The sequence below is a fragment of the Rattus norvegicus genome, chromosome 18 (assembly GCF_036323735.1).
Source record: "Rattus norvegicus strain BN/NHsdMcwi chromosome 18, GRCr8, whole genome shotgun sequence".
In the NCBI taxonomy this organism is placed as follows: Eukaryota; Metazoa; Chordata; class Mammalia; order Rodentia; family Muridae; genus Rattus; species Rattus norvegicus.
In genome coordinates, this window is record NC_086036.1 from 34731711 (window position 1) to 34849623 (window position 117913).

General features: G+C 40.5%; 2 protein-coding genes across 11 annotated transcripts; one reads left to right on the plus strand and one right to left on the minus strand.

The window, feature by feature from the left end:
* Positions 1–24847: 24847 nt before the first annotated feature.
* Positions 24848–85731, plus strand: Tcerg1 (transcription elongation regulator 1). 10 transcript variants are annotated; one of them, XR_361332.5, is made up of 24 exons: positions 24848–25113; positions 31615–31840; positions 34616–34768; positions 35577–35979; positions 42100–42342; positions 46349–46411; positions 47402–47602; positions 48077–48189; positions 49160–49248; positions 60255–60415; positions 61785–61841; positions 61987–62053; positions 63069–63119; positions 64407–64542; positions 65318–65407; positions 70978–71096; positions 74198–74348; positions 77757–77921; positions 78335–78517; positions 80863–81042; positions 81674–81757; positions 83155–83255; positions 84097–84190; positions 84450–84586. XR_361332.5 is itself a non-coding variant. In XM_006254673.5 (23 exons), the coding sequence occupies exons 1-23, from the start codon at positions 25055–25057 to the stop codon at positions 84649–84651; spliced, it is 3297 nt and encodes a 1098-aa protein (XP_006254735.1). In that variant the 5' UTR covers positions 24848–25054; the 3' UTR covers positions 84652–85495. The 10 variants fall into 10 exon arrangements, 8 of the variants coding, with proteins under 8 accessions (XP_006254735.1, XP_038952782.1, XP_063133433.1 ...); XM_006254673.5 differs by lacking the exon at positions 84097–84190 and having other exon boundaries at positions 84450–85495; XM_039096854.2 differs by lacking the exons at positions 77757–77921; positions 84097–84190 and having other exon boundaries at positions 84450–85495.
* Positions 85732–88167: 2436 nt separating this feature from the next.
* Gpr151 (G protein-coupled receptor 151) lies at positions 88168–89562 on the minus strand. Its single transcript, NM_181633.2, is given in 1 exon segment — positions 88168–89562. A coding segment is annotated over 1 exon segment (1266 nt). The 5' UTR covers positions 89520–89562; the 3' UTR covers positions 88168–88253.
* Between the last annotated feature and the right edge of the window lie 28351 nt (positions 89563–117913).

Consider the following 117913-nt stretch of genomic DNA (forward strand, 5'->3'; position numbering starts at 1 on the left):
AGGCAAAGCGTTCCCAGAAATAATGTTTTTTTTTCCCTACACATAATCCAAAAGGAAGTCCCCAGCCTTCTGGAGTATGCAGAAGGTGTGGTAAAGGCCAGCATTGGACTAAAGAATGCAGATCAACAAGGGACAGACAAGGTAACTCTTTGCTGTGGAGGGAATGTCCTATGGGGCCTCCCAAGCCACACCCACCCACACCACACCACCTACCCCACCCCCATCAAATTTGATTCAGTCATTCTTTGTTACCATCTGAGAAACTCAGGACAGAGCAATTAAAAAGTTTAATGCCTGTTCTTAAAAACACCGGTGCTCCAGATGTAATTAAGATCAGACCAGCTTCAAGAGATAAAACAAAAATTTAAGAAAGATGAGAAAACAAGTATTTTGGCAAACTGCTATAAATGATCAGAGACTAAAGCTGGCAATATAAACACATGGCATTGGAATTGAAGGTGTGGTTGACACAGGAGCAGCTGTAACAGCCATTTCGCCAAAATCTAGAGATCCTGATTGGCCTCTTCAGGAGATAAATACTCAGCTTCTAGGGATTGGAACTTTATCCTGGGTAAAACAAAAGTACAAGACGTGTCAAGTGTACAGAGTCAGATGGACAATTAGGAAAATTAAAGCCATAGAACCATGAATTTATGGGGACGAGATTTGTCGCAGCAATGGAAAACACAGATTAACATTCCCCCACTCAGAAACAAACCATAAAATAAAGAATGATTCTAAGAAAAATATTAAGAGGTAATATTAAGAACAGTCACAGACTTTTTAGGTTGTCCACAAGCAGGGCAGGACAGGTGTTGGTCTTTCAAAGGTACCAATTGCCCTACCTTTAAAGTGGTTAACTAGCCATGAAAAAAAAATGATAATTTTTTGAATAATTTTTGAATGATAATTTACCAAAGCATACTTGCCTTACTGGTAGGAAATGAAACGTGGGTTTTTTTTTTTTTAACTATTGTCTTAATTCCATGTTTGAATGTTAGACTGCAGATTTCCACATATCGCATGCCATCTTGGACATCAGCTTTTGAGTCTTCTCTTAAAGAAAAGGAACACTTTTTTTGTTGTTGTAAGACCCCAAAGTGGCCCTACATCAGGAGCGCCACCCACAGAGCACAGATTGACAAAGTGACTGCTGCAATAGCATGAGGGTATAAGTTTTTAATCCACGTATGTGGGGTTGCTCATCCACGCCAGGGAAAGGCAACTCCGAACCCAATAAGCACACACCTTTTATTCATTAAAGAGGTCAGACTTCAGCAACAGGGTTAGTTGGCTCATTCTCATTGGCGGTACACAGGACAAAGGATCTGGTCAGGTATTGGCTGGCCTGCTCAAGGGGCTGTTCTTGGCTCAGTTGGTCTCTTTCCTCATCCAGCCCCACACCTGGCCTCGGAGAATCACTGGGAAAGGGCTAAGTTGGCACGTCCCTTGGAGGTGTGTGTGTTCACTGGATGGTCGGGCAGGGTCAGGATGACATCTTGTGGTTGTTCTCGGGATTCACTACAGGAAGGGGTAGGGAGGTCTTTCAAATCAAAAACAGTTGTTTTTGATTTGGTTAGTTTCCATTAAGCCTGGTCACTCTGACCACCAAGACCTTGCTCCTGTATTCCCAGAACTTTGTTCTTACAGCTTTGTTTCTCTAATCTATGAAACTTATTTCTTCATTGTTTGGTATTAAAAACACAGTTAAGAGATTTAAAAGTTTAAAGTAAATTCAAAGGTTTACAACAATTCAACTTGTTTTCTAGACCTCTAAGAGTTGGAATGATTTGGAGTTAAGATAAAATATTTGAGCCAGAAAGTGGTAGCCCTTGTCTTTAATCCTAGCAGAGACAGACAGATCTCTGTAGTTAGTTTCTAAATTCTAGAGTTACAGTGAATAAGGTGGTTCACACCTTTAGCCCCAACACTTGGAAGGCAGAGGCCGTCATACAAGAATTAAAATAATTTAGATTTAAAAGCTGCTTGTAAAAGGCAGACTAAAATTCAACATGAATGTCCTTTGTGATCTAAAAATCGGTATGTTTGTCCACTAAGGTATATTTTGTTTCAAATTTTCAAAAGAAATTTTTAAAAATTTCAATTGAAGGATAGTACTTTTTCTTTTGCCAAAAACTATTTTGCCCTAGGAAAGATATAATCTGCACCCCCCCCCCCAAGGAAATCTCCCAAGGTTAGATTTAGGGCAGGGTTTAGCTTTTTATCTTTCCAGGAGAATAAAAGCATTCAACTAAGGAAGCTGGAAACCTCTGGACAATCTGAAGAATAAGGGGGATCATCAGGAGGAACTGCCCCAAGAAAAAGAATAAGTTGGCCAAGTAGTATCACTGCCCTCTTACAGACATAAATGGCAAATGGTATTTATGTAGTCTCAATTCAATTAAAAATTAAAGCTGGCTTTGGGGTTGAGGCATGGCTCTCTCCTTCTCTAAACCCCACTCATACTTGTTAAAGGGAAATTCAAAATCTTTGCCTCATATCAGAAAAACTACCTGACATGGGACAGAGGAAAACCAAAAATAAGGGACTATTCTATTACCACTAATCTCATAGTCTTTGATTTTCATTTGACACTCTAAAACTTTTTTTAAGTTATGAATATTATCTCAAAATGTATGATTATTGTGTATATATAAACTTTCTGTCATGATACTAGTGTCATAGAGAATACTAATTCTAGAAATAAGCTTCATCTAGCTTCCTGTATGTGTTTGCAGGTTTGAGTCTGAAACAAGTAACTAGAAAGAAAGTTTGTGTACCTTGGATGTACTCAATAGACTGTGGTCCTCAAGCTTATCTGAGATTTGCTGAATGTGGTAGTTAAAATGTTTAGGTTTTCTACAAATCTTAATGTAGTGCCAGGGAAATGTTAGTGATCCCCAAAAGCACAGACAGGAGACAACCTGATGCACCTGGTCCACCCAGTGCACCACTGTCACACAGGATGGTTTTGGTGGTGGGGGAACCCCAAATGTCTATGGGGTGAGGCTTTATAGTAAGCAGCAAACATGGAGTGCATGTTCCAGCATCTGTTTGGAAAGCTACTGTGGCCTTTAACATAATTGACTGGTGCTGGGAGTTATATCATAAACTTAATTTTTTTTTTTTTTTTGCTGAGATACCGTGAATGAGTCGTAGGGCCCATAATACAGTGTAGACAGGACAGGATCTCAGTGTTCCTCTGTGGCAGGGTTTCTTATGGTAATCTAAGTTGCTTTTATGTTTTTTTTTTATTAACTTGAGTATTTCTTATTTACATTTCGAGTGTTATTCCCTTTTCTGGTTTCTGGGCAAACATCCCGCTAATCCCTCCCCCCTCCCCCCAACAATCTAGTTCACTGGGGGTTCAGTCTTAGCAGGACCCAGGGCTTCCCCTTCCACTGGTGCTCTTCCTAGGACATTCGTTGCTTCCTATGAGGTCAGAGTCCAGGATCAGTCCATGTATAGTCTTTAGGTAGTGGCTTAGTCCCTGGAAGCTCTGGTTGCTTGGCATTGTTGTTCATATGGGGTCTCGAGCCCCTTCAAGCTCTTCCAGTTCTTTCTCTGATTCCTTCAACGGGGGTCCTATTCTCAGTTCAGTGGTTTGCTGCTGGCATTCGCCTCTGTATTTGCTGTATTCTGGCTGTGTCTCTCAGGAGAGATCTACATCCGGCTCCTGTCTGCCTGCACTTTTTTACTACATCCATCTTGTCTAATTGGGTGGCTGTATATGTATGGGCCACATGTGGGGCAGGCTCTGAATGGGTGTTCCTTCAGTCTCTGTTTTAATCTTTGCCTCTCTATTCCCTGCCAAGGGTATTCTTGTTCCCCTTTTAAAGAAGGAGTGAAGCATTCACATTTTGATCATCTGTCTTGAGTTTCATGTGTTCTAGGCATCTAGGGTAATTCAAGCATTTGGGCTAATAGCCACTTATCAATGAGTGCATACCATGTGTGTTTCTCTGTGATTGGGTTACCTCACTCAGGATGATATTTTCCAGTTCCAACCATTTGCCTACGAATTTCATAAAGTCATTGTTTTTGATAGCTGAGTAATATTCCATTGTGTAGATGTACCACATTTTCTGTATCCATTCCTCTGTTGAAGGGCATCTGGGTTCTTTCCAGCTTCTGGCTATTATAAATAAGGCTGCTATGAACATAGTGGAGCATGTGTCTTTTTTATATGTTGGGGCATCTTGTGGGTATATGCCCAAGAGAGGTATAGCTGGATCCTCAGGCAGTTCAATGTCCAATTTTCTGAGGAACCTCCAGACTGATTTCCAGAATGGTTGTACCAGTCTGCAATCCCACCAACAATGGAGGAGTATTCCTCTTTCTCCACATCCTCACCAGCATTTGCTGTCCCCTGAGTTTTTGACCTTAGCCATTCTCACTGGTGTGAGGTGAAATCTCAGGGTTGTTTTGATTTGCATTTCCCTTATGACTAAAGATGTTGAACATTTCTTTAGGTGTTTCTCAGCCATTCGGCATTCCTCAGCTGTGAATTCTTTGTTTAGCTCTGAACCCCATTTTTTAATAAGGTTATTTGTCTCCCTGCGGTCTAACTTCTTGAGTTCTTTGTATATTTTGGATATAAGGCCTCTATCTGTTGTAGGATTGGTAAAGATCTTTTCCCAATTGTTGGTTGCCGTTTTGTCCTAACCACAGTGTCCTTTTCCTTACAGAAGCTTTGCAGTTTTATGAGATCCCATTTGTCGATTCTTGATCTTAGAGCATAAGCCATTGGTGTTTTGTTCAGGAAATTTTTTCCAGTGCCCATGTGTTCCAGATGCTTCCCTAGTTTTTCTTCTATTAGTTTGAGTGTGTCTGGTTTGATGGTCCTTGATCCACTTGGACTTAAGCTTTGTACAGGGTGATAAGCATGGATCGATCTGCATTCTTCTACATGTTGACCTCCAGTTGAACCAGCACCATTTGCTGAAAATACTATCTTTTTTCCATTGGATGGTTTTGGCTCCTTTGTCAAAAATCAAGTGCCCATAGGTGTGTGGGTTCATTTCTGGGTCTTCAATTCTGTTCCATTGGTCTATCTGTCTGTCTCTGTACCAATACCATGCAGTTTTTATCACTATTGCTCTGTAATACTGCTTGAGTTCAGGGATAGTGATTCCCCCTGAAGTCCTTTTATTGTTGAGGATAGTTTTAGCTATCCTGGGTTTTTTGTTATTCCAGATGAATTTGCAAATTTTTCTGTCTAACTCTTTGAAGAAATGGTTTGGTATTTTGATGGGGATTGCATTGAATCTGTAGATCGCTTTTGGTAAAATGGCCACTTTTACTATATTAATCCTGCCAATCTATGAGCATGGGAGATCTTTCCATCTTCTGAGGTCTTCTTCAATTTCTTTCTTCAGAGTCTTGAAGTTCTTATTGTACAGATCTTTTACTTGCTTGGTTAAAGTCACATTATATTATTTGGGTCTATTATGAAGGGTGTCGTTTCCCTAATTTCTTTCTCGGCTTGTTTCTCTTTTATGTAGAGGAAGGCTACTGATTTATTTGAGTTAATTTTATACCCAGCCACTTGGCTGAAGTTGTTTATCAGCTTTAGTAGTTCTCTGGTGGAACTTTTGGGATCACTTAAATATACTATCATATCATCTGCAAAAAGTGATATTTTGACTTCTTTTCTGATCTGTATCCCCTTGACCTCCTTTTGTTGTCTGATTGCTCTGGCTAGAACTTCAAGAACTATATTGAATAAGTAGGGAGAGAGTGGGCAGCCTTGTCTAGTCCCTGATTTTAGTGAGATTGCTTCAAGTTTCTGTCCATTTAGTTTAATGGTTTGCTGTATATGGCTTTTACTATGTTTAGGTATGGGCCTTGAATTCCTATTCTTTCCAGGACTTTTATCATGAAGGGGTGTTGAATTTTGTCAAATGCTTTCTCAGCATCTAATGAAATGATCATGTGGTTTTGTTCTTTCAGTTTGTTTATATAATGGATCACGTTGATGGTTTTCCGTATATTAAACCATCCCTGCATGCCTGGAATGAAACCTACTTGATCATGGTGGATGATTGTTTTGATGTGTTCTTGGATTCGGTTTGCCAGAATTTTATTGAGTATTTTTGCGTCGATATTCATAAGGGAAATTGGTCTGAAGTTCTCTTTCTTTGTTGGGTCTTTGTGTGGTTTAGGTATAAGAGTAATTGTGGCTTCATAGAAGGAATTCGGGAGTGATCCATCTGTTTCAATTTGTGGAATAGTTTGGATAATATTGGTATGAGGTCTTATATGAAGGTCTGATAGAATTCTGCACTAAACCCGTCTGGACCTGGGCTCTTTTTGGTTGGGAGACCTTTAACGACTGCTTCTATTTCCTTAGGAGTTATGGGGTTGTTTAACTGGTTTATCTGTTCCTTATTTAACTTTGGTACCTGGTATCTGTCTAGGAAATTGTCCATTTCCTGCAGATTTTCAAGTTTTGTTGAATATAGGCTTTTATAGTACGATCTGATGATTTTTTGAATTTCCTCTGAATCTGTAGTTATGTCTCCCTTTTCATTTCTGATTTTGTTAATTTGGACACACTCTCTGTGTCCTCTCATTAGTCTGGCTAAGGGTTTATCTATCTTGTTGATTTTCTCAAAGAACCAACTTTTGGTTCTGTTGATTCTTTCTATGGTCCTTTTTGTTTCTACTTGGTTGATTTCAGCTCTGAGTTTGATTATTTCCTGCCTTCTACTCCTCCTGGGTGTGTTTGCTTCTTTTTGTTCTAGAGCTTTTAGGTGTGCTGTCAAGCTGCTGACATATGCTCTTTCCTGTTTCTTTCTGCAGGCACTCAGAGCTATGAGTTTTCCTCTTAGCACAGCTTTCATTGTGTCCCATAAGTTTGTGTATGTTGTACCTTCATTTTCATTAAATTCTAAAAAGTCTTTAATTTCTTTCTTTATTTCTTCCTTTACCAGGTTATCATTGAGTAGAGGGTTGTTCAATTTCCACGTATATGTGGGCATTCTTCCCTTATTGTTATTGAAGACCAGCTTTAGGCCGTGGTAGTCTGATAGCACGCATGGGATTATTTCTATCTTTCTGTACCTGTTGAGGCCCGTTTTTTGACCAATTATATGGTCAATTTTGGAGAAAGTACCATGAGGAGCTGAGAAGAAGGTATATCCTTTTGCTTTAGGATAGAATGTTCTATAAATATCCGTTAAGTCCATTTGGCTCATGACTTCTCTTAGTCTGTCTACGTCTCTGTTTAATTTCTGTTTCCATGATCTGTCCATTGATGAGAGTGGTGTGTTGAAATCTCCTACTATTATTGTGTGAGGTGCAATGTGTGTTTTGAGCTTTAGTAAAGTTTCTTTTACGTATGTAGGTGCCCTTGTATTTGGGGCATAGATATTTAGGATTGAGAGTTCATCTTGGTGGATTTTTCCTTTAATGAATATCAAGTGTCCTTCCTTATCTTTTTTGATGACTTTTAGTTGAAAATTGATTTTATTTGCTATTAGAATGGCTACTCCAGCTTGCTTCTTCCGACCATTTGCTTGGAAAGTTGTTTTCCAGCCTTTCACTCTGAGGTAGTGTCTGTCTTTGTCTCTGAGGTGTGTTTCCTGTAGGCAGCAGAATGCAGGGTCCTCGTTGCGTATCCAGTTTGTTAATCTATGTCTTTTTATTGGGGAGTTGAGGCCATTGATATTGAGAGATATTAAGGAATAGTGATTATTGCTTCCCGTTATATTCATATTTGGATGTAAGGTTATGTTTGTGTGCTTTCATTCTCTTTGTTTTGTTGCCAAGACGATTAGTTTCTTTTTTTTTCTAGGGTGTAGCTTGCCTCCTTATGTTGGGCTTTACCATTTATTATCCTTTGTAGTGCTGGATTTGAAGAAAGATATTGTGTAAATTTGGTTTTGTCATGGAATATCTTGGTTTCTCCATCTATGTTAATTGTGAGTTTTGCAGGATACAGTAAACTGGGCTGGCATTTGTGTTCTCTTAGGGTCTGTATGACATCTGTCCAGGATCTTCTGGCTTTCATAGTCTCTGGTGAAAAGTCTGGTGTGATTCTGATAGGTCTGCCTTTATATGTTACTTGACCTTTTTCCCTTACTGCTTTTAATATTCTTTCTTTATTTTGTGCATTTGGTGTTTTGACTATTATGTGATGGGAGGAGTTTCTTTTCTGGTCCAATCTATTTGGAGTTCTGTAGGCTTCTTGTATGCTTATGGGTATCTCTTTCTTTAGGTTAGGGAAGTTTTCTTCTATGATTTTGTTCAAGATATTTACTGGTCCTTTGAGCTTGGAGTCTTCACTCTCTTCTATACCTATTATCCTTAGGTTTGATCTTCTCATTGAGTCCTGGATTTCCTGTATGTTTTGGACCAGTAGCTTTTTCCGCTTTACATTATCTTTGACAGTTGAGTCGATGATTTCTATGGACTCTTCTGCTCCTGAGATTCTCTCTTCCATCTCTTGTATTCTGTTGGTGAAGCTTGTATCTACGGCTCCTTGTCTCTTCTTTTGGTTTTCTATATTCAGGGTTGTTTCCATGTGTTCTTTCTTGATTGCTTCTATTTCCATTTTTAATTCCTTCAACCGTTTGGTTGTGTTTTTCTGGAATTCTTTCAGGGATTTTTGTGACTCCTCTCTATGGGCTTCTACTTGTTTATTTATGTTTTCCTGGAATTCTTTCAGGGATTTTTGTGATTCCTCTCTGTAGGCTTCTACTTGTTTATTAATGTTTTCCTGTTTTTCTCTAAGGGAGTTCTTCACGTCTTTCTTGAAGTCCTCCAGCATCATGATCAAATATGATTTTGAAACTAGATCTTGCTTTTCTGGTGTGTTTGGATATTCTCTGTTTGCTTTGGTGGGAGAATTGGGCTCCGATGATGCCATGTAGTCTTGGTTTCTGTTGCTTGGATTCCTGCGTTTGCCTCTCGCCGTCAGATTATCTCTAGTGTTACTTTGTTCTGCTGTTTCTGACAGTGGCTAGACTGTCCTATAAGCCTGTGTGTCAGGGGTGCTGTAGACCTGTTTTCCTGTTTTCTTTCAGCCAGTTATAGGAACAGAGTGTTCTGCTTTCGGGCGTGTAGTTTTTCCTATCTACAGTTCTTCAGCTGTTCCTGTGGGCCTATGTCTTGAGTTCACCAGGCAGGTCACTTGGAGCAGAAAAGTTGGTCTTACCTGTGGTCCTGAGGCTCAAGTTTGCTCATGGGGTGTTGCTTATGAGCTCTCCGTCGGGGCAGCAACCAGGAAGATCTATGCCGCCCTTTCTGGGAGCTTCCATGCACCAAGGTTCCAGATGGCGATAAACTTAATTTTTGTTCCCTCAAGTATTGGTAGTCATTAGGCAGGGGGTGGGCTTGTAACCTGGGGTGCAGGTTTCTTGGGCAAATTACCTGGAGATGCTGGTCTTGTTGAGGGTGTAACCTGGAAACACTGATTTTGTTGGGGATTAGCCTAGAGAATGGAGCTAGACTCTGGTTTTGTTGAGGGAGGGGGAGGGCAACTTGGCAACTAATGCTAGGTAGGTACCAACCTGTTAGTTTACCTGTTTAAACTTAGGTCAGGTTCTCTAAAATGGAGTTTGAACTTAAAAGATTTGGCCTCACACTAACAGTAACCTTTTAGGTTTTCAAGATGATGATGGGTCTTCACAATGGCAAATTCACCTGGACTCTGGTAACTCTAACCACTGGGAAAAACTGCTCCATGACTCTTCTGCCACCAGGTTCTGTGCAAACAGTGGACACCTTTTGGGTTGACTGGTATGTTCTACCTAGCCAGGATTGCCACTAAGTCGACAAACAGATCAGCTTTGGATTACAAACTGCTCAGGACATTCAAATTGCTGAGTTCATGAGATTGACACGAACATTGTACAGGACTTCGAATTCAAAATACTTAATCCTAAAACTGCCAAATACAGCCGAGCTGGAAATTGTGGAAACCTTGATGAAATAGCTTCATTAGTATAATTAGCTTTGCTGTGTTATGGTTTAAATCTTTCCTTTTTATTTAGACAAAATGCTGCAGGATATTTGATCACATTGTTCACCCCAAGTCTGTGGACTGGAAAAACCTTGTGGTGTGGCTTAGCCCCAGCACAGACCTTTTATCTAAGAGCTTTCTGTAAACTGGAGCTAAACAAAGTCAATGAGGGATAGGCCAGGAGACAGAACAAACAACCAGTTGACAGGGAGTGAATATAAGAAAACCCAAAAAGAGAAAGAAGGGTCTTTGAATTGAAGGGCATTTAAGACATCATGGAGAAGGAGCTTTTTAAATATATGAACCTATGGGGTCCTTCTTATTCAGACCACCACACCCAGCTACAGTAAATAGAGCAGCTCTAAACATGGACAGTAGTAGGAAAATGAACCTTGGGTACATGCCCCAGAGTAGTGTAGTTGGGGCTTGTGGTAGATTTAGTTCGTGTTGGGATGATTCCTATGGTGATTTATCTTTACTTTATTAGTAGACTAATGGGATCTTACAGATTTATTTTTGCTGGGTATCAGTTTAAGTACTTTTATTCAGCTTCGTGTTTTGATGGCTCCAGAACATTTTGTTTATTGATGAAAAACTTCAGGTATCAATGACAGCAAGTACAGTCCCGTAAATCCTCATCATCTGGTTTTAAGAATCATCCGTTATAGGGTGGCGAGATGGCTCAGCAGGTAAGGATGCTCAGAGTTCTGTCCCCGGACCCCACACGGTGAGAAGGAAGGGGACCAACTCCTGATAAACTGACTTCTGTTTCCACACACGGTGCATGGCATACTCCCTATCTCAGATCAATGGATGTAAAGGAATGGTCATCTGCTGTAGACAGTGCACCTCCTGCCGTCCATGTGCTCCTCGCCTTGTCCTCCCCATCCTTTCTGTTCTCTGTCATCCACGTTATGATGCTCTCTCATCTAAATGATGTTTAAACAATTTTTGTTGGCTTTTTAAAAACAAGATTGATGTATTTATTGTATGTATATGACTTCACTGTTGCTCTCTTCAGACCCACCAGAAAAGGGCATTGGATCCCATTACAGATGGTTGTGAGCCTCCGTCTGGGAATTGCACTCAGGACCTCTGGAAGAGCTGCCAATGCTGTTAACTGCCGACCTGTCTCTAGCCCCATCATCTAAGTAATTTTTGCGTCAAGTAGAAACCATTATTGATTCGCTTGTTGATGGTTGCTGTGCACTGAATGCACTACACTCAGGGGGAAACAGGAATTAAAAAAAGCACAGATGTGCTCCTACTCTCCGACCGTGTCCAAATGGTGGCTGGTGTTATCGTCCGAGTGACCTAAGTCACTGGCCTTCTTAGGTGTGTGGTTCTCAGTTACTTACTTGATCCCTGTCTTAGTTTCATCGTGGGTAAGTAAAAAGGCAGGGTAGTGATATTGCATATGGTCGTTATAAAGAGTTGGGTAATGTGGAGAGACTTGATCATCCTAATGATTTCTAACAGTTGAATACACCCCGTTAATTACTGGAAAGTGACTCTGTGTTTACACTACTACTTAGGAGAAGGAAATTGCAAAACTAACAGTTGATATTGGTTGTCAAACCATCATTTCATTTGGAAAACTGACAAAGGAGAAGAATCCGGCCTTTATTTACTTTTTAAATAGAAACTGTTTTAGGGTCACTAAACTGCTCCTGTTCTTGAAGGAAACATTTGATTACAGAAGACTGCCTGCTAAGTGCAAGTTATGTAAAATTAGAAAACCATGGGGTTTTTTGTTTGTTTGTTTGTTTTTGTTTTTCTGTCCCTAAGGACAATAGTTATTTACTGAAGAATCAGATGATTACATCATAGTTTAATGGCTGACAGGCCATTCATCTCACTTTGCCTGAGATGGTCCCACTTGATCACTGCTGTCCCCATGTGATTATTGTTACCCACTTCCCTCCCCAGGTACAGTTTGTGTGACAAGTTACAGGACCCTTCTAATGAAAGGGGTTTTAGATACCTTTCTTTTCAGAGTGACAGAACATTTGACAGAAACCACTTGAGTGAGGAAGGATTTATTTTGGCTCAGACTTGTAGGGGCTACAGTTTATCATGGCCCAGAAGGATTAAAGACTTGGCTTTGTGTGGGTCAGAGTGTGGGGAAACTTATTCACATCTCAGTGAACCAGGACACAGAAAAGTCAGTTGAAAGCAGTCTGGGCTCTAACCCTCAGAGACTACTGCCAAGAGACTCACTTTCTGTGGAGAGAGCTCTGCCTGTCAGAGATTCCACAGCCAACTAAAGGCTTCACATCCAGTTTCAGCAGCCGGGGGAGCAGGTGCTTAAACACATGAGCATGGGCAAACTAGTCATAGTCAAAACCAAAAGTATTTGAATAAAGCCAAGATATTATGTGGGAAACAATTTGATTACCATGGAAGGTTCAAGCTGCCATCACTTCCTTCCAGTGTCAATCTTGGCATCACAGAGGATGAAACATCCAGATAGCTGTGTGTTCATGTGGCACAGAGAAATACACAGTACAGTCAACCTTGATAAAGTGTTTGATTTGTTGTTGTTATTATTATTATTATTATTATTAATATATCAGTTTTTTTCAAGACAGGTTTCTCTGTCTATAGCTCTGGCTGTCCTAGAGCTCACTCTGTAGACTAGGTTGGCCTCAAACCCAGAGAAAGCCACCTGCCTCTGTGTTCTGAGTGCTGGGATTAAAGGCATGTGTCCCTCTTCATCCCCCAGACCCCCAGCTAAAATATTCAATATAAATCTGACGCAGTGGTGTACACCTGTAATCTCCTCACTCAGAATCTGAGGCCAGCTTGGACTCGTTGAAAAAGCCCTATTTTCAGAACACCACCTAAAAAATGAACAACAAGATCCTATCCAATTTTTTGAGGAAGCAATCAGGCAGATCCAGAGGTAAACTGGTCTTGTCCTCACCAAGTCAGTGTTAGAATACAAGGACTGCTCTAGGTTACCAGAATCGTTTAGGAGACATAGCACCCAGATCTACTGTTTGGTTCTAAACTGAATCCTAATTTGGGCAATGCAGCTGGAAAGAACATTCTGGAGGCAGCTGTGGAAATCAGGTGGATTACTGATAGTCATTAGGTATAAATTATTCTACTATGTAGAAAACTTAAGAGTTTTATTTTTTTCTTTTTTTTTCGGAGCTGGGAACTGAACCCTGGGCCTTGCGCTTGCTAGGCAAGTGCTCTACCACTGAGCTAAATCCCCAATCCCAAGAGTTTTTTAAAAATGGATTCTTTTCTCTCATGATACATCCAGATTACAGTTTCCCCCACCTCCTCTCCTCCCAACTCCCTGTCACCTCCCTCTCCCCCAGATCCACTCCCCCTCTGTTTCCCTTCAGAAAGGAGCAGGCCTGCAAAAGACAACAACCAAACAAAACAAGATACAATAAGGCATGGCAAAAGCCCTTATATCAAAGTTCCTATCAGACCCAATAGGAGGAAAAAAGTCCCAAGAACAGGCAGAAGAGTCAGAGACACACCTGCTTCCATTGTTTCAAGTCCCACACCAAGACAACAGCCACAACACATATGCAGAGGATCTACTGCAGACCCACACAGGCCCCATGTTTTCCACTTCAGTCTCTGTTAGCCCATGTGAGACCTGCTCACTGAATTCAGTGGGCCATGTTCTCCTGGTATCCTCTATTCTTTCAGACTCTTACAGCCTTTCCTTTCTCTCTTCCCCTGGGGTTCCCTGAGCTTGGAGGAGAGGGACTCAATGGAGAACTCCAATTTAGATTCTGTCTCCGAATAATGTCTGGCTGCAGGCCTCTGCACCTGCTCCCCTCTGCTGCCAGAGGAAGGCACTTATCAAAGTCTGAGCCAATGTCATTAGAAATCAAATGCTCTCTTTCTTGTGGCATGGGCCTCAAGTTAAACCAGACATTGGTTGGCCACTCCAGCAAATTCTGCACTGCCATTGCTCCAGCACACCTTGCAGGCAGGTCAGATTGTAGGTTGAAGGTTTTGTGGCTGGGTTGGTGTCCCGGTTTCACTTTCAGTAGCCTGCATAGTACCTTCCTGCACCACAGAGACTAGAAGGTGGCGGTCAGGGCTCCATGCAAGCACAGCTCAACCTTTATATCTTCAATGAACTGGGCGGAGGTTGTCCTCAGCAGCCAGTCCCTGATGTCAGTTTGTAGAGAGCGACCCTGTCTTAGGGTTTCATTGCTGTAAAGAAACACCATGGCAAAGGCAACTCGTATAAAGGCAAACATTTAATTGGGGCTGGCTTACAGTTTGAGAGGTTAAGTCCATCATCATCATGGTGGGAAGCATGGCAACATGTAGGCAGACATGGTGCTGGAGTAGCCAGGAATAGACTATCATCTGCACTGGGTGGAGCCTGTGCATAGGAGGAGGCCTCAAGCCCAGCCCACAGTGATACACTTCCTTCAAGAAGGCCACACCTATCCCAACAAGGCCACACCTCCTAATAGTGCCACTCTCCAGGGGCCAACCATTCAAACACAGGAGTCTACGGGGGTCAAATCTATCTAAACCACTACAAACTTTCTGCCCTAGCATCAGCCTGGGTTGTTTGGGGATCTCAACTTGCAAACAACCAGGCACACCACCAGTTTTGCTTGGCTACAAAAGATGACCAGTTCAGACTCCATGTCCTCTATTACTAGGGGTCCTCATTAGGATCACCTTCGTAGATTCCAGGACGTTTCCACTGCACTAGGTCTCCATACTGTTTCCCAATTGCTACACAATTCCACCTATCTCTCCTTGCCTTCTTTTCTATCTCCCCACCCCATACACACACACACATGATCCCACCTGCAAAATCTATTTCCCCTTTCCAGGGAATTCCATGAATCCCCCACTCACTCCTCTTTACCTAAACCCTCTGGGCCTGTGGACTGTAGCTTAATATCATTTACTTAGCCACTGATATCCACTTATAAGTGCATATATATATACCATATTTGTCTTCTGCATCTGGGTTACTTCACGTAGGATGATTTTTTTCTACTTGCATCCATTTGCCTGCACACTTCATGATGTCATTTTTTTTTTTTGGTTCTATTTTTCGGAGCTGGGGACCGAACCCAGGGCCTTGCGCTTCCTAGGCAAGCGCTCTACCACTGAGCTAAATCCCCAACCCCGATGTCATTTTTTTTTAACAGTTGAGTACTATTCCACAGTATAAATGATCTACATTTTCTTTATCCCTTCTTTAGTTGAGGGGCACCTAAGTTGTTTCCAGTTTTTGGTTATTATGAATAAGGCTGTAACGAGCATGGTTAAGCAAGTGTCCTTGTGGTAGGATGGGGCAATCTTTGGGCATGCCCAAGATTGCTATGGCTGAGTCTTGAGGTAGATTGATTCCCAATTTTCTGAGAAACCACCATACTGATTTCTATAGTGGCTGTAATGACTATTCCTGGTTGTCAACTTGACTATATCTGGAATGAACTACGATCCAGAATTGGAGGGAGGGCACACCTGTGATCCAGATCTTGAGGCTGGAAGACACAAGGTTCTGATATGGATCTTGAGGCATAGTGGCCATGAAAAGTTTAGGCCCAGGCAAGATAGTACACACTCTCAATCCCAGGATACCTCTGAGTTCAAAGTCAACCTAGGACAAAGAAAGTCCCAGATCCAGGCATGGTGGTGCACATCTTTAATCTGGGCAACACCTTTTCCTGTTGGAGGCCTATATAAGGACATTGGAAGAAGGAAGATTCACTGACTGCATGCACTTACTTGCCCACACATTTGTTAGAACCTACTTCTATAGGAGAGCAGCTAAAACAACCAGCCTCCTGGGACTGAGCAACTACTAGATTCTTGGGCTTTCCATCCACAGCTGCCCATTGTTGGGGACATGGACTACAGACTGTACATCCTCACACTAAATTCCCTCAATATAGAGAGACATGCCATAAGTTCTGTGCGTCTAGAGAACCCTGACCAGTACAGTGGCTGTATAAATTTGCATTTCTACCAGCAATGAAGGAATGTTCCCCTTTCTCCACATCCTCACCAGATGCGCTGTCACTTGTGTTTATTATTATTATTTTTTGAGATGGGTCTCTCTATGTAGCCTTGACTGTCTTGGAACTCGCTCTGTAGACCAGGCTGGCCTTGCTTCTGCCTCCCAAGTGCTGGGATTAAAGATATGCACGGCCACCACTTGGCTATCACTTGTGTTATTGATCTTAGCCATTTTGACAGATGTAAGATGGACTTGCATTGTTTCCCTGATGGCTAAGCATGTTGAACATTGTTTTAAAAGTGTTTTGCAGCCATTTGATATTCCTCTATTGAGGATTCGCTTTTTAGATCTGTATCTCTTTTTTTGATTGAATTGTTCGGTTGGTTTCTTTTCTTTTTTCTTTTTTTGACTATCTAGTTTATTTATTTTGGATATTAGTCTTATATCAAATGTGGAGTTGATAAAAATATTTTCCCACTCTGTAAACTTCTGCTCTATCCTGTTGATTGTGTCCTTTGCTTCACCGAATCTTTTAATCTTAGTGACTGAGCTATTGGTACTCTGTTTAGGAAGTTGTCTCCTGTGCCAATACATTCAAGGCTAGTCTTCACTCTATCTTTTATCAGGTTCAGTGTGTGTCTGGTTTTATGTTGAGGTCTTTGATCCACTTGGACTTGAATTTTGTTCCAGGTGATAAGTATGGATCTATTTGTATTCTTCTACATGCTGACATCCAGTTTGACCAGCACCATTTGTTGAAGATTGTTTCTTTCTTCCAGTATTTCTGCCCTCTTCAATAAGAACTAGGTGTCTATCAGTCTGTAGATTTATATCTGGGTCTTTAATCCAATTGATCAACACATCTGCTTTTATGCCAACGTCATGAAGTTTTTATAATTATAGTTCTGTAGTGCAACTTGAAATCACGGATGGCCATACCTCCAGCAGTTCTTTTATTGTTAAGTATTGATTAACCATCCTAGGTGTTTTATTTTTCCATATGACATTGAGAATTGTCCTTTCAAGGTCTGTTAAGAATTGTGTTGAAATTTTGAAGGGGATTTACTTGAATCTGTGGATTACTTTTGGTTGGATGGCCATATTACTATGTTAATCCTACTGATCTGTAAGTATGAGAGCTCTTTCTATTTTCTGATACTTTGTTTAATTTCTTTCTCCAAGAGTTGAACGTTTTTATCATACAGTCTTTCACTTGTTTGGTCAGAGTTACTCCAAGATATTTTATATTATTTGAGGCCATTGTGAAGGGTATGTTTCCCTGATTTCTTCCTCAGTCTGTCATCTGTATACAGGAGGGCTACTGATTTTTTCTGAGTTAATCTTGTATCCAGCCACTTTGCTGAAAGTATTTTTCAGCATAGGAGTTCCCTGGTGGGATTTTTGGAGTCATTTGTGTATCCTATCAGATCATCTACCAACAGTGATATTTTGACTTCTTCCACTCAAATTTGTATCTTCTTCAGTTGTCCTATTGCTTGAACTGAAACTTCAAGTGCTATATTAAATAGTTAGGGAGAGAGTTGATAGCCTTGCCTTCTTCCTGATTTTAGTGGAATTGCTTTGAGTTTCTCTCCATTTAATTGGGTGATGGCTATAGGCTTGCTGTAAACTGTCTTTATTATATTGAGGCATCTCCTTTGTATCCCTAATTTCCAAGACTTATTGTTGGTGCGGGCATGGGACTTATCATGAAGGGATTTTGTCACTTTTTTGACACATGATGCAATGAACATGAGGTCTTTTTTTCTCTCAGTTTATTTATGTAGAGGATTACATTTATTGATTTTCATATGTTGAACCATCCTTGCATAAAGCTATCCCTGAGATAAAACCTGCTTGATCACAGTGGGTGATCTCTTTGATGTGCTCTTGGATTCGGTTTGCAAGTATTTTATTGAGTATGTTTGTATCTGTGTTCATAAGAGAAATTGGTCTGTAATTCTCTTTCTTTGCTGAGTCTTAATGTCTTTTGGGTATCAGGATAACTATGACTTCATAAACTGAATTGGGCCATGTTCCTTCTGTTTCTATTTTGTGAAATAACATGAGGATTATTGGCATTAACTTTTCTTTGAAAGTTTGAAAGTCTGGTAGAATTCTGAACTAAAACCATCTGGCCCTGGGCTTTTTGGGGGGATGGGGGTTGGGAGACTTTCAATGACTGCTTCTATTTCACTAGGGGTTATAAGTATATTTAAATTGTTTATTTCATCTTGGTTTAACTTTGATAATTGTCCATTTTGTTTAGATTTTGTGGAGTACAGGTTTTTGTAGAATGATATAATGATTTTTGGTGCCTGACATTATGTCCCCATTTTCAGTTCTTAATTAGGATACTCTCTCTCTCTCTCTCTCTCTCTCTCTCTCTCTCTCTCTCTCTCTCTCTCTCCATCTTTTAGTTTGGATAAGGTTTTGTCTCTCTTGTTGATTTTCTCAAGGAGCAAACTCTGTTTCCTTGATTCTTTATATTTTCCTCTTTGTTTCTATTTTATTGAATTCACTCCTCAATTTGATTATTTCCTGCCCCCTCTACTCCTCTTGGGTGTGCTTACTTCCTTTTGCTCTAGAGCTTTCAGGTGTGTATTAAGTTGCTATGGTGAGATCTCTCTCTCTCTCTCTCTCTCTCTCTCTCTCTCTCTCTCTCTGTCTCTGTCTCTCATGCAGGACTGAGTGCTATGAACTTCTTGCTTAGCATCGTTTTCATGGTGTCCCATAGGTTTGGGGATGTCATGAACTCATTTTCATTGAGTTCTAGAAAGTCTTTAATTCCATTATTTATTTCTGTCTTGACCCAGGTTTTTTTTTTTCCCCTTTCAGTAAAGAGTTGTTCAATTTCCATAGCTTTGTAGGCTTTCTGCTTTTTTCCGTTGTTGTTGAATCCAGCTTTAATCCACTGTGGTCTGTTAAGATTCTGGGAGTTATTTCAATTTTCTTCTATCTATTGAAGCTTGCTTTGTTTCCAAGTATGTTGTTAATTTTAGAGAAGGTTCCACGAGGTGCTGAGAAGAAGTTATATTCTTTTGTGTTTAGGTGAAAATGTTAGGTTCATTTAGTTTATGAAGTCAGTCAGCTCCAGCATTACTCTTTTTTACTTTTTATTTGGAAGATCTGTCCATTGGTAAGAGTAAGTTATCAGAGTCTCTCACTAGCCGTGTGTGAGGGTCAATATGTGTTTTTTTTTCTTTTTTTTCTTTTTCGGAGCTGGGGACCGAACCCAGGGCCTTGCGTTTACTAGGCAAGCACTCTACCGCTGAGCTAAATCCCCAACCCCCTCAATATGTGTTTTTAAAGCTGTAGTTGTATTTTATTTAAAAAAGTGGGTGCCCTTGTGTTTTGGTCATAGGTGTTAAGAATTAAAATGTCACCTCGGTGACATTTTTCCTTTGGTGAGTATGTAGTATCCTTCCCCATCTCTTTTGGTTAATTGGTTTGAAGTCATATAAACAATTATATAACATAGATAATATTATAATATACATAAAATAAGAATATATATTAAAATAGTGACACTATTTACTTACTGTTTAGATCCATTTGATCAAAAATATTTTTCCAACCCTTTACCCTGAGGTAATGTTGATCCTTGATGTTGTGTTTCTTGTATGCAGCAGAAGGATGGATCCTGTCTTCACATCCCTTCTGTTAGTCTCTTTACACTGGGGAATAGAGACCACTGATATTGATATTGACCGATGATTTTTCATTTGTTGTTATTGGTGGTGGTGGTGGTGTGAGTTATTGGTGGTGTGTGTGTGTGTGTGTGTGTGCTTTCCTTCTTTTGGTTTTGTTGATGTGAGACTTTTTTATTTCTCGTGTTTTTACAGGTATTGTTAACCTCCTTGGATTGGAGTTTTCTTTCTAGCACTTTCTATAGGGCTGGGTTTGTAGATAGATGTTGTTTAAATTTGACTTTATCATGGTATATCTTTTTTTTCCATCTATGGTGATTGCATGTTTTGCTTGGTATAGCGTGTGGCTGGCATCTGTGGTCCTTTCTGGCTTTTAAAGTCTCCATTGAGAAGTTTCGTGCAATTCTAATAGGTTTGCCTTTATATGTTACTTGCAAGAGGACTGAGTTAGCCAGAGCCAGGCTGACTCCACAACAGACTGCAAACTGGCAATTTGGGAGACTAGGCCTAAGATTCTGATTCCCAGAAATGAAAACCTGGATCCAAGAACCTGTGGTCAGCCAACCATAGATGTGGGTAGCCAATCTGAGGACACCTTGACATTTAGCCTGAATTAAGAATAGGTAACTAGAATGAGTAAGCAGCTCCCTGGGAATTCTAACCAACTGTAGAATCAGTCAGACCCCTAGAGATAGTGCTAACCAATCAAGGTAAAAGGTCACATAATCCTCCCTGGAATTCCCCTAACTGAGATTAAAAGCTGGGCCTACAAGTTCACCAGCGGTCTCTGTTCCCAAATGGGGAGACCCCAGCATGCAGGAAATTCAGCCGAATAAATACTCTTTGCTTTTGCATACTATTTGAGTCTGGGGTATCATTCTTTAGCTATTCTTGGACCCCTTTGTCTTTTTCCCTTGCAGTTTTTAATATGCTTTCTTTCTTCTGTCTGTTTAGTGTTCAGGTTATAATATGGGGAGGGGACTTTCTTTTCTGGTCCAATATATTTGGTGTTCTGTATGCTACTTGTACCTCTATAGGCATCTCTTTCTTTAGGTTATAAAAACGTTCTCTTATAATTTTGTTGAAAGTAGTTTCCAGGCCTTCAAGCTGGGATTCTTTTACTTCCTCTGTCCCTATTATTCTTAAGTTCGGACTTTTCACAGTGTCCCAGATTTCCTGGATGTTTTGTGTCAGGGACTGTTTTAGATACATTTTCTTTGACCAATGTGTTCGTTTTCTTGATGATATCTTCCATACTCCAGAGTCTCTCTCTTGTCATCTCCTGTTTTCTGTGGTGAAGTTTGCCTTTGGAGTTCCTGCTCCAATTCTAATTTTTCATTTCCAGTTCCCTAATTGTGTTTACTTTATCATTTCTATTTTTATTTTCAGGGTTTGAAAAGTTTTAGTTATTTCCTTTAACTGTTGTTTGTGTTTTCTTTGCTTTTTCTGAGGAATATCTCATTTCCTCCAGTTGTTTGTGTTTCCTTGACTTTCTCTGAGGAATGTTTCAATACTTCTTTAATAACCTCTATCATCTCTGTGATTCATCCATTCCATAAATTCTGTGGCTCTAGGGAACCATGACTAATACAATAGTTTGTTTCCTGTCTGGATATTCAGAGAGTGTGCTGGCTCTGTGTTGCCTGTTTTTTTTTTTTTTTTTTTTTTTTTTTACTGGCCATCTAGGATGGTGTGTTCATGGGGAGTACTTTCTGTGTTGAAGTTTGGGGGAAGGCAGGATCCAATGCAGGCTGGGCTGTTGAGAAGACAGGTTGCAATTGGTGTTTTGTTACAGCATTAGGGGAGACCCTGTGGATTGGGTCAACAAAGAAAGTGGAGGTGGGCAGCCTACCTTGTCTTCTGGTTTTTCAAGACGGAAGTTTTCTCTGTGTAGCCCTGGCTGTCCTGGAACTCACTCTGTAGACCAGGCTGGCCTCAAACTCAGAGATCTTCCTGCCTCTGCCTCCTGAATGCTGAGATTAAAGGTGTGCACTGCCACTGCCTAGTGAACACTGTGAGAGTTTTTACAGGTTCATATTGAAATATATAGGAGGTATTTTAGTTAAGATTATAATGTAGCTATGATGAAACACCATGATCAAAAGCTACTTGGGGAGGAAAGGGTTTTACACTTCCACTTCTATATCAGTATTCTTTGTCAAGGGAAGTCAGGCCAGGAACTCAAATAGAGCAGGAACTTGGAGGCAGGAGCTGATGCAGAGGCCATGGAGGGATGCTGCTTACTGGCTTGCTCCCTGTGGCTTGCTCAGCCTGCTTTCTTATACAACTCAGGACCACCAGTCAAGGGGTGGCTCTTCCCACAATGGACTGGACCTCCTCACACATCAATAACTAAGAAAATATCCTACAGGCTTGCCTACAATCTGGTCTTATGGAGGTGTTTTCTCAATTAAGGCTCCTTCCTCTCTGATAACTCTAGCTTGTGTCAAGTTGACAAAGCTGTCCAACACATTGGGAAATTTGGGATGTCCTTAATTTGCTTTAAAATAATTCAGCACTAAAAATAAAATAGCCTGGTGGTATTTCGGTACTTGGGAAGCAGAGTAGAGGCAGATCTCTGAGTTTGAAGCCAGCCTGGTCTATAGAGTGAGTTCCAGGACAGCCAAAGGTACACAGAGAAACCCTGTCTCAAAAAACCAAACCAAACCAAACCAAACCATAAAACAAACAAGGCAAAACACAACAACAACAACAACAACAACAACAACCCAAAATAAATAAGTTTACAAGAAAAACTATGATAAAATATGAAAATGCCACCTAAATAATGCTCAATGTGCCACTGTAGTAACATGTTGCTAGTGTTAAGGCCTAGGTAAAATCTGTTACCTGGTTAGCCTGCTATTTTGTGCTGTTACTAATACTGTAAGGACATTTTTTCATATGTTGTTTCTGCTGTTACTAGGAAGCTTTCTGCCCCCTAAGGTATAATATTCGACTACATTCTCCGCCCTTGGAAACCAGTCACAATAGAAGTCAGTAGAACTGCTTTGTACAGTTACCCACGTTAAGCTTGGGCCTGAACCAACCACCCAGCTACACTTCCTGCATCTGTGTATAAGCTTTTATCCTATTTGTTTTTGTAAGCTGCCCCTGGGATAGACCCCAAGATAAGAGAGACACCATCACCAATATAAGAAACTACTTGAAGTAAGACTTTTTATTTTGAGTGGTTGAGTAGGGGTTGAGTGTGAATTTCCAAGACCTCCCTGGGAACTGACATCCTACTTGGCAGAAAGAGACATGTACATGGGTAACTGACATTCTGGTTGGTGAGTTAAGACATGAATGTTGGACAAGTCCCATCTTGGTAGGCTAGTTAAGACATAGATGCTGCCACAGTGAATACCCTAACCAACAGGAGTGGACAAGTGTACAACAAAGACACGTTCCTAAGGAAACCCCACCCCTAAATTCTGATTGGTAGAATAACTTGGCATATATGTTTTGTAGATTTTAGGCTTAAAACGACCTGTAGGATCTTTTTTTTTTTTTTCCACGTGGAGAGGTTTAATGAGAGAAGAGTAGAAGAAGAGAGGAAAGGCGGCTGGCCATAGGCACTTGGAAGAGGGGGATGTGGACAAGAACAGAGAAATACAAAGAGCAAGAGGGGTAAGAGAGAGTAAGAGGGCCTGTAGGATCTTAAGTCAGTGAGTCTGAACCACGGCCTACATTAATCAGTCCTGGGGGCATATGCTCAATAAACTATCCCTGACTGACTGAGATTAGTATTCTGTGGTTTGTAAGTCTATTCCTGCAGGCCAACAGTTGGAATGTCACAAAGACCTGTAGCTTGCTGCAAGAGAATTTAACAGGAGAAACCAGATATCTGAGGCACCGGGTTAGATTTTCTCTCTGGAGAATGTTTCCTAGAGAAACTGGTGTGTAACTTGGGTCCTGGAGAGCCCTGTGGCGTTGATTCCTGTACACATATACCTAGCTGTTGTGTGACTCCTTGTTTCCAACCCTATGAGTGTGTCCTAGTTTGGGACTTAATCCCACATTTTCATTTTCAGTATCAAAAAAGAATTTCAGTTCCTCAAATTCACTTCTTCATGTTAACTATGAATCTTCTTTCTTTTTCTTCGGACTTGCCTGTTATGGACACGTCATATAAACAGAGCAATATAGCACTGGTCTCTTGTGTCTGGTTTCTTTTGCTTAGTATACTGCTTTCAAGGTCCATTCATCTTTTTTTTTTTTTTTTTTTTTGTGGGTGTTTCAAGGTTGAAAAATATTCCATCATATGGCTGCCATTTTAAAGCTATTTACCAGCAGAGGAATGTTATCCCCCCCTTTTTAGCATTACAAATAATGGTACTTATTGCACAAGTTTTTGAGTTGGTAGAATTACTTTGGGCTACAGTGAGATTTGGATGTCATACTGTTTTGGGTTTAAGGCATTTACTAGTTTCATAGATTGAGCAAGTAATTTAAAACATTTCTCAATCCCACCCACAAATTATGGTTATTTGTATCACTTGCCTGTTAGTGGGTTTCAAAGCATAAAAGAAACATCAATCCATAGCCAGTGTTTAGAATACTGCATATATATACACATATATATATATATATACATATATGTGTGTGTGTGTGTGTGTGTGTGTGTGTGTAGTGTCTGAGTAAAATTTATCATTATTTTGAGTTCAGTGATGACAGTGGTCATTTTCACTATGCCATTGAAATCCCTGGGCTCGATTTTTTTCTTTTTTGAATAGAGTATATTTATAATTACTTCTGGTATCAGGGTGTGAGAATTTAGACAGCTTTATTTTGAGACTAAAAAAGAATAGCTAACTGAAGGAAAGGAAGCTGTAAATTGTAGAGGCTTCCCTTATCCAATTTAATGCAGTAAATTATATAACACTTAGCCTGCAGTTGATTAGGTGAGCTGGAAGGTATGCTTGTAATTATTTAAGAACAAGCATAGACAGCATAGTGATTTAAGCCTCTTGTTAATTACAAGGATGAGAAATACCGCTTTCTCTAGCTACTCGGTAATTGGTTTAGGCGGGACTCACTTCGATTTCCGATTGGTTCATATAACGCACAAGGTCTCGGCCTAAGCTATTAGTGGCTAATATGGCTCCACATCTGGCTCCTGGAAGCCGCGCGGACACGTGGCTACGTTAGGCTGGGCGGAACTTGGGAGGACTTAGCTTTTTTTTCCGCAAGAGGGCGCCACTTGTTCCTCCTTGCCTAAGTCTCATTTCCCATAAAGCCTCCAAGCGGCCAATCAACTGACAGTCTCAATACCGCTTTCAAAGTCGGCGGGCCCTTTGCCCAATAGTAAAGCAAATGCCACCCCAACGTCAAGATTGATGGTGAGCTTCACCAATCATCATATAGATTTCAGTTAGTCCCACCTTGTGTGAGTGGGATTGACGATTCCTCCGGCCAATTGGGAACGCCGGGTCGGCGGGTGGATGAACGCGGCTGTCTGTAATGGCGGAGCGTGGCGGGGACGGAGGGGAAGGCGAGCGCTTCAACCCGGGGGAGCTGAGGTAAAGGGTGCTACCTTCCCTCACATCTAGACGTGCTGGCGTCCCAGGGGCTGGGGCTCGCTTCTGAAACCGGAGGGGATGGAGGGGACAGGAGTCGCGGCTGCCCGGGGCCCGACCGCGTGGGGCTGGCGAAAGGGGGAAGGGAGGGAGGCTTGAATGAGAGCCGGGCCGGGGCTGGGCTGCGGCCTCCTGCGCGCGGTGGGGCGCAGCCGCGTCCTTTGCGGGCCCTGGAGCCCTGGTCGGCGCGCCTCATCCTCAGGCCGCGGCCCGCCTGCCGTGGCGGGCCCCACTGGCCGCTCCCCTCCGCCGCCCGGCCGGCGTTGCCCGACCCACCGCGGCCTCCTCCACGCCCTCCGCGGCCTCGCGCCGCCTGGCCTCCCGCGCCACCTTCCCCAGCCCCGCTGCTTTCCTCCGGCCCTCGTTTCCGATTCGTTTTCTTTTGTGAAGATTCGCAGCCCTGACCGTTTGCAGGGCCACGAAAGCCGCTTCTCTAAGGCTCCCCTGCCCGGATCCTCACAGCACGGGTTTGGAGGAGTTGCAGGCGCTTTTCGCAGGCCAGAGGCGGTGCCAGGCCAGTCTCTCGTCTGTCCCAGTAGTCGAGGGGACTTCTCAGAGGGGTTGAGGCCGTAGAACGAGCAAAGGTTGGAGTTGTGAATCCAGGAAGTAGCTCTGTCCGGGTCCCAAGCCTGCGACCTCGTCCTGTTCTACCCACGGCCCGGCCCCACAGAGGCAGTGACCTTTTTTTTCTTAACCTCCTCATTCAGTGCCTTTGCCGTTCGTGATTAAAGTTTGATCACAGTGGTCGGGAAATGCCCTTTCTTTGTTTGATTTTTTTTTTTTTTGAGGAGGAAGAAAGGTCACCTATTTTATATATGTGCAATTTTTTTCCCTGTAAGGGAAAATGCTATTTCAGATATTCAGTTCCCATTCTGAATTGTGCCCCTTTAGCATTTAAAAGGAAGACAGGTGTTGATTTTGAGGACTTGTGTTTTCTAGAGTTCGGGGTGAAATTTTCTAAGGAAATGCAGATTAATCTTGCTTAGAAGAAAATAATGACTTTCAGGTTCAGAAAGTCACACAGATATTCCTTCTTTGGTAGGAACAAGGTTTTGTTTTATTTCCGAGATGAATCTTGAATCGTTTCACTCCCGTAACTGTGTGGTGATTGACTGGAGTACATTTTCAGGGCCTTCCAGTATTAGCGATTTCGTTTCACTCCCATAACTGTGTGGTGATTGACTGGAGTACATTTTCAGGGCCTTCCAGTATTAGCGATAGAAAGTTTATTTTTGATTTTGATCTCAAGAGGTCCTAGGGAGCTAGGAGTGGGTCTTGTAAGTAGCCTTGTAGACTTATTCCTGATAGTCTAGACATCATGGACATTGCAAAACTGACTCCAATAAGGCTTTAATTGGATAACCTGCTGCAAGTTTTTGTACCTTAGCTTCTGGGCTTAGGAGTCGCTTGCTTGAGGAGCTTTGTGTGGTGGCACACACTTGCTAATCGCAGCTTTCAGGAAGCTGAAGCAGGAGGGTGGTAAATCTCAGGCCATTGGTTATGTGTGATCACCATGCTTTCCAGAGAGTTTATGATAAATGGGCTGTTTCTGTGGCTGCTTTGATGACAGAAACTGCGCTTTGTTTGCACTTTGCATCCCATATATGGTTCATAGGTGGGGTCTATTATAGAGTCTGAGAAATAAGAGTTTAGTAGATGGGTGGTAAATAAACTGATACTGGGAAATGGTCACTCTATTGTCTTACTGCTCATTATGCATCCTGTGACAGTTATTGGATAGGTCCTGGTCATAAAGGGAAAAGTCCTATGTTTCTAAAGACTTTGCAGTTTAATTGAGGTTGATCCAAATTTGAAACTAAAACCATCAAATGAGGAAATCGGCCTGCAGGTGTGAAGCTCTGTGGAGATTGTTGATTGGGATTGAACTAAAACCTAGGTCCCCATGATGTTTGTGTAGATAGCATCTTTAATTTTTTGCCCATTCAACTAAAGGATTTTCTCTAAGGTGTTTGCTTATCTGGATAGACTACTCATAGAAAAATATATTTGCATTTCCAGGTCATCCTTTGTGTGGGGGTGGGGGTGGGGGTGATAGGCAAGTTCTCTTCATGTGACTAGGCTTCTTTTCCTCAGAAGTGTTAAAGTAGGATGTAAGATTTCAAGTCACCCAAGTGTTTTGAAATACAGAGATCTAATGTCATTCATCCTCTGTGGTTGAAGGCCATGAAAGTAACTTTTTGGAGTTATTTCCTAGGTCCTTTGTTTACTGCTGATACTATGACAAGGTTCTTCAGACCTGGGTCTCTTCACTGGAGAAAACAGGAATGGGGATACTTTGGCATCAATAGCGATTAGCTGCCTTGATAAGTTGTTTTTCCTTTGTAAAAAATGGCATTAAACTCACTTTGGGTTGCTGTAAGAATTAAGAGTACAGAAAATGCCTGGTAAGTAGGAAGGGCCCAGGGTTCATGGTCATTATTAAACAATATTGTACAGTGTCAGTATACTAAAGGGAACTGTATGATGGGTAAAGGCAGTGATGGACTGCTTTGTAGCATTTGTTGTACTTGAAAACTCAGAACAAGTGATGGCCCAGAGAACCTGTGAGACAGACGCTAGAGGAACAGGTTGAGATGACATTGGGCTGAGTCTGAATAATGAACAACAGACAGTCATATAAAGATGTGGGAAGAACATGCCAAGCAGAGGGAACCACGAACAGGGGCTACAACATAATGGAGATAGTTGATGTCTTTGATGATCAGGAATACTGGAGTCTGGAAATGTCCACAACTTCCAGGTAAAACGAGGCCTGATAGTAGCTGGCCAATAACAACTTTACAAGGTGTTTCTGTCAGTTGCTGTTCAGGTGCTTTATCTGTTTATTTAGTCCTTACTGCAGACTTTGGTGAGGAAATGCTAGAAGCAGTGTATAACCTCAGGACTTGGTCTGCCTATAATTGATGTCAGAAAATAGTAACATTAGGTTATGGCAGCAGGATATTAAGTGGCAGATTTTAAAAAGAAATCTAGAAAATTAACTAAGCGTCTTATATAGATAAAGCATTATAAAGCATTAGGAATAATTGAAAATGATAGCATGATTTGCTATGTATTGACTGTTAACCTTAAATTGACAGGGATTATCTCATTTAACAGAACTCTGAGGTAGCTTTTATTTGAAGTCTTCATTCATTTACATGGTAGGTAATTCAGACTTGGAAATTATATTAGTAGCCTGATAAAGAGCAGAGCTGGTATGGCTTAATGGTTCCAGAGGTCAAATGCTTAATCTTGTTTTGGAAGCAAGAAGTATGAAATTTTAAAGAAATAATATAGATTTTTTTTGAAGAAAAAACTGATCAAAAGGAGATATCTAAGATTAAGGTATATCCATCTATCTGTCCTTCCTTCCTTCCTTCCTTCCTTCCTTCCTTCCTTCCTCTCATCAAGACAGGGTTTCTCTGACTATGTAGCCTTGGCTGGTCTAGAACTTGTTCTGTAGACCAGGCTGGCCCAGAATTCACAGAGATTCACCTGCTTCTGCCTCCTGAGTGCTCCTACTTGGACCTTTGCAGCATAGGCTTGTTGGCTAAATATACTTGTATAGTAGTTCTTTAGTCTCTCGTTCTCCTGAAGGCACTTTAGTTACTTTGGAATTCTTTTGATGGTAGCAGAGTTGAACTGAGATGTGAAAATTTCGAACATAAAGGGTAATTGTAAGCGGGGTTTGAAAATGTAGGAAAGTTGCACAGAATCCAGAGTGATGAGGAAAGCCTGTAATACTAATTATTTTGTGTGTCTGTGTGTGTGTGAGAGAGAAAGTGCATCTGTGTGTCTGTGTCTGCCTGTTGTCATGATGTGGAGGTCAGAAGACAACCTTAGATGTCATCTACAGGGAGACAGACAACCTCCTTTGAAATAGGTTCTCACATTGGCCTCAAACTCAATGGTTAGACTAGATTGGTGCCAGCAAGTGCTAGGAATCTTCCTTTCTTTGCCTATGAAGCATGATGTTCACCACCATGCTTGGTATTTTTATAAGGATTTTGGGAACAAACTCAGGTGTAAATAATGGTTGGACCATCCCTCCAGTTTCTGATTATTTTCAGATACGCATAATATTGTTAATCTAGTTTTTTTGAATATGGAAATGTGGTTTGTGTGGGTAATGTATAGACTTTAGCTTCCCAGAAGATTGCTCCAATTGTCTTTGGCAAGTTGAAGTTTAGAAAGTATGTTTCCTTTTTTTCTTTTTTATTATTATTATTTATTTATTTATTTATTTTTTATTTAGAGATGAGGACCTTGAGTTGCCTAGAGTGACCTCCAACTTATGATCTTCCTGCCTCTGTGGTCATCCTGTCATTCCCCCTCCCCCAAAAGAGGGTCTCCTATGTAGCTCTTTCAGGTTTTTGAGACAGGGTTTCCTCTGTGTATCTCTGGCTGTCTTGGAACTCACTCTGACTGGCCTCAAACTCACAGAGATCTGCCTGTCTTTGTCTCCTGAGTGTACCACCTATGCCTGGCCATGAATATTTATTTATTTATTTATTTATTTATTTATTTATATTTTATATGTGTTGATGTTTTGCCTGCGTGTATGTCTGGTGAAGGGTGTCAGATGTGCCGGAACTGGTGGTGAGCTGCCATGTAAGTGCAGGAGAGTGAACCCAGGTACTCTTTAAGAGCAGCCACTGCTCTTAAACCACTACGCTACTTCTCTAACACCTTTTGTGAGTATTAGTGGGGACCTTACAGTGTACTGGGGATTTCTGAGTGAACAAAATTCCTCTCTGAAGGGACTTTCAGGACACTGGCATTTTAATTCTTGCTTTACCACTGATCTAGCTCTGAGTGTTTAGCTCTGAGTGCAGCATTTCCTTTTGTGTACCCTAGTTCCTTATCTGTAAAATGGGATTAACACTAGTGTTCACCTCATAACCTCATAGAACTGTTGCTAAGTAGCAGTATTTGAAAAGAGCATCGTATTCTCTCTGGCACATACTTAGAACTTTGAAGGATAATTCTTTTAATCACTGAGGGCAAAGGTAAATAATGCTCTTATGACAGTTATTTGTTCAGAAGCCATGGAGAAATACAGTAAGATGTTTGGCCAGAACAGGGAAGGAAAGGCTTTCTCCTTCAGACACAACAGTATTTGAAATGTCTTAGACTATATCTTCTCTCTTCTAATAAAATACATATTTTTAAATATTTTTTTGTGTGCCACAGTGCATATATGAAAGTCAGGACAACTTGCAGGAGTTCTATTCTCCCAGGAATCAAACTTTGGTCATCAGTCGGGGCAGGAAGCATCTTTACCACTGAGCAATTAAATCAGCTCCCTTTGCTCTTCTAAAAATGGCAGTTCATCCTTTAATTCCAGTGTCAGGGAGTAGAGAAGAGGTGAAAGCAAGTAGATCTGTGAGTTTGAGGCATTCTTGTCTACATACATAGTGAGTTCTAGGACAGCCAGGGCCATGTAGAAACCCCCTGTTTAAAAAAAAATAAAGACAAAAAGGTATTTCAGATTTAAAAATTATATAAAATGGGAGATGTTTGCTTTATTTGCATTCTGAATGCTCTTTTTAGTCTGAACTGCTTATGGTTAAGATACAGAGGGGGCTTGGCTGTGATAGCACACATCTTTAATCCCAGCAGGAGAAGCAAGGCTGACCTTTCTTGGTAGTTCCAGGTCAGCCAAGGCTACACAAAGAAACCTTGTTTCAAAACAAACAAACAAAAAGTTGGAGCATTTCCCCCTAAATACATTTGTGTCTATTTTTTGTTACTATAGAAGTAGCCTAAGAATCAACTTCTAAAGTTGATCCTTCACTAGCAGTAGATCTTGCTACCTTTTATATGTATCGCCTCTGTTTGTATAAACCAGAGATGGTGTTAGGATATGGTTCTTTAGCCTTTAACTTTTTCTATGTGACTCATCTATTTCTGCGTAACACCCCTCCAGGACAGTCATTATGTATACACCACCACACAAATATGACTGTCAGAGGGTAACTAGGGTGACTTGGTTCTCCCTTAACCTTGTGGATTTGAGGGATCAAAACTGGTCACAGGGCTTGGTGGTGGGTACCTTTACCTGTTGAGTCTTCTGACTGTTCCGGTAACATCCTATATTCATTGTTAGAGGTTGTATAGTCTTGGTTGGACTGTGTGGAATGTCCCTCTCAGTCATAACTAACCCATCTATCCTTAGGTAGACAACATTAATTATGGAATTGCTTCATTTTTTGATTAAAGTTGTTTTCATTCTTGTGACTATAGGTACTATTGTGGGGAAGGTATTTTAAAATAATCTAAATATTCTCCCACATCCATTCTCACCTCATTTTTACCAAGTGGTTGCAAAATACGGCTTTCCAACTCTTGTTTGCATTTGAGCCCTTTGAACATTTTTGTAATTCAGTTCTGAGTAGCTACTTTTGTAATTTTGAGAGTATTCGCTGTTCTTTCATGCAGGATGGCTCAACAGCAGGCCTTGAGATTCCGAGGCCCAGCTCCCCCACCAAATGCAGTGATGCGCGGCCCACCACCTCTTATGAGACCACCTCCTCCTTTCGGCATGATGAGAGGCCCTCCTCCACCACCCAGGCCCCCCTTTGGACGGCCTCCTTTTGATCCTAATATGCCACCAATGCCTCCCCCAGGAGGAATACCTCCACCCATGGGCCCACCACACCTCCAGGTAAAGAATTATAGAGGTTGCCATTTCTTGATTAGTATCAATTTTATATACAGGTTTTGCCTTAAAATTCTGATTCTGTTTATTGGTGTTTAAAGAGTTTTCTTTATTGTTTTTATTGTATGTGTATGAGTTTTGCTTCCATGTATGTATGTATACCAGATACCCATTGAGGCCAGAAAAGAGCACTGTGGTTGTAAGCCACAGTGAACAAGCAGTTGTGAATCACAGGATATGGATACTGGGATCCACACTTGGGTTTCCTGGAAGAAGAGCAAGCGTTCTTTTTTTTTTTTTTTTTTTTTTTTTTAAATATCTATTTCTTTATTATGTATACTTCATGCAGCTTTCTGCCTACATGTGCACCTACAGGCCAGAAGAGGGCATCAGACCTCATTACAGATGGTTGTGAGCCACCATGTGGATGCTGGGAATTGAACTCAGGACCTCTGGAAGAGCAGTCAGTGCTCTTAACCGCTGAGCCATCTCTCCAGCCCCAAGAGCAAACATTCTTAACCACTGACTTAGTTCCCTGTTTTTAGATTTTTTTTTTCCCTGTTTTAACATTTTTTCCTTTATTTTAATTTTTTGAGACAAGTTCTTAGTCTGTAGTTCTGGCTGGCCTTGATTTTACCGTGATTCTCCTGCCTTAGCTGTTAAATGCTGAGATTGTAGGTGTGAGATACTTCAGCAGAAATTCAAGTTTTAATCACTTTGAATTAACTAAAGACATGTCTTCATATACTGCTGATGCTCAAGTTGTTAATATGAAAATCAGAACAGGAACTTAAATGGTGACAGATAACTACTCAAAAAACTTAGCTTTAATAGACTAGTTTGTATTTATCCTTAATTTTACTGAAACCTGTCTTCTGTATGGGAAAAAGACTTTCAGATTTTAAAGTACTGAGTGGAGGGTATTTATCTTTCATGGTTTATATTGCTAGCAAGTATCTAATAGTGTAGATAGATATATATTTTTCAGTAATTATCCTTTCTAGAAATGATGTCTAGGGTAGAATTTGGAGAATGAAAATAGATTTGGATAATAGTTCTTTTCTTCTGCCAAATATTTTACTATTAGAAAAAGATTTATTATGATGTTTTTCTAAGTAAAAACTTGGGATGTACAAAGAGGTGTTTCTTTTTCCTTCCTTCCTTCCTTCCTTCCTCCCTCCCTCCCTCCCTCCCTCCCTCCCTCCCTCCTTCATTTCCTTCCTTCCTTGCTTCTTTCCTTCTTTCCTTCCTTCCAATTTGATGGGAAGTTAATGTTTAGCACAGGCTGGACTTGAATCCACCCTGTATTCCAGAGTGGCCTTGAGCATGTAGTAGATGTACTGCTTTAGCCTCTGGGTGCTGGGATTGTTGACATGTACCACTATACTTGGCTAAACTTGTATTTGAAGTGGAAGCTTGTCTGTTAGGGATGTGGCATTACATTTACTTGAAGATTGGAAAGGTCCAGCTTTTTAGCTTAGTGAGTAGAAGTTTACTACATGTACATTTAGGGTAGAACTTTTATAAATGGAGTTTGTGTTAGTGCTGCAAAGACAGGAGCATGCAAAAGTGACAGAAATAAGTTCATCAAAGCAGGGAGTAGGGCAGTGCAGGGAGTACTTAGAGGATAGTAGGATTCAGTTACCTTGCCTAATTTAAGGTGCTCTTGGTAATTGAATTTTTATATTATATACAAGTTATAGAAAACATCTTAATCTTTGTTCAAAATGACAGCTACAATATTCATTATTTTTGGTTTATTCTTTCCCTTTATTCAAGACAAAGTTTTTCTGTGTAGCCCTGACTATCCTGGAACTCACTCTGTAGACAGACTGGCTTCAGACTCACAAAAATCCACCTGCCTCTGCCTCCTGAGTGCTGGGGTTAAAGATGTGCACCGCCACACCTGGCTCTTAAACTTGTTCTTGAAGACTCTTTCCTTCCGCTTAGCGTTACCAGGCACAGATGTTACCAGGCACAGATGTCAGAAGCAGCAGCAGCACTTCTGGCTTCATGTACAGCTTGGCGTCTTGTTATATTACTGAAGAATGACTGTGGAGAAATTTTCAGGTTCTTTAGACTCACAAGAGTGGTGTCCTATATGTTTGATTGATTTCTGAGCTTTCTACTGAGGGGCTTGTCAAGGGCTGACTTCAGTTCCCAGTACTAAGACCAGAGCAGAACAAATGAAACCTGAAGGAGTGGATAATTGTTTTCTATATTTGTGAAACTCACTGACGTTTAAAATGATGAGATTTATTATTACTGCATGAAAAATATGGTGGAAAATATCTTAACTATTTTTGCTTGAAGTAAAAAACAATGAAGGGTTTGTGCTGTGTGATTTTATTTATTTATTTATTTATTTTTGGTAGAATATTGTTTATTGGTAGTACTTACTGTAGATAAGTTGTAAAACATTTATAAACTTAATGTTAAAACATAAAGGGTCGGGATGTAGGTCAGGAATAAAATACTTGCCTAGCATGTATAAAGCCCTGGGTTTGATCCTGATCACTACAAAAGTAAAAACATGAAAAATGCAATGAGATATGAAGAACATAAAGTTTACCCATGATGGTATAACCTAGCTCCTGTCAATATTTTTACATTCTTGCTATTAATTTTATTACAGATTAATCATTTTCTCATGCAGTACTGTATTTGAACAGACAACTGTTTGCTTTTATAGTTATTTACTTTTGTGTAGAGGTATAATTTATTTCCTGAAGGAAAAGAAGTAGTTTATGATTGATAGTAATTGTTTTTGTGATTTCACAGAGACCACCATTCATGCCTCCACCCATGGGAGCTATGCCTCCTCCTCCGGGCATGATGTTCCCACCAGGAATGCCTCCGGGGACTGCTCCTGGTGCTCCAGCACTGCCCCCCACTGAGGAGATATGGGTAGAAAATAAGACTCCAGATGGGAAGGTAAACTAGAACATTTTGTTTTTATGGTGGCAAAGTAGTGAATCTTTGGTAGATTGAGACTGTGGTACCCTGTGCCTCAAACAGTGGCAAGGATGTGACTAGAGGAAGGCCTGAATTAGACTCTGCTGCATTGCTGCAGTTCCAAGATCACATGGAGGTCTGTATGTCACAAATTCTCAAGACCATCTCTAGGCTTGGGAAACATTAGCAGGGATCAACACGTAGTTGACCTCACAGCTGAAATTACAGTGAGAGAATACAAAACAGGAGAAGGTGCATGAGTTCATATGAAGGAAAATCGACTGAAGCTTCCCAAAATCCTCGGAAGGAATGATACTGCATGGTTAATTTCTTCAGAGAGGAATGGTAACCAATAAACTCACATGAACCTGTATGGTTTTGGTGGGGTTTTCATTTGACATTGGTCATATAGTACTGTTTAGCATATACTAAAATTCCATACTACCAGAAAGAAAACAGACTATGAACATGAGGGGTTTAGGCATGGAGTGCATTCTTACTTGGAAGAAAGAGCATGATGGTAATCTTCTCAGGTATAGTTCTTACATGTTAGGCAAAGGCCAATTTTGTCAGCAAGGCTTTCTCATAAAGATAGTGTCAGGTCTTCTTTATTAACGTCCTGCACAAAATATAATATTGATTTTTCTCTCCTGTCTATAGAAACAGACTTACAATTTATGAATATTTTTAACCTTTTCTAAGACTTCTTTAAAATATTTTAAGACAAAATAATACTAACATTTTTAGTACTGGGTTTTGTGATTATCCCTTATTCCTTCCTCTGCAGGTTTATTACTATAATGCTCGGACTCGTGAATCTGCATGGACCAAGCCAGATGGAGTTAAGGTTATTCAGCAGTCAGAACTAACACCTATGCTTGCAGCTCAAGCACAGGTCCAGGCTCAGGCCCAGGCCCAGGCTCAGGCTCAGGCACAGGCACAGGCTCAGGCCCAGGCCCAGGCCCAGGCCCAGGCTCAGGCAGCCCAGGCTCAGGCCCAAGCGCAAGCACAAGCTCAGGCCCAGGCTCAGGCCCAGGCCCAGGCTCAGGTCCAAGCACAAGCAGTAGGCGCTCCCACCCCTACCACCAGTAGCCCAGCACCTGCAGTGTCCACGTCAGCACCAACATCTACCCCGTCCTCCACCACAGCTACCACAACAACTGCTACTTCAGTTGCACAGACAGTATCAAGTAAGTAATGGCCTAGTGTGTTTATATTTAAGGGTGCGAAAACAAATAAATAGAGTATTCTAAAATGGCTCTGATATTTTTAGCATTACCCTTGATGTTAACTTAAAGTATGTTTTGACATTAAAATTTTTGAGTTAGAGAAAACAAGACATTTGTATGAGTAGAGGAAATTATTTTCCCAAGTATAGTTTGTAAAATTAGGTGTAGAAGTACAGTTACTTTGATTGACCAACATTAATGACAAATGCTGTGGGAATTATAGAACTATGTGTGTTGGATCCTATTTTATAGTTTCTTAATTGAGGGTTGAACAAAGATAATGAGGACTGATGTAGTTTATGGGATTGTTAGGGAAGTTCTGAGGCAGGACAAATTCATATTGCTCAGTAGGAGATGGATAGCTTTAAAAATTAGGCAGATGTTCTCGATTGTTCTTCAGATGCTACTTCTGGGTGATAATGAAGTCAGAAGACTTTGTTAGAGTTTTTCTGTAAACTTCTTTTACAGACAGTGGGCCCCAGAGTAAGTTATACATAAATGCTGTATGTATTGGCTTAGAAATTTAAAAAATAAAAGTGAAAGTATATAAATACCAGATGTAAGGGCTGAAGAGAAGTAGGTTTTTGTTTTTAAACAACTATTCTGTATATTGGTAGTTAGAATAGGAGTGGCTCCTATAGATTCATGTGTTTGAATGCTTGGCCCATAGAGAGTGGCACTATTAGGAGTTGTGGCCTTGTTAGATTAGGTATAGCCTTGGTGGACAAGTGTCACTGTGGAGGTGGGCTTTAAGGTCTCATATAAGCTGGAGTTAAATCCAGTGTGCAATCAGTTTCCTCCTGGCTGTCTATGAGAGACAGTCCCCCTTCTGCTACCTTTGGATCAAGATGGTAGCACCCTGAGCTCCTCCAGCACCGTGTCTTCCTGCATGCTGCCATGCTGGTGATGGACTGAACCTCTGAAACGGTAAACCAGTCCCAGTTAAATGTTTTCCTTTATAAGAGCTGCCTTGAACTTCTTGTCCCTTCCTTGCAGCAATGAAACCTTAACTAAGACAGAAGTTGGTACCAGGGACTGGGGAATTGCTGTCATAGGCCTGACTGTGATTATTTTTGGAGAAATGTGGATTTGGGGACTTTAGATTTGTAAAAGACTGGAATACTTTAAGTGGGGCTAAATGGGCCATACTAGTAGGAACATGGAGACAGTTATACTGAGGGTGAATTGGAATTTGGGGGCCTGGCTGTAGAGGTTTCGGAGGAGAATTTTAGTATGTTGCCTAGAGATTGTTCTTGTTATGTTTTGGTGAAGAATGGCTGCTTTTGCCCTCATTTGAAGAGTCTGCCTGAGGCTAAGATGAAGAGATTTAGATTTAATTGCTTTGGCCAGGGAAATTTCAAGACAGTCTAGCATAGATTATCCTGTGGATCATTGTTATGAAGAGCCTTTTGATCAGATGTAGCAAACTGAGAAAGGAAAAATACAAAACGTTTGGTTCAAAAGTTAAAGGGGCACCAGTAAGTGGAATGGAGCTAAATCCAAGGATATTCAAGGATGTAAAATGGAATTAAAGAAGTGGTGCCCTTGGGGCATGATCCCACCCAGCTAAACTTAATGAGTTTACAGTTGTATGAGGATAGTTAAATCATGTTATGTGTTATTTTGCACTGATTGTTGTTTTCATTTGGACATAAGGAGATATGATCATGTGTCAGACTGACAAAGGATGAGTTGTGATGGCTATTCTCGGTTGTCAACTCTACTATATCTGGAATGAATTACTATCCAGAAATGGGGGGCATATCATAGTGGCCTTACTTATAAAGATCTTGTGAAAAGGAATTAAAGAAAAGCTTAGGTCCAGGTGTGATGGTACATGCTTTAATTCCATCATTCAGGAGACAGGCAGACAGATCTCTGAGTTCAAAGTCAGTATACAGTACAAGTTCCAGGACAGCCAAGGTTAGATAGTGAAGAAAATCATTGAATATAGAAAGCTGGTGAAGATGTACTAGAACAAGGGGGCTATGTTCTTGTCCCGGCAAGCAGAACTTGCCAGCTCCTGCTTGACAGTCAAGAATAGAAGGGTTACTGGGACAATTGATGTTGGTTAGCTAGAGCTAAGAAATTAGTGGTGATAAAGAAAAGACCAGCAGTATCGCTGAGGAGAAATCTGAGAAATGTTTTCTGAGAGCACAAATAAGCTGTGTTCTAGAGAGAGACCTTGTGCTGGCAGCTGGCAGAGATACTTGGTAATGTGTCAGGATCACCTAGATGGTACTGATTTCAAAAGTATGTAGGGGTCATGGAGAATCCCTGAGGCTTGACACTGAGAGAGCCCAGGAAAGGCCATTGGTGAAGCTGCAGCCTCAGTGGCATTTGAAGACCCAGGACTGAAGGGGGTCAGGCAAAGAAGTTGAGGCTTGGCACCATGAAGAGAGTTTGTGAGAGGCTATTGGTGAAGTCTAGTTGCAGCAGAAGACTACAGTGTATTGGAGATGCCAGTACCGTGGGATGTCTGCCAGGAACAGCAACAGCAATGGAGTGGAGTCAGCCAGAGCCTGGAGTGCTACAGAGGTCAGAGCTGAAGAAGTAACCTTTGGAGGAACCCAGAAGATCATATGTGGATCCTAGATATTGAATCAAAAAGCTGTGAAGTTGAAGTTGCCTTGGCAACCTTAAGATGTTAGAGATACCAGAGATGAGGGATACCTGATGAGGAAATTTGCCAACAGGGAATGGAATCAACCCAAGAGAAAGAATTGTGTTACAGTCAACAAAGCTGAAAAGATTTGTTGTATATCAGACATGGAGATGTATATTCTATACCATGATATCATTGGAAGTATGTGATCTGCCTTTGATTTTATAGGGTATTACAGTTAAGAGATGACTGATAGACTATAGGGACTTTTGAAGTTGGGCTAAATGTATTTCATATTATGTTATGGCTAGAAGCCTATGGGGGCCAGGGAGTGGAATGTGGAATGTGGTAGTTAGAATAGGTTCCTAGCATGGATTCATGTGTTTGAATGGCCAATAAGGACTGGTACAACTGGGAAGTATGGCCTTGTTGGAGTATGTGTGGCCTCATTGAATGAAGTGGATCGTTGTGGAGAGGTGGGCTTTGCGGTCTCACATATAAGCTCAAGTTAGACCCAGTGTGTAGTCCGTTTTCTCCTGGCTGCCTGTGGAAGACAGTCCCTTTTTGCTGCCTTCAGATCAAGATATAGAACTCTCAACTCCTCCAGCTGATGGACTGAACCTCTGAAACTATAAGCCAGCCCCAACTAAGTGTTTTCCTTTTGAAGTCTCTTGCCTTGATCATGTAGTCCTGTCAGAGAAAACTCTTAAGACAGTGGTATTCCTCTGCAAACCTTAACTGAGCCCAGAACTATTGAAATGATCTTGATGTGATCATTGTTAATACATTGCACTGTCTGGATTTCCTTATATTTTAATGATTGGTAGTTTCAGAAATTTGGGAATCAGTAATGTAAGAAATACATAGTGAAGAAATATAATCATAATGGATTCAGATTTGAGTTTATCTTATTGATAAGGAAGTAAGGTATATGTGATGAATGTCCACAGATAGATGTATGTGTCTCCCTCCTGCCCCCAGGACTGGTGACTGAACCCAGGGCCTTAAGCATTTCAGGCAAGCACTCTGAATCCAGCTGGAGACAGTTTGTAGCTATCATTTAGTACCTGATGTTTGCGAGTGTAAGATGTAAATGAAGGGGAATGGTGCTGCCTCACGGGATTGTGATCTTAGCTTACGTGTTTATGCTTGAATGTTATGGCAGGAACCTGCCAGTGACTGATGGAGTATGTGGTGGTGGTCGTCCGAGCAGTCTTAAAGGCAGCTTAGCACCGTGTGCAGGCTCTTGTTGCTTAAGGTCTCTCTATGATGGCTTGGGAAGGGTGGTGCTTCTTTAAGGGACAAACATGGTTATGTAGCTATTTCATTTGTCTATGTGTGCTCCATTTCTGTATATAAAACCCTCATCAGTGAGTGCCCCTCCCCTTCTTGCTGTTTAAAAGACTTAAACATAATAAAGTCATGCTCCCTTCATTGCTTTTGAATACCAGTTTTGATATTGGATGCCTGAATATTCTACTGGTACTGTGTCATTCTAGTTTTACTGTTTTTCCACTTATACATTGTCACTGCTCTTTTTTAGACTCCTACCCTGGGTTAAATAGCGTGGACTAAGCAGTGTTTTGAGCATGTGGAACTCGTAGGAACTTACTCATTATCTTGGCATCGCTCTCGGGTTCTCCCGTGACTCTGCATTGCCTTTATCCTTTTCCTTAGATTCATTACCCTTAAGCAAGGGCAGATACCCTGTTGTGGAAAGTAGGAGTGAGTTGAGTGAATACTTTTTGCCATCTCCTTGGTTGTAATCTTTTCCACTTGAAATTTTATGTTCCTATAAACTTATTTTCCTGGCATTGGTCCTTTGGACTATAGCTTAGTATTCTTAACACAATATTTTAAAATTTAGTTCTGTGAACTATAAATAATATAGATATGTAATTAATTACATGGGAATAAACATTCAGACCCTTTATTTTACTTGAAGTTGAGCATAAGCTTTTTTTTGTTTTTGTTTTTTTTGTTTTGCAAGTTATGGAAACTGATCATGAAGTCAACTTCTCAGGGAATTCAGGGAGAACAAATATATCTTCAGCCAGTTTAGTGGTCTACAATTGCTGAATGGTGTATATATGGGATTGGGCAAATGTTGCATGTACTTTGTCTTTTTCACACTGTTATAAATTATATTAATATGATACTGTACCCTAAGACTAGGTCTATGCTAGACCAACAATTCATTCCTGGGCCCCTGAAGATACTTCTTTGGCCCTGCTGTCTATTTAGCCAAGGTGAGTTCCTCATTAACAAGTACAAAATCACTCACATCTTTCCAGCTTAAGTGAGGTTGTCATTTAGAAGCTTGAAGATGGTAGTGGACAGAGTTTTGTTTTCAGGTGGACAATACAATTGGGCGGTTTGTATACAACTTTGCACTTACTAAAAATTGAAGTTGCTTAAAGATTGAGATTACTGTTAGTAATTTGGCAACTTTACTCTTAGTTTGATACAGGTACAGTTTGATACGTTTCTTTAAAAAAAATCACTGAAAAGCTAGTGAATTATCACAGTGGATTTTATTTGGAACTAGGTGAGTTATAAACAAATTGCTTTATTAAGTGAGAGCTAAAACCTTTAAAAATGTGAAGAATAGATTTTATTTTTCGATTTCTACTTTATTTTTGATAATTAAAAATGTGTTAGCAGAACCCAAATTACCCTGAATTTTACATTCACCCATTCACACTATAAGAAGCACTTAAAATGTTTTCTTAAGATTTGAAATAATCAAGGTATTTGCTGCTCCATTCATTCCTAACCAGACATTAGTTGTGTGCATCTCCTTTCTCACTGTGCTCTTTCTTGCTTAGACAGTTGCATTAATGTAATTGATCTCTCTTCTTCCTGTGCATTTATCCAGTTCACTCATCACATACACCCTTCATTTACATTTATGAAATCTTGCCAATAATGTGAGAACACACTGTTATGTGCACTAACATGTAGTTTGCTACCCCATTTTCTCTGTGTAAGCGCTGCCCTTTACCTGTTCAGCAGAGTAGAGACTTGCTGACCCTTACTCCAGACTTGGTGTGTGCCTCATGTCTTAGGAGATGAGTGTTCACTTGTGATTTGTGACCACTGCTGCTCTCTACCCTTTGCTGTACTCATGCTTCTTTTAATATTTGCTTATTTTCTCTTTGAGTTCCTCTTTCTTTGAAATCTTGACTTGTTGAGGTTTAATAATCTCAGTGTAAAAATTTCTGTATCCTCTACCTGAACAGACTAGGTCTTAGTTACACTCCTGTACATTTACTCCATTCCATTTTGTGCCCTACTATTGTTTCTGTCTATATTTTATGTAGCTATTTTTAAACTTCTTGAACATGGGTTTTGTTGACACATTTCTTACAGTGCATGAGATGATGGCCCTTTAAATACTGAGAGAGTGAGTGGGTGAGTGACAGAAGGATACAGTAAGGGTCATGAGTGATACATATTGTTTTCTCTTTCATCAGCACCCACAACACAAGACCAGACCCCAAGTTCTGCTGTTTCAGTTGCCACGCCTACAGTTAGTGTTTCAGCTCCTGCTCCTACAGCCACACCTGTGCAAACTGTACCCCAGCCGCACCCACAGACGTTACCTCCTGCTGTTCCTCACTCAGTCCCTCAGCCGGCAGCAGCAATACCTGCTTTCCCACCAGTAATGGTGCCTCCGTTCCGTGTGCCCCTTCCTGGCATGCCAATTCCACTTCCAGGTAAATGCAGATCACACTTGATGTTCTAGCTGTTCCTCATTGTCAGTTTGTTCTCATGTGTCTGTTGCATTTGAAATTGCCTTGAATCTCACCTGTTTGAGATGGTTTTGAAAGATTCATGGCTAACTGCGATATTTTTTTCTTAAGTTTTTGGTAAATGTCCTTTTTTGTTGTTGTTTACATGTCTTAAGTCACATTTAAAAATACACTTATTTTGGATAATAGCCTCAATAAACTAAATTTTTTTTTGTTTGTAAATATGTTCTAAATGTGATTTTTTTTTTTTAAAAAGAGATTGAATCTATGAAGTTGATAAATTACAAGCTGTAACAGCTAGCACAGGTCAAGTAATGTACACTGTATATCATTCTAACACATTGTATGCATTCAGTCTTAAGTTTTGTAACCATTCTTAGGAGGTAGGTAGATTTGCAGACTGGTTTAATTATTTTTTTGTCCAGTATTACTTAGTTAAATGTCAGCATTAGGATTTGATCTGCTGCCCTCCAGATCCAGGTGCCAAGCTCTTAGTAATCACGTTTCTTTACAACACTTTTGAAGTAAAGTATGCCCTGCATTATTTAACAGTTTCTTTCGGGTAGATTTGTGTGTTATTGACCAGGGAATTGAGGAGTAGAAAGCGAGTTTAAGGATTTGTTTTGTGGAGAAGTTTTCCATTAGGGAACGCTATTGTTGGGCATTCTAGTTTGAGTGAATTTGCCGTTGTCAAATCAATGTATTTAATACTTGATCCATGATTCAGTCATCCCTTATGTATTCTAGCTGAAAATATTGTTTCTGTAGACAAGTTTTACAAGGTTAGCTTGTGGTAAGCATGAAGAGGACCTGGCTTCTGTCTCTAACTTTCACACTTTTCCCAAGGCTTCTGCCACTTACTGGATAAGGTTCTGTATAAAAGCAAAGGTGTGAATACATTTAAAAATTAAAAATTTTCAAGAACCAAAAAATTAAGAACTGGTGTTTTTTATTGGATTAAAATTTTTTTTATACATTATTGATATAGTGGTAGGTAAGTGCTAGAGAGAAAATGCCCTATATGTGAAGGTTTGAATCTGTAGTCATTTAAAAATATGAAAAGTTGTTTGGTACAATTTTTTTTTCTTGAGTTATATTTAAGGCAATGACACTTGTCAAACCCTTTTTCTTTTTAAAAACTGTTATTATTATTTATTATTATTACTGTGTTGTTGTGTAGCCCAGCCTAGCCTGGGGCTCACTTGTCTAGTCTTCAGGCCTTGAAATTGCAGTCTACTTTATAGTTAAAGACAGCATGAAGGCCAATTCTGGGTTTGTGTGAGGATGCCGAGCTCTTAATTTGTAGAGAACAGACTGAGAGGTGGCACTATGATCCCATAAAAATATTTCAAAAGATTATTGTCTTTTGAAAGGATGTTGACTTTGTTCCATATGCTTTTACTAGAGCAGAGGAAAAAGGCAAAGGGTACATAGTACTAGCAAAGATTTGTGGAAAGTGGGAGTTTGTTCAGTTCCTCATTTTCATACTTTCCAAAAATTTAGAATAGGTGGTAGTGACCACAAACTGAAGATGATTCTTGTGCAATTAGGCAGTAAAAGACACTTAAAAAATGGCAGCCACTAATGATTTTGTAGGTTAACTGGAAGAAAACTGATCTCTCTCTCTCTCTCTCTCTCTCTCTCTCTCTCTCTCTCTCTCTCGTGTGTGTGTGTGTGTGTGTGTGTGTGTGTGTGTGTGTGTTTGCATTTCTGGGGATTGAACTCAGGGATTTGTGCAGGGTAGGCAAGTGTTAATACCCCTGAGCTGTACTCCAAACTCAAGAAATCTCCACCTGTGTAGCAGTGGGGTGGTTCAAGCTTTAGAAGGTGTCTTATAGAGAGTAAGAGTAATATTAGTTGGCACTGAGGCATTTCTGATTTGATAATCATTTTTTTCTCATTAACCTTTTCACTAAATTCTACAAGATGTTTTAGTGAAAAGACAAAACACTTATCTTCTTCTCCCCAAAGTTTTGTCTGTGATCCTACCTTTCCCCCTTCTTTATGTCAACTCTGTGTTAAGGTGAATTGGAAGGATTTATTTGTGTTACGTATTTTACAGCTTGAAATTCTATTTGTAATAGCATTGTCTGGTTGTAATAAGAATGACTAAGTAGGAGACGAGTAAGATGAAGGAAAGTGGTAGAAGATTTAGATGAAAAGGTGGAGTTCAAGGGTGGTAACAGATTAGGATTAGATGTATCTACTTCTAGAACTGAAATCTTACTTGCAATTTTAAGAAACTGTCATTGACCTCAGAATCTAAAATGCTAAGTGGAATTTTCTAATTTCCTAATAGAGCATATTTTGAGGACAGCATAATTTGTAGGAAAATTGGACAAAAACTTCCCCCTTTTAAAAAAGGTTAGTATTTTAGGTATGTGGTTATTTTGTGAGTATTCATAATATGCTTGTAATGTCTTCAGGGAAAGCCTTAGATTTATCTGTGTAGGTTGAGAAGAAACATATGCTAATAGTTATGTAGAGATACTTAAGGTGGCTCCGTTGATTTTTATCATTGGCAGTTATGTCTGATTATGAAGATCTTTGATTCATTTAAAGTTACATAATGAACATTTTTTGGAGGATAGTTTAAGAGACTAGACTTTGGAAGAAAGTTTTATCCTAAGGGAAGTGGTGGTTTAATAAATAGGTTGGCAGTTCCTGTAGGTGGCAGTATTTATTTATATTAACTGAAACTTGAAGCCTGAAATTTCTTTTATGAAGTGAATTTTTCTTTTTGCTTCAACATTAGGGAAATAAAACAACGCACCCAGCTTTCTCCACTCAGCATCCTTTTACAGTCAGGGACTTTATTTTGGTTTACAGTTAGTAGGAAGTTTAGTGTTACTCTTTACATGGAATGGTAATGAAATATAAGGCACTTCAGAATTTGGTGCTTTTGTACGCGTGTGTGTGAGCATCATTTCAATTATTTGAAAACGCAGAGTTTTAATTTTGATTTTACTTTCTGAACTAGGAGAGACTTCCCATCCTTCAATGGGAAAATTTATTTTTAATATACTATTTAACATTTTTAAAATTTGCAGTACCAAACTAAGTTGAGTTTTTTCCAGGAACAAAACAGTAAAAATTATTTCCCCTATGATTCTTCAGATTTTTATTTTTAAAACATTTTAAAATTCACATTCACTTTTGAATTTCCTCAGTTTTCCAGCTTTTCTTTTCACCTTTAATCATCATTCTATTACATCATGATGAGTCTTCCTCCTTCTCAGACTGTACATAATATCTGTTCCTTAATACGGGCTCCTTCACCCAGCCTAACTGACAACGGACAGTGACTAAGAACATCAGAGGGTTGCTTTGGCCTGCCTTGTGGTGTTCGTGCCATTTCATGTGGCGGCCATTAAACATATTTTGACACTAGTTGAATGGAAGCCACTCTCTCCATCTGTGCTTTCATTTTAACCGTTACTGCCTGCAGGGGAATATTTGAATCCATTTTATGGCTTAATTTTTTCTTATTCCCCCACCCCTCAGGCCCTGTCGTTTTCTATTTTTGTATAGTTGTGCCATACCATTCAGCCCCAGCATGTGTTGTCAAATGAGCATCAGGATAGCAAAAGCACTGTCAGACAGTACTGTGTGCAGTGCCTTTTACTATCGGGTAAGCATCCATCCGCAGCTGGGTTTGATGTCTGCTCGACAAAGGTCCCACACAAGAATTTATTAGTGTGTAACCAAGCGGGTTTCTTTTGCTGATTTTAAATGTTGAGGCTCCTTCAAACATGAGAGCTGGTAGGTAACTGGTGTTGTAGCTAGAAATAGCATCACTCGATTTGGCACTATGTCCCACAAAATGTCAAACAACTATTTTATTCCATTCTTGGTCATTCTCATTGGAAATAGATTCTAAATTGTAGTGGTAAACTATCTCCCTGAATCCCAGTGGTAGCCGACATACAATGGCAGCTTTCCAACCAATGCTTGCTTATCCATTTTACAGGTGTAGCAATGATGCAAATAGTCAGCTGCCCGTATGTAAAGACAGTCGCTACCACCAAGACCGGTAATTTTAAAACCATCTTAGTTTGTTTTGTCTGTAAGTTGGCATGGTAGTGAATGTTGTTGTTTATCCTTTTATTTATTTATTTTTGCCCTAGTGAGTGGAGCTTAAAAAATATTTTTCTTTTTAATGAGCAGTTTAAATGCAGTTGTCATATTTGGCCAACACTTAATTTCCCAATTTCCTGTAGTATTAGCTTCTTTGGTTCACAAAAGCAAATGAGGTCAGATCACTTTATATATCTTAATTTATGTAATAAGTGTAAACAACTTCATTCTCATATTCATAACATTTAATTTTATTTTTGATGTATGTTTTTAAGTTAAATATAAAATGTCATTTCCATGTGTAAAATGATGTGGTTACACTTGCATGCAAGTGACTATGTGTGTGTGTGTGTGTGTGTGATATTTGTATATAGCATACATTTGCATTTTAAAGTTACCAGAGTAAGACTACCTGGATTCTAGGATTTTGTTTTGGATTCTGTTTGGATTCTTGTATCCTTATATTAACAGTATTTATAAAAAAAACAAAAATTGTGGCTTGTCTTTTAAAAATAGATCAGCCTTTTTGAGGAAAAGGGTAATCTGATAGTCCACATATTTACCATTTGGAGTTGGTAATAGTTGTTTTGCTTTAAAACTAAGAATTTTAATTCTGACCCCTTTAAGTATTTTACAAGTTGGAAATAATTTTGGGTTAGGAATTACACCCAGTGACTGTTATCATCATGATAGTTAGACATTGTCATAGAGCACACCTAAACTTTTGACTGTTCTTAAGGTATTTTTTGGATTCAATTTTGTATCCATTTGAATTTAGACATTAGAATCAGAAATCCAGGGAAGTAGAATCAATACTTATATCTCACCTTTCACATACTATTCTTGTTCCAAGTATTTATTAATATTTACTAGGAAGATTTAGCTTGTGGTTTTATTTTATGTCATGTCTTAATACTTAGGCCTAACTTTTTATTATTTTTTCTAGGTGTATTACCAGGAATGGCCCCTCCTATAGTACCCATGATACATCCCCAGGTTGCTATTGCAGCTTCACCTGCTACCTTAGCTGGAGCCACCGCAGTTTCTGAGTGGACTGAATATAAAACAGCAGATGGGAAGACGTACTATTATAATAATAGAACACTTGAATCAACGTGGGAAAAGCCCCAAGAACTGAAGGAAAAAGGTATAGTTGTTTTGTGACTCAGGACGAATTATGAACTACATAATAAGTAGAATGCTATTTGAAATTTGTACTTTGTAAGCTAAAAAATAGTTTTAAAATATTCATGTATATTAACACATTTTTCAGCTATAGTGTTATGTTGTTGTTATGGAGGTTTATGATACTAATAACAAAATTTAGGTCTTTGGAACCTAGTATGTGGTAGACTCAATGTTCTATGTTGTGAATTCCTGCTTCTCAACAGTTCAGTATTATGGATGGTTGCTGCACATGGTATAGGTAACTTGCGAATATGTTCTCTTGAAGTCAGCAGGTTAGAGAGTTTTCTAGTTATATTAGTGACAGTACCAAGAAGGGCATTTTATATTTATGGTTAACATTTAGAAATAGAACATTTCAACTGCTTATTTCGTAGAAATTCTTTTAAAAAATACAGATAAACTGTTGAATGACATCATCTTAGTTTTTTAACAGAAAAATTAGATGAGAAGATTAAAGAACCAATTAAGGAGGCATCTGAAGAGCCATTGCCAATGGAGACAGAGGAGGAAGATCCTAAGGAAGAACCTATAAAGGAGATAAAGGAGGTAAAAGGCCAAGGCAGCTAAACTGGGGCCACCCTGAGTTTCCTGGCAGGGTTTACACAGAACCAAACATGTATTTGCCCTATATTAAAAGAGTTGTAAATTTGGCCTCTAAAAGTTTAAAGTTCTAATAATTTTTCCTTTGGAAGTTTCATTCATTTTTTTAAAGGTAATTTCTGTTTTTAATACTTTTTCTTTGAAAGTTTCATTAATTTTTTTGGTGTATTTTTAATTTTTTTTATTTTAAAGTAAATGTGTGTGTGTGTATTTTCATTGAATGTGTTTGTGGGTACCCCTCCACTGGGGCTTTAGTTATAGGCAGTTATGAATTGCTTTTTATGGGAACTGAGAACTGAAGTCAGGTACCCAAGAAGATCAGTGTACACCTCTTACAGCTGAGCCATCTCTCCAGCTCTTTCCTTTTTATACTTTGTCAAGGTCAGGATCTTGGGCTAGAGATTGGACCTCATCTGTAAATTCTTGGCTTGTAGACTAGTTTGAGTAAAGTTGTACATCTTACTAGTTGGGTGTATTTCATCTGCCCTCTCCACGGTCCTGTCTTAAGTTTAGAATGGTCCTTTTGTGACCCTTGAGTTCTGAGTTTTGGGAGCTGCTTTTATTCTCTAGGATGACAGTGGTAGCCATGTTTCAGTACTGCAGAAGTTAGCAGAAGAGAGAACCCATGTTAAAGGGAGAGGAGGTCTAATTTCTCCACTCTCGTTCTTTCAGTCGCAGGTGCATAGCTAGTCTGTCTAAGATAGGGCCAGTTGTTGATGCTTGTTTCTGCTGATGTGTGATTCAGCTTTTTAATGTAGGGCAAGGATGTAGGATTTTTGAGAAATTCCTACTCAGAATCTACTCTTGGAGTTCTTCCAAGAGATCTTGGGTTGGTTTTCGTTTGAGGTATTTGCAGTGACAATTTATTTCTTATTTGTCTTGTGTTATTAATTAAATATAATATTACTTCCCTTAGGAACCCAAAGAAGAAGAGATGACTGAAGAAGAAAAGGCTGCCCAGAAGGCAAAGCCAGTAGCTACTACTCCTATTCCTGGTACTCCATGGTATGTACTTATCTGACCAATTTTATTTCTTTTTTTATTATACTTGATTGTTTAAATGACATTTCTGTAGGAAGAAAAGAGATTTGTAAAAGTATGGGTCAGATACATTTTTTAACTATTAGATATTTTGATTCTTGTTAGGGTGTTTAGACTTAGAATTCAATTGCCATAAGTATTTTTTATAATTATCACATAAAAATCTTCCCTTCATGGTTCCGTACTGATATTGTTTGAACTACTGTGAGATCTCGAACCTGCTTCTTGTTTAATGTTTTAAATTTATTTATGTGTAAGTATAAACATGCATATGTAGGCTCACACTGTGATTATTACAGAACTCTGGAAATAGGACTTTTTCTTCACATAGGAGAATCTGCTTGTCTTTTCTTCTTGGGTTGGTTTTTCCATTCTTCCTCTGTTCCATTAGTGTCTCTTCTATTACTTCTCTTGCTTATTTAACCCTTACCCACTACGTATACACTGATTGCTTTGCTCTTGTTTTGCTACTTTTGTTCCTTTCCCTCTTTGCCTTCCCCAAATGCCATTTTTTTCCAGTAGTGGCCCTGCCTCTCTGTTAAAAACCATGTACGTGAGGTAATGTTGAGTAGATACCTTTGTTTCAGCATTATTTACAAAATGACAAGCAGGTCTTGAATTTGATCAGATAGAAATTTTATCTTTTGAGTTTCCTCAAAAGGCTTCTAGTTGTTGGTGTATATGAGTGATGTTAGTAGCTGATACTGATGATCAGATCAGTTATTGATAGCTAGATCAGTGGTTTTCAATCAGCAGTAATCCTCAGTGGACAGAACTGCAAAATGTTGGAGACATTTTTGATTGTTAAAACTTGCAGATTGTTAATAGCTTGTAGTAGAGAAATAGCGGTTGTGTTCAATACCTTACCATGCACAGCTCCCTATGTATAGAAGTTATATGCCCAGCATGTTATTAGTGCAAGGAGGCAAATCCCTAGACTAGATTCTATAAGTTATTAAGGGTTGATAGTGCTATGTCCTTGTATTAACCCTTTTTTACTTTATTAACTGAAGTATCTTTGGAGAGATATCCTCCTCAGCATTGGTATCTTAAAGGGATAGATTGTATTAGAAAGGACCCAGAATAGTTGATTTAAATGTCTTTATGTTTCTGTCTGGTAGAGGGATTATCTTCACTGATGTTCCATTGTCCTATTTCTGACTTTCGTAAGATTCATTCTTGGTCTTCTGATGATTCTTTCATATTCTTCTTTTTTCTGTTGTGACAAGATGTTGAGGCTTGTCTTATGTATTTCCAGTTTGAGACTCAGTCGGTTTTTCAAGGAGATGTTTCTTTTTGTGAGAAGTTGCTTTTATAGGTCACAGTGTTGAAAACGGGTAGTGCTGCTATTGAATTCTTACTAGTTTAAAAGACTGTAGTGGATTTAGATGGAAGACACATATTTAAAGGTACAGTTAAAACTTCATGCTATTTTGTGCCATTGAGGCTTACTGACACTGCCATTTTTCTGAACTACATCATCTCACATGACTTTTTCAATGATTACTATTTGCATTTCTTACACAGGTTACAATATCAGCACTAAACTGCCTCTAATGTAATTGCTAAGGCTGTTGAAACTGTTCTCTAGTTATTTTTATGTGTAGGGTATGTCACCAAGGGTTGTAGTAAAAATGTGTTTTAAAGATCCTACGTGTAGTTTTCTGTGAATGTATTTCACTGACTTGATAAACTCATTTAAAAGTAATTATATAAGATATGCGTCTGATATAATTTCAGTTATGAAAATAGTCTAGTTAATATCCAGGCTTTCCTAAGTTTGATTTCTCTGTGTTCGTGAACAGTTGAGCAGCTTCACACCTGTTCTGTTTGGGTTTTCAGGTTTCACACATGGAGCTGTCCATAGAGTAGCTTCATGTTCTTTTAGACTTTGTGTAATTATTGCTTCTTTCTTTTTTCTGTTCTGGACCACTTGTAATTTGTATGTCTAGATGTTTGGATCTAGTCTTTACTCTAAGCCCTTAACTGTTTTTTTTTTTTTTTTTTTTTTTTTTTAGATTTATTTCTTCATTTAATGTATGTCTATACTGTAGCTGTCCTCAGACACACCAGAAGAGGGCATCAGACCCCATTACAGATGGTTGTGAGCCACCATGTGGTTGCTGGGAATTGAACTCCGGCCCTCTGGAAGAGCAGCCAGTGCTCTTAGCCGCTGAGCCATCTCTCTAGCCCTTCTTATGATTTTTATCTTTAGGTTTTTCATCATTGACCTAACTTAGGTAGTGAGTTTCTTTTTTCTTAAGGAGGGGTAGAGGAAGGCTGAAGATGTCTTCCCCTTCTGGTATCCTCAGCAGGGCCGATTTCAAAAGCAGAGCAGTGAGTGAGGAGGGTGTGTGCGTGTGTGACTTCCCCACCATCATAGTCTGCTCCAACTCTCCTTTGCATCATCCATCAGCAGTTTAAGGAATCCCTTCAGTCAGGGCTTCTCAACCGTGGGTTGTGACCTCTTTGGGGTTGCATATGAGATAATCCTTCATATCAGAAATCTACATTATGGTTCATAACTAGCAAAATTACAGATGAAATAGTAACGAAAATAATTTTATGGCTAGGGGTCACAACAATGTGAGGAACTGTATTAAAGGGTCACAGCATTTGGAAGGCTGAGAACCTCTGCCCTAAGTGGATTGTCACTACAGGCTGCAGCTGGCCATCTATCTCACCCACTCCTAGTCCCAGCCCTTTGGGCCACTCAACACATACATGTCTTACATACCACCTTTCTGGCCTCCCTGTTGCTAAGTAACAGTAATGACCATCTTAATTCTATCCAGAATATCAGCTTAGAATGTCTTATAATAAAACTGTATGAACTGTCTGTGGTTTTACACTTTGATCCTTTAAAGGGCCTTTATTATTTAATTTATGCATATTATGCCACTCAACTGATCTTCTAAATTAGGTATATATTTTAGTTTTTTCTACCTGGTCCTATACCTTTGTTATCAGTGTAGATAGGCTGTTATTTACCCACTTGGTTCTCTCACACTCTTAGTTCTGTAAGCCTAGATGGTAGCAGGCTCTAGGTTGCTGCCAGAGTGCCTGTTTGAAGCTTTTGTGTTTTTGTCAAACAGTGTTTTACAAACAGGAACATTCAGTACTTCCATAAATAAATAGTCAGCATTACCTTCGCATGAGATCAGCATTGCTCTGCTTGACTGCCCTGCTCTGCACCTGTTCACTGTGCTGGTGTGGTGCCCAGAGTTGAAGCAGGTCTGAGGGTCACTTCTGCTTAAAAGAGATGTTTAGTTGGAAATTGGGAGTGGAGGGGAAGGCTGCCATGTTTCATGATCATATGTAACAAGCAGTCTGGAAAGTTATTAAAAAACAATTCATTTAAAGAGTATATAATAAAGGTGTATGAAGTTTAAAATTATAGAATTTGACCTGTACCAAACTTCTCTTGTGTAGTACATGTAAAAGACTAAGACCTACTCTCTTGTATTTGGTGTATCTTGTGGGTGTGTGAGGAATATTATTTAACATTTAACATATTTAGAAATACTTATTTTTATGTTTTTTCACTAAATTTGTCTTAGAAATAATCAGTTTTAGAATATGTAAAGTAGCAATTGTATTACAATGCATACTTTTTCTACAGGGGATTGGTAAGGTTTTTTCTTCTTTGTTTCCTTCCTTTCCTCCCTCCTCTGTGTTTGCCAGTTTGTGTTTTGTTCCTTTTTTGCCCATCTGTTTGTCCCTGGCATTATAAAAAAAACTACCTTTGGGTTCATTTGTTGATGAACATACTCAACTGTTTTTGTTGTGTTGATTCCTAGATGTGAAAAAGCTGAGTCAAGTGGTAGTAGCTATTTAAAGTTTTGGTAGCTAGAGTTCGGAGGACTTAAAGGATTCTGCCAGTTTTCTCAGACAGCGGCCTTGAGCTCACCAGCTGTTTATACCAATGTTGTGAAATTTAATTCCGTAATTTAACAAAGGGATGTTTATGTATTTACTTTCTGTTTGTTTTTAAGACAAGGTACCCTCCTTTCTAGCTCAGTCTTTAGACTCAAGATTTGGCTTTAGACTCAAGGTTTTTCTGTCTTAGTCTTTTGGGTAATAGGATTGTAGTCATTGTCACGGTGGTCGACTGGGATACTGTACTCTTAGAATGCTGTTGAAGTTGAACTGATTTCATATTTACTAGCCATATTCCTTTTTACAGTCTTTGCTAATTTGGGGGTGGGGATTGCTTGGTGTTAAAAAGTAATGTATTGTCTTTTTTGTATATTGCTATTTAACCCTTTTGCTTTTACATGTATCCAGTTTACCTAAATCTGTTTTATTCTGGTAACTTGTGTAAATTTTATATTTACTGTTAGTTGAGTATTTAGTGGTAGATTACTTACTGAGAAGTGTGTGAGGATCTGGGTCATATCCCTAGCACCATAGAACTAATAATTGTATTTATTTCATCTGGTTTTAAAGTGGGTGTTTTGCCTACATGTATGACTGCACCACGTGCCTGCCTTGTACCCATGGAGGCCAGAAGAGTGCATTCTGATCTCTTGGAACTAGAGTTACAGACAGACAGATGTGATTTTGATTCACTATGTGGTTGCTGAAAATTGAACTTGGGTCATCTAGAAGAGCAGTCTTAATAGCTGACTTATTCCTCCAGCCTCAGAATTAATATTTTGATGAGGCCAAGTTAATTGATCTTTTTTATTTCTAATAAGGTCAAATTGGAAGTCCTGTATTCTTATTCTCTAGGAACCAATGAGTTTTTGGTTCTAAGTTTTGAAAGTTCTTATATACACATTTTTAAGGTCACAGACTTACTGTAACTTTTCCATTGACTTATTAAAGTTGTGGTATAATTTAGCTTATAGTTATTTAAATAGTCCTGTACTATTGTGGACAGTGATGACTGCCTTTTTTCCCCATGCTTTATTATTAATCTATGGCTTTTTGTTTTTTCAAGTCAGGCTGACCTTGAACTTGTTGTATAGCTGAGCGAGATCATGAGCTCCTACTTCCCAAGTACTGGACCATTTCTCCTGGTCCTGTGGGTTTAACTTAGTAAATACTTTCATAGGTAAAGGGAGGCGTCTGCTACCAGGCTCCATGACTTGGGTTGGATCTCTGGAACCCACATGGTAGAAGGAGAGAACAGACTCCCAGAAGTAACTTCCCCTATCCCCACATATACATTTAAGCAGACATGTAATAGAAAAGCTTTTTGAGTTTATCTTTGGGTTGGTTTTTTTCTTTTAATTTACTGAAAATTGCATAGAGCCTTTCTGTTTTCTTATTGTTCGTTTTTATTCTCAATATTTTGTTATGGCAAGTTTGAAATTTGCAAATATGTTGAGAATTCTTCAATATGAATTTATGCAGTGTATACATAATGACCATTGAGCTTATGCAGTTTTATGTTGAGTTTATACAGCATGTGCATAGTGACTATCAAGATTCTATAGTTTTACATTGAGTATATGTGTGCAAGTGACCACTGAGAGTCTCTACTTCTTTGCTGAGTATATACAGTATGTATAGTGACCACTGAGAGTCTCTACTTCTCTGTTGAGTATATACAGTATGTATAGTGACCACTGAGAATCTCTACTTCTCTGTTGAGTATATATAGTGTGTATAGTGACCACTGAGAGTCTCTAGTTCTCTGTTGAGTATATACAGTGTGTATAGTGACCACTGAGAGTCTCTAGTTCTTACTTGGCCATATTTGCTTTAACCTACCTGTCATTCAGTCCATTGGTCTTTATTTATACATTGAAAGTTATTATATACCTCATTTCTTAGTACTATAGAAGAATTTTTTGTGTTTCTTGGTTAATTCTGAGGTTCTCTGGCAGCTTCTCTGTGATAATGCACATATGTCATTCCTGTCTTGACTGTAGAGTAATGGAAGAGAGAAGCTTGGTGTGATGTTGTTTGCATATAATCTTAGTACATTAAGCAAGAGGTTCATGAGTTTGAGAGCAGCCTTAGCTACATAGAAGGAAAGTTAGGGAGAATAACATCATCTTTCCTGATTCATAAACATAATTTATGATGAAAAGATTGCCAGTTTAGGCCTTAAATATCAGAACAGTGTTCACTGTAGAATTGGACATGATTTGCTAGACATAGTCCTAGACATTATGATATTGTTTACTACTGTACATATGCCATAGATGTCAGAGGACAACTTTTCAGGGTCCTCTAGGATTACTTGAAACTGTCACCTGCAAATAAAAATGCTTTTCATCTATGAGTTTCATTAATTTTTCTCCTTTACTGATCCTCCTATAGAAAAAGGAAAATGGGAGAGCTTGCCTTCCTCCCTCCCTGTACCGGCGACGAGCATGCGTCTTAGTCTTTTTCCTTTGGAAATAGGGTCTTATTCTGTACACCAGCCAGGCCTCAAACTCGCAAGAGTTCTGCTGCTGTCTGTTCCCTAGTGCTGGGATTAAGGTGTACATCACCTCTCTTTCCCGCCTTTCGTCCCTTCCCTTTTCTTTTTCTTTCCTTCCTGACCTTATGCATGCTAAAATCTCTCAACTACTGAGCCACATCTGCCGTGACCAATTCAGTTTTTTATTTTCAGATGTTAGCTGTAGGTTTCTCAGGAGCCTTTATCAGCTTTAAAAGGTTTTCTTGTTTTAGTAATTTTTTTTTTTTTTTTGGTTCTTTTTTTTCGGAGCTGGGGACCGAACCCAGGGCCTTGCGCTTCCTAGGTAAGCGCTCTACCACTGAGCTAAATCCCCAGCCCCTTGTTTTAGTAATTTAAAAAACAAATCTGATTCTTTTCACCCACAACATCCCATTTTTGGGAGGAGGTTTCTCTGTAGCCTTGGCTGTCCTGGAACTCACTGTGTAGACCAGGGTGGTCTCTAGCCTCCAAGTGCTGCAATTAAAGGCATGTGCCACCATTGCCTGACTCCTCGTTTTTTTTTTTTTAAATGATGGGTTACTGGGGACTTGAACACTGCAATGCAGTCTTTGCATTTCCTGGATAAAAGTTGCTTGTATGTCCCTTACTAGGATGTCCTTTGCATTCGCAATGCAATCTGCATTGATTGACGTTATACTCTTTTGTTTTATGTTAAGTTCTTAGGTCATTAACATAACTTTTTTTTTAATTAATTTGAGTATTTCTTATTTACATTTCGAGTGTTATTCCCTTTCCTGGTTTCCGGGCCAACATCCCCCTAACCCCTCCATTTCTCTATGGGTGTTCCCCTTCCCATCCTCCCCCCATTGCCGCTCTCCCCCCAACAATCATGTTCACTGGGGGTTCAGTCTTAGCAGGACCCAGGGCTTCCCCTTCCACTGGTGCTCTTACTAGGCTATTCATTGCTACCTATGAGGTCGGAGCCCAGGGTCAGTCCATGTATAGTCTTTGGGTAGTGGCTTAGTCCCTGGAAGCTCTGGTTGCTTGGCATTGTTGTTCATATGGGGTCTCGGGCCCCTTCAAGCTCTTCCAGTCCTTTCTCTGATTCCTTTAATGGGGGTCCCATTCTCAGTACAGTGGTTTAATGATGGCATTCGCCTATGTATTTGCTGTATTCTGGCTGTGTCTCTCAGGAGAGATCTACATCCGGTTCCTGTCGGCCTGCACTTCTTTGCTTCATCCATCTTGTCCAATTGGGTGACTGTATATGTATGGGCCACATGTGGGGCAGGCTCTGAATGGGTGTTCCTTCTGCCTCTGTTCTAAACTTTGCCTCCCTATTCCCTGCCAAGGGTATTCTTGTTCCCCTTTTAAAGAAGGAGTGAAGCATTCACATTTTGATCATCTGTCTTGAGTTTCATTTGTTCTAGGCATCTAGGGTAATTCAAGCATTTGAACTAATAGCCACTTATCAATGAGTGCATACCATGTGTGTTTTTCTGTGATTGGGTTACCTCAGGATGATATTTTCCAGTTCTAACCATTTGCCTATAACATAACTTTTGAAACCAGGATTCCTTTCTAGTGTTTGTCCATCATGCCAACTTTAATATAGTTTGTTTGTTCTTGACTGTTTTTTTGAGGCCCTGTTGGTAAGCTTGTCCACGTTTTATAATTGTTACATCTTGTTTTAATCTTTGAACTCTCCTTCTCTCATATTCTTTGTCTCGAAGCTTGCTTTATTTATAGTTAAAGCCCAGCCATCCTTTTCTACTTTGTTTGGTGGTGTATATTCTTCGGTTTTTTTATTTTATATTTTGAGGCAGGTCTCTGGCTCTCCTAAAACTAACTCAATTTGTAGATCAGGCTGGCCTTGAACTCACTGGGATGCACCTCTCTACGTCTTATGAATGAAAAAAGAGAAAGGAAACACAAATAATGAGAGGGCTTGACTGCTCCTAGGTGTGGTGGAAGAGAACAGTTTATTGTAAATAAAAGGGAAAACATAGCCTGAGGCAGGGATGTCTGGGAGATTCTGGAGTGGACATGACCCTGAGCCATGAAAGAGAAGGGAGAAGAGAGGGAAGAGCCAAACCAAGAGGCCAGAAGGGTTAAGGGTAGTTGAAAAAAACCAGGTAAACAAAATTATATAAGGAAGAGCACCCCAGCTCCTGGGAGAAACTGGTGGCCAGGTCAGCTTTGATAGGTTAAATGGACGCCTCCATTTGTCCCAGGGTTTGAGATTTAACATCCTGAGTGCAGGGATTAAGTGTGAGTACCAGCACACCCAACTCTATTTTTCTATTTATTATGGCTTTTTTTTTTTTTTTTAAGATTTACTTATTTATTTCACATATGTGGGTACACTGTTGCTGACTTCAGACACACCAGAAGAGGGCATCAGATCCCATTACAGATGGTTGTGAGCCACTGTGGTTGCTGGGAATTGAACTCAGGACCTTTGCAAGAATAGCCAGTGCTCTTAACCACTGAACCATCTTTCCAGCCCATGGCTTTATATACTATATATATATTTTTAAAGTAGAATAATTATTTTATTTAATAGACTTTATATTTTTATATTTCAACATTACTATGGTTTTATATTTAAAGTGTTCCTTAGAAACAGCTTATAATGTAATGTTTTTATCTACTCTGTTTTTGCTTTTATTGATGTTTTTCAACCATAGTAGTTTTAGCCTATTAACAGTTAGTGTAAGTTTTAATAGTGTTGGGTTTGAAATATAATTACTTACTGTTTGTTTTTTTCTAGCCTTTTCCTCTCTTCTATCGTAATTTCAGTTTATTTAATTTCTTTAGCATTCTGCTTAATTTATTGACTTTTTTAGGACATCTCTTGTCATCAGTTGTTACTTTAGGAATTATAATATTCATACCTAGTCTCCATTTTGTTTAAATTGAATGTATTATTGTATGTATAAACCTGCTGCTGGACAGGCCCCTTTAAACCTGTACTGTACACACTGACTAATGTCCTAGTTATCCTATACATCACTTCTGTATGCATTAAAATTCCAAAGACAGAATTTCAAAAAACCTAAGAAGAAAAAAATTTTTATATTTACCATTTGTTGTGTTTTATTTATTGCTAAAGATGTGGGTTTTGTTGAGTTATTTCAGCATGGAGAACATTCTTCTTAGACTGATCTTCTGGATTGGAACCTCTTAGCTTCTCTTCATCTGAAAATACTTTTCCCCCTTTTGGTTCTGCAGGATGTGAAGTTCTGGTTGGTAATTCTTTTTTCCAGATCTTTTCTTGCTAAGGAATAAAATTGCCTCATATAAGTTTTGCCATTCCCCTCCCCAGTCCCTGGTTGCTCCTAGGATTTTTGTCCTTTATTTTTTATTCACAGCTGCTCCTAGTCATAAAGTCTAGGCTGGTTTTCTTGGAGTTATTTTTTATGGGGTTTACTAAGCTGTACTTCATACAACAAACTGAGAATTAGTCTGCTGTTATGCCTTTGGAAAAATTTGTGTGGGAGTGTTTTATCTTCCTGTATGTCTATGTACTATGTGCCCAGGCAGGCCAGAAGAAAGCACTGGATCCACTGAGAAAGGCGTTACAGTATGAGCTGTTATGTGGGTACTGGGCATTGAACCAGGTGCCTTTGCAAGAACCTCAGTGCTCTTTATGCAGAGCTATCTAACCCTAAGATCAGCTATTTTAAGTTTCTAAATTTTCTGTTTATCTTTTAAATTTTTTTCTATTCTGAAAACTGCCGTCTTTTGATTAACTTCAGATGTGTGTGTGTTTTAATCTCATGATTGAAAACATAGCTTTTGCTTTGTATTCTTTGACTATTTCAACATAGGATCCTTTGTTCATTTCAGTATCTAGCTTACTTTGAGCGTGGCAGTGTTGATAATTTCTGATTGTCTGAACTTGTGAAGGGTCGAGAATGGCCATTTCCTTCCCTATAGTTGCCTCTGTAAATTTTGACTCAGTGTACTTTTATATATTTAATGTTAAACTTACAACTAATTTTCATACACTTGTTTTTTTTTTGTTATACCTTTAGTTTTCTTATTGTAAAAATAGGACAAGTTGGGGGTTGGGGATTTAGCTCAGTGGTAGAGAGCTTGCCTAGCAAACGCAAGGCCCTGGGTTCAGTCCCCAGCTCTGAAAAAAAAAAAAAAAAAACGGAAAAAAAAAAATAGGACAAGTGGACTGCAGTGGTTTATGGGGTTTTAGTGCAGTCCTTTATTTAAATTTTACATATTCTATAATTAGGTCATGTTTTTATTTAAGAAAGAACAACTTATTAGGTACTATGGTTTGCTTTTTAAGCTGTAGAGTTATTAATAGTGTTTTTTTGTTGCCTTTGAACTTATACTTTAAATAGCTTAAAATTTTAGTGCTGTATCAGATTGGGTGTACTGAATTCAGTTCCTAGGCATTTTAAACTCCATTCACAAATGAATTTGCATTTCTGGTAGTCATTCATCTCTTGTTCTGAAAGCTGTTATAAAAACTATTATTAATTAGGACCTATCATTTTCTTACTGGTTGCCTGTCCTTTTGTCCTCTTAGAGTTAATATTAAAGACTAAGCTATCCTTTGTAACACAGGAAAATGGTGTTTTATCTTTAGGTGTGTTGTTTGGACTGGCGATGAGAGGGTCTTCTTTTACAATCCCACCACTCGTCTTTCTATGTGGGACCGACCTGATGATTTAATTGGAAGGGCAGATGTTGACAAAATTATTCAAGAGCCCCCTCATAAAAAAGGATTAGAAGACATGAAGAAACTAAGTAAGTTTTAAATTAGGAATTCATCCTCTGAATTTAACCCCCTTTCACTATTTGATGGATAGTATAAAGGCCATTTAAAACATTTAATTTTAAAAAATAGACTGTTATTCTGGTTTGGATACAATAAGAAATGAAAATTAAGGAATTCGGATATAGTTTTATTTTTTAAAACATCCTTGACTTACTAGTTTGAGATGCTGGAACTGTGCGATGCTTAGCTCATATTTTCAGTGAGTCTGAGATGCTGTTGGGTTGATGCTTACTAATGCTGCTGAAACCCTTAGCCTTTCACCTCCTTTTGTACTAGTGATAGAGTTTGCACTAATCAAACTATGCAGTATTTTTATATTTTCTAAAATTTCAATCTACATTTGCAAAATTTTATAAAACTATAAAAAATCAATTCTGTAGGATGTGGTGACAGATACTTTTAATCTCAGCATTTGGGAGGTAGAGGCAGGTTGATCTGTGAATCCAGTCCAGTCTGGTCTTCGTATTGAGTTTCAGATCAGCAAGGATATATATCTATATCTATAGATATAGATATAGATACCTGTCAACCAGAAAAACAAAAAATTTTTGAACTAGATAATAGCTTTCTTCTTGAATATAGAAATCCTTAGTTTTTAAGGCAGACATTTTAAAATGTACTGCCTCTTCTGATAGTATTTCAGAATACTGGGTACAAACATTTGTGTATAATTTTTGTTTAATTCTTGATGGAAATTTTACTCAATTTTGTATTATGTTTGTTCAGTGTTTTATTTAGTTTTTAATGGAACTCATGTATAATGTGGAAATGTGATAAATCATTTAACATTTCTAATGTGACATCTTGATACAGTCTTTAAAGTGAGCAAGAAATTTAATGGAGCATGCACATGTGCACATGTGGTTCCGGCGTTTGTTCTTTTAAGCACTTTGTAGATCATGTAGCTGACTTTCTGGTGCTGTTGCTTTGTATGATATTGTATGATGACAATACTTTATAGTCATAGTAAACAGTGCCAAGAAAGCATGTGATTTGCTTTTGGACTGTTTTGGGACATTTTCTTTATATTTGAGTAAAATTCATTATATAAGCATTCCTTCTTTAAAAATGTTCTATGAGTTATGAATTGGGAGTTTTATTTATTGGTAAAGTTAAAACTAGGAAGTTTTACTTGTACATTTTAAAGGTAAGGGCTGGGCAGGAGACCTGAAACCAAATTGATACTACATTTTGAAGGGATGATAAAAATAAAGAATTGTCATCATACTTGGCTTAGTGTCTGATTAAAGAGTAACTGTTTGGTAGATATTTTGTTCAGAAAGCTTGTGAATATGTGTGTGTAACTGTTGATAACAGTGTTTGAAATGTCTTTGCTAGGGCACCCGGCTCCGACAATGCTGTCCATCCAAAAGTGGCAGTTCTCGATGAGTGCAAGTGAGTGACACAACTGTCAATGGCAGCTTTTTCATGCATTGAAGTGAATTGTTCCAGCAGTGATCAGCAAAAGAATCAACAGCTGGAAGTTCACTAATGCCTACATATATTTTATTCAGTGTTTTAATGGATTTTTATCTTACAGTTAAAGAAGAACAAGAATTAATGGAAGAAATGAATGAAGATGAGCCTATTAAAGCAAAAAAGCGGAAGTAAGTAATACGTAGTTTGTGCATTTCCAGGTAGATTGACAGTGTAGAGTTGATGAGTTTACCAGTTTGTGATTGGAAGGTAATGTGTAATATCTATGTGGTTAGAAAACAGTAGTCATAATTGCTTTCTTAGACCTGATATTAATTAGCTTTGTTCTATAATGTAGACATGACGTTCTTTGTATTGTTAAAGTTCTGAATACTTGGTCATACAATAGATACTATGAAGCTAGCTGAAATTTAGGCATTAACTGATTAGTTTTCTATAGACTTTAATAGGTCTGGAGGTTATTAAAAATAAGATTTCCTTTATATCAACACACAAAAACTCCATTCAAGGGATGTCATTAAAATGGACACCTTTTCCTTCCATATAGTAACTTGGTTGTTGCTAGAGACTGGTCATTACTCCCTGGTGAGGAGTGGATTGACTGACTCACTAGTTAGAAAATACTGAGAGACACTGAAGAGGTTAGAGCATCAGTGTGGGCAAGATGTGATGTTACTTTATTAGGGGGAGTAAGGTTGGAGTCGAGGATGTATGTGAATGGAATTACTGTTTTTCAGCAAGTAAGAAAGCCCAAGGTCATTATTAGGGACTGCTTGATAATTGATTGAAAGAGGACAGATTGACTGTAGCCTGCCTGATTGTGCTGAAATGGGTAGAACAACTCTAGTAAGATAGTTTGAAATAAGTGTTTATTGGCCACAATGTTAAATTAAGATCTTATTAAACAGAATTACAATAATCCTGCAACTGAGGCAGCTGTTCTCATTTGCATAGTTGACCCTTTTATTCTTTAATCAAATGTATTTTGACTAGTTGTGGTTATCTAATTTTTTGTTGTTTTTAAAAATTGTAGAATAAGACATTTGTCTTAAATGTGTAAATGACTGTATTCATTCTGTTTATGTACCATAATTTTAGATATTTCTGTGATGTTAAACTTTTAGGTTGTTTTTAATTGTTTGTTCTTATAGACATCTCTGTAAGGTTTTTAACTGCTTTTATCAGGAGAATGTCAAAGAAGCCCTTTATGTGGATTGCCCGAGCTTCTCTATTTAGGTACAAAGCTAAAAGCCTGTTTTTCCTGGCTTAAGTTTTTCTTTTATTTATTTTATTGAGATAGATAGTGATAGTTTATATTGTGACATTTAGTATAATTCTGTAAAGGTTGTTTTTATTATATTTCGTAGCTGTCTTTGAACTCCTTTAACTATTTAAGTAGTTCTTCCGTAAAGAAAAGAGGGAATATTGCTTGGCAAATTGCTTTACCTGTTTATTTTGTGCATGTCTTAGGTCACAGACTATCTCACTAAGCTCCTGAAGGTCATGGATTGTTTTTCTATTTCTTTTGAGCCATCCCCAATTGCTAATTACCTCTCATTGTTAGTTAGGCTCTTAGGTTACCTATATAGCATGGTTTTGACTTTCCAGTAACTTATGTCAGAAATATAAGCCGATTTTATTAGTGTTATGTACTTAGTTGATCATGTTTAAGAAGGAAGATTTGTTCAAATACATTTGGGTACATTGGATTTATTTCTTGGATTAGTTATACAGATTTAGGCCTTTTTTAAAATAGTGTATATGTTTTGAGAGAGAGCATGATTTCCCGTTTGTCTCCTTGCGTACACACAAACAGTAGGCCTGCCCCTTAGCCCTGAGGTGCAGTTTTGGATAAACGAGGAGTAGGCTAAGTCATTGCTGAGCTATCCTAATTCCTAGTACTCCTCCTAACCACTCTGTGAACATGTTCTCTGAGACCTGCCCTTCAGCTTAAATCAGCTTGTCACCAGAAAGTGAGGAAGAATGTTAGGTAAGGTGTTTATCTCACTTGCTATATATACTTGCCCACAGTATTTTTTTTAAGTTATTTAATTTTATTCTTAAATATTTGAAATTATTAAGACCTTTTCATAATTTTTAATGGATCTTAAAATATTTTCTGAATTAACGGTAAAATATTTTGGGAAATGCTAATTTTTTAAATATTTCAAGAACTAAAAATATATTCTATTCTATTTGATTCTAACATAGTTTTGTAAGCAATGCCAGAAAAACTTTTTCTTTCTTAGTTCACTTTATATAGCAACTAGAGTAAGACAGCACATTAAAGATATATATATATATTTTCTTAACCAATGTAGCTACTGTAACATTAGAAATGTGTTGTAATTTTATTATTATTAGAATGAAAATTGTACTGTATAATTTATTTGAAATCCTCAGGATGGTTTGTTATGCCAAAAATATGCTGCTTCTAGTGCCTTGAAAATTCCATTTATTTTAAGAACTTAGTACGATTTGTATTCATTGTATTAATATCGCCTTATGGTTTTTTTTTTATAGGAGAGATGATAATAAAGACATTGATTCAGAGAAAGAAGCTGCCATGGAAGCTGAAATTAAAGCTGCCCGAGAAAGGGCCATTGTCCCTCTGGAGGCTCGAATGAAGCAGTTCAAGGACATGCTGCTAGAGAGAGGGGTCAGAAAACAATCTTTGGGGGAGATATTTCTGTTTTATATAAGTAATATAAATATGTCTTGCTAAAAGGTCAAATCTAAGGTTAGTGCTCATTAAATGGGGTGGGAAGGATAAGGGTTCCTGTTAAATTACTGTACACTTCTTGAAGTGGCCTTTTATTTGGCTTACCATATCATATTTAAGTGGCATTTTAAAGTATAAATAGCATTTAACATTTGTTGGGTCATATAATTTCGGTAACACGTATGAGTATTAACATTACAGAATTGCGGACTACTTCGGATTGGTAAGGTATATATAATTCTTCCAATATCTTCAGAACGACTTTTGTTGAAATAACTGATACTTATATTAGAATCTTAACTGAGAAAGAAACGTTTTGGTTGTATTCACAGATGTATTTGAATAAATAAACTGTTACATTTTAAAATCACAATATTGCTTATAAGATTGCAGTTAGTATGTGAAATCAAAATGCAAATCCTCAAGGCTTTTTCTGATGTACTAAGTTTAAAATGTCACACAGTAGTGGTTATTTTTAATGAGCAATGAAGTGTGTGTTACTTCTTATAACAAAGAAATGGTCAGAGCCAATTAATGTGGAAATTTGCTGTTGCTAGCGTCCCACTGCTTATGATTTATTAGTGATGGAAACTTTACTGTGGTTTTAATGTCTCCTTTACAAACAGATGCCCTGTAGATTTCAAGCAAAATTATGACCTTTCTGGAGTCGAGTATCTTAATTGTGAGGCAATGCTTTCTTTTTATTTTAAAGGTGTCAGCTTTTTCAACATGGGAGAAGGAGTTGCACAAGATAGTGTTTGACCCTCGGTACTTGCTTCTCAATCCTAAAGAAAGGAAACAGGTAAGAGGAATTCTAACTGGAAATTTACCATTTTGAAATTTAGTGTTTACATACTGAGCCAAGCTCCTAGGCTGGCAATCCTGGCTCTGGTCTCTCTTGCTGCAGTGAAAGCATACTGTTCACAGTAAGCCACCGTCTGCTTTGTGTGTTTTTTAATGTACAATGGTCTGAGGATGTCAGATCCTCTAGAACTGGAGCTAGACAGTTGAGAGCTGCCATGTGGATACTGAGACTTGCACCCAGGTCTTCTAGAAGAACTGATACTTTGTTTTTAATGATACCTCGCAGCATACTTTTGCATCTTAGTGCTGTTTGTGGGTCAGTGTGGAGGCTTTCCCACGTCAGAAACCAGATTATGTCTGGTGGTTTTAAAACTTATTTTTAATGCATTTTATCAATTTGTGCTAATGGTGCAAATTTAGAGTAGAAATTAGCAAAATACAGTTTCGATAAGAAAGAAAAGCACCCATCCATAATTCCCAGCAGACATAACCACTGTTTATTGCCTTCTAAACCAGTGTGCCAACTTGTCTATGCATGTAAGTATATGGAGAGTTGCATGAGGTAGTCACCTTGTTGCTCTCATTGCCCTGATGATTTGGGACAGTAAGGTAACTGCTTCTTGCACTAAAGCATTGTATACTTGTAGTTTAAGAAATATTTAAATTGGGCTGGAGAGATGGCTCAGTGGTTAAGAGCACCGACTGCTCTTCCAGAGGTCCTGAGTTCAATTCCCACAACCACATGGTGGCTCACAACCATCTGTAATGAGATCAGATGCCCTCTTCTGGTGTGTCTGAAGACAGCTACAGTGGACTCATATATAATAAATAAATCTTTAAAAAAAAAAGAAATATTTAAATTCTCTGAACCATCTGGACTATGGCTTCTGTAAAATGGTGAGTATCTGAGTCATGTCCTCATGGTACACTTGAGCTGTGAAGTTTCCTTTGGTAGCAGCGCTATTCATTTTCAATATTTATATTGTATGATCGGAGTAGTTCTTAGCAGTTTATCGTTTTGCACACAGACCTACTTGTGAACATGAATGAAGAGAGAGCATTGTAGAGTCTGTGCTTACACTAGTGATATAGCTGTCCAAGGTTATTCACATGTCCACTTTAAGCTTTGTAGCTGTTTAGTTTTGCACACTTTTTAAACTGTTCAGCTGTGATCATTTCATTCTTGTCATGTAACAGCCTAGTCAAAGTCTGTGAATCAGCCTTGGGTTTTTTTGTTTTGTTAGAGTCTAAAACATGAACTGGATTTTCCTACTTGCCCAGTGTTGGGATTATAGTCATGAACTTGAGTCTTTATTTTCCCTGGTTCTATTCAATGAGTCAGCCTCCAAAACAACATCTAACTAGCTTCTCGCTCATCATTTTCCCTACAAATAACCCTAATCTAAGCGACTAAGGTAGACTCTTTCCTTGTAGCTCCTTATTGGTTTTCTCTTCAGGAGCCCCCTTTCTTCCTTTCTCCTTTATTTCTATTCTAGTTCTTCTGTGGTCTCAAGTTTTCTACATGGTAGCCAGAGAATTTAACGTTTAGGAGAAATCAGATTAAGTTGCCACTCTTAAAATTGTCTAGTACATCCCATTTCAATTAAGATAAAACAGATTCTTGACATGTAGTCATTCCTCCATCCCTCTTAAAGTTCTTCTTGTAGCCACACCAGCAGCCTTTAAATAATGCAGGCACATTTGGTCCTTGGTATTTCTTTTGCCTGGCCAGTCTGTGGTTACCTTCTGTGCTTTTCGGCATGGTTTTTGAATAGCATTGTTAGCTCTCATCTGAAATGTATAGTTTGGGGCTGGCAACGTGGGTCCACATATAAAGGAAGGAATCTTTGTTATACCTGACTTGAGTTTGGTTCTCAAGACTCACATGGTGGAAGAAGAAAGCCAGTCCCTGCAGGTTGTTTTCTGACCCCCATACATGCGCACACACTTACTTTAAAACACAGATACATACATGCATACATATGTACACAAAAATAAGTGTAAATAAAATGAAAGGACAATGTTCATCACGTTGTTTACTTCTCCTGCAGCAGTTTTGTTCCTTGCTCTGTGGTGTCTGGGTCGTTCCCTGCAGTAAAAGCTCTGGAAGACATTTTATCATGCATTCTTATGTTGCTCAAAACTTGTGAGTGAACCCTAAGAACTGTACTTTGAATTCAGGTTCTTCAACTTCCAGAACATTTGCAGTTGGTAGAAATTGAGCTCCTTCTTAGAGTTTTAGTACAACAGAGAGAATGCTCTGTTTCAGACAGAGCCTCTGTATGGGGATTATACCCAAGAAAATTATCTTTAAACTCTAGTGTTGTCTGGGAAGCATGGTGGCTCACAACCATCTGTAATGAGATCTGATGCCCTCTTCTGGTGTGTCTGAAGACAGCTACAGCGTACTTTTATAATAAGTAAATCTTTAAAATTGGGGGTGGAGTGGGGTAGAGAGATGGCTCAGCGGTTAAGAGCACTGACTGCTCTTCCAGAGGTCCCGAGTTCAAATTCCAGCAACCACATGGTGGCTCACAACCATCTGTAATGGGATCCAGTGTCCTCTTCTAGTGTGTCTGAAGACAGTGACAGTGACTCATATACATAAAATAAGTAAATGACTTTAAAAAATATTACTAGCATCCCAGAACCTAGGTAGTCCCAAGTAGTACTCCCTTAATATTGTATTTTTGCCTATGTGTATAGAAGGATCTTAACTAGGAATTGCTTTTTAAAATACACTCACTCTCACTGTAACTATTGTATTCTTGAGTTGAAATTAAAAAAAAAAATGGTTGCTTAAAAGGGGAAACATTCAGCCACGTATAATGGAAAGCATGACAGGCGAAAGGAGAGATTTCTAAGTAAAAGAAATTCATAGTAATTCATATCAGTAATTTATAACATTGGTCTGGACTACTTCAAAGGAGAGGATGTTTAATTCTTTCCATTACCTTGAAAGAAAAATGTGATGGAGGCTGGTCTCTGTTTATGTATGTGTATAATCCTGAAACTCAGGAGGCAGAAACAGGGAGGCTAAGTTTATGTTCCTGCCTCAAGGAAACACCTTTCATATATCATGTAATACTGGAATGAGTAAGGAAGGGAGTGGGAGAAATGGAGTCTGTCTCTGGCAGGGCATGGCTTTGGTGATGTTCTGTGTGTAGACTGGCCTGGAGAGAGGGGCTTTAAGGAAATATTTTCTCCATCTCAAGCAGACATGCTGGTGTGGATTTATAGACACTGATGATGGAATATAGCCTTACTGCCTTCATTACTTCCAACATTTCCCCTGGAACTTCCTAAATTCCTAGAACTTCACTTGCTTGCCATTATCTAGAAGGCCTTCTCCAGACTTTTATAGGGTTGCTGTCAGTGGTTAACCCATGGGGTTTTTGCTTACTATTGATTGGGGTAGCACTGCAGATGAAGTGCAGTGTTCTGTGTGCTGAGTAAATGCTCTTCTACTGAGCTCATTCATGGTGCTTACATTTTGAGATAGGATCTTCTCTTGTAGTTTGGGCTGCCTTTAGAGTTGTGGCCCCTCCACCCCGACTGTGCCTACTCAGAGATTGTTTTTGTTAGAGATTTTTGCTGCTTTTAAGTGGAGAATGGGCGTTGATAACTATTAAATTTTACATATTTGAGGAAGCCTTGTTTGTACCTTTCTTTGATTGTGTGGCTAGCTAAGCACAGTTTCTTAAGTATTTTGAAGGTATTGCTTTGTTTTAATCATTTGGAGATGTTTATCATGCTATAGTGTCAGCTGTTGTTTTTTTGAATCCCCCTAGACCTTGTATGTATGAAGATTCTTTCTTAATCCTTTGTGGTCTGATGTTCCTGTAAGACACATTCCAGTAGAAGATTGCATTGTACATTATGAAAACTACTATCTTTCAGTTCTGGAAAATTCTTCCATTACTTATGTTGTTATTGTTTTTTGAGAATTTCATATTTGTATACAATATATTATCCTGTCTACCCTAGACTTTGCAATACCCTCCCCTGCTATGTTTTTCTCCTTGCTCATGTCCTCTGACCATGGCCAACCAAACACAGGCAATTCAGTGGCCTTTCTACTTGGCAGTCTTCCATTGCTAAAGATCTTCATCTTAATGGAGCTACTTAAAGTCCATCTGTGGTGACCTTACACTGGGTTGATTTTACGCAGGTCTTCAGGCAGTGCCAACTTCTACAGGACTCCTCAGCTCCTGCTTTTGTAGTAGTTGTACCCCTCTTCCACAGTGTTCCCTGAGCTATGTTGGGAGGCATGTGATACAGATGTCTCATTTAGGGTTGCACACTCTACACCTATCTGGGCTCTGGATTCTGGATTCATCCTTAATCTTTACCTTTTTTTGGGGTATTGAATATTGAACTCCGACCTCACATGGGTCAGGCAGGGGCTCTGCCACTGAACTAGATGTTAATCTCCTACCCTCATCCTCATTCCTGGCTCTTTTCTCTTGATTAAAAGTTTTTTTTTTCTTTTTTTTTTTTTAAATCCATTTTTCCTAGCCATTGTCAGTTAGCTTGTTCAGTTCAGTTTTACTTCCCCGTTATCAGTCTCTAAGGTTTTTTTTTTTTTTTTCTTTCAGGTTTTCTTTTATAGCCATGGTTTTGTAAGTCGCTGAAGTATTTTTTCTCTCCTTTTGAACTTTGCTTTCTGGTATACACTCTGATTTTGCAGTGTAGACCTCTGTCAAGTGCCTTTGGACTCTTGCCTCATGGTAGAGTGAAGCACCAAAAAACGGTGTGACACCTGGGCCAGGCTTCCACGACTGGAGACTTCTGCATAGATGCATAGACCTCCTAGGAAGATGAGCCTCTGGAAGTCCTTATGAGGGATTATTTCATTAGCCTAATTGAGGTTTCCGAGTCCCCCAACCCCCCAGCTCCTAGAGAACTGCCTCAATTCTGAGGTACTTAGTCTGACATGCTTCCTTTAGAAATCATGTTATATGAGATATTTGTTTTAATTTCTTAAGGGTCAGATGATATGTGGGGTTTTGTGGTCCACATGCTGTCAGTTGTGACTCCGAATCTGCTATTTTAGTGTGGAAGCTTCATAGATAATAAGTAAAACAATGTATGACTGTTTGGATGAAGCTTTATGGACATTTTATAGACCACACATTTACATTTCAGTTAACTCATCTGAGCCATACAATACTAAGAGAGGAAAATAATGTAGCATAGATTTAAATATTGAACGAGAATTAAATTATGGGATCTGTGTTACTGACTTTTCTAAAATGAAATTAAGAGGACTGTGGCTTAGCTTTTATTTATTTTATTTTATTTTTTAAATTTGAAATATGTATTATATCATTGGAGAAAAAAATTATAAAGTACAGGGCTTTTCTTTGCTTTCCTTCTGGAAGGCTACACTGAGGGCCGTGTGCTTGTGACTGGTGTGGTGAGGCTTCAGAGTGAGACTTACTGGAGATGGTCTACTGTTAGTTGTTTATGCAGTTCCCATTGTAGTTTACATAGAGATTTTGTTTTTGAAATTTCTATTAAGAAGATTGAGTCTTCAAATTGCTTTTTTTTTTTTTTTTTTGATAGGTGTTTGATCAATATGTCAAGACCAGAGCAGAGGAAGAACGCAGGGAAAAGAAAAACAAAATAATGCAAGCCAAGGAAGATTTCAAAAAAATGATGGAAGAAGCAAAGTTTAATCCAAGGTATGTGTTTACTGCAGTCACATCTCTGTGGATTTCTCTCTGAGCTCAAGTGTGGGTGTGCGACAGGGTGAGTTAGGTCATCAGGTTACACCTGCTTGTAGATAAAGAAAGTAACACAAGCAGATGAGCTGGTTGTGACAGGAGCTTTCCTCAGTCCACTGTTGCTCAGAATAGTATAGACAGGAAGACTTGATCATGGTTTGCTTGTGACTGTGAATGACAGCACACAGGGATTTTTGTTAGTTTGTTTTTATTTTCTTTTTGTTTCTGAGACAGTGTCTCTCACTATTTTGCCTAAGATGGTTTCAGACTGCTGGGTCTCCCTCACAAGTATTGTGTCTACAGGCTTGTACTACCATGCCTGGCTGTGGAAGTGTATATGTTTATTTTTTAAGGTGGTAAAATTGGTAGTGGAGAGTGGAAAACATGATCAGATATATATGAAAAAAAAAAAAGACATAGACATATTAAAAAAAAAAAAAAGACTAGAACTGGGAGATTCACATTCGGCTGGCATTATAACACTGAGCCACAACTCCAGATCCATGGGGAATTCCACAGTGAGAGGACAGAATAATGGGTTTCTGGATTAAGTAGAGGTTATTTTAGTTAAGCAAGTGTTTTTAGTACAAACAACTCTACAGAAAAGTAATACTATTCGAGTTTATTTAATGTAATTACCCCCATCAATTTAATGTAATTTTTTTTAAGTCCGCAGTGTAAAAAAATGGTTTTATTAGTACAACGTACAGAAAACTAATGACTACTTGTGACTCTGAAGAATGTAACTTTTGGGGGTTAGAATTTCATACTACAAACAGGCGTGGGCTTTTTCATAGAATATACATTGTGGGTCATAGTTAAAACAGGATTACAAGAGACATTCTGGGATATGTGAGACCATTTGAATGTACATAGGGTAGATTAGTATTTCTCTGGAATATTGTAGCTACGGAAAAACAGAGGCGATAACCCAAGGAAACGAATGCTGACATGTTCAGAGGTTAAGGCTTATGTCTTTATTATACTTTCAAATTACTTGGTAAAATGATACTGACTAAAAATTCTTATTGGTGGTTTCACTAGGTAAAGGTGCTTAACTGCACAAGCCTGGCAGCCTGAATTTGAGCCCTACAACCCACATAATAGAGGGGGGGAACTGATTCCACAAAGATTTCCTCTGACCTCACCTGTACCTTCCCACCCACACATCATGCACATATATGTACAATAATAGCAAATAAACTGACCACAAACCCAGCCAAACAACCAGCCAACCCTCACTGGTCTGGGAATAATGAGAAGTCTAAAAGCAACAGTAGCGCCACTCTTATGGACTTGATTGTACCCTACTGTATTTTGGCCCCTCCAGTGTGCTTTTGGGCAGATAAAATTGTGAAAGTGCCTGTATCTGTACACTGCAGGTTATTTTGTGGGGGAAAGGTTAGATGTCTTAGGTATGCTATGTTGCTTCATTGACTCATGTAACTCTGATACATAAATAACACCTGTATCAAGTAAATAGAAGAAAAAACAAGAATAACTTAAATGTGAGAGAGCTTACCTATTGAACTATTTTGGAGAAGAGCAATATAAAAAAGACAAAACAACTCTTCAGTGCTAGAATGTTGTTGGTTGTTCCAAGTAGGAAAGAATGAAAACATAGTAAAGAATATATATATCTATGTATATAAAATGACGAAAACTTCATTTTTGTGATAAAAATTTCAAATGTATGTTCTAGAGTTAAAATATACTTCTCTATTCTCTACCATCTATCCACCTATTTCCCCCGGAGGATTTTTTTCCCCATCTGTTGTTTTAAAATAGTGCTTTTGAAAATTGAGAAATAAATTGTACACAAAACAACACAAAATCATTACCCCAAAAACTTCTTAGGAATCTAATGCTTAAATGTTTATTGTAGTCTGTTAGAGTAAAAGATACTAGCTATCTTATGTATCAGAAATATCTCAAATAATTTTTAAAAATCTTGATTTTAAACTAAAACTATTGTTAAAGCATGAATTTTCTACTTTGAAATTACAAAACAAAGTGCTTGATGTATCATGAATAAAATAACATTTAACTGACTATGTATGGTTGACCCCCCCCCCATACATATTCTCAGGAACTTAATTTTATTTTGGTTGCACACAAATTGTTCAGTCAAGGTTTTCAATTTATTCTTTTTAAAATAACACAGTCTTTGTTTTAACATAGGATATAATGCATTTTAGTTTTTCTAATTAAAATAATTTTAAAAGAGATTAAATGAGCAAGTCTCATTTTCCATTTGCAAAGACCATAAAGAGTGTTGGCTCCCCTGGAAGTGGAATTACGGGGGGGTTGTGAGCCATCTGAGGTAGGTGCTGGGCACCGACCTTAGGTCATCTGCAAGAACGGTAATAGTTCATGCACTTAATTGATGAGCCATTTCTCAGTCCTGCCTTTTTACTCTAAACCTGGTGACAGAGAAAATAGCTATGCCATACTTTTCAACTGATAGGTAGTGTTGGAGGCCCCATTGGGAATTATCCTTCAATCGTAGTCTTCTGGGGAGTCCGGTCTCTAGGACTTCTTTCTCTGCTCTTTTAGTGCCCAGACTCTTGCAGATTTATAGCCACTGTGTTGTGTGTATTCCAGCTCTTGACCTTGGGAGACTGTGATGGGGGACAACAGTAGGGCGTGCATACCTCAGGAATTCTCTCTTTTCAGGTACCTGTAGCCATCTGCTTTAAGTCAGTTGCTCGATGTCCTTTGTTCAATTCCGGAAGAATAGTCAGATAAGCTTTCCCACTGTGTTCGAAGCAAGCCTTGGCTACACCCTTGAATAGTTATTAAATTCTATGCACACATTCTTCATTCCTGGTGTGCCTTTATTAAAAAGTAATTTATTATATTCCCCTAATCTGGACTGACAGCATACAATCACTAACCACATTTTCAGTCAGTCAAACGTTCCTTGTGAGTCACTGTTTGAGTTTAGGACCCATATGTCTGTGGCATATATTCTTGTTAGGAAAGTGGGAGATTCCTTTATGCTTGTTTTAGAAACGAAATAGTCAATTAAAGTTAGAATGGTGACCATTTTCTTACAGAGCTACTTTTAGTGAATTTGCTGCCAAACATGCTAAAGATTCAAGATTCAAAGCAATTGAAAAGATGAAAGATAGAGAAGCATTGTTTAATGAATTCGTGGCAGCTGCAAGGAAGAAAGAAAAAGAAGATTCGAAGACGAGAGGTGAGAAGGTAAGGTGGTTTTGTTCTAGTGGTCTGACTAGTCCACTGCAGTGTTTCCTAACCTTGTTTGTAGCTGTGAGCAGTTGGATGTGTTTTCCTTTAATTTGCACAAGTGTCAATACACATTTATAATCACTTTCTTGTCATAATGTTTATTTTAGAAACTTCAGTAAACTATATATAGTTGCTTTAAATTCTGATAAATAAGGTGCCTTGTACACCTGGAACTGGGTTTTAGAACTTTGTGCTCTGAGATAACTGAAGTGTGTTAAGATTTCAGAAGTCTTTATAGATGTTAACATTTGAATTTCAAAGAACTTCTTCATCTTTGTATTCTATAAAAATATCACTTTAGTAAGTTTCTAATCTTTTAGTAAACGTATCTTACATATAAATTATTGCTTATCAGAATTAAAGGTCAGCTATTAAAGATTAATGCATCTGAAATGTCATTTGATAGCAGTGTCAGGAACAGAGAGCTTACCACTGTGGAGACAGAACAGTGGGGAGATGACACCAGTGGTGTATGGCCATCAAAACAGTCACTCTCCTGAGTGTTCCGGTGTGCTTTGTAATAGGGGAAACAGTTTCTAGAGCCTAATCATTCCTGACATTCAAAATTGCTACTTATAGTGGGAAGCTAAAATGTTACAAATTCTATTAAGAAACCTTGTTAGGGAAGTAATCCTAAATCTCATTGTTAAGAAGCCTCTTTCAATTAAGATAGTAAGAGTATTAGATGTAATAGCTTTTGACAGTAATAGCAGAACTCTGATTATCTGATGGCTTCAAAGTAAATTTTTATAGAATTATTTTACAGGTGACTTAAAATGATATGCTTCTTAAACATGCAGAAAAATCATGTGAACAAAAATCACATTTTATACATTATTTAAAATTACATAAATTTCTTTTGACTTTACATTTTTTTAATATATAATTTAGATTTCGCTTTACATGCATTGGTGTTTTGCCTGCATGCATGTCTGTGTGAGAGTGTCAGAAGGCCTGGAACTAATGGGAGCTGTCATGTGAGTGCTGGGAATTGGACTCGGAAGAGGAACCAGTGCTCTTAACTGCTAAACCATCTTTCCATCCCCTACTTTTGACTTTTAGAATAATGTATTTGATTCAAGAAAACAAAGTGAATGATCATTTGATAGTGTGTCATTGCACTTGCACAAATTAGATTATGACTTAATTTTCTAAACATGTTTGGGATAACTTACGGATTTTATTTTATAATAAGTGATTAGTCTTTGCAGCTTTCTTCTGTGTGGCCAATCATTGCCACATCAGTGGTGCACATAGTGTTAGAGGATTGCCTCCGGTTGCTGTTGCTTTAGCATCCTGCAGTTCCGGTACTTACTCGTCATACTTTTTCCCCCTGATGTCTTTATCCTCTGGCTTATAAAAGACAGGAGATTGAGTCAATTTAAAGAATATAAAATTGATTATTAGATCAGAGAGAATTGAAATGGGTTAAGTTCACTAGATCTCTTGTTCACTTTTTGTGAAGTGTTTGGTTAATGAAAATGTTACCACTCTCTGTATTGTTTCTGCTACTCTTACACTGTGACCTTGTTACTGGTGATACTGCCAGCACTACAGGAAGTAACCATGTGGATAGTAAGGTTGGTGTCTGTGCTGCTTTCATTTTGTAAAAACCCCTCCCTAGAGTTGGCTTGCCTTTACTTGGCTTATATGCATGTTGTTTACTGTGACTTACTCACTGTAAATATGTCATTCCTCATACCACACAGTTGATGCTATAGGCAATGGAGTTAACCCTGTTAGAAAATTGGCATTTTTTTTTTCCTTTTTAAATTTTGTGCCAAGCAGTTTAAGTATTTTTGCTCTGGTAAGGTTAGAAAGCAGAAGGACTGTGAATTAAGAGGATAAATTTCACTTTTTCATCATTTATTCAGGTATTGACTACTTCTCGTGCTTAGCAGCTTTAGCACATGTGTCATGATGTAAGAGGTTATCTAAAGTACTTGTTTTTGTATTGCACATTAAAAACTAACTATATAGCTTACATGTTTAGAGACTTTAAGTTAATATAAATTCCTGTGGCTTAAAACAAGTCTTTTTGACACAGAATACATGTGTTATTTATTTAGTATAAATTCTGCCTTCTAGTTATCAGACACGCCTAGGATTAATATTTATTAGGTACAAGTTGGCAAAGTGAATATAAAAATATACATCAAATACTTTAATACTTGAAAAGTGGGATTTCTGAGCATTTTTTATTAATCTGAATTAAGTTAAAGTTCAAGTTTAATAACAGAAAAATCCATAGCTGATTGGCTCCTCTGGTTTGTTTTTAAAATGTTTCTGAAGCTGGAATTCTTTGTCTAAGAACTTTCCAAATGATTTTCAAAAAGAGCATAACCTTCCATAATTGTCTGAGAGGGGAAAGTACAGTTCTGAGAGGAAGTAATAATGGGAAGGGGTAGAAAGCAAAATTCTTAACTTAACACATCTTAACTTCTAATTTCATTCCTAACTCCTCATTCCTCAGCCAGGCAGCAAGGTAGAATATTTAGTCCCATTGGTAAAGGGAGGCTTGGCCAGAATCTCTTGTTGAACTGACTTTGGGTGTTTTCTGGTGTAGCAGTAACAGTTACTGAAACAAGTGCCTCCCACAGTTCTTCTCTGTTAAACAGACTGCTCTTACACTGGACGTCTAGGTTTAGTAGACGTCTAGGCCTTTGACACTAAATGTCATGATAGTACTTGACAGATGTGTATATCCTGAGCTCTATAGCGGAATAAATGGAGGTACGTATATTTAACTAGTTATAAAGCACAGACACTGAAATGCTTTTTTAAACTAGTGGTTATAATTACAGAATTATTAGTTTTCTTATGAAGGTAGGTATAAATATTGTGTTTTTAAAAGCAAATATATATGTTTTTGTTGATTTGTTTTGGGGGTTTGGTTTTTGAAGTGGGTTTCTTTGTGTAGCTCTGGCTGGCCTGGAATTGCTCTGTAAACCAGGCTGGCCTCAAACTCGATCTTCCTGCCTCTGCCTCCTGAGTGCTGGAACTAAAAGTGTGTGCCATCACTGCCCTGTACAAGTTTTTTATCCTTTTATTTTAGACACTTGACATCAAGACAAGACTTGCTATATGTGTTTGATTTCTGAATTTTTCTCTTAATTTTTATGAACAAAAATTATTCATCTAGTTTTTATAAAATAAGCCATTGATACATCGTCATATTAAAGTATTTTTCTGTCACGTCACACACCTGACTTGCTGATACTATGTGCAGCCCCGTTTGAATGAGCTCAGTGGCTACAATCAACCTAAGTGCTGTCTGTTACAGTACAGTAGCTTATTAGGTCGTAATTACTTAAAACATGGAAACTGTCTCATAGCACATCATCCTGTTTTCACTTGTTTTAGATTAAATCAGATTTCTTCGAACTGTTATCTAATCATCACTTGGACAGTCAATCTCGGTGGAGCAAAGTAAAAGACAAAGTAGAAAGCGACCCACGATACAAAGCAGTGGATAGTTCGTCAATGAGAGAAGACCTTTTCAAACAGTACATAGAGAAAATAGCTAAGGTGACTGTTACGCTTACTGCTGCTAGAACCTGTTTGCGTTCTTAATGTTGTTTAAGAGTGTAAGTTGCTTTGATGTTGGGGCTAGAACTTTTGTCATGTTAAGAAGATGAAATTATGAGTCTCATGGTTGGAAAGACAGTTTGAAATGTTCTGGGGGAAAATATACTTGAATGCTTTTGAAAAAATACTTAATGGGAAAAATTTTTTTTTGTTTTGATTTTCAAACCAAGGATTCTCTGTTTAGCCCTGGCTGCCCTGGAACTCACTCTGTAGCCTGCACTAGCCTTGAGCTCAGATTTATCTACCTCCAAGTGCTGAGATTAAAGGTGTATGCCACTACTGCCCAGCTTGTGAAAAAAAATCTCAAGGAAGTTGGTATTGGTAACAAGGATAATGTAATTTTATTTTTACAGAATTTAGACTCAGAAAAAGAAAAAGAGCTGGAGAGACAAGCCCGCATTGAGGCAAGCCTTCGAGAACGTGAAAGAGAAGTTCAAAAGGCACGTTCTGAGCAAACTAAAGAAATTGATCGAGAGAGAGAGCAGCACAAACGAGAAGAAGCTATCCAGAATTTCAAGGCTCTTCTGTCTGACATGGTACATTTCTTCCTCTGAATACTGGACTTTGGGAGTCTATTTTATGTGTATGTTCTGTGAATTAATTATGACATAACTTGTTATTTCTAGAGCATTTAAAAATTGAGTTCTTGGTATTAGTGGATTCTCACCCACAGGCTGAAAACATCTGCTTAAAGTCATCACTGTGATGATCAGTTGTTTCCCTGTAGATGGTATGAGATACTGCTGGGTGTTCTGGAGGGTACTGACAAGAGACAATGAATGACTCTAAAGGCTTTCTTAAGGTTTTTTTTCTCTTCTTTCTACTACTTTGGGGGTTGTGGGGCTCTGCATTCTGGACATATTCAGTAATTTGAAATCTCCTTCCTGACATTTCCCTAAGTCTTATTCTCATTACAGAGAAAACAGTTGCAGTGATTTTGGAGAACAGCAGACTTCATTTTGTCTCTCCTGTTTACTTGAACAAGGTGAAGGTTCTCCAAAACACCCAGCAGTTGTGTGCCAGTCATATTCAACCCTTTTGTTGCTTTTATTTTAGTTTAAAAGTCAATTCCTTTGTTTGTTTGCTCTGAGGTATGGTTTTCTTTTGTTGGTTGGGCTGGCCTCTGGTGCTGATTCTCTCGCCTTCATGAGTTCACCACCACACCGAGTTTAGGGCCTTGGATGAAGTAAAGACCATTCATTAGTCCCTGCTTCACTTTATCTGTCCGCCTGCTCTCCTCAGTCCTTGCTGTGCAGCTTTGTTGAACATGGAACCATCTGGCAGCTACTCACCTTCCCACTGCAGTGACATGGTTCTCAGTCTTGAAGAGTGCACACTGGACCTCCCTTTGAGGTCGCCTGCAGCTACACCTTGGTGTTCAACACACACCACTGTAACACAACATTGCCCTGTGGAAAATACAAGTGTGCGCTTTGAAAGAAATAATTGTAGTTCCAATGACAAGCACGTATTTAGATGTTTGTTAGATGTTAAAGAAATTCTGTATTTGTATATTTTCTTCTTTCCTCTCTTTCTGTCTTTTCATCCTCTCCCATTTCCTGTCATCATTGTCTGTAGTGTGACAACTTTTAGTGCTTTTAATTGCCAGCCAGATCTGTGATGTGCCCTGTCTTTCTTTTTTTTTTTCAAAGTTAGTGTAAGCAGTGGGCACACAATATCATTCACATTGTTTGCACTTTATTCAGTTTTTATCAATGCTTAATAGTTTTTAGCATGCACACAATTTATTCCTTGCTTAAATTTATACTATCTTTTGATGGGGGGGTATTGGTACTGTTAAGGCTTGTGAGATTGTTCTCAAACATTTCTGTGGTGACTCTTACGTGTACCCTTTTAAACTTAATAAAGTTATTGTTTCTAATAGTGTTTAGGTGGAGCCTTTGATTTTTTTTTTTTTTTAATATATAAAAATCAAGCCATCAGCAACTAGAGACATTTTAAACTCTTCCCTTCCTGCTTAGATGAGAAAGAGGGCTGGGGGTAGATATCATAAAACCTTATGTTGTAGAAGAAAAATGTTTACCTTCTCACTTTTGGAACTATAACTCATCGTAGTGGGGTCTTTACATTCCCCACATATCCAGTCTATTGAATTTATAAAAATTACTTTGTTTCACTCACTGACTCATTTATGTAAGAATGTGTGTATGGCCTTGGGCTGTGCATTATATGTAGACTTCAGAGGACAACTTCCAGGAGTCTGTTCTCTCCTTCTACCATATGGGTTCCTGGGACTACAGTCAGGTCATTGAGCCTGGCTACATGTGCCTTTTACTTACTGAATCATCTTGCAAAACAAAGTTTGTCTTACTGTGTTTGGGGAGAAGATATTTAGTGCTAAAAGAAGACAAAATTAGCATTAAAATGGCACAGGATTTAGAGATACAAAGTGCAGTTTAAACCTCTTATGGATTGTGACTGGTGGAAGATAATCTACTGCTCATCTTTGTCGACTTGCCCAAGCCTGAGTGGGTATTTATTACCAGGTAACTGATCACTGTGAGTTGACGGTTTCTATTCTAAAGTAGTTGTAGGAGACTTAGGAACTGCAATGGTATTACCGCAGACTTTCACCTAAGATACTGGAAATGAGCGTTGCTTAGTGGTTGGTTAACTTGATGGTGATTTTGTGTCCTTAAGAAACTTACTTACTGAAAGTTATACTTAAAGTGGTCTTGTCTTTTAACATAGAATTTATTTATGAGGTAGTCTAGTTGAAGGGATCTATTTTTCAGGAAATATTTTTCAGTTTCTGAATGTAACTACCTCCTGACTATAATGTTGAGCTTCTATTGTGGGATATGCAAAATCCACTTGGTTCCTTTTTTATTTTTTTTTTAATTTTTAAAACTTTTTTTAGGTACGTTCTTCAGATGTGTCCTGGTCTGATACTAGGAGGACCCTCCGGAAGGACCACCGTTGGGAGTCTGGTTCCTTATTGGAAAGAGAGGAGAAAGAGAAACTCTTTAATGAACATATTGAAGCGCTTACCAAAAAGAAAAGGGAGCACTTTAGGCAGCTTCTGGATGAGACTTCCGCGGTGAGAGTCTCCTGTTGTCCCTACCTTTCATCTTCTGCAGTCTTCATTTCATCTTCTGTTTGATGTAAAAGTACTGACATAAATTTTAGTGTCTTGTTTAGACCTGTTATTTAAATTTTTAGGTTTTATGACATCCTCTTCTGATTTTTTTTCCCCTGTTTAAACATGTCACGGTGTTCTCCCTAGTCAGGACCTAGTTCTTTTTGCAGCTGTGACTGCCCTTAGCTGCACGTTATCAGTGGGCTGTCCTCCTCTCCCTCCGTTCGCAGTGTGGTGCTGTAGCCCTTACCTGGCGGTTATTGCTTTGTTATCCAGGGTTTGTTCCTCTTTATTTGCTCTTTTTTGGTGATGGTTTCTTCAGAAGTTATGATGTTTGCCCATGTAAATACAGGGTTTGCAGGCGATTGTCTTAGGCCACCTTGAAAGTATGGCCATGAAAATAACTTGTGACAAGCCAGCAAAAAGAAATTGCATTAAAGCCGCTCCCTGTCCCTAACTAGTCCAGTTACGCTTGGGCATTACAAGAGATTGCAGGTCAGTGTGTACTATTATGTAACGTATGTGCTGCTGTTTGACTCCCTGCATAAAAGGGAACTGTATTTATGGTTTTTCTTCACTTGTGTTTTGAAAGATTACCTTAACATCCACGTGGAAAGAAGTGAAGAAAATAATTAAGGAAGATCCTCGCTGCATTAAGTTCTCCTCCAGTGACAGGGTAAGAGGATTTGTTCTATTTCCTATGGAGCCCAGGTAGACATGAAACAAACTATGTAGTATTGGTTGTCCTCCTAATAAACCTCCTGCCTTAGCCTAGAGTACTAAGTACATGCATATGTGCACTACTGTGCTTTGAAGTTTATGAATATTCGAAGGTGCATAATCCTCACTAGGACTTGCTTGACCACCAAGAAACTGGTCATTTTAAGTGAATTACAGTAAAGTATATGAATGTAAACCAGGATTTTAAGTACATTTTGTTTTGTTTTTCAAGACAGCATTCTCTGTAAGTGCCCTGGCTGTCCTGGAACCTGATTTGTAAACCAGACTGGCCTTGAATTCATAGATATCCATCTACCTGTGCTTTTCTAGTGCTGGGATTGAAGGCGGCCATCACCACGTCTGGCTTTTAAGAACATATTTTTAAAAATTGTGCTCTTTGTAGTAATAAGAAAGTAGTAATCTAAAGCTCAGAATTTTAAGGGTTGGGTTTGTGTTTAAGGATTTTACCAATTGAATTAAGCTATAGTCTGTTAAGCCATGCTGGCAAACCTGTGAGAGTCCTGAGTTCTTAGAGCGGAGACTTTAGAGTAGCAGAGTCTTTTGATGCATGAGATTTTAAAAGTAGAGTCCGTTTCTTGTGCTCTGACTTTTGTGTAGGAAACAAATTTACTTAATATCTAATATTAATACCTTTGGCTTTTGCTTCTTATTTTGTCACTGATGGGGCATCTCTAGGTCTGACATTGAAAAGCCCATAAAACTACTTTTCTCAGACCTCACTCAACTCTTATTTAGCTGAAGTTTTAATGTGTGAACTACAAAATATGTATGACTGGGAAAGAATGGTAGACTGATAGCTAGGAGGCCCACTGTCAGTTTCTAATTTACCTGACTGCTTCTAGGGAACTGATAGCAAGGTCCGTATAGGTAGCAGTCATTACCACTTTTTTACCAGGAAGCTAAATGCTCAGTATGTACGTACTTGCTTGGTATGTCCATACCTGTGTCTCATTGCTTGCTGTCTTTATGTTTGAAGATATATGCTCTGTAGGAAGTAAGTACCTGATCCTTAGTTTCTCGTTTCCATTGTGCCTTCCTCCCGAGGACATTATGGAGACTGGAGGAGCTGACCCTGTAACCCACTGAGCAGTGGAGTGCACATAGCAAACTTTCATATTCAGCTAGAATAGTCCATATTTTCTTTCTTTTCCTTAAAGATGTACTTTGCATGTTATACACTACAGTAAGTTTTACAGAAAGAAGGACATATCCTTGCCTTGTCTTTTTCTATTTAGAATTTTATTACAGGACTCACGGTTTGCGACTTTAATAAAGAAGTTGTTTTAGAGTTTGTGGGCTTCCCTTTAATCTTATTTTTTCCCATCCCTGCAGAAAAAACAAAGGGAGTTTGAAGAATACATCAGAGACAAATACATCACTGCCAAAGCTGACTTCAGGACACTTTTGAAAGAGACCAAATTCATTACGTACAGGTAGGTGCAGTCCGGTGTCCCACTGGCAGCTCCTGTCTCCTAGCCTGAACTCTAATGGCCAGAGCATACTTGCACTCACACACATGCTGACATTGTTAATTTTAGGAGGAGTCAGAAGATGCCAGCTTTCCTCAAGGGCAGATACAGGCCACTCCACAGTACCTTTTTTTTTTTTTTCTTTTAAAGAAAGGGCCCAGATGTCAATTCTCATTTTGTGTTATGTACATCCAATTTTTAAAATACACTTTTATTTTTACTTCACTGCTTTTTTTTTTCCTTTTTGAGGACCCTCAACTCTTTAAGAATTGTAATTCACAAAGAAACTTTAATTCTTCACTATAACTTAACTTTGCCTCCTCTGAAGACTGCTGAGTGGGGTTAGACATGAATGCCTGAATTCATCTTCTTAGGCAGAGAAATAATTTTCCTCCATCAGAAAAGGAGTTGCTATATATACTTATTTTTTTTTTAAAGATTAAATAAAAATCAAGAGCCCTTAAAAGGAGGTTTTGTTATAGCACACCCGTCACCACTTGTAACCTTTCACCAGGAAAACAGGTTGGCATGGCCTACAGTCTGTGTGGTGTGCAGGAAACCAGTTATGCTTCATGCACCAGCATGTCCTCCTTTAAAAGATGACTGAGAGGAAGGAAGGCAGGAAGGAAGGAAGGAAAGGCAGGAAAGGAAGGAAGGAAGGGTGCACGGGAGGATAGATAGTGCTGAGGGTGTGCTTCGTAGGTGTTTTGTCATTTGGATTTTTTGGTCAGGGTCCTTAATGTTTTGCATCAGCTTGGGCTTTTAAATTAGATGTGAAGTAAGACTTCTTTCTACATTTTTATAGTTAATTTAGTGAAAGATGTGAAAGTGAAAGCTTGTGAAAGATGCTGGGATTGGCAGCCCCGCAGACTGAAGTCCTCTGTTCATCCACAGAACAGGTACAGCACGGGCAAGATTTACCTACCCACCCTCAGCCCTGATCTGGAGGGACCACCAGTAGGGGTGGGAGGGTAATTCAGCTTCTGAGGCCCTTTCACTCCCTGGAGTCTTTGCTGAGGCGATTTACAAAGGTGACTGCTGCAGTGAAATTTTTCTTTAAAAGTGGAAACACAATTAGGAACTAGACGGACATTTCCAGCTCATTGCTGAAACCAGCGGACAGCAGTCGGTAATGCTTGTGCTTCTTTCTTATTTCAGATCCAAAAAGCTAATCCAAGAATCTGATCAGCACCTGAAAGATGTAGAAAAAATTTTGCAGAATGACAAACGGTATCTAGTACTGGACTGTGTACCAGAGGAGAGGAGGAAACTCATCGTGGCATATGTTGATGACCTGGATCGCCGAGGTCCACCTCCACCTCCCACAGCATCAGAGCCCACTAGACGATCAACAAAATAATTCTAAATGCCCTTCCCTGGGGGTTGCTGTTAATTGAAAATGCTTGCATGAGCCAAATTTTCAGGTTTTTACATATATGTGCATTAGTCAACCTATTGCAAAACCACCTGATGACAGAAGGAGAAGCAATTGCGGGCAGTCTCTGAACAGAACACTTTGAAAATATTTAATGCTTTTCTTTGTGTGGCATGACTGACATACATACTCAAATATAGACTGTCTCTAGTAAATTTAAAATCTTGAAGCTAAAAAAATCATCCTTTTCTAAGGTGTGGAAGCCAGTGACTTGGTGATATTTTTACTAGCAGTGTTACTCAGCAAGACAGGAGAATTTGTGGTAGGAGCTTGGAAATAGCACAGACTCCAGGAAAACTGAAGTTGGAGTCTGTTTTTGATTTTGTTTTTTAAGCGGGTAAAAGAGGAAACACTGAATTGGATTCTTCCAGAGACTATGAATATTATAACGGACACACTTTTACCTTTGTCTCTGAAGCACAGTTTAGTTGTGTTTGTTCATGTAAGCTTTGATTCTCCCCCTCTTGGTTATAGGCCAAGTCTTGTTTAGCCCAGGAGAAGATGTATTTAGTAATTTCTTCTCAGGTATGAACCACATTCATAAATAACATGTTGGCCAGAATGGAATCCTGGTTTAAACATTCTTTATTCTCCACTGAATGATCTCTACCAATATTCTCAATTAGACAACAAAACTCCCTTTCTGGGCGTTCCCTGGAAACTACTTCTGTTTGAATGTTTGAACTTTTGTTTCTAAAAAGTTTAATTTTAAGATGTTTGAATGTTGAATTTATGTATTTGAACTACAATAAACCAACCCTTTTATATATGTGGATTGTAAATGATTATTGTTACACAATATATTTTTTAAAAACCCTTAGACATGTTTTTTTGTTTGTTTGTTTGCTTGCTTGCTTGCTTGCTTGCTCGTTTGGTTCGTTGGTTTTTGTTTTGTTTTATTTTTTGAAAAAAAGCATGTGATAATTTGAGGCAACTGAATCTTAGAATATAGTTTTTAAAGGCTTGACTATAATGTATTTCTAATATAAAAGATACATTTTTTAGAAAGCCTATTCTCCCTTTCTTTTGTGTGCCTGTATGTGTGTGTATGTTTATATGTGTGTATAGTCAGTCTTAATGCTGTCTAATAGCAAAAATATTATAATTCGTTTTCCTAGTTCTCTTTCTAACATTTCAAAGTTTTGTGCCTTTTGGGCATCCTTTCTACTATGCCCAAACACCCTCTAACACTTTCTCTAACATTCAGTTAAGTTTCTCTGGCTTTACCCCCTCCCAGTGCGTGGGGTGTGAGTGTGTATAAATCCTGTTCTCACAGGTTGCCAGCAGCGAAGTGCCACATAAGTATAGGTGTTAGTTTTCCCCATTGTCTCCCACCCACTATGATGGCAACAGAGCCTAGAAAGAGGACTGTCAGCTGACCTGTATTTGTTACCTATAACTTCCATAGCCTTACTACTTAATTAGTACAATTACATGTAGTTGAAGCTACGTGTCAAGACTGGTATTAATGGAGCAGACTAGGGTTGAAAGCTGTGAAAGTTGTAAACATTATTCATATCCTCCCACCACCACTTACACATTTACTTTTATAAAGGAGTCAAATTGGAAGCTTTCTGACCTCCCTAAAACCTTTTATTATTCTGAGTTCCACATGGTAGTGTCTGCATGCTCACTGCATCTCGTCATAGGAAAAAAGAGTGCAGAAATTTGACATCAATTGTCTGTGGGATTGTTCCTAGGCGTGAGTCAACTTTTCCCTTGCAGATTTTAAGGAGATCGATCAGATCAGGCCTCTCATGTTCTTTCTTTTTTTAAATTTTTTTTTCTAATGTATTTGAGTACACTGTCACTGTCTTCAGACACACCAGAAGAGGGCATCTGATCCCAGTTACAGATGGTCATGAGCCACCATGTGATTGCTGGGAATTGAACTCAGGACCTTTGGAAGAGCATTCAGTGCTCTTAACCGCTGAGTCATCTCTCTAACCCGACTCCCATGTTCTTCATGAATGGTTTGTTATAATGTGTTGTTCTGGTATCTGCAGCTTACCCAGAAACCTGGAACATTGTCACCTCATAAAACCCTCTTGTTCTGAGCAGTGGTTTTGAGAGGATGATTCCAGACACAAACAGCATTGTCTTTATAATCAGAAATAAAGTATTGCTTTTCTTTCTTTACAAGATGTCATATACTGGAAGCTTACACTGTACTTACTGTGTGTGTATATGAAACAAAAGCTTGCTTCCTCTGATTTTCAGGGTCAGTGGCAAACCCTCATGTAACTAGATTCAACAAAGCAGTTATTTTGGATTCTTGGGCTAAACAATTTTATTTGAATGTGAGATCTTCAAATGCAGTTTCTAGCAAAACAAAGAACAAGACAGCTGTGGCCTCTGTTAAGAAGAAAGCCACAATCTCTTATCATAAAATAATCCCAAGATTGAGCATTATAAATGGCGGTTCTTTGTACCCTACAGAATATTCTCCAGCCTTCTCCATTGCTTTGTTAGAGGCATTTTCCTTACCCGAGCAGTGGAAATTCCCAGAATACCATTAGTGAAGTAGTTAGGAATCCTGAGTGTATGTAATGCCTTTTATGCTCAGGAGGGGAGAGAAATGCATGCTCACATTTTATTGGTGTGCTGTATTCCGCTGTCAAATTCTCCACATCTAGGCACTATAAAAAAGCTTTAACTTATTGTGGTTGCACTTGTCCTTGTGATTATTCTGTTCTTAGCTAAATCTTGTGTTAGCTGTCTGCTGGGCTCTGTTGTCTGTGTGCTTTTCCACACTTTGTTATGTCTGATTGTTTTTATACCATAGAACCCTGCAAATATTTTAAAAGTTGAGGGTGTTCAAGTTTGTTGATACAAGAAAAGTCCCCATCATTCTTCTTTATACTTGTCTTTAATCAATAGTTGAATAAAAACCCACTCAGGTGGATTTTTAAAGATTGACACAGCTTTTATACTGTTGAACTTGATCTACTCCAGTGTGGGCCCCATATAGCTATGCTTTGAAACTAGTGCAGAATAGAAGAAAGTATTCATTGTTCTGTAAATTTTACTTCAGGAAATTCTATGAATTTTTTGTCAAGTAAATTAACATTTATTAAGCAAGTGAAGAGACTTTACAAGTGAAGTTTACAGTTTTCAAAAACCAAAGGAGATGTAGATTTTGAGCTTTGCTTAGGTGAAATATAACTTGTTGGGACATTGAGAGTAGCAGTTTCAGGAAGAAGCAGAGTACTTGGGCTCAGTCTGATAAACTATTCCAGCCAGTGCATCACAGGGCTGTGTCTAGGAGATACCCTGGGGGGAAAGTCACTGAGCCCTATAATCACTTTGAAATAGTTAGCTTTACATAACACTAAAAGTGATTTCTTTAAGACAGAGATTAATTCTGAAGCATAATTACTACATTCCATTCTACTTACCAGATTTTATAGTTTGAAAGTAAAGAAATCTTGCAATATCTAATGGCAATTTACGTCACCAATATTGCTAACCAGCAGTACAAGTAAATACAGTAAAAACAATTTGTTTTTCTTTGAAACATAAGTCTGCTAATTGCAGCCCTTTGTCTCTTGGCCTTCATGTTCCCAGGGTATAGGGTCATTGTCTTGTGCCGAAGGGCCAACATCCCTCTCGTGCCAAAACTGCTCAACATCAGGGAGGATGGGAACCATCACCTTGTCAGTTGTCTCTTTGCTGGAGTCAGGAGAGCCACATCTGTCTGTGTCTGGAATGCATGTTTGGGTCTCTGGAGATGGAGCCTTACCAGGAAGGGTCTCAATGTTTCCAGCTGGTACCTCCTGAACCTCTGAGGTAACTACAGGCTTTCTGGTTATCATCCATTTCCATATGCCTTTCAAGCCTGCCTTGAACTCTTCAGACATCATTAGAAATATGAGAGGATTCACTGTGGAGATGGAAAACATCAGGACTTGAGACAGGGCTATAAAACCCTGCGGTGGCATTGGACCTCCAGCCTTCAGATGCCAAACCCACAGCCAGGCTATCCATTCGGGGAGCCACAGAAGAGCAGAGGTGACGGCAGTACTCAGCAGCATCACCGTGAGTTGTTTTGAACGCATCTGGTTCCTAAGATTTTGAGTTTTCGCACAGCGTATTTTGCATTGGTTATAAGCTCGCCAGAAATAAAAGCCAGCCAAAAGTAAAGGAAGGCAAAACACCAGCAGAGGGTAGAGCTTACCGAACAGTGACATGAATTCTGCTGCTACAGCTGGCACATCCACGAGGCACATTTCCACACCTGCGTGATGTCTGGTGGTGCTAAAGAACCATTCTGGCAGGGGAAGTAGGCTGGCTACCACCCAGATGGCTCCCAGCAGTGACCAGATGGTGCAGTTGTGGGTACCCACTGGCTTGGCTGGGTCACTTGCGTACATGAAGCACACCTTGGCTACTACAACAAATGTCAAGCTCTTGGCTGCCATGCACATGTGGGTGAACCAGTCAGAGGACTTGCAGACAAACCAGCCTAGATCCCAAACACCTTTGACGTATGCCGTAGCTCGGACAGGTGCAGAAAAGAGCAGGAGAGAGATGTCAGCCAGGCTGAGATTGAGAATCAGGGAGTGGATCATGGATGGCTTTCTTTTCCAAACACCATGAAGGAGAAGGCCAATCACACATAGGTTTCCAACGAAGCCCACCAGGCACACAGCCGCCAAGAGAGATGGAATGATGGTCCTCCAGCCCTTGGAGTCAGATGGCAGGTAGCCTCCTGCAAAGTGGAGGTGAGCAAATGACTCGTTCATGTTGCTGGAATCGGAGTCAGCAAAGACTGCCAGCGTTGCCTTCCCCATCCAGCTCCTCCCTGCAGATGTTAGCTTCTTATTAGGTTGGTCAGTCTCTCTCTCTCTCTCTCTCTCTCTCTCTCTCTCTCTCTCTCTGGTTCTTTTGCATAAGAAAAAAATTTCCTCTGTCGTCATCCACACTGAAGACACCTCTGGACCCTCTCTTTGCTGGTTGGCTGACAGTGGGAGGTTGGCTGCTGAGCTTTTCGGGCTGCACAGAAAATACCTCTAGCTGCCCGGAATGACAGGCAGCAGGAGTGTGTTGATACGATTCATCAGCAAGTCTAATACTAAGTACAGCCCCATAAAGTGATAACATTCCCATAAATGATAAATGAGGAGAAACAAGTCAGTAGGGATGTTCCCCTGGGGTGAGGGTAGGTGGGGAGGGGCATCGTTTTCAGTTATTTCTAAAATCTTTACTGAATTTCTAAGTACAGACCGGTCTAATTCAGTAACTATGCCTAATTCAAGTTCTCTGCATTTTTACATGCATCAGGATCTCTGATATTGTAGTCTGTGTAGACAGGGTCCAAGAGTCTGTTCTCCAAGTTCTCACGGGGTGCTGCTGCTGCTACTGGGAGACCACACGTTTAAGAACCAGTGCTCTCTTTTCTCTTTGCAGATAGGAACATTCCTCTTCCCAACCCTCACTACCACATCAATTCCATGAATAACTAACTGACCTATAGCAAGCACAGCTGGATAGTGAAAAGGTTGGAAAAGTATTTTTAAATCCAATTATGGATGACCTAAGTTCATTATAAATTTTCTCGAGGTACGTTTAGAACTCTGAACTGGTTTATATAATAACAAGACTTCAATGAATGGTGGCGATGAGGCCGAATGATGATTAAGCTTTTCAGAATCTTTATGTTGAAGACATTTAAGAGATTCAAAAGTAACATTTTAAAGTTGAGAAGCCAGCAAGCGCCACAGCTGATAAAAAGCACTAATGACTTGAGATTGACTCCCTAGAGTTGTCCTCCCTCCACAGGCACCCTGGCCCACAATAACAAAAGGTTCTGGGAAGAGCAACTCAGACAAATGCAGTTTCTCAGGCAGCGTGGATGCAGGCGGGGATCAGAAGGTCGAGTATCACTGAGACTTGAATAACCAGCAGACTGATTTACCCAGAATGCCCAAGGCCTAAAGGGCAGTCCCAGGTGGGAGCAGGAAGAGCTGTCCCTCTTGAGTGTGACTGATGCTATGCTTCTAGTGTGGCAGTCAGAATGGCCAGGTGGTGAGGCACACCTCTAGGTCCTTGTACTAATTCTGCCATTTTTCCCAGGGAAGGAAAAGGAGGGCACATTAAGAACTCTGGAAGCCACAGTCATACATGCAGGTAAACAGCCACAAATGTAAAATATAATCAATAAATCTTAAGAAGGAGGAGGAGGAGGAGGAACAGGAGGAGAAGAAGAGGAGGAGGAGGAGGAGAAGAAAAGAAGAAAAGAAGAAGGAGAAAAGAAAACCTGAGTTGATGCGCAACAGTAGCTCGCTGGGAGAGCTGGCCATGGTGCTGAGCCTTGAATTCTGCTTCCTTTCCCTTAGATATGGGAGGTGGACCTTGGTCCTAAGGACTAGTGATGGAGATTTCCTTTGAGTTTTGAGGTACAATAGACCTTTTGGAAATGAGAATACTCTAAAATTGTATTGTGGGGATTTCTGAGCAATTAAATATACCAATTTACCTTTGCTTGTATATTCAGAACATATAAATTTAATGTGAATAATACCTCGGCTTTTGTTTTTCTTTTTTGTTTTGTTTGTTTCTTTCCTCGTTAGAAACTCCCAGAGTGCCGCCTGCCTTCCAAGTGCTGGGATTAAAGTGGTATGCCACCACACCCAGCTTGCTATATTTTTAATTTTATGAAAACAGTTATTGGAGTGGAGATAAGGTAAAGATGAGATTTCCATGCTCTTAGATGGCTGAGCAGACCCGGGCTGGAGGTGCATTTTACCCTGAGGCAGTAGGAGGAGGAAGAAAGACCTAGAAGGCAGGGAGTTGGTAGATAGAGTGCCTGGTTTTTCTGGCCTTGCCTGCTTCTACATCATGCTCAGGTCTGAGCCTGTAGCTGCTACCCCCAGATTCTCTCAGCTGGGTCTCATGTGACTTTTCCATGACCTACTTCAATGTTGCTGCAAGGTATCCTTGAAAATTGGGAAGTGGTGGTAAAATAATGAAAAGCTGTGCTCTCGGGAATGCTCCCAGTTTTGAAGGTGGTTTATCCACACTGAGGAAGAGGTGGCTCACTCGTGAAGACTTGTCCTACCTAGGAGAATAGGGACCTCTCAGGAAGTAAAATGCCAAGATCTTTCTGTGGGCCAAGAATGGTCTTGATTTATACCCAATAAACGTATCCTTGGACACAGGTGTCTTGTTTTTGTATTTGTATTCTGAAACGTAGCCTGTCATTTGGAGGTCAATCTAATTGTTAAAAAGAATCCACTTCCAGAGCAGTGTGGTGCTCTGGTGATTCTAGCACTCTGAGGGCTGGAGCAGGAGGACTGCAAGTTCAAGGTTAGCTTGGGCTATAGTGAACTCTTGTTATTTTTAACACTGAATTTAAAATTGAACATTTATTAAAATAAAAGACCTTTTCCTCACAGTACATTGTTCTTTTGTTGGCTTTCCCCCTTCTCATATCGCCTTTCAAATCTGAGCCCTTTATTTTCTCTGAAAACTAAGATAGTAACTGAAAGGAGTTACATCATCAAATGGACAAGAATAACAAATCTGTGTTTCTCTGGGATAAGCATGGGGAGGTAAGCTTCCCCTCATGTGCTCCATTCAACAGGACTCTGTGCAGAACCTCATTCCGTGTACATGCCTGTCACTTCTGTTGTTACTGAGGATTTCACCCTGTGTGTGTCTGTATGATATGCATGCATGTATGTGCATGATATGCAGGTATGTATGTGTATATGATGTGTTTGTATGATATGTGTGCTTATGTATGTGACATGTGCATGTGTGTATGTGTGTTGTGTGACATGTGTATGATGTGTGTGTATGAGTGGTGTGTGTGTATGATATGTGTATGATGTGTGTGAGATGTGTATGTTGTGTGATATGTATGTGTTTGTAAGTTATGTCTGTGATTTGTGTGTATATGATATGTGTATGCGTGTGTGTATGTGATATGTCTGAGCATGACTTGGCACAAGTGTGGAGCTCAGAGAGTAACTTTGTGGAATTCCCTCCCTTCACATTAATATGGCTTCTCTGGATTAAACTCAGGTTTTCAGACTTGTGCAGTGATCACTTTACTCACTGAGACATCTTGTCATACCCTTTAAAAATAGTTTTATTTGTATTTTTAAGTTAAATTTCAAAATGTATATTAGTTTTTACTCGTAGTGTGGTGGTGGTTACTGAGTCCTGCAGAGCATGCATGGAGGTCAGAGGACGACTTCCTGGAGGGGCTCTCTGCTTTCACCCTATGGGATTTCTGAGATCACACTGAGGTTGCAGAGGCTTGGGCTGTAGCTTCTTTAAGTACTGAGCCATCTTGCTAGCCTGATAGCAAGTGTGTTTTCTTGTCTCAAACACACACACACACACACACACACACACACACACACACACACACACACACAAAATCACAAAGCCCATAGATATGACTGTTGTATAATATCTGTTTCCACATTTTCCTTTGAGTTAGAGTTCGCATATTCAGTCATTAAATTAGGTAATTCCAGATTTAGTGATGTTACATTCTCCTATTCTTCCTAGCTAGAGTGCCCAGTCTCTGTGATGATCTCTTCGACAAACTGGAGCTGTTTCCATGGTTACGAAACCCTGTGGGGGACATAGCATCTAGACACACACTTCCAGCATCCCTAGACATTAACTCAAAGTGTTGAGTGTTCACTGCCTTGGTTTCTCGCTTGCACAGGAAGAGAAGCTCCATTGCCTTCTTTGAGACTGATGTGCATCCCACTTACGATTTATAGATACTATTTGTTGTTGTATAAATATAAAAAATGTAAAATGTATTGTTGTCTTTTACCCTGCTAGGTCTGGTACCTCAGTGTCCCAAGATATCTGCTAGATATCTTGGCAGAAACACATCCCAACTCCTCGGCGGCCCAGTGTCTCTTGCCACCACACACTTCCCTACACTCAAACTGTCACATAAAAGAACACACAACACAATAACCTTTGACCAATTGGTAAGATATAATTGCCCACTTAAACATACAAAGTCCAGTACCATCCATCCCTTGAGAACATTAATAACAACCTGTAAATACACAGAGCAGAATCTTAACATCACCTGCCATGTCTTCTCACCCTCTCCTCTCTCCTATCTCTCTCTGTTCTAGTCTCCTCTTCCTTCAAACTTCTCTCCGGCCCATCCTTCCTTCTCCTCCAATGACAGGCCTCCTTCTATCCTGTACCTGCCCCTCACCTGTACTTTACAAATTCAATGGGGAGGTTCTGGTGAAGTCACCTGATTCCTGAGTACAGGACTAGGCAGCTGTCCTTGGGGCAGTGGAATTAGCATCAAAATACAGATAACTTCAGGGCAATCCACAACAACCCTTGGTGTTGCAGACCAAGGATATCAGTTGATGAGGTTTCTCAGGGTCTCAAAATAGCCCTAAACCCTATGCTCCCAGAGGAAGATGTGGCACTTCAGCCATCTCTGCCTGTGGCCACCTCATGAACTATTTTTACTGATTGGTTCCTTTAAGGTGACATTATTTTTCAACATTGCCAATAACAAATGCACTGGGGAGGAGGATAAATCAGAAAACAGCTACTCTGACTGAGGCGGAAAACTGTAGAAACTCCTGCTATATGTTTCCACCTGGGAACAAAGTGTTACACACTCTTTCTGCTGAGTACAATGAGATTAAGCAAAGTTTGAAATACCTTGTCTATATGAGTGTGTACTGAAACAAACGTCGAACAGTTTTCACAACGTCCTTCTACTGTGTGCATTATTTTATCCCCCTGCAACTGAGAAATAGAAATACTTCCAGTTTTTATTTCATGAATTTTTAATTAGAGGAGGTGGTAATAAACATTAAGAGCAGGAGGAGGAGGAAGAGGAGGGGGAGGAGGAAGAAGAAGCTGAGGTCCCTCAGACCTGATGACCTGTTTATAGTTACAAAACTGCTTAGATGCTGGACTGAGGCCATTTTTTCTTGCCCAGATCAAATTTGCAGGTGTGTGTGTGTGTGTGTGTGTGTGTGTGTGTAGGCAACATGAAGCAGGTGTGTGTGTGGGGGTGTCTAGACAACATGAAACAGACATGTGTGTGTGGGGAGATCTCTAGACAACATGAAGCAGATGTGTATGTGTGTCTGTGTGTCTGTGTGTTTGTAGGCAACATGAAGCAGGCATGTGTTGGGGGCGTCTAGACAGCATGAAGCAGGTGTGTGTGTGTGTGTGTGTGTGTGTGTGTGTGTGTGTGTGTGTTTAGGCACCATGAAGTAGGTGATGTGGAACCATTGGCCCTGCTTTTAAAGTTCCACTCATCTCCTGTTGCAGCCCCGAAGTCCCTCTGTGAAACTCTAATGAGCTGAGTGAATCCTAGAATGAGGAAAAGCAGTGGGTCTGGTGGTACAAGTCTAGAATCCCAGCATGTAGGAGCCTGAGGCAGAAGTTCTAGTCTGAGCTAGGTGAGACCTGTCTCAAAAAGAAATGCTTTAAGGATAAAATGCAAAGAAAAAACAGTTTTAAATGCTTAGAGACAGGAGAGTGCCTGGGTCTATCAGGAGAGGCTCTGTGGGAAAGATGAGATATGTCTTCCAGATTCCTCCACTTATGTATTTTCAAATACACTTTACCCCTGTATATGATTCTGAAGGGATCCTATGATGTTCTGCTGGAAGGGACAGGGACAGAGACACTGCTCAGCTGTCACCCACAAGCCTGACAGGTCCTTTTAATCAGGGACCTCGACTCAATTAAAACCAGATCCTTAGCTTCCATGCAGAAGGAAATTTCAGGTCGAGCCAGCAGGAAGTAGATTGAAGGTTATTAAAGGACACTTTGAAACAGAACTTTGAAACACAGGGCTTCAGGAAATGAAGACTCCTGGGGAGAAAACAAAGGCATAGCTGAGAGCGTGGGTGTGGGCTTCTCAGACAGTGGCACCTTACTGTCTTTGCAAGAGCCACAGGGACCATTTCGGAGAGTTTGAAGTTATCTTCAAAAGGTTGCTAGGAAACTGAAATAGGTCACACGTCATTCCCTGAAGGCCACCAGACATGAATGTAGTTGGTAAGGTAAAACTCTAGATCAGAGGGAAGCAGGGAAATTGGGTGGCTTTACTGTCAACAATCACCTTGTTGCTTGAGGGTTGGAAGAGGAAGGAGCCCTGTGCTGGCTAGTTTTGTGCCAGCATGGCAAAGGATGGCATAAGAAAGCAAGGTGAGCAAGCCATGGGGAACTGACCAGTAAGCAGCACTTCTCTGTGGCTTCTGCTTTAGTGCCTGCCTCCAGGTTCCTGCCTCTAGGTTCCTGCTTCCAGGTTGCTGCTCTGACTTCCCTTAGTGATGGAGTGTGACTCCAGGTTGTATGATGAATTAAAACTGATTATTGCAGCAATAGAAGAACTACCTGAGAAAAGGCCCCACCCACAGTCAAAGGCCTTGAGATGGCTAATTTTATGTCAATTTGACACAAGTTAGTCATCTGAGAGGAGGGACCCTCCATGGAGAAAAATCCCTCCTTAAGATTGGGCTAGAACCAAGGCTGTAGGGCATTTTTCTTAATTAGTGATCAATGTGGGAGGGCCCAGCTCACAGTGGGTGGTGCCATCGCTGAGGCTGGTGGTCCTGGGTTGTATAAGAAAGCAGGCTGAGCAAGCCATAGGAAGCAAGCCAGTAAGCAGCATCCCTCCATGGCCTCTGCATGAGCTCCTGCCTCAGGGTTTCTACCCTTTTTGTTTTTTCTCAGTGGACTGCATAAGTGAAATAAATTCTTCCCAGAGTTGCTTTTGGTCAAGGTATTTTATCATAGATCATAGCATAGAAATTGGTGCCATGATAATGGGTGTTCCTGTGACAGACTTGGCCATGTTGGTGTTGGGAAGATTTGTGGAGGAACTTTAGAACTTTGGGCTAGCATTGACATTGAGTGTTTAAAGCTTGGTGAGTGTTTCTATGGGGACTTGGAAGATATGAATGTTGAGAGCAATGCAGACAATGAATATCTTGCTGGGGAAGTTCCAGAGAGAGGTTTGAGAGTCACATAAAGACTCTTGTGAGGGCTGCTTGCTATTTTGAGTTGAGAATGAGTGGCTTTGGTTAGCTGGGGCTAAAGAATTTGCTGTGATTAACTAGAGACCAGAAACACCGAAGGAAAGCCTTTATTTTACTGGGACAGTTGATGCTGGTCAGCTGGAGCTAAGAAATTAACAATAATTAAGAAGAAACCAGCCTCACTGAGGTGTAGTCTGGGAAGTATTTCCTTAGAGTTGGCTTACAGCTGTGTTCCATAGGTGGCCAAGGTTGTACCTTGCACTGGCATATGAACTTGGTAGTAAGAGTCACCCAACTGGTATCTGTTTTGAAAGCATGAAGAGTCATGGGAAGCTGTTGGGGCTTGGCACTGTGAGAGGCCAGGTTAAGAAGGTGCAGCCTCAGTAGAAGTTGAAGGCTCAGGATTCAAGGGGCTGAAAAGAAAAGTTGAGGCTTGGTGTCATCAAGACCCCAGCATTTTTGGAGATGCCAGAACCATGGGATAACTACCAACCATAGTAGCAGTGGTGGAGTAGAGCCTGTCACAGCCTGAAAGACAAGCTCTGTGTGGGGCAGAGGGTGGAGTCAGAGATGTGATTCAAGCCTTTTGGAGCCCAGAAGATCATGAATGAATTCCAGACATTGGACAGTGAGTTATTTGCACTGTGTGGTTTGCTTTAATTTTGACTCTGCTCTGGTTCGTCCTTCTTGAAGTCCTTTGATTTTCAGGCATACACAGTTAAGAGACTTTACACTTTAAAATAAAGAGATTTGGGAATTTTACAGAGACTTTGAATTTTAAAAGAAACTGGATATTTTTAAAGAGACAACTTTTAAAGTGTTTGACTTTGTACAGCTGGGTCGTTTTATGTTTGTAAAATGTTTTATATCATGATGTCTTTATTGATATGTGATGGTGGAGATGAAAAAGGCAGGACAGGTTGTGACTCAACAATGATGTGCTTGTGTGTTAGGTTGACTTGACAAAGGGTTAGTTATGTTGGCTAGTTTTGTCAACTTGACACAAGCTAGAGTCATCTGACAGGAGGGTTGCCCAATCGGGAAAATGCCTCCATGGGCAGTAGGCAAGCTTGTAGGACTCCTTTTTTTCTTTCTTTCCATTCCTCTGTCCGTCTGTCTGTCTGTCTGTCTATCTATCTATCTATCTATCTATCTATCTATCTATCTATCTATCTATCTATCTATCTATCTATCTATCCTGAGACAGGGTTTCTCTGAGTAACCCTGGCTATCCTGGAACTCACTCTGTAGTCCAGGCTGGCCTCCAGCTTAGAGGTCCACTTGCCTCTGCCTCCCAAATGCTGGGACACCACCACTGTCCGGCCAGCATTTTCTTAAAATTAGTGATTAGTGGGGGAAATCCCAGTCCATTGTGGGTGGGGCCACTCTGGGCTGGTGGCTCTGGATTCTATAACAAAGTGGTCTGAGTAAACTACTAAGCAGAACCCCTCCATGGCCTCTGCATCAGCTCCTGCCTCTAGGCTCCTGCCCAGTTTGAGTTCCTTCTTGGCTTCCCTCAAAGGGCTGTGAGTATGGATCTTACTTAGCCAACTTAGCCCATTTCCCCTCCGAGTTGCTTTTGGTGGTGATGCATCACAGCAGGGCTAACCCTATCTCAGACAGGCCTGCTTCATTGCTATTTTAACAGTCAACACAAAGTAACTTACTGTCTCTGTCTGTAATCATCACAGCAAATGTACTTAACCACGCTGGAATTCTTCTTAGCTGAGGGCTCAGACAGACTGAAGGGTGAAGGTCCCCTTTTCCTCATATCCCCATATTTCCTTTTTCTCTTCCTATTATGTCATAGGTGACTTTTTTTGAAAGATAGGTAGCCTCAAACTTGTTATATAGCTGAGGGTTACTGAATGAACTCTTCATTCTTCTATCTCCTCCCAAGTACTGGGAAAACAGGTGTGTACCACCACACTCAACTTAAGTAACTTTTTAATGCTGTCTATATTGTCCCACATTTCACACAAAGGGCCAGTGTTCTCTTTATTAAATGTGAGGGACAAGTGGGCCAGGGAAGATGAGTGTGTTCTTTAAGCATCTCATGTTACTGATGTAAGCCAAACCATGCACAGCAGCACTGGGTGTATTTCTTGTACAGAAACAGCAATTGTCCCCAAACTGCAAATGACGTTATGACATCAATGTCCTGGTGTTAAAAGCTTGCTGTAGCTTTTCTTTCCTCCTTGTCACGATTTCAATGATTCTGCCATTTCTAAAGATGGAGGAAAAAAGGCAGCGGCGAAACAGTAGGGCGCGCAGCCCCAGATTCTTGGCAGGATTCACGTGTAGCATCCTGCCTTTTATTTTTTCCAGCTTCCATCCACTATTACTGTGTTCAAGCAATTACACAATCGACCAGCATCCTGGAGAACGCTGCAGTGAAGCCTGAGATTAGTGAGCGGCGCCCCCTTGTGACAATTTAAAATACTACTGCAGAGCTGGGACAGAAGGCAGCTTGAAGTGTGGTGAGCAGCACGGAAGTTAGGGGTCCAGAGAAGACAAGGGACTACTGAATGGGACATGAATGGAGCTATTGAAGAACTTTTTAATCTGCATGAGAATATTTTAATATTTACAAGCAGGAGAATGAACACATGGGTTCAAAACGAGCCCTGCATGGTGGTAGAAAAGAATCACCATCCTAAAGCTTTGACAGGAGTGGCTAACACCCCCACACTCCTACACCCCTACCTCCACCATCACCCACAAACCCCTCAAACCCCTATCCCTTCCATGCCTTTCACATGTTTAAAAAAATTCACAGCATCCATGAGGAGAGGTGTACAATCTTCAACTATGGTTCAAGGTCGAGCCGCAGCCTAGCTCAACCGCTGGTTAGACAAACAGATCCCACACAGGTCTCCGGAGTTTAGAACCTAAATTTGATCAGCCCAGGCACTCACATGAGTGGTGCAGCACAGCAAAGTGCTTGCTGCATGAATTCTAGGCTTAACCTTGGGTTGGGCGCCATCCTACTCTCTGTGGGAGATTGGGTAACACGTTTTCTTAACTGTAAGCAATGAGTCTTAGCGTCTGGATTTATTGGCTGACAACCCACTGCATCATTGTCTTCAAGGTTTAATGGGGAATTACTGCATCCTAGACAATGCTCGAAGCATTTTCACTTTCCTAATTTAGTATTTTAATTAGTGCTTAATTTAATCAATGTCCCTCCCAATAGTTTTATCTTTCAGTTAGCATACAGAAATAACAGATGTTAACATTTCTGTGGTACATATCATTGTGTTGCCTTCACTCTCCTTTCTAGTTCCGTTTCACTGTCTTCACTGGTCCCCTTTTTCCCCTCTGCTTTCACTTCATATACAAACATACATATGCGTGTGTATTAATATGGTGAAATTTAGGTTCTGTATAAGAGAGAAAACTTGCAATATTTTGCCTGTCTTCCCTCTCCAAATTCCCTTTCCTGTTCCTCCCATCCCCTCAGGTCCTTCCACCACACACCCTTCATGTCTTATGTTTATTAACTTAAATCTAGATAGATGTATATGTTTAAATCTAGATTCCTCATGTGAGGGGGAATATTTGTCTTTTCGGCTATTCTATTGGGCTGACTTCACTTGATATTGATGACATTTGGTTCTAGCCACTTGCCTAAAAGTGACATTATTTTATTCTTCCTTTGACTGAAGAAAAGTCCACTGTGTGTGATACTGCATTGCTTTATCCTTTCTCCTGTGGGGCATCTGGGCTGGTGCTGCGATTGGGCTCTTGTGAAAAATGAAGGCTTTTGGTTTTCTTGTTTCCTGAGGCAGGGTCTCTTATAACTTTATGTGGCCAAGGATGGTCTTCAGCTCCGGATCCTCTGTCTCTACCTCTATGCTTGGCCTAGGTTACATCTCCTGTTATTTGGTTGGAAGCCAAAGCTGGAGGTTCATTTGAAAGTAACTCAAAGGGCTGGAGAGATGCTCAGTGGCTAAGAGTGTGTGTCTCTCTAGAAGAACATCTGAATTCATTTAGCACCCAAGGGAGGCAACTCACAAGCACCTGTAGCTCCAGTTGCAGGGGTTGGGGCAACCTCTTCTGGCTTTTGAGAGCAACTGCACAAGCGAATGCTCAGACATATGAATGCACACTGCTTTTAAAATTAAACAAAACAAAACAAAACAACAATAAAACCAAGCCGGATGTTTCCTAAGCATTTGGGAGGCCAGAGACAGGTGTTTCTCTGTGTTCGAGGCCAGACTACCCTAAAGAGTGATTCCAGGATAGCCAAGGTGAAACAGAGAAAGCCTGTCTTGAAAATCCAAAACAAACAAACAAACCGAGAAACAATAACAAGCCACCCATTATAGGTTAACCCAAGTAAAGACTTTTTTAAAGTAAAAATTAGACTTTCATATAGAAGACAAATAGACAAAATATTGGGGAGTCAAATTGTTTAGCATTCTTGCAAATGTTTAAAAAGACTGTCTACTGCATTTTCTGTTGTAAGATCACAGGTCATGCAAACTGTAGAAATTCTGCTGCACATGCAGGAGAGAAGTGAAAAAAGCAGGGATGATTTTGCTGGTAATAGGAAGTAGTTTTATCTCACAACTTCCCTGGAAGGACCCAAGGGTGTCTGCCTTTAAACTGAGGGCATTCCAAAGACTAAGATGCTTTCACTGTAAATATGTGCATATACAACACAAACCACTTCTATTTTTGCATGAATCGCTTAGCGGGAGAGAGCTCTGCTGGGGTTCTGAGTTGTGTTTGACATGGCTGAGGTAGGATTTGTGTAAGAATGACAATGCTCGGTTTGCTGATCTGAACTAGTCTGATGCTCTGAGAGGCTTTGCTCAGCTGCGCTTGGCCAGCATTGCTCTCTAGTTGAGCTGCAGAAAATGTGCACGGTGCTTTTCGTCCTGGGTTGCTCCTGCAACTAGATGGGGAAGTGGGGATTAAAAGGGAATCTGAAAAGTAGAGCATGGATGTAGCTGTCAAAATATGCTGGTCAACATGACTGGAATTGCTGTGGTTATAAAATCTGCAGGCAGACCAGGAATGCCTGTGAGGTGGTTACTGACTGCTTACCTGGACGGGTTCCTAGCAGACTCAGTGATGGAGACTCTCCTGAGCTCTGCTGGTTGCTGTCTGTCTGTTTCCTTTTCCTTGTTTCCCAGTCTTCTCCTCTCTCCCTCCTCCCTCCTCCTGTCCCTCTCCTCCTTTCTCTTCTTTTTCTCTCTTCCTTTCCCCCTTCCTCTCTCCTCCCCTCCTCTCCCTCTCTTTTCCTCTTCTTTGCCTCTGCTATGGCTACCATGAGTACCATGTTGGGATAAGGAGTCTAATATTGCAATCTTAGATAAGTACAAGATAATTCTTGTGCACTTCTGGACTGTCTTAATGTATTTTAATCAGGTAGGCATGATGGTGTATGCCCAGCGCTTAGGAGGCAGAGAGGCAGAGAGGCAGAGAGGCAGAGAGGCAGAGAGGCAGAGAGGCAGAGAGGCAGAGAGGCAGAGAGGCAGAGAGGCAGAGAGGCAGAGAGGCAGAGAGGCAGAGAGGCAGAGAGGCAGAGAGGCAGAGAGGCAGAGAGGCAGATGGTTCTCTGAGTTTAAGGCCAATCTGGTCTATGTAAAGAGTTCCAGGCCAGCCAGGGCTACATAGTAAGACCTTGTAATAAACAAAAATTTTAATCGTATTTAGAAACATGGTGATGAAATTATTTAATATTTTAAATGTTTTTGGGAAAGCAAAATTTGCAAGCAGTTCTGAAGCACGTCTAAGCCCACGTATAGCACAGCATGAAGAGAAATTAGCACTCAGCACGCCCTTTCGTTTTCAAGGTGGCGATTTGTCAAATTCCCATTTGCATCTCTTGGACCCGTGTCACCTGCTTCTGGGAAAAGGCTAGGAACAGAGACGATTGTCCCCCCCCCACCCCCCCGAGTAGTAGCAAAGCTCTGTTTGCTGCTGTGTACAGGGCAGGATAATTTGGTCTTTTCTGCAGTTGCAGGGATTTGGCCAGGAGAGGGGCGGAGAGTAAATAACGCTCCTTGCTGAGGGTAAGGCAGGTGCTGTGCAGACATCCTTGTGGTATGAGGTGATGCCAGCCTAAGAGGGCCAGCCTCCCCTTGGCCTGTGTTGATGGTTGTCTGTGGGAAAGATGCCCAGAGTCGCTGGTACTTCTGATGCATTAAGAGAGAAAAACATCAAAGTATCTCTGATTATCTAATTTAAAAGCATTGCTTAGCTTTTTAAAAAACATCATTCTAAGGCTAAGAATAAAAACAAAACCATGCTAGTGAGTTGAGTTTGTCTTGTGGTCTGCCAAGATCTAGACCCTCTTGGAGATGTTGCATATGGCCTGAATTTGTCCCTCCATAGAAAACCAGTTTCCATACATTTATTTATATCTGAATTTTATAAAATAATGGCTTCTGCATGTGTATATAATGTACCAAAGTCCTGTCCACTGCCATGTAGTCCTTTCAAGCTACTTGTCTCTTTATAATGGAACGTTTCAAGGAGAAGGTGAGGTCGCAGAAGACAAAGACAGCAGTGTTTCGACATTTTGTGGGGAAAGTAACTTCATCTCCACTGAGATTAAAATTTCAAGATGATGATGGATTTATATTGGAATATAGCTTGCCTGTTGGATAACAACCTTTTATTGAGAACATGTTATTTTGTGGGCAGTTATTATAATGTCACTGCGCCCACTGACGGGGAGCGCCCACACATCCAGCCTTTGTCAGGCGCTTTAACTTAAATGCTCTGCCTTTTTCCCAGTGTGCACATCTCAGTGTGCTTTCTTGACTTTTGATTTTGGGAACTACAGTGAACCTTTACATCTTCCATGAGCTTGCTTTCACACATGACTGTGTCACCCCTGAAAGGTCTGTCTGTATTTCCATGGTGCAACAGGGCTGTCTTTCAACACTCAACCTTGATGGAATCTTTTGTACCTCCACATTTCTTCCCTTCATCCCCCAACTCCTCCAAGACTTCAAATATTACCATGAAGATGAAACTCTCACTCATCCCTAAATGGAATGTCTTCATCAAACCCTTCCCTTGGGGTTCAGGGATATGTGGAAGACAAGCTAGATAAGTTTTTTAAAAGCTTCTTCTTCTTCTTTTTTTTTTTTTTTGGAGCTGGGGACTGAACCCAAGGCCTTGCGCTTGCTAGGCAAGCGCTCTACCACTGAGCTAAATCGCCAACCCTAGATAAGTTTTAAGAGGTAGCAGATGATGCCAAGGAAACTGTGACCCCCCAGACACATATGAACTTACAGAGACTGTGACAGCATACACAAGACTTGCCTTGCACAGGTTCAAGCCTGATGTGGTCTCAGTACTGAAAGGGGGATGTGGACATAGGCTCCCACCACTAACCTAGAAGCTATGTTTAATTGGTACCCACTTGCAAAGGAAAACTTACTTTTCTCCAATGGAATCTCACTGGGTATATTAACCACATTTTAGGGTGTGTTAACAAGCCCAGCACTAGTTAGTGGCCAACACAAAATGAACTCAGTGGTATATTTGTAAACTTTTTGTCTCAGATTGCTTTGTTTGGTCTACTGGTCTTTGGCTTGTAGTCTTAGTTAGGGTTTCATTGCTATGAAAAGACACCGTGACTATGACAACTCTTATAAACATTTACTTACAGCTGGCTTACAGATTGAGAAGTTTAGTCCATTATTGTCATGACAGTGTCCAGCCAGACATGGTGCTGGAGAAGAAGCTGAGAGTTCTAAATTTTATTCCACAGGCAGCAGACGGAGACTATGTACCACACCATGTGTGGCTTGAGCATAGGAGACCTCCTCATAACCTGCCCGCTTTGGTGACACACTTCCCCCAACAGGCCTCACCTGCTCAAATACCTGACCTATGGGGGCCATATCTATACAGATCATTACACTTGTATATTTGGTTTCTGTTTCTGAGGGTTTGTGGGGTGTGTGTATGTGAATTTCCTGTTTTGTTTCTTTTTAAAAAAAATGCAGTAGAGTTGAGTGGGCAGAGAGGATCTGGGAGGAATAGAGTAGGTGGAGGGGAAAGCATGATCAGAATAAATTGTATAAAGATTTTTTCAATCAAAATTTAAATGAAATTTTCTACAGACTGGCCTGAGGCTATGTCTCCCAATTTACTGTGACCACTTTTCTTCTCTGCAGACCCTTTTGCCTTTACCCTTTGAAAAGTTCTCAGGGAGAACTTTCCCTCGGGATGGAGACCCTCCAACTCAATGACCAGACCGAGACCACAGGATGCAATCAGCAAGAGGATTTGGTTTATTGTCGGGATACACAGGCACCTGTGGGTGCTTCAGTCACTCGGGGGACTGGCGCGCCCCATGGAACCAAGGATGGGCTTTTTATAGGATTCTGGGGAGCAGAAGCAAGCATACAGAAGCAGATGCATGGTTACAGGGATATAATTGGTGGATTCTAATGTGGCAAGGGTTCAGCCCGGGGGCAAGTTTCCTAGCCACCTTCCTGGAACATAACGACTGACTCGGCCCCCCACCAGGGTGTGGGACCTCTCCCGGGGCTTTTCTCATTGTCAGGTGCTCAACCGCAGTCGTCCTGTTGCCAGGCCTTCAACCATACACATCCTGCTTGGCAGCCGCTGTGTACTCAGTGTTCTAACCTTTCCCTGAACCAGTCATCTTAAGTACAGCCTTGCAAAATGGCGTTACTGCTGCTAAGCTGGGGTCTTTCATTCCCCCATTTTTTGCTAACTTTGAGTGAAATCTTTCACTCGACTTGGTCAAGAAATTTCTGTCTCTTGTTGTCTCAGCCTATGGTACTGCTGCGTCAGTACGAGGGTCTGAATGACTGAAAGTCTATCCCTCATGAACTGTACCAGCCTATTAAGGATGCAGGGTCCAAAAAGAAGAATTAGGAGAAGAATAAGTAGGGGTCCCATCAGGGTAGACAGGAGGGTAGCAAACCAAGGGGATCAGTTAAACCACCCCTCGAACCATCCCCGTTGGGAATCAAACAGTTTTTGTCTTTGGGCCAGGCGTTCTCGAAGCTTAGCCATATTATCTCTTACTATTCCAGTATGGTCTGCATAGAAACAGCACTCTTCTTTTAGAGCAGCTCATAATCCACCCTCGCGGAGGAACAACATATCTAGCCCTCGTCTATTTTGGAGGACCACTTCAGATAACGATGTTAAGGACTTTTCTAATGCACTCACAGACTCTTCTATAGCTTTAAGATCTGCATTCATGGCTGCTTGTAACTGACGGAAATGACCAGTTTCTATGAGTGCAGTGGTCCCGGTCCCTATACCCGCGGCCACTCCCCCCAAGGTGATTCCTCCTAGGAGTAAAGCTAAAGTCAGGGTGGCAGGCTCTCGTCGGAAACGAGTCTGTCTCTCGAAAAACGAGTATATATACTCGGATTCATGGTAGGTGACTTTGGGCCAAATTTCTACTAATACACAATAGTCAGAGGATTGGTTGAGGACTGTGGCTGAGATGCAGGGTGTTAGTCCGGTATTGCAGGCCCAGTATGTGCCTTTTGGGGCTGCCAGGAAGTAGTTCCCGATGGGAATCTTCTGAGTGGTGTTGCAGAGGGTCTGGTGTGTGTGGGGTACATTCCCCAAGCAGAGCCCTCGTCCCGAGACCTCAGGCAGAGTTAGTTTGTGGCTGGGGGTATTGGCACAACTGTCTGGGGCAGCAGTCAGGTTGGTATAATTTCCAATGACTGCCACCCCTTCATAATAGGGCGGACCGGAAACGAGGCACAACCAGCACTCCTGAGTCCTAAAAGGGTCTGAATAGTTGAGAGCCAGATATGCACCAGCCACCAAATTGAATAATCGATCCCCAGTGCCTGGCGACGGGGAGATCAAAATGGTGGAGCCCCCTGTTGTGGAGAAGGGGCTTGTAGGGGTACTACCAGGGGCCTGGGTGACCTTAGACAATGACGGGGGTTGGGCTTGTGCCGGGAGCGAGGGAGGCTTCTGATCTGGTAGAACTAGCTAGGTTGGGTCCAATGGGTCGAGTGGCCAGGGGAGAGACTTGTCTATTTAGAGAGAACAGACCCACCGGATCGGTCCCTGTGACGTATAAGCGCAGGCCCCAAGATTTGGGCCCGTCCCAGGTCGCTCTTCTACCTGAGTCGGTGAAGTGGAGGACGAGGGGATTGCATTTCGCGCCCCGTTTACACAAGGTGTAAGGAAGCCGACCATCTCGTTTCAGAGTTATCAGGTCCCAAGATGAGGATGGCTTCCAATACGCATCCCCAGTAGTCTCACATCCCCACTGGGCACAGTACCCACTCCCCGGCCCTCCGCACTGCCGGCTCACTCTGTGTCCAGGGCAAACGTAGATCTCTTTGCTGTGGGAAGCCGGACTGCAACCATAGTAGGTGGTTGAGGGATGCCAATTATGGGTAGTGCCAGGCTCCCACTTGTAGTCTATCACATCACAAAGGTCAAAGTATAAGGGAGGGAAGGCATCGGCCAGCGTCCCCCTTACGGAGGTAGCATTAGCCAGCCTTCCTGTCATGAGATTAGTGACTGTCCAGGTAATGTTATAAATGTGGTGGGGGCTTATTCCCCCACTGACTCTAGGCCACAAAAGGACTAGGAGGAGCCACGTAGGAGTTTTAACTTTAAGGGGTTTGGAGTGCGCTGAACTCTCCATGTCTGGGGTGTAGTGTTGTGATTAGTCAATTCCTCAGACCGGACTGCCTTGACGTGTGATGCGTGGATCCAAGCCGCGACTCCGTCTACCTTTAGGGCGGTCGGGGTAGTCAGGAGGATGGTGTAGGGTCCTTTCCACTGTGGCTCGAGATTCTTGGTCTGGTGTCTGCGCACCCACACGGTGTCTCCAATCTGGAACAGGTGTGGCACCACCGGATGCTCAAGCTTGTCCTGGTAAGCAGCGGCCAAAGGTCTCCAGACGTCTCTTTGCACAATCTGTAGGGCCTGTAAATGGGCCCTCAGAGAAGGGCTGTCAGCAAAATCAGCAATGTTTGAATCAAAGAAATGGACAAATGGGGGTGGTGCTCCATACATTATTTCAAAAGGAGTTAGACCATGGGGGCCCGGGGTATTCCGGGCCCGATATAGAACTAGGGGAAGGAGGGCCACCCAATCCTTTGAGCCAGTTGCAAGCGTAAGTTTGGATAAAGTCTCCTTAATTGTTCTATTCATGCATTCTACCTGACCTGAACTCTGGGGTCTATAGGCACAATGTAATTTCCAATCAATCCCCAGCAATTTGGCCACCAACTGACTTACTTGGGAGACGAAAGCGGGCCCGTTGTCCGACCCCAACGCTGAGGCATGCCATACCTGGGAAAGATTTCCTCGAGGAGCTTCTTGGTGACCATTTTTGCAGTCTCGTGCTTTGTGGGGAAGGCTTCGACCCATCCTGAGAAGGTGTCTACAAACACTAGGAGATACTTGTATCCATACATACCTGGTTTAATTTCAGTAAAATCAATTTCCCAATGGATGCTGGGACGGTGTCCCCTAGGACGAACTCCTTGTCCAATCATGGTCCTTCCCGGGTTAACCTGAGCGCACGCTTTGCAACTCTCAGTCACCTTTTGTATCGCTTTGTCCCGATTCAAAAAACACAGATTTATCTCTTCCCGATCTAGTAAGGTTTTCATCTTCTTAAACCCCAAATGGGTTAATTTATGTAAAAAGGAGATCAATTCAAAAGTCATTTTTATTGGCATAACTGTCTTTCCTTTGTAGACCCACTGTTTTAGTTGAGGGTGGTAGATGGCCCCCATTTTTTCTAGGAGCTCTATGTCCTCATGGGCATAAACCCAACTGGTTTGTCCCACTGGTGGGGGCGTGGGTTGGTCTGGGCTATTTAAGGGCAAGATTTGTTTGCTCATGGCCGCTTCTCGCGCTGTGGCATCGGCCAGCCGGTTTCCTCGTGCCTCTGGGTTGTGCCCTTTCTGGTGTCCTGGACAATACATAATACTCAGTCTTTTGAGCAAGAATAGGGCTTCTAAGAGGGCCAGAATTTCAGCCTTATTTTTAATATCTTTACCCTCAGATGTGAGCAGCCCCCGCCTCCGGTAGGTCTCCCCGTGGATGTTTGCCGTGGCAAAGGCATAACGGCTGTCTGTATATACATTTAGCCTCTTACCTTTTGCCATCTTGAGCGCCTGAGTCAAGGCGATGAGTTCAGCCCGTTGTGCGGAGGTACCAGCAGGCAGGGCTTTCGCCCAAATCACTTTGTCCTCCGTAGTGACCGCAGCTCCAGCCTTTCACTCTCCCTCTGCCAAGAAGCTGCTGCCATCCGTGTACCATGTGTGGTCAGCATTCTGAAGAGGCTGGTCCGATAGGTCTGGCCTGGTTCCATGTACTTCTGCGAGGATTTGTAGGCAGTCATGCTGTTCTGCCTCCTCTGGTAGAGGAAGCAAGGTGGCAGGATTGAGGGTGACTATGGACCCAAACTGAACCCGTTCTGCATCCAGTAACAAGGCTTGGTAGTGGGTCATGTGGGAATTAGAGAGCCAGCGGTCTGGGGGCTGCTTTACCAAGGCCTCCACTGCGTGGGGTGCTAGGATGGTGAGTGGCTGTCCCAAAGTCAATTTTCCAGCGTCCTTGATCAGGACAGCAATAGCAGCCACCATCCTTAGGCACGGTGGCCAGCCGGAGGCCACAGGGTCCAATTTCTTAGACATGTAGGCTACAGGGCGTTTCCAGGGTCCCAGCCTTTGTGTTAGGACCCCTTTAGCATACCCCTGTTTCTCATCGATGAACAGTTCAAAAGGTTTGGTAATATCAGAGAGACCCAAGGCAGGGGAGGACAATAAGGCCTGTTTGATGTTTTCAAATGCTTTTTGCTGCTCTGGTCCCCACTGGAAGAGCACCCCCGGTTTAGTGAGGGGGTACAAAGGGGCTGCCATTTCAGCAAACCCAGGAATCCAGAGGCGGCAGAATCCCGCCGTCCCCAAGAACTCTCGTAGCTGTCGGCCATTCTTGGGGGCAGGGATGCCGGCCACAGTCTGTCTCCTGGCCGGGGTCAGCCATCGCTGTCCATCCCGTAGCTGGTAGCCTAAATAAGTAACCTGGGTCTGGCAAATTTGAGCCTTTTTGGCAGAGGCTCGGTAGCCCAATCGTCCCAAAGTCTGTAAGAGGGATTCAGTTCCCCGTTGGCATGCAGTTTCAGAAGTGGCCGCTAGGAGGAGGTCATCTACATATTGCAGGAGTATGAGGGTGGGATGCTGAACCCTAAAGTCAGCTAAGTCCCGATGTAAGGCCTCATCAAAGAGCGTTGGGCTGTTTTTAAACCCTTGAGGCAGTCTTGTCCAAGTTAATTGTCCTGAAAGCCCTATTTCAGGGTCTTTCCACTCAAAGGCAAATAAGGGTTGACTTTTCAGGCTCAGCCGGAGGCAAAAGAAGGCATCTTTCAGGTCCAAAACCGTATACCAAGTATGTGTAGGGGGCAGTGTACTGAGCAAATTGTAAGGGTTTGGAACAGTCGGATGAATATCTTCTACCCTCTTGTTGACCTCTCTCAAGTCTTGTACTGGCCTATAATCTCCAGTGCCGGGTTTCTTAACAGGCAGAAGAGGCGTATTCCAAGGCGACCGGCAGGGGACTAGGATGCCTTGATCCAGAAGCCTCGTAATGTGAGGCCTTATACCTTGAGGAACTTCATGTGACAGGGGGTATTGTTTTATGGAGACTGGAGTTGCAGTGGCCTTTAACTGTATAATTAAGGGGGGCTGTTGGAGCGCCAACCCCATCCCACCAGTCTCTGCCCAAGCCAGTGGAAAATTCGTGACCCAAGTGTCTATTTCTAGGGATTGTGGCTTGTCCTGTCCCGGTTCATATAGTCTATATTCATCCTCTAATTGTAGGGTTAGAACTTGAAGGGGAGTTCCGTGGGGGCCAGTTATTCGGGCCCCTCCTTCCTCAAAATGAATTTGTGCTTTTAGTTTGGTGAGCAGGTCGCGGCCCAGCAGAGGGTACGGGCAGTCCGGAACATGTAAGAAGGAATGGGTCACCTTACCGGTAGCCAGCTGAACCCGGCGGTCCGTAGTCCATCGGTATTGTTTCTCACCAGTAGCTCCTTGTACCCAGGCCGTCCGGTCACTGAGTTGTCCTGAAGCTTGGGTGAGGACTGAATGCTGGGCTCCTGTGTCTACCAGGAAAGTAACTGGCTGCCCCCCAACTTTAAGCGTTACCCTGGGCTCAGGGGGGTCTCCTGGCCCTGACCTCCCTAATCTTTTTCTAGAGCCAAGAGGGAGGTTTGTGGTCGAGGCTTTCGGGGTCCGCCAGGCTTCTTGGGGCACTCTCTGGCCCAGTGCCCTTTCTCTTTGCAATAGGCACATTGATCTTTATCCAGCTTCAGCCCCTTTCGAGCTCACCCCCTATCTCCCTTTCTTTCTTGGCCCTGAACTACGGCGGCCAAGATTCAACTCAATTCTTTGTTTCTTTTTTTATCTCTCTCTTCCCTCTCTCTGCGAACTCTATCTTCTTTTTCTTCTTGTGTCTCTCTCTTATTAAAAATTCTTTCAGCTTCTTTAAGTAAATCCTGTAATGTATAGCCCTGCAAATTTTCTAACCTCTGTAACTTAGTCCTGATATCTGGAGCAGCCTGCCAGATGAAGGACATAGAGACACTCGTCACTTGTCCTGGGTCATCTGGGTCATAGGGAGTGTACATACGGTAGGCCTCCTTAAGTCTCTCTAGAAAGGCGGAGGGAGTTTCCCCTGCTTCCTGTAATACCAGTTTTACCTGAGCCAAATTAGTAGGGCGTCGTATAGCCCCTCGGAGACCCGCTAGGAGCAACTGGCGATAAAGGCGTAGGTGTCCCTTACCTTCAGCTGTATTAAAATCCCAGTTTGGTCTCTTAAGTGGGAATGCAGCATCAATTTCCTCAGGCAGCTGGGTGGGACGCCCATCATCTCCCAGAACATGCTTTCTGGCCTCTAGGAACACTCTTTGTTTTTCTTCTGAGGTTAAGAGGGCCTGTAAGAGCTGTTGGCAGTCATCCCAAGTAGGTTGGTGGGTAAGTAAAACAGATTCTATTAGGCCGGTGAGTGCCACCGGATCTTTGGAGAAAGAAGGGTTGTGTTGTTTCCAATTGTAAATGTCAGCTGCTGAAAACGGCCAGTATTGGGTCTGGCCACCGGTTCCCTGTCTAAGTGGGAAAGCCTGGGAGGTTGAATCTGGCATCACCTCGCGCTTATTGCGCAATCTCCCTGCAACAGGGGAGAAACCCTTATCAGACTGTGGCCCGGCAACTGATCTGGCCGGTGGCTCTGCCTCCTCCGTTTCAGCTGGGCCTGTAGGTAAACGATATGGGGGAGGAGGATCTTCAGAGAGAAGATCTATGAGAGGGGAGTTTGGGTCTGCCGGGAGGACAGGTTTCTTAGAAGGCTCTGATTTAATTAGAGTGGGGTAGAGAGAGGAAGACGTGGCCGGCGGGACGGGCGGGGCCAAGGGGACAGGCTGGGGGTTGAGGGGAGGCCAATTCGGGTCCACGAAGGGTTCCGCCCGGGGGGGGGGTTCTAAGGCGAGACTCTCCCAAGTGATAATATAAGGAACCTGGTCAGGATGTCCGTGGATGACCCGATCTTTAACCTGTAAAATAATGATCTTATTAAATGTGCCATTCACTGGCCATCCCACTCCGAAAGTGGGCCACTCGGATGTGCAGAGAGTCTGCCATTTTCCTTTTTTAACCTCGACGGACTGGTTGTGTGCCCGGTCGTGGACGTCTTTCCAGTGATCAAGAGTGAGACTTAGGGGCGTTGTTAGAGACTGTCCCATGTTAGTTCTAAGGAAGATTAGGACACAGAGAAAACAAACAACACCAACAGTCAAACAAACAACAGACAGGCCCGCTGCACGGCTTTGGTACCAAACTGAAAGCAAAAAGTCAGATGGAGGTGGCAAAGGTCCGGGGCCCTCTGAAAGCCAAAAATACAGACAGAGGTGCCGTAAGTCCGGATCCTCCTCCTCTAACCAGAGTCCCAGATTGAGCCCCGAAAAGTTGGGCCCCTAACACCCTTGGAACGTCTTCCAGGGCTGCGGGGCGAGAAGTCCGAGCTCGTCAGCTCCTTCTTCGTCCCACGCAAATTCCAAACAACCTGGCTGAGCGCTCACAGAACAGACAGAATAGGACAGAACGAGACAGAATCAGACAGATGCCGGCCGGCTTACCTCCCAGTGGGTGGTCGGTGGTCCCTGGGTGGAGGATCTCCTTTCCTGGCCAATGCACCAAATTGAAAAGTTCTCAGGGAGAACTTTCCCTCGGGATGGAGACCCTCCAACTCAATGACCAGACTGAGACCACAGGATGCAATCAGCAAGAGGATTTGGTTTATTGTCGGGATACACAGGCACCTGTGGGCGCTTCAGTCACTCGGGGGACTGGCGCGCCCCACGGAACCAAGGATGGGCTTTTTATAGGATTCTGGGGAACATAAGCAAGCATACAGAAGCAGATGCATGGTTACAGGGATATAATTGGTGGATTCTAATGTGGCAAGGGTTCAGCCCGGGGGCAAGTTTCCTAGCCACCTTCCTGGAACATAACAGCTGACTCGGCCCCCCACCAGGGTGTGGGACCTCTCCCAGGGCTTTTCTCATTGTCAGGTGCTCAACCGCAGTCGTCCTGTTGCCAGGCCTTCAACCATACACATCCTGCTTGGCAGCCGATGTGTACTCAGTGTTCTAACCTTTCCCTGAACCAGTCATCTTAAGTACAGCCTTGCAAAATGGCGTTACTGCTGCTAAGCTGGGGTCTTTCACCTTTTTCCTGTCCTAAGAGCTTTGAGACAAACCTACTGTAGGCACACCCCAAAATGGTTTTGGGCGAAGCTTCAGCAGCCACAGGCACAGATATTGCTGGCATAGAATAGGATACCAGCCTTTCTGATACACCATCATGGGTGGAGCTGCCGCCATGATGCAGATTTTTGTGAAGACCTGTCCCGCGCTATCGTCCCGCCAGCAAGAACACGCGCGGACACCAGGATCCTTCTGCAGCAAAGCGTTTATTGCATCTTGAAGAGGAGAGACCCGGGGCCCAGAAAGGCGCTGCTTATAAAACCCTAGCACGGCGCGTCCACGCCTGATTGGTCGCTTACCCATGATCTCACTGGCACGCCCCGGGGTGGACAAAGACTTGGCGCGAACACACTCTTGCACATGCGCACACAGCTAGTTTCCTGAAAGGAAGTCGGGCTGGCGAGGCGGAAGCCAGTGCCATCTTGTGATGGCGAATGTTATTGCGGCTTTCCACATCTCCCCCTTTTTGTTTTCCTAGAATGAGGCTGGTCTAGGCCTCTGCAGTTACATCCATCTGCTGTGGCTCCTGTCTTAGGTCATTCCTCTAATGTCACAGCCTTATCCGTCGTAGGGTAACCCTATCGCCACCGGGCCCCGTGTCTTAGATTGGTCTGTGCATGAGGAAAGTTGGCCGTCTCTGGATACCGCAGTGCTGTGTGACAGTAACTGCTAAACGACCTAGGGTGAACTCTACAAAAGAGGCCAGCCAGAAAATGAGTTAGTGGGGAAATCATGATCACCCTATCGCGTGCAATGAGGAAACCTCAGCGATGTAGAAGGGCTGATCATTGAGTCTCTCTCATCCCAGTGCAATAGATCCACAAATCCATGGGGTGCAAGAGCAGAGAACTCAGATGCCAACTAATTCCTGAGCATAGATAACTAGATTCCAGGGGAGGCCCCTTGTTCAGTGGTCACTAGTGCTTGAGTGATAACTACCTTGTCACGTTTCTGTTGAGATCTGAGTTTGTAAACCAACCATAGCATGAACACTAATCCACAGCATAGGCCTGCACCAAATAGAGCCACTCCCGATAAGTAGTGGGCACCTCACCTGGTTCTCCTCAGCTGCTACTACCAAGGGCCGTAGTCAAGCCGCTCTTATAATAAAATTTAGAATTCCCAATTGTTAGCAACTACTCTAGAAAGTTCACCCACTGTGCTTGCTAACAATAGATTGGGGGAGGGTAACTCTAGACACTGCAGACACAATGGCTGCAGCAGTAATGGCTGCTACAATAGCAGCGAAAGTAACAAGGTCTTTCCCAGGACAGTTTAGGATTGGTCATTCTTCTCTGGAACAACCAGCAGGCAATGGAACCATGTCTGAGATCTGCACAACCAGGGCAGAGTTCCCCAGTCCACAGCAGCTTCACGCAGATGGCATTTTTGTGAAGCTATAGACTGCAAAATGACAACACCAGTCAAGGCAGCAAGAGTCACCAGGGGAATGAGGGGGGATCTTCCATCTTCCTCTCAGGGCAGAGGAATGACTCCAGGGACCCGAACCATGAGAGCTGAATCTTCATGCAACCAGGATCAGCAAGTCTCACCAATCACCTCTGGCAGCTGGCACACTCTTGTAGCATCCTGTAGAAAAAACACAAACATTCCCTCTTCCCCATATAAAATATCTGGAAAGGATCATGCCAATATGTGGATCTCTCTATTTCACCTAGGCAGAAGTATGCCTAGTGTAGGATGCCATAAACTCAGAGTGTTCCTTGGCACCCAAATTTTAAAATTGAAATAAAAGGAGCATTATTTAGCATACAGGGATAACTCCCCCTTTTTAATTATTAAAATATTAGAAAGAATGAGATTTTTTGACTAATTGTTCCTATGTATGGCCTATAATCTGTCTGGTATCATTGTCCTCCCTTGTTAAGGAGTCTAGGCAATCCAGTTTGAGTTCTTAAATGTCCTATAAAGGAATAGTACTTAGTGTTCTTAACCACTAAGGCATCTCTCTAGCACCTCAACAAACTTTATTTACCTAAACATAAGCATTAATTAGAAATGTCAAATCCTGTAAATATTTTCTAAATTTAGTTGTACTAGAAATCCCTGAGCTGGCAGGGTGAGGCTGGGAATTGAAAGTAAGCAAATGGAGTCTTCCTCTTTTCATATTAACGCTATTAAAAAACTCCATTTTAAAGAGCTGGGTCTATGGTTTTGTTTAGTTGTCTGAGCCAGAGCACTGAAAGGACAGTGAGTTGTCAGACAATTTACACTGAAATCATCACTCACTGATTTCATGTAGAAAACTTGTCTCTAGTAAAGCATTAAGTAATTGAAATCAATTGTAAACCACAAGCCACACATTGACTATCAGTATATGAATTGAAAGCTTGATTTTTTAACATTTTAAAAACAGTGGCTACAGCACGTAATTTAATAGTCTGTGTTGAAGCAGGGGAAACTCAAGAGAATAAACAAGTGATCCAATCATACATGTAGCCTTTTCATTAGATGAACCACCTATAGATACAGTAAGCACATTTCCTATGGGTTGTATGTACAAATATATAGTTTCCTTTTAAGATACTTCTATGACTCTAGCCTACAATTCTGTATTAACACAACTGAAGCTTTATCTCCAATGTGGATAACAAAGACCTAAGTCCTCTGGTAAGGTGAGGTACTTAGCCAATTAACATATCTTTAGTAGCTTAAAATTAGTTTCAAATACTCTTTTCTGGAGTAGTGTAACAGCTACTCCCCAAATATTAAAGCTCATTTTGAGAGCAAAGGTTTGTAGTAAAAATTTCCATACACACTGAAAGATTCAAAGTTCTAACTTCTTACATTGAAGAAGCAACAAAATTATATAATATAAGGCTATTAGCCATTCTTTTGTAAAATTTTTAATGATATCACTTTATGGGCTCTCTAAAATTATAAGCAAGCTCACGAAATGAAAACTTACAATCGCCAGGATGTAAACAAATTGCATAAAATCAATCCTCTAAATCTGTCTTGAAATGGCAGTTGGAGTAAGCAAACAGGCTATATATAATGCTCTCACAAGTTCTAAAACCTCATCAATCCTTTGTAAATCCTATAACAGTCTCTACCTATTTGATTTTTTCTTAATTACAAATAAGTTTGAGTTAGTCAATGTAACACTGGCAATCCTTAATCACAATCCTTAAGTTCTCCTTGTAACACCAGAGCACAACCACAACTTTGGAAAGTCACCTGAGTCCTGAGTATGTGACTAGGCAGCTGTTCTTGGGGCAGTGGAATTAGCATTAAAATACAGTAACTTCAGGGCAAACCACAACTTTGGAAAGCAAAACTCAACCTCCAACAACCTAGTCTCCAAAATCTAGTCTCCAAAACACCAAGTCTATCCTTCATGTTACAAAGTTTGACTGTCAATTCCTACATATGAACGCATGATGGTGTAGTCTCCAGTACCTCAACAAAGAGACATTGTCCTCAATTCTTTTAGAAGCCTAGTTTCTAGAGTAAGAATTCCATAAAAATATCATCTCAATTTAGACCTGTTTCCCTAGGTTGGCTCATGCCACATGTTGTCTAGAATGACTTTATCCAAATTACCAGTTTTATGTCAACTTTCTGTTACCAATATTATACCTTTTTAACCATATCCAATAATTTAAAAGCCAATAGTCCATAACCAAGGCATGTAGAGCATATTTATACATTTAAAACCAATCAGAAACAAAATTGAAGTGACTACACATGTCTTTAATATTTAGACCAAGCACCATTTTTCCTTTTTAGCTATGATTTTAAGAGAAGCACCTTGTCACCTGTTGAGTCAAATAATAAGTCAGGGATTTTTCTAAGAGAAACAGCTATCAGCTCCTGTACCAAAGAAGCTGAGGAGCTGCTGGCGCCTTTAAGATCAGCTCGTGCAGACGCTCATCCCTCCGGGCAGCTTCTCCAGCTGACCTAGACTCCTGGCTACAGGTACAGGGCTCTAAAGGCCTGATTGAAACTGTTTTTTATTCATTTGTTCCTTTTTGAAACGAGTTAAAACCAAATCAAGGTGTGAATGACCAGCAGATAAAGTTTTTACCATTTTTTTCTTTTGAACATGAAACATAAAACATTTAAACAACAAGAAACAAAAACAACAGACATAAACTGACATACATGGACAGCTTGGTGCACCAAGGACAGACAATAGACAAAGGGGAAAAACTAGATAGTGTCCCACCAAAGGGACCCAGATTCCAAAAGGAGTCAGCAGAGAGGTAGGATTTCCCCTTTCCCACCACTTCCACGGTGACCATCCACTCGAGTGGAGTTGATATGGACGGTGGATTGTCTCAATTCCTGGACTAGTCCATCAACGTGTTGAAACCAAATTCCTGTAAGATACCGAGATATATTACGGGATATCTGAGCAGCATGACTGACATTCACAAATGTTATGGAA

What these genes read in the sequence shown, in the direction of transcription:
- Tcerg1 (XM_006254673.5), top strand. Translation starts at nt 25,055, where the DNA reads ATGGCGGAGCGTGGCGGGGACGGAGGGGAAGGCGAGCGCTTCAACCCG. An exon ending in CTATAAAGGAGATAAAGGAG is followed by an intron (nt 48,190 to 49,159) that starts GTAAAAGGCCAA and finishes TACTTCCCTTAG; the next exon opens with GAACCCAAAGAAGAAGAGAT. An exon ending in GAAGCAAAGTTTAATCCAAG is followed by an intron (nt 71,097 to 74,197) that starts GTATGTGTTTAC and finishes ATTTTCTTACAG; the next exon opens with AGCTACTTTTAGTGAATTTG.